Below are 144,179 nucleotides of genomic sequence, written 5' to 3' on the forward strand. Positions count from 1 at the left end.
ACAGTTGCGTAGGTCCACTGCTATAACGCATTGCATTTACAAACGTGACCTACATCAGCTGTGGCTCTTCAACAGTACAGCCTAAAGTGCACAAAGTGTGTTCTCAGAAAATGTCCAATTCTTCACAATGCTCAAATATATTCATTCAACAACAAACCCAATACAATTCCAACCTGTGTTTAATGAGTGTTAGCATTAACAAGTCTCAAACGAGCAATCAAAAAACTATGAGTAGGATGTAAAAAAGTGAAGCACAGGTCTTAGTAAGTGCTTGGCATATTTAACTTTATAGTTGTCATTGCTTAAAATCAGCTACGGGGCAGGGAAGGAAAAATGGCTTTCCTCAGTGTTTAAACTGGAGATTGTCTGTTCGAGTAAGTTGATGACTGTGATCTAGTTTGATTTTTAATCGGACTGTAGCAGCATTGGATTAGTACGTGATCTTTGACTGGACAGATGCAGGTACAAGAGAAAAAAGTCAATTTATACAAATTATTCAGTTAAGAGTATACATGTTATATATATACACGTTATATATATATATATATATATATATATATATATATATATATATATATATATATATATATATATGTGTGTACACAGTATGAACAAACATGTACAATTCCTAGTGTATAGCTTTGTTCTAAACATTACATAGGCAACTTTTTTTTTTTTTTTTTTTTAGCATTTTAGACACCATCTGCTTATCCTCAAAGTAGAAAAACAAACTAAAAAGGCACATCTGAGGATGATGCATGGATTATTTCAGTCTTTCCAAATGGACACAGAGTTTGAACAGAAACGAGAATGAAAGAACAAAACAAAAAAGTTTTGTTATTTAGAGTAGCCACTGGCAAGAGCTGTTCCCACCGAAGCCGAGGGACTGCCAGGTATTTATGATGATGAGGTGTTGGTCATCAGTCTAAAGGCACCTTGACACTTTTGATCCCAGCACTGGCACTCAATTTGAAATGTTTAAAACTTCTGGCACAAATTAATTCCGTAAGCTAGTCGTGAACATTGCGCAACCTATTCAAAAACACTGTGTCATTGCGGCATCTGAACGATTATGACGAAATGTTACATCTATAATAAACATAATTTTATAGTTACCACCACACGACATGCAAAACAACCTGCAGCTGTAGATAATTTCTCTGCGATTCTGGGAGGGATGAGAGAATGGTTTCAACAGCCACGTTCTGAGAGCAAATGCATCATCGGCTATATAGCGTGGCATCAAAGCGGGACGCAGTGGCACCATGAAGTGCGTAGCAGTGTGGGGATCAAGTTTGTGCAAATGTCAAGATGCCTTAAGAGCACACCATCACTGCAGGGTTTAGATAAGACACTGGATTGTGACCATTTGGAGAAAAACTGAATGAATGGCTTGGACTTTTCTCCAGTTATGTCAGATATTTTTTCTTGTTATGTCGTCTTTTCCCTCCTGGATTGATGCTACTGGACGTCCCTCTGTCACAGACAGCAGAGGAACATTTTATTTGTCTCATCAAACCTGCTGACTCCGAAGCTCAATGTGCAAATGAAAAGTTCTTTTGTCGGTCACCATCAGGCTGAGAGGACTGGGAGCTGGGGGTCAGAGGTCACTGCTGTTAGACTTTAAAGGCAACGTTTTAGGTGGAGCGTGTGGCTGTTGAGAGGCCTGCCTTCAGACAAAAACAGTTTGGCTGCTTCGATACAGTCACAGTGTAAAGATAAGGGATGGGCTGGAGATTCAGTGTCACCATCTGTGTTTTTGAAGTCACGTTTGTTTAAAAAGAAACAAAACATAAAAACAGGCAAAACCATTTATCTACCTGCATAAGACTTTGGCAATTTAGTTTGATTTTTTTTTTTTTAAAGTACAGAAAAACAAGTCAATGCTTGCTTTTCACCGCCACCATGACAGAGCTGCTTGATCTTTGAGAGAACGGGACTTAAAACAGGTCGAGACTATGAGCTTCAGCAGGACTCTGGGGTGAATGATGACGTAGGCGGCCAAAGACATGAAACATGATGTTTGAGGCTACAAAGTCCAACACCCCAAAAGTCACCCTCCACAGAGTTGGAGTGGGGACGTGGTAACACTATGTCCAGTATCTAAGTGGTTTCTCAAGATGTGCAGGGGCCTCATTTATAAAACTTCATAAGAAAACCTCACACACAGTATATAAAAGTTAAAAGCAGCAGAAAAACACAGATTTAGTCACCTCTCACTTCAGACATTTGATAAATTATTTGTAAAGCTGGTGGTGGTTACTGTAAAAAGCCTATTAAGGGGATAGTCTATTAATGGCGCCATCTGCAGGCTGGGCACTGTATTGTGTCAGAATAAAAGCCCTGAGATGCTTTAGAACATCAGCCAACATCACGCATGGTCACACAGACTTCCTTATGCTTGCTGGAATAACTGTTTCACACTGTAAAAATTGCGCAAATTAATGTCATCACCTCATTTAGCCTCGAGCAGGTAAGCTTTTGAAAATTAACTGGTGCAATAAAACAACAAATTTGAAGTTTGAAACAAATATGTTGGCCTGTAATCACTGCTAAAAGCCAAAGTTTCGAATTCAATATGGAGGACAGCAACTGGCTCACCCAGCCAGGGCCATAAGTATTTGGATAGTGACACCATTTCTAGAGTTTTGCTTTTGTAAACAATGTAGTTAAACTGAAACAATCATCACTCATCAGTTTTATGATTGATGTAAATTAAGTATCTGTGCCCTGAGCTGTCTCAAGAAAATGGGCAGAAAAGTGATTATTTGTATTAACAATTATTTTTTTATTTAGTTTTTCAAATGACTTATGGGACTCTGCATAAAAAGGCTGTAATTCCAAAATGGTTAATGCAATATTTTTCTTAAACTCCTTGAATTAGAGGTGAAAGTCTGCAATGAAGCACATATTGATTGTTAAAGTGGTGTCACCAGAAAAAAAAAGCGAATAACCCCAGTTACCATCCAAATACTTATGGACCCGACTGTGTTCTGTTGTCAAATTTGTGTTTAGAACATTTAAATTTTAGTACAAAGAATGACGTTCATGTCTGTCAGGACATTTAGTTAAGCGGCAGTTACAAATGAGGCCCCCACATCTCTCTCTCTCTCTCACACACACACACACACACACACACACACACACACACACACACACACACACACACACACACACACACACACACACACACACACACACACACACACTAAGTCTCTTGGTGCTCCTCATAACTTGTCTTATAGCTGGCACACCGGTGTGGGTTTCTCATTGGCACAGAGGGTTTATGATGAAGGTGGAGCTACAGATCCCCTGAGAGAGGCACAGTGGGGGTGTGGTTGGTTGTTGCAGAGGGCGAATGGGTGGAGCTGTGACAGAAGTGTTGTTTCTGATCAGTAGCATTGATCATGACTATCCACTGTATTTGCTCAGCGAGCTCATAGTTTGCGGAACACAGGCTGCAGTTTGCATTTGTGTACAAAAACAAACAAAAAAAAGAAGGTGAGGACGAGGCTGACTCAGTGACTACTGTCTGTGTTTTCCACCAATGAGAGGCCTTGTAACGGGGGCTGCGACAGGTCCCTTTTATATGTCTTTGGTGGGAGTTTAGGGAGCTGTGGGCTGGAGTTATGGCGGGGTGGGACAGGTGGCGCTGTGATGGGTATAGGCAATGGGTACAGACTGTTTTGGCTGGCACTGAGTGGGCAGCTACGCCTGGGAATTCGGGGCGATGGCGTACTGGGCGGGGTGTTAGGCGAGCTCGGAGAGCTGCCAAAGTCCCAGTGGTAGCGGCCCACAGGAGATGGCTGCAGGTTGAGCGGGTAGTTGATGAAGATCTCGGGGGGGCGCTGCGGCACAGGCGGTGGTGTGTCAGGCAGAGGGTCACGGGGAGGTGGAGGCGGTGGGCTCGGCAGGGGGCCATCGCTCGGGCCGTTGTAGACTGGCGGTCGAGGCTGGTTCCTTGGCAGAGGAGGGGGCAGCCTTGGAGGGATGGCTGGGGGGCTGTCAGACCTGGAACTCAGCTGACACACAGAAAAAAAACACAGCTCAGTGACATACCTGAAAGTCCACTTAAATATGAAATCTTTTCATGAGAAACCTACTGGATTTGTTCAGCAGATTTCACTGTAAAGCCATTTACAAAAGAAGAAAATTATCAGACAGACACGTGTGTGTGGGTGTGTGTGTTACCTTTGCCAAGGAGGTTAAATTTTCAGTGCCGTTTGTTTTTTCACAGGATTACACAAAAACTATTGAACCAGTTTTATGACCTTGATGAAAGTGTGGGATACGGGCTAAGAAAGAAACCATTGCGTTTTGAAGTGGATACGATCAAGGGATAGGATAGTTTTCAGTTTTGTGAATTTGTTGAGGTAATACAGAGATCTTTGTGGAGGGAAAGAAAAGAAATTAGGCATATGTGGAGTGCTAATATCTAACATTATATAACGCCTAAATAGATCCTTGTCATTAGATTGGTGGTTTGTATGTCATGTGATATTGATCATTTGTCCCATTTGCCATGGTGTTCCATTTAGCATTCTATTGTGGTTCCATACGTTTTGTACCACTGCACGCCGCTGCGCGCTCACACTAGCAGCGACGGCGCTTAGCTTATAAACAAACAGCGCCCAGACATCCAGGCTGGATGCACCAATGCACCTCCAGAGATGGGGCTCCTGAGAAAGCTGTGTTTGCCAGAAACAAATGATTCAGTTTCTAAAAATGATGTTTGATGGGCTGATTCACAAGCGCACAGCCTGCATATTGTTGTTAGAGCAAAATATTCCCCACATGAGGGTGAAGACTGGTGTGGACCAAAGGTGAGATCCATGAAGGAACAGCACAATGCACAACTAGAAATTAATGACTTTATTCAGGCATCTTTAATGATTCTGAATCTGCACGAGTAAATACGGGTTAAAAAGAAGCACTGATCTTACTTTGGCTTCAGACGTTGTGTCCTTTCTCCGTGGTGGCAGAGGTGGCGGCTTCAGTGGCTCCTCTCCAAGCTGGTGGAGGCTGCCACATGAGGCAGACTGGTGCTCTGTGGGGATGTACAGAAGTAAACGGGAAAAACAGAAGAAGCTTTTATGCAGAAAGGATCATGAACAAATGTGAACACAGTGACCTCAACATACTTTGAGAGTGCTCATGTGATCAGACAGTTACACAAGTGCAGTCTAGCTGAATGTGGTTACACTTACAACATGGTTAAAAAGAAACGTTCACACTCACTTGAATGCGGCAGGACAACAGGAGCAAATATGGAGTTATTGCCTGTAAAATTCAAACAGCGCAGATAAACGTCTCATTCTGTGACAACATACTTAAACGCAGGAGAGAAACTCACTAACACTCTGTGCGCGCGCGCGCGCACACACACACACACACACAAGCTGGACGCACCGCTGTAGGAGCTGCTGAGGTCGTGTTCCGCGAAAACTGAGCTGAGGTCGGAAGACGCCGACTGTGGAGGGGTGGGCGTGTTTGGAGACGTGGGCACCGAGGCAGATGCTGGCGTCTCCGGCTCAGTCTCAGCGATACTCCGGAAAGTTATTTTATGGGGGGGCTCCCGCTCTAGGGGGACAGGATGGCCCTTCATGGTACCCGAGGTAGACATGCGCACAGGCCGGATCCCCGGGGATTTGAGAGTGTAAATGGTCTTCCTGGCCTGGAAGAACAGAAGATGACGACAGCTTTTTAACTCTGGCAACTTAATCAGCAGCACAGCCCTGTGACTCTACCTCACTGCCTTTTCTGAGGGAATGAGGTAGAGTCTGATAAGTCTTTTCATAAAAGGCAAATTCCTCATAAAACCCAGCTCATTTGGGCTAACTGCCAAATGAATGGCTTCACTTTTGATGGATTACAAGAGACAATGATTTGCCATTCATAACGACCACTTCTACTGGCTAAACATTCCTGTTGTGGTGTTTATTGTGAGGACTGTATGGTACACTGGATTAAATCACTTGTGGCTGCTGGGGGGAATCGGTTAGAATGCTCCTTTTACTCACTTGCTGGTTAAGAATGGCTTATGTGTGGAAGGTATGTGAAACGTCGGTATGTGTGTGGTTCTGTAACAGAGAATATTATATATACACACACACACACACACACACACTAGTGTTCAGAATAATAGTAGTGCTATGTGACTAAAAAGATTAACCCAGGATTTGAGTATATTTCTTATTGTTACATGGGAAACAAGGTACCAGTCTATTCAGTAGATTCTCACAAATCCAACAAGACCAAGCATTTATGATATGCACACTCTTAAGGCTATGGAAACTGGGCTATTAGAAAAAAAAAAGTAGAAAAGGGGGTGTTCACAATAACAGTAGCATCTGTTGTTCATGCTACAAACTCAAAACTATTATGTTCAAACTGTTTTTTTTAGCAATCCTGTGAATCACTAAACTAGCATTTAGTTGTATAACCACAGTTTTTCATGATTTCTTCACATCTGCAAGGCATTAATTTTGTTGGTTTGGAACCAAGATTTTGCTTGTTTACTAGTGTGCTTGGGGTAATTGTCTTGTTGAAACACCCATTTCAAGGGCATGTCCTCTTCAGCATAAGGCAACATGACCTCTTCAAGTATTTTGACATATCCAAACTGATCCATGATACCTGGTATGCGATATATAGGCCCAACACCATAGTAGGAAAAACATGCCCATATCATGATTCTTGCACCACCATGCTTCACTGTGGCTTAAATTCAGAGTTTGGGGGTCGTCTCACCAACTGTATGCGGCCCTTGGACCCAAAAAGAACAAATTTACTCTCATCAGGCCACAAAATATTCCTCCATTTCTCTTTAGACCAGTTGATGTGTTCTTTGGCAAATTGTAACCTCTTCTGCACGTCTTTTATTTAACAGAGGGACTTTGCGTGGGATTCTTGCAAATAAATTAGCTTCACACAGGCATCTTCTAACTGTCACAGCACTTACAGGTAACTCCAGACTGTCTTTGATCATCCTGGAGCTGATCAATGGGTGAGCCTTTGCCATTCTGGTTATTCTTCAATCCATTTTGATGGTTGTTTTCCGTTTTCTTCCACGCGTCTGTGTTTTTTTTGTCCATTTTAAAGCATTGGAGATCATTGTAGATAAACAGCCTATAATGTTTTGCACCTACGTATAAGTTTTCCCCTCTCCAATCAACTTTTTAATCAAACTACGCTGTTCTTCTGAACAATGTCTTGAACGTCCCATTTTCCTCAGGCTATCAAAGAGAAAAGCATGTTCAACAGGTGCTGGCTTCATCCTTAAATAGGGGACACCTGATTCACACCTGTTTTTTCCACAAAACTGACAAACTCACTGACTGAATGCCACACTACTATTATTGTGAACGCCCCCTTTTCTACTTTTTTTTTTACCAATAGCCCAATTTCATAGCCTTAAGAGTGTGCATATCATGAATGCTTGGTCTTGTTAGATTTGTGAGAATCTACTGAATCTACTGGTACCTTGTTTCCCATGTAACAATAAGAAATATACTCAAAACCTGGATTGATCTTTTTAGTTACATGGCACTACTATTATTCTGAACACTACTGTAAATGTACACATTAAAAAAAAAAAAAACAGATACCAGAACAGCACGTACATGATTAACTATACCAGTCGTCGCAAACAACCAATGAAATTAAAGAATTAAGCATAATACACAAGAATATGAGCACATACATGTGAGAGGCTTCTTTCTACAAGCTAACTGATTAGCCAGAATATAAATCATAAGCAATAACATAAAGCAATAAACATCCACAAACATCACACTCACTTGTCTCTGAATGCACACTATCAAGGTCCCAACAGAAACGGCAACAATACTAATGAAACAAAGACTCTCTCTGGCATGTATCCACCTCCATGACGCCATGTGCAATTACCAGTCCATATCAGTTTTGCCTAAACTATCAAAAGTGATTGAGAAGGTGGTAGAAAGATGAAAAATAAACATCTTATGTGAATCCACTTTACCTTTAAAATTGAATTATTTCAGGTGAACAAGATTTAAAAGCTTTATAAGAACATTACCTTGATCACTGACTGAATCATTCACTGATTATTACAAACCATTTACTGACTTTGGAATTCATTGTGATGCTCTGAGAATCTTTGATGAACTATAACCAAATCAAATTCGAAGTTCAGGGAAGATTCACACACCTGCATAAGCCAAATAAGTCACATTTGCACAGCAATTGAAATCATTTCCACAGTACTATACACATTAAGATGTCTATAACAAAACATCTGAGGAAAAACAGGTCAGAGAAGCAAAATTAAATAGATCACAAGAAGACTTTCCCTGCAGAGGAAACATGCAGAGAATCCACTTACAAATCGGGGAGGCTGCTTGCAGTTCCTTGGCTCGATATCCTGAGACTTGTTGAACAGGTAGTCAGAAAACTGCTTCTCAGTCATGTTGCCCATCGGGTTCAGGTTCTCAAAGAACCTCTGAGCAACAAAGTAAACAACATAACGTTTTGAAGTGAGGAACTATGAATTAATGGTCAAACATGTTAACCAGAGTAAACGGGGATGCTCTTACCCTGATGTCATGCTCCACCTTTAGACAATAAGGCTGGTTCTGATACTGCTGGATCTCTCCTGTGATTTCAGCCACTTTCCTCCTCTTGCTAAAGTTAATCAGCTCCTTGCCGTCACGACTGAGGAAATCTGGGTTGCCTTCCTCAGTCTTCAGGATGTTCGTTAAGTATATACCTGAGAACGAAGAACAATATGAGCGTAATCAAGAGGTTTGGCTTGTGTGACTTTGAAGACATAAATTATCCATGCCCCCCCCCCATACATTGTGCCCTTGACTTGGAGCATTTATCAGTGGTAACGGAGCAAAAAACATTATGAACAAAAACATGCCGTGACTAAAGAGATAACACAGAGAAAACGGCAACAAACAGCTGTTATTTTGTTTGCTTTCATGTTTTATCTGCAGCATGACCACATTAGCCATAGTGGGCGATTTTAACATCCACACAGATGCTGAGAATGACGGCCTCAACACTGCATTTAATCTATTATTAGACTCTATCGGGTTTGCTCAAAAAGTAAATGAGTCCACCCACCACTTTAATCATATTTTAGATCTTGTTCTGACTTATGGTATGGAAATAGAAGACTTAACAGTATTCCCTGAAAACTCCCTTCTGTCTGATCATTTTTTAATAACATTTACATTTACCCTGATGGACTACCCTGCAGTGGGGAATAGGTTTCATTACACTGGAGGTCTTTCAGAAAGCGCTGTGGCTGGGTTTGGGGATGTGATTCCTTCTTTATGTTCTCTAATGTCATATACCAACACAGAGCAGAGTAGCTACCTAAACTCTGTAAGGGAGTTAGAGTATCTCGTCAATAGTTTTACATCCTCATTGAAGACAACTTTGGATGCTGTGGCTCCTCTGAAAAGGAGAGCTTTAGGTCGGAAGTGTCTGGCTCCGTGGTATAACTCACGAGCTCGTAGCTTAGAGCAGATGGCCCGTGGGTTGGAGAGGAGGTGGCGTCTCACTAATTTGGAAGATCTTCACTTAGCCTGGAAAAAGAGTTCGTTGCTCTATGGGAAGGCCCTCCGTAAAGCTGGGACATCTTTCTGCTCATCACTGGTTGAAGAGAATGAGAACAACCCCGGGTTTCTTTTCAGCACTGTAGCCAGGCTGACAGAGAGTCAGAGCTCTATTGAGCTGAGTATTCCATTAACTTTAACTGGTAATGGCTTCATGACTTTCTTTGCTAGCAGAGTTTTGACTATTAGAGAGGAAATTACTCATAACCATCCCAGAGATGTGTCGTTATCTTTGGCTGCTTTCAGTGATGCCGGTATTTGGTTAGACTCTTTCTCTCCGATTGTTCTGTCTGAGTTATTTTCATTGGTTACTCCATCCAAGCCATCAACATGTTTATTGGACCCCATTCCTGCCAGGCTGCTCAGGGAAGTCCTACCATTGTTTGGTGCTTCGGTCTTAAATATGATCAATCTATCGTTGTTAGTTGGTTATGTACCACGGGCCTTTAGGGTGGCAGTAATTAAACCATTACTTAAAAAGCCATCACTTGACCCAGCTATCTTAGCTAATTATAGGCCAATCTCCAACCTTCCTTTTCTCTCAAAGATTCTTGAGAGGGTAGTTGTAAAACAGCTAACTGATCACCTGCAGAGGAATGGTCTATTTGAAGAGTTTCAGTCAGGTTTTAGAATTCATCATAGTACAGAAACAGCATTAGTGAAGGTTACAAATGATCTTCTTATGGCTTCGGACAGTGGACTTATCTCTGTGCTTGTTCTGTTGGACCTCAGTGCTGCTTTTGATACTGTTGACCATAAAATTTTATTACAGAGATTAGAGCATGTCATAGGTATTAAAGGCACTGCGCTGCGGTGGTTTGAATCATATTTGTCTAATAGATTACAGTTTGTTCATGTAAATGGGGAATCTTCTTCACAGACTAAAGTTAATTATGGAGTTCCACAAGGTTCTGTGCTAGGACCAATTTTATTCACTTTATACATGCTTCCCTTAGGCAGTATATTAGACGGTATTGCTTAAATTTTCATTGTTACGCAGATGATACCCAGCTTTATCTATCCATGAAGCCAGAGGATACACACCAATTAGCTAAACTGCAGGATTGTCTTACAGACATAAAGACATGGATGACCTCTAATTTCCTGCTTTTAAACTCAGATAAAACTGAAGTTATTGTACTTGGCCCCACAAATCTTAGAAGCATGGTGTCTAACCAGATCGTTACTCTGGATGGCATTTCCCTGATCTCTAGTAATACTGTGAGAAATCTTGGAGTCATTTTTGATCAGGATATGTCATTCAAAGCGCATATTAAACAAATATGTAGGACTTGCCTTTTTGCATTTACACAATATCTCTAAAATCAGAAAGGTCTTGTCTCAGAGTGATGCTGAAAAACTAATTCATGCATTTATTTCCTCTAGGCTGGACTATTGTAATTCATTATTATCAGGTTGTCCTAAAAGTTCCCTAAAAAGCCTTCAGTTGGTTCAGAATGCTGCAGCTAGAGTACTGACGGGGACTAGCAGGAGAGAGCATATCTCACCCGTGTTGGCCTCTCTTCATTGGCTTCCTGTTAATTCTAGAATAGAATTTAAAATTCTTCTTCTTACTTATAAGGTTTTGAATAATCAGGTCCCATCTTATCTTAGGGACCTCGTAGTACCATATTACCCCATTAGAGCGCTTCGCTCTCAGACTGCGGGCTTACTTGTAGTTCCTAGGGTTTGTAAGAGTAGAATGGGAGGCAGAGCCTTCAGCTTGCAGGCTCCTCTCCTGTGGAACCAGCTCCCAATTCAGATCAGGGAGACAGATACCCTCTCTACTTTTAAGATTAGGCTTAAAACTTTCCTTTTCGCTAAGGCTTATAGTTAGGGCTGGATCGGGTGACCCTGGACCATCCCTTGGTTATGTTGCTTTAGACGTAGACTGTGGGGGGGGTTCCCATGATGCACTGTTTCTTTCTCTTTTTGCTCCGTATGCATCACTCTGCATTTAATCATTAGTGATCGATCTCTGCCCCCCTTCTCGGCATGTCTTTTTCCTGGTTCTTTCCCTCAGCCCCAACCAGTCTCAGCAGAAGACTGCCCCTCCCTGAGCCTGGTTCTGCTGGAGGTTTCTTCCTTTTAAAAGGGAGTTTTTCCTTCCCACTGTGGCCAAGTGCTTGCTCATAGGGGGTCATTTTGACCGTTGGGGTTTTTCATAATTATTGTATGGCCTTGCCTTACAGTATGGAGTGCCTTGGGGCAACTGTTTGTTGTGATTTGGCGCTATATAAGAAAAAAGTTGATTGATTGATTGATTGATTAAGATGATAAAGCACTTACCAAAAAAAGGCACACAGGGTGGGTTTATTGACTTGAGTTTAGCCAAGTATTTCTTAAAATGGTCCTGGCTCAGTTCTACAGCTTCTTCCAAGATTTTCTTTTTTCTCTCTGGTACTGCCTGTGGGTGCAGAAGAACAATGTACCTATGAATTAGGTTAAGATCAACAAAACATATTTGGACAGAATGCTTGACATGATCAAAGTACATGTTAAAGCAGCAAGATTACTACTCAAACTGCTGACAGGTGCAGGTACAGCAGGAAGAAAAAGAAACCATACCAGTGTCCTATATGGTTTCTATTCACTGCCAAAAAAAAAAAAATCTGAATTACATAATTACTAGGGACGTCAAATCACTAATTTGGGCATTGGTATCAAGGCTGATACTGGGCTATCTACTGGTCTGAATGTTAGTGATTTTGTGTGCCTCAATATTGGATATCATAGCTGGAGTGAAAATCACAGACTAGTGTAGACTTTTAATGCCTTCTTTAGCTTAATCGCTCCCTTACGTCATATCTCTATTGTAGCTTAAAGCTGCATTCCAAACATTAGTTCAGTGCTGGAGCTCAATATTTAAATAGAGACAGTTAAGACAGCTCTGTGCAATTATGTGCAGAGACACACACAGCACATTGCGAAAGTCAAAGTAGTCTGATTACTTTGGAATAATGCAACAACAGTCGTAGTGAAAGTTCAGTTTGTCACTAAATAAAAGCTACACCACATAAAGCAACAGCTTTTCTACAAGGGAAGGGTGATAGAGATACATGTTACTGATGAAAGAAACCAAAAATTTTATAAAATTCCTATACTGAAACATAATGTATTTTCTGGACTATAATTCACTTTTTTTTTAAACTTGTCTGGCTGGTCCTGCAACCTATATTTGAAAGTAACATACCAGTATGATAAGAAAAAAGAAAAAAGTAATAAAGCCGAGGCACACCTTTACTATAAACACGTGCCTATGCAATGACATTTTCTGGTGAAGATATGGAACAACCCAACCATTTTTCTTTATTGTTGTGATAGCTGCACTTACCTCAAAGGTGTGGTCAAGCCTGTAGACTGGGACAGAGTTGATGGCACTAACCACCTCTAGCACACCATTGAAGTTGTTGAGTTCCTGGAAAACCTGCAGAATCTCAATGATCCGTGTGAACACTGCCACCCGCTCCTCCAGGTTCTCTGCTTCTACGATACACCTGAGCATGATGCAAATATACAGTTGCAAAAGGTGACATACACATACACGCACACAGCACTCTTTCACAACAACACAGGATTACCTCAAGAATAAAATATATTCCTGAAACTCACTTTTCAAACCACAGTGTGAGGTTGGTGGTGTGGCGGATCATGCGAAGCAAGTTGGGCGAGTTCTTCTCTTTGTCTTCTTTGGTCCAAACACTGCCAACTAGCTCAGATGGTCGGACAGCTCTGTGGACAACACAGTTTAGAGGCTGGTTTATGCCCTTGTTTGTTTTTAGACATGATATTAAACAAGTTAAAAGGGGGGGAATCTGATCATAAATTAGATAGTATTTTCAACATAACAAATACCATGTAAACATTTGTCAATGCAAAGATTAACTGCCACCACGACTTATTTATTCCACTTCAATAACAGTAAATGACAAAGGTCATTTTTCACTACAGCACCGTTGCATGTTGGTGTTATCTTGAAGGGTGGGTACCTGAAGTTGTGTTTGCATGCCTCCCTAGTTCAATGTCACCGACTGATGTAAGCGCTACACATAGTACATCATATAAAGAACAATAATCAATAGATATCATCCAATAATGTAATATTCTGTAATCGGCCATTCTACATAATGAGTACTTTAAATGTATTTTGATACTTATATTTTGTCATTTCCCTAGGACCCGATTCCAGATAAGTGGTTGAAGATGAGTGAGTGAGTGAATGAGTATTTTGTCATTTTACCTTAACACTTTGAATGAGTTTATCCCTGTTACTTTGTCTGAGGCAGGCTACACACTCCAACCCAGTTGGTGGCGGTAATGCAGTAACAGGTCTGATAATTACCATTAAAGTTACAAGAAGACAGCATCATGCTAACTTAGCAATGAGAGCATCTGCAATAATGGTATTCGTTTGTTGCTGTGCATTAATAATGATTAAAAATGTTTGGACTAATGAATAACTAATGAATACAATCTTTGTCAACATTGCTTCTCACAATGCCTTGATGTTGAATGCAGTAACTACAAGATTAGCTTAGCATTGCTGAGATGACACGGCTAAGTTTTTAAATGTCCAAAAGTTCACGATGGAACACAAACACCCTCATACTGGGTCGGGGAGACTTTTACTCAAAAGACGTACTGAACAGTATATTCTCAACCAGATTTCCTATTAAATTTGGTGAATTTCATGTCGGATTGTCCGATGCACTGTAAAATGAAAACCTAAAAAAATAGCTGCATACACATTTCCAGGAAATTTATATTGTCTGGGCAAAAAAACAAACAAAAACCAACCAACCAAACAAACAAAAAACAAACAAACAAACAAAAACAGATATCCAGGAGTATTCAGAAAACTTTAATCTCTGATATCAATAATCATTTTAAATTAACAGGTATGTTAAACCCAGGACCACTGAATTGCTCATACAGTAGTGTTCAGAATAATAGTAGTGCTATGTGACTAAAAAGATGAATCCAGGTTTTGAGTATATTTCTTATTGTTACATGGGAAACAAGGTACCAGTCGATTCAATAGATTCTCACAAATCCAACAAGACCAAGCATTCATGATATGCACACTCTTAAGGCTATGAAATTGGGCTATTAGTAAAAAAAAAAAAAAAAAGTAGAAAAGGGGGTGTTAACAATAACAGCAGCATCTGCTGTTGAGTAGTAGCGTGGCATTCAGTCAGTCAGTTCGCGAATTTTGTGGAACAAACAGGTGTGAATCAGGTGTCCCCTATTTAAGGATGAAGCCAGCACCTGTTGAACATGCTTTTCTCTTTGAAAGCCTGAGGAAAATGGGACGTTCAAGACATTGTTCAGAAGAACAGCGTAGTTTGATTAAAAAGTTGATCGGAGAGGGGGAAACGTATACGCAGGTGCAAACAATTATAGGCTGTTCATCTACAATGATTTCCAATGCTTTAAAATGGAGAAAAAAAAAAAGAAAAAAAAACAGACACGTGGAAGAAAAGCTCATTTATTTGCAAGAATCCCCCGCAAGCACACCAGTAAACAAGCAATGACCGCAAGCACACCAGTAAACAAGCAATGACCGCAAGCACACCAGTAAACAAGCAAAATCCTGGTTCCAAACCAACAAAATTAATGCCTCACAGATGTGAAGAAATCATGAAAAACTGTGGTTATACAACTAAATACTAGTTTAGTGATTCACAGGATTGCTAAAAAAGCAGTTTGAACATAGTAGTTTTGAATTTTGTAGCGTCAACAGCAGATGCTACTATTATTGTGAACAATCCCTTTTCTACTTTTTTTTACCAATAGCCCAATTTCATAGCCTTAAGAGTGTGCATATCATGAATGCTTGGTCTTGTTGGATTTGTGAGAATCTACTGGTACCATGTTTCCCATGTAACAATAAGAAATATACTCAAAACCTGGATTAATCTTTTTAGTCACATAGCACTACTATTATTCTGAACACTATTGTAAGTGGTGTAATCCGAGGCCATCACTGAGTAGATCTAAACTTAGTATAAACCCCTGTAATGCATTTTCTGATGGCATGTGACTTTAGCTGAAAACATTCAGGGGCATTCTCACTATTAATTTGTGTACACATCAATTATTGCAGGGAAACACTTCAAAATAAAACCAGCATCAAAGTCAAAAGGTGAGAATTCCCCACTGTATTTAATGAATACCCATGGAAGCAATTCTTCATTTGTAATGTGTTCAAAAAAGAAGCTGTTAATGATTTTAATTTGAAGTTCTTTATTTGTTCAGTGTACCATAAGCAAACATAGCAACTCTGGTGTCGATGGTGCAACCTAACTTCCACCCATTTAGTGACGGGCTGTTTGTTTATGACTCACAGTATGCTCTAATATCAAGGGATATGATTGGCTGTTATGACAGAGGAGAGAGCGCTCTTAAGCTTTGTTCACTTACACATTCCTGATGTGCTTTTCCTGGTGTAGTATTTTTAAATAAATTCAGTGAAACCTTTTTATTGACAATGATTAAGTGTCTAATCACGATATATGTCATTATCATTTTATCACCCAGGTCGCCCTGACTGCAGCAGTAACTTCATCCAATCAGCTTCTTTTTGAGGGCAGCAGCAACCATACAATGTTGAGAGGGCTGCACAACATCCTATCATGAAACCTCTGTGGGATTTAATTACCCATAACCCTTTTCTGCATCAGCTAAAAGCAATGACTGTGTAGCAGTACTGTAGTGAAAACTGGATTAAAACGCTCATTCACAGTTCTACATCTATGACTCACCTGTAGAGTTCTGATTCAAGCAAAGTCAGCTGTCGGGCAATTTCTATGGGGTGAAGGGTCATAAGGTCAAAGGTGTCCACTTGGCCCGCCTTGCTGATGTGCCATTCAATGAGAGGAGGTGGGCTCTCAAAGGTAATGTTGTGACTGACGCCATTAGACTGTGTCTGCAGCTTCCTCTTAATGATCTTATTGATGGACTCCACCCACTTTTTCATGGACTTCCCTAAAGTTGGAACATAAAACAAATACACAGTCAAGGCTTTACTATGTCAGGTCTGTACACGAACACAAACATGCAAGGAATTCAATGTTTGGTGTTTTTGATGGGCCAAACTTTATACAGACACATTCTAGAAAACAGCTGCAACAGCAACGGAAATGATATAACAATGTAAATAAATGAAAAATAAAATCACTAATTTCCAGCTAGATGTTTTCTGTCTTCGCTCTTTGCAGAAAGGTTCACAAATATCTGTTATTAAATAAAAAGTGGAAAGTGTCTCACCACAAAAGAAAATGCCCATTTGGTCTGAGAGTTGGTGGGGGGTGGGCTTACTAGCCCACCCATATGTTTTTATGACCGTATGCTTTATCTGAGGGTTTAACTCAGCCACATGGGCAGCCGGTACATTCTGAGTGCCGGTCCCCAAGCCCGGATAAATGAGGAGGGTTGCGTCAGGAAGGGCATCCGGCGTAAAACAAGGCAACCCAACTATGCAGACTCAGAATCGAATTCCCATACCGGATCGGTCGCGGCCCGGGTTAACAACGTCCGCCACCGGTGATATTGCCCAACAGGGTGCCGGTGGAAATTAGGCTACTGCTGGGCAAAGACGACGAAGAAGAGGAGGAAAACGTTGCCACGAACAGCGGGAGAAGAAGAAAACTAGAAGGGTGGAAATGAGAGTGGGGACTTTGAATGTTGGTAGTATGACTGGTAAAGGGAGAGAGCTGGCTGATATGATGGAGAGGAGAAAGGTAGACATATTGTGCGTGCAAGAGACCAAGTGGAAGGGAAGTAAGAGCAGGAGCATCGGCGGTGGGTACAAGTTGTTGTACCATGGTGAGGACAGGAAGAGAAATGGTGTTGGGACCATTTTAAAGGAAGAGTATGTTAAAAGTGTGTTGGAGGTTAAGCGAGTGTGTGACAGGGTGATGAGTGTGAAGTTGGAAATTGAAGGGGTGATGATGAATATCATCAGTGCATATGCCCCACAGGTAGGTTGCGAGATGAAGGAGAAAGAAGATTTCTGGAGTGTGTTAGATGAGGTGGTGGAGAGTGTGCCCAAGCATGAAAGAGTGGTGATAGGAGCAGACTTCAATGGGCATGTTGGTGAAGGGAACAGAGGTGATGAGGACGTAATGGGTAGATATGGTATCAAGGATAGGAATGGGGAAGGACAGATGGTAGTTGATTTTGCAAAAAGGATGGAAATGGCTGTGGTGAATACCTACTTTAAGAAAAGGGAGGAGCACAGGGTAACATATAAGCGTGGAGGAAGGTGCACACAGGTGGACTACATTCTTTATAGGAGATGCAAGCTAAAAGAAATCACAGACTGTAAGGTGGTAACAGGAGAGAGTGTCACTAGACAGCATAGGATGGTTGTTTGTAGGATGACTTTAGAGGTAAAGAAGAAGAAGAGAGTGAGAGCTCAACAAAGGATCAGATGGTGGAAGCTGAAGGAGGAAGACTGTGTGGTGAAATTTAGCGAGCAGGTGAGAGAAGCACTAGTTGGAGGGAAGCAATTTTGGACAACTGGGAAAAGTACTGCGATGTGGTGAGGGAGACAGCTAGGGCAGTACTGGGTATGACATCTGGACAGTGTGGAAGGAAGACCAGGAGACTTGGTGGTGGACTGAAGAGGTCCAGGAAAGCATAGTCGGAGAGATGAAGAAAGTAGACAGGAGTACAAGGAGATGCGGCGTAAGGCGAGAAGAGAAGTGGCAAAAGCAAAGGAAAAGGCATATTGTGAGCTGTACAAGAAGTTGAATAGTAAGGAAGGAGAAAAGGACTTGTACCGATTGGCCAGACAAAGGGGACAGAGCTGGAAAGGATGTGCAGCAGGTTAGGGTGGTAAAAGATGCACATGGTAATGTGCTGACAAGTGAGGAGTGTGTGCTGAGAAGGTGGAGGGAATATTTTGAAGAGTTGAATAAAGAAAATGAGCAAGAGAAAAGGCTGGATGATGTGGTGAGAGTAAATCAGGAAGTAAAAGAGATTAGCAAGGAAAAAGTGAGGGCTGCTATGAAGAGGATGAAGAGTGGAAAGGCAGATGACATTCCAATGGAAGGCCATGGAATGTCTAGGAGAGATGGCAGTAGAGTTTCTAACCAGACTGTTTAATAAAATCTTGGAAAGTGAGATGATGCCTGAGGAGTGGAGACAAAGTGTGCTGGTTCCTATTTTCAAGAACAAGGGTGATGTGCAGAGCTGCAGTAACTATAGAGGCATAAAGCTGATCAGCCACAGCATGAAGTTATGGGAAAGAGTAGTAGAAGCTAGGCTTAGAAAACAGGTGAAGATCTGTGAGCAGCAATATGGTTTCATGCCGAGAAAAGCACTACAGATGCAATGTTTGCTCTGAGAAATCTGTTGGAAAAGTACAGAGAAGGACAGAAAGAGTTACATTGTGTGTTTGTGGACTTAGAAAAAGCTTATGATAGGGTGCCAAGAGAGTTGTGGCATTGTATGAGGAAGTCTGGAGTGGCAGAGAAGTATGTTAGGGTAGTGCAGGACATGTACAAGAAAAGTGTGACAGCGGTGAGATGCGCAGTCGGAATGACAGACTCATTCAAGGTCCTTTCTTGTTTGCAGTGGTGATGGACAGGTTGACAGATGAGATCAGACAGGAGTCCCCATGGACTATGATGTTTGCAGATGACATTGTGATCTGTAGTGAGAGTAGAGAGCAAGTTGAGTCTAGTCTGGAGAAGTGGAGATATGCTTTGGAGAGAAGGGGAATGAAAGTCAGTAGAAGCAAGACTGAGTACATGTGTGTGATTGAGAGGGAGCCCAGTGGAATAGTGCAGTTACAAGGAGTCGCAGTGGTGAAAGTAGATGAGTTTAAATATTTGGGGTCAACTGTTCAAAGTAATGGAGAGTGTGGTAGAGAGGTGAAGAAGAGAGTGCAGGCAGGGTGAAGTGGGTGGAGAAAGGTGGCAGGAGTGATTTGTGACCGAAGAATATCAGCAAGAGTGAAGGGGAAAGTTTACAAAACAGTAGTGAGACCAGCTATGTTGTATGGTTTAGAGACAGTGGCACTAACAAAAAGACAGGAGGAAGAGCTGGAGGTGGCAGAGCTGAAGATGTTGAGATTCTCTTTGGGAGTGACAAGAATGGACAAGATTAGGAATGAACATATCAGAGGGACAGCTCAGGTGGGACGGTTTGGAGACAAAGTCAGAGAGGCGAGATTGAGATGGTTTGGACATGTGCAGAGGAGGGACCCAGGGTATATAGGGAGAAGGATGCTGAGGATTGAGCCACCAGGCAGGAGGAGAAGAGGGAGACCAAAGAGGAGGTTCATGGATGTGCTGAGAGAGGACATGCAGGTGGTTGGTGTGACAGAGGAAGATACAGAGGACAGGGTGAGATGGAAACGATTGATCTGCTGTGGCAACCCCTAACGGGAACAGCCGAAAGACAAAGAAGAAGAAGAAGAAGCAGCTTTATCTGAGGGTTTACCGGCAGTATGAAGATATCTGCCTCCTGAACAGAGCGGTGGTGCGCTCTGAATGAGCCTCTTGAAGTATCAGGCAAAGAGAGAGAGACAGAGACCTGCATTACATTTCCGGGATCTAGCTTTGGCTGTGAGGCAAAGATTGCCTAGTACAGGGATTGAAACTAGAAGTGACACTATGTATATTCACGAAGTGGTTGACTGAAGTCTCTGTGACATTCCCTCACTAATTCATTAATAGAAATAGAAGTTGGACATGTCGGCTTGTACATCAAACTCAGAGGGGTAAGAAATGTAAATCCATGTCGTCACCCACGCCTGATATAAATACATAAAAACTAAAACTTTAGCCATGGTAGTGTAAAAATGTTTCTGTTTTAAATAATGAATAACTCTTTATAGAACCACTAGCATGCAACACCAACCTCGGAGTTGAATTTTGCTGGTAATGTACTCCTCTAATCGACTTCTTAACTCTGGATCATTCTCAAAATCGTAGAAATGATGTTCCACCCATTGACGGAAAACATTGAGAACCCTGTCAAGCAAAAGGTGCACCTGCATTAATTATATATGCTGGTAATAGCCTGTATATTTCACATACAAGGATTAAGATGGAAATTCCAAATAATTTGTACAACCAAAATATTTCTATATTTGTAAACAGTCAAAAGAAACCAAACCCTCTCAGACATTTTAAATTGTAAACGTGGCCTCATTTCTGAAAAAAGAAAAAAACAAAAAAAAAAACAGCCACTCTTAAAGAATGTGTTCTGCATTTTTATTTTACTTTTTGTAAGCATGTTACTGACAATACACTCTCTATGAACATCAGAAGTCCTTCCTGATGCAACACCAGATGTATAAGGTGAATCAGGCACAGGTAGATGTGTTTCAGGGATCTTCTTGATGGCAGGAAAGCGTGCTAAACTGCTGTTGCTACCACTGCTACTGCTGCCAATTCCTGCTAGATCACTTTCTCGGATGGACCTCCTGTGCTGTTGATTCAAAGAGCAAAGCGCTCTTTTATTCAATAAAGGGTATTAGTTTCTCTTTTAGTCTAACTACCTGCGCATTAATCTTATCTTCTAGAAGTGGTTACGTTTTCTTTTAGTGCTTAGTCCGTGCTAACTTCCTGTACTCTGGTTCGATGTTTACTTCGAGCACAATTGCTAGCGCACCAGTTAGCATTAGCTTAGCTGCAGTGTTTACCACAGGTTGGTAAGATCAGATTAAGGTCTGTCAAGTGCCCTGGAGCAACTCATGTTGTGATTTGGCACTATAAACAAACTTGAAATGAACTGAATTGAAGACCTAGCGTTAATTAAATAAAATAATGTTAATTAATTGTACTGCCTTGATATCCAGGTCAGAATAGCATTTTAACACGTATTCTGCGAGTGTTTTTCTGAGTGTGTTCAGTCCCGAATCTCCACTGTAAATGCATTAACATGCACGAACTTCGTTAATATTTTGACCAGTTAGGAGGCGTCATGTTGCTGTCCATGCAGGGATGTTCACGTTTAGTGGGCAGCATTGGGAGTGTAGACTCTAGTACTCATATATAACGTCTTTGTTGGTGTCTCTGGCAGGGAATCTCAGAACATGGCTCATCTTCCCCCCAACCAGTGACGTCACCCGCCTGACCTGCATAACTGGCGGCAGCCGGTCGATGTCAAAGCCTCTCACACGATGACTAAAACAAGGTTTTCTGTAGATGTTTTATGATCTTTAGTGTTTCTTGAACTATCAAAAGAACACATTTTTTTGTGTTTATTCACACTATAAATAATCCGTGGGCGTTTAATAGTGTGTACAAAACTATTCCTGTGCTTTTGCTCCTTATAAGGGAACACACACACACACACACACACACACACACACACATATATAGTATTTCTACCTCATTTTCTTATTTTATTGTATTGTTACAAGTATTATTATTGCTTATCCTTGCACACGCTGTTTGATGCACATTTTCATCTTCTCGCACCCATCTTGTGTGTTTTTCTTACGAGTGACGTAACGTGAATTTCTCCCTGTGAGATCAATAAAGTCTTATCTAGTTAAAAAAACTTCAGTGTCTCAGTGGAACATTAGAGCCTTAAAAAGAATATAAAAGGGCTAAAAAATAAAAATAAAAAAAAGAGAAATCATTCAGCCCTCATTACACAGAACTCACAGTAGATGCTTCAATTCATTGGCAACAGATACAAATTTCAAGTCTATGACACAATGTTGGGGAAAACTTCTTATTTGAACCACTGAAACATACAATAATGGCCTAATTTCAGCAGCATATTTGTTCAATTTGAGTTAAATTTTAAATCACCACCAGCCACTTTACAATGCTGTTTTAATAGGGGTCTCATGATGCATGTATTCGTATTGAACCATACGTTACACACGTGACCGTTCAGTGTGCGCAGAATGCACGGTACAACTCTGCACAGTACGATTGTAACACATGTGCAGGAGGCAGGGTCAGCCTGCTCTCTGTGAGTGAGGCGATCAGAGAGAAGAGAGGACCAGCCAGGTGAAGCAAGTGACTGCATTATTAGAGGAAGAAACTTTGAAAACGGAAATGGATTTGGTTAATTTACTTTTTTCTTTCAAAGTAGGAACCTAAAAGTGAAAGTCCATCGATCAGTATTTGTACTGAATCACTGTCCCTGTGTGAAATCAGTCTGCAACACCACCAACTTAGGACAAAAGTTGACAGTTTATATGAATTAGTGCAAAAAGCCACTGATGACTGCTGAGTAGGAACACAATGATTTCAATCTGTACAGATTGAGGTTTTATGAGATGCTGTCATTTGCACAAAAATCAAACAAACTTAAAATGGCTAAAATATCGAAGGCGGTCTGGCTTGACGTGTCGCATTTGAAGAATTTTCATAAATTAAACTCTTACCCAACTGTGATGTCTAAACTGAGGTACGAACCAAACCGGGACATCTGCGTACTGTGACCCTATATTTCAATGATATATCATACTTGTACCTTTCTACAAAAATTTTAAATTAAGATAAACTACCAAATAAAACAGCTGTTAGTTATGAGGCAGCAGCATTTAATTTTTTTAACTATTTGTACAGTAGCTTCAGTTTCTTTGGATGTTCTCAAGGGAGCCATAAAAGTAAAAAGTTTGAAAAGTCTTCACACCTGAGTTGAACTGGCTGCACATATTCCTTCCGGAATCTCTGGAGTTCTGCTGCCATCAGTTGATCCCCATTCCAGAGGGCCTGTTGGTCTTCGTCTGTTGGCTCTGGCTCTGGTATCTCAATCCTAACCCAAAAGCACGGTTGACATTCAGACACTTAACCCTTCCAGATGTCTGAGCACCAGTACTGCTTCACTTATCCATATTTTTCTTAAAGTAAATTAAAGTTCACTGCTAAAGACACTTAAAGAACTACACAGTGGTGAATGAATCGCTGTTCTGATTCGCTGTACCTGTCTATCAGAAGGCTTAGGAGCTCCTGTGGTTTGCAGAAGGATCGGTATGTGGTAAGAAATGTCCGTACAAAGTTGGGATCTAGAAGACAATGAAAAAGATCAAGTAACACAGAGTGAAGGAGAACGTAATGCATACAACGATCATCTAAATTTTCTGTAACTCTGAAAACTGATTATGCAAAACATAAAGTATCTTTGCCAACCACTCACCAGCATACATATGGTAGGTGAGCCTCTCTATGAGTTTGACTACGGTGCCGGCCTTAAGGATGGGGATTCCCGTTTTACTCTGCACTTTATCCTCAAACACTATATTTTCTTCAGAGTCCTGCTCAGCAAAGCGGTAAATATCTGGGGAAGGCAGTCTTAGAGGATGGGTCCGTTCCTCATTGTGCAGTACTGTATCTAACATGCGATCCAATGTAGAGCGATACTGCAGAGTGACCAGCGCTGCCATCCACGCTGCTTTCTCTTCTGCAGAACGTGCACAAAACACTGCGCAGTTTTCATCCTTGCCAATCAGATCAAAGGCATGCCTGAACTCCAGAGAGTCATCACGGTCCACAATGCGAATCTTTCTCAGCACAAACTTTTCCTTCAGACGGTACTCTGCCCCACTCCCCGACCCCGTGAGGCGTGAACTTTGATTGGCTTTGCAGCTGATCATCAGGCCATCAAAGAGGAAGTTGTGTCGTTCATGCTTGGCGCCCGCTCGTAATAGTGGCCCTTCCAGAATGAACTCGCTGCAGCACTGACCGATATCTTTTCCCTCCCAGCCATCGATGCTTTTCTGGATCTCGCTCATGCGTTTGATGGCTAGTTGCTTGCTACGGACTTGCCTGCTGTACAGGCGGTACATGGGCTCGCTGTGTGAGAGGAAAACCATACGGATCAGAAATACAAGACATTCATCCAAAGAAGCATCACAACTGCACAAATACGAGTACAGTGCAGTACAATGAGCCTGGCCTTTTGCAACCTGCTGGCTCTATTAGGAACGACAGACCAGAAAATAAAAAGTCTGAACAAAGGAGGCATACCCGGGCTTACGACGAGGCTGGTGCTTGGCATAGATGCGTTCCACGCTACACTGAAGGTTAAGCAGTGCTGTGATTGCCTGCTTCAGACATTCTCTGTCATCTTGGTCCTCACTGCGCTCCTGCAGTTGCTGCAAATGTTCCAAAAATCAAACAAAGAAAAGTGACATACTTTTCTGCAGATCACAAAGTAAACTGTATCACTGGATAGGTAAAAACCACAGAGCTGTATGTATGAGAACTAAAAAAATAATTTCCTTCAGGATCAATAAAGGTCTTTCTTATTCTTAACTAGAGTCTGCAGTCGCACTGAGACGTGTCCTGGCAAAGAGGCGTGGTAGCCATTCTGAAACAGGGCAACTCAGTGGGCAGTGCGCACAGATGCTCAAAGAATCTCGTCAAGAAACAGGTGAAAAATGCCGGAAAGCTGCGCATTTTGGCAATGCCACAAACGGAGGAAGAAGGGAGACAACATTTCCTTGTATAAATAAGCTGTTGTGGTTATTCTTAGTACTTATCCCGTGACTTTTGGGTGGTTTTTAATTTAATTTAACCTTTATTTAACCAGGTTAGTCCCATTGAGATTGAGATCTTTTTTGCAAGGGAGCCCTTTATAATTACACTCAACAAAAATATAAACGCAACACTTGTGGTTTTGCTCCCATTTTGTATGAGATGAACTCAAAGATCTAAAACTTTTTCCACATACACAATATCACCATTTCCCTCAAATATTGTTCACAAACCAGTCTAAATCTGTGATAGTGAGCACTTCTCCTTTGCTGAGATAATCCATCCCACCTCACAGGTGTGCCATATCAAGATGCTGATTAGACACCATGATTAGTGCACAGGTGTGCCTTAGACTGCCCACAATAAAAGGCCACTCTGAAAGGTGCAGTTTTATCACACAGCACAATGCCACAGATGTCGCAGATTTGGGGGAAGCGTGCAATGGCAGGCTGACAGCAGGAATGTCAACCAGAGCTGTGCTCGGTATTGAATGTTCTTTCTCTACCATAAGCCGTCTCCAAAGGCGTTTCAGAGAATTTGGCTACATCCAACCAGCTTCACAACCGCAGACCACGTGTAACCACAAACCAGCCCAGGACCTCCACATCCAGCGTGTTCACCTCCAAGATCATCTGAGACCAGCCCATCGGACAGCTGCTGAAACAACTGGTTTGCATAACCAAAGAATTTCTGCACAAACTGTCAGAAACCGTCGCAGGGAAGCTCATCTGCATGCTCATCGTCCTCATCGGGTCTCGACCTGACCCAGTTCGTCGTCGTAACCGAATTGAGTGGGCAATGCTCACATTCACTGGCGTTTGGCACGTTGGAGAGGTGTTCTCTTCACGAATGATCCCGGTTCAAACCTGTCCAGGCAGATGGCAGACAGCGGTGTGGGGTCGTGTGGGTGAGCGGTTTTCTGATGTCAGAATGGTGGATCGAGTGTCCCATGGTGTCGGTGGGGTTATGGGTATGGGCAGGCGTCTGTTATGGATAAAAGACACAGGTGCATTTTATTGATGGCATTTTGAATGCACAGAGATACCGGACGAGATCCTGAGGCCCATTGTTGTGCCATACATCCAAGAACATCACCTCATGTTGCAGCAGGATAATGCACGGCCCCATGTTGCAAGGATCTGTACACAATTCTTGGAAGCTGAAAATGTCCCAGTTCTTGCATGGCTGGAATACTCACCGGACATGTCACCCATTGAGCATGTTTGGGATGCTCTGGACCGGCGTATACGACAGCGTGTACCAGTTCCTGCAATATCCAGCAACTTCGCACAGCCATTGAAGAGGAGTGGACCAACATTCTACAGGTTACAATTGACAACCTGATCAACTCTATGCGAAGGAGATGTGTTGCACTGCATGAGGCAAATGGTGGTCACACCAGATACTGACTGGTATCCCCCCCAAATAAACAAACTGCACCTTTCAGAGGTGGCCTTTTATTGTGGGTAATCTAAGGCACACCTGTGCACTAATCATGGTGTCTAATCAGCATCTGATATGGCACACCGGTGAGGTGGGATGGATTATCTCAGCAAGGAGAAGTGCGCACTATCACAGATTTTAAGACTGGTTTGTGAACAATATTTGAGGGGAAAATGGTGATATTGTGTATGTGAAAAAGTTTAGATCTTTGAGTTCAAGTCTCATACAAATGGAGCAAAACCAAAAGTGTTGCGTTTATATTTTGTTGAGTGTATAATGTTTCCAATTCACCTAACCTGCATGTTTTAAACGTGGGAGGAAACCGGAGGCACCTGAAGGACGCAAACACAGGGTGAACATGTAAATTCCACACAAAAAGACCCGAGGGGGAATTGATCACAGACCTTCTTGCTGCGAGGCACCGTGCTACAGTGGATGTGATAAACTGGTGTAAAGCATCATGCTGTGGATTTGAAGGAATCTGAGGATTTAGAAACCACCTGGAATTTTATTCAAGCTGAATTTATTCAGTACTATACAAAATTGATTTAAATTAATGCGGTTCATGCAGAATTAATTAATGCGGCCTGTGTGCCCAGTCTGGTTTGTGTGGATATTGTGCCTTTATATCTGCAGAATTCTGGAAGATGGAACATATTGGAATCCATTTAAACTTTCGACACTAAAATAAATAAAATGGTAATTTGTAGGCGATGATGCATTTATATTCAGAATTTGGCTAATGAAACCATCACTCATAGAATCAGAAACTTGTTTACAGCTGCAGAGACTGCCTCATCTGCGTCGAGTGGTGCAGAAGCATTTGGAATCCTGTTAAAAGGTAATTATTTTATAACTAGTGCAGTGCCTGTAGGAAGGTTTTTTTTTACTTGGGGGGGGGGGGGGGCAAAATATCACTTGCACTGCAAAATAAAGAACAGTATTCAGTGTTGGCATATCAAATTAAAATGATGTTGAACAAAGAAAGAAATTAGTTAATACAATTGGTTGCTGTCATTTGATGATCAACTTCACACTGTTCAAGGTTATTATCATTAACTATCTAACTTGGTAGGAGTTGGTGCTAGAGTAATGTAACATTCCTTAGTGTGTTTTGTGAAGACAACCACAAACTAATTCCATGCTTTCTTAATTTCAATGAAACCACATATTAGTTTTTGAATTAAGTGTTGAATGCATGAAGAAGAATATTGCAAAGATAGACATTATTAATGCGTGTGTGTTGTGGGGTGGTTCCGAAAAACTTCTTCAAAATAATAGGTTTGAAAATACATCCCAATAAACTTCATAATAAAGGATCGAGTTGATAATCACTTTTTATATCATTCGGGTCTGTTTTGATTGATATGTTATATTATTTGAATATAGCATTTCATATTGTTTTAAAAATCAGTTTTATTATCAATTATATGAAAATAAAAGGATTCCTATTAAACAGGTTATTGGAAGAGACTCACAAAATTAAACAGAACATTACAATATTTGAAACACAGTATTCCACCCCCCTCAGAGCTGCCAGGTCTCATGCATTTGGTGTGAGACAACATGTCATGCTCTTTTGCTAATGCATAACATTCTCTTGCATTTCACTACTATGACCTGCAAGACAATATTTGGGGGAAAAATAACTCCTGGAGCATATCTCAAATTGAGAGCTCTGCCTCCTGAACACAGTTTATTTAAACGTGAACTATCAGCAAATACTACAAGGTTTTATTCAGCTTATGTACTTACTGAAACGTTGTACAAATTGTGGGAAAATATAAGATTTCATACAGCTAGTGTACTTACTGATACTTTTCTGTTTGCTGCAAGTCAAATCTACCTATGGGTACAAATAAAGTCACCTGAACCTTTGTACAAATAATGGGAAATTTGTTGGTGTTAGCAAAAAACGGATTTTACCTAACGTCGCCTCAGTGTTGTAAAGTTAAACTCAGTCGCAAGGAACACTTACAGCATGCCTTTCATAGTAAAAGTATTTGCTGGGATGCTGGCATTAAATGTTTTATTGTGAAACGGTGCAAGGAACATGAACTATTTGATTTTAACTTTGCTACCAGTAACATCGGCGAGCCATGTAATCTTGGAAGTACGAATGTTAATCAAAATAACAACCTTACCCTTAGTCAAAATAAAGGTTTCAAAAATGAATTCCCAAAATTTTCACAATAAAGCATGCACATCATCGTGCCATGCGCAAGCCATATCTGAAAGCTGAAGCCGATCTGAGAAATAGCTAGATATGCAAGCCACATACTCACACTCACACAGACGCGCCTTGCTTTACAGATAGACTGTCATTATGTATTGTGTGTAGAATATTGAGGAAATTTGGAATCCTCTAAAAGACAATTATTTATAATATGTATACAGTAATGGATTGATGAGCCGCGCTGCACTGAACGCAGCAGCTGAACGTCTCAGCTCAGCTCATAGATGGCTCTCTGGCTGAGTGGCTGATTGTAGCTGGAACAGATCGGATCCGTGTAACTTCCAATACTAAGATTTTGGAATGTGTAGTTGTCAGAGTAAGTTTAATACTTTCCTTACATTATTTATTGTAAATTAATTTTACTGGCTCAAACAGGTCAGAATGGTTATCTTGGGAGCTAAGCTTTTTTCCCCGTTTTTCCCCGTTCACTCACGTGTCTGCATTGGAAATATATGGCTCACAATACACTAAACTGTTATGAAAGTGTAACACAAAGGTAAATTTTTAAAGTTACATGTTTTTATTGCAAACTAGTTTGAAATTGTAGTACACATATTTCTTTCATAAACCACAAAGCTCAAGATAACTCATTAACTATTAACTTTAAAAATTTCACTTTTCCATAATGGAAAAGTGACATTAATAAGAGTATGGACCCTTGCGGATGTTATTTTTGACGGACAATTCTCAGATTGTTTTCAACTTGTTATAATTTCTTAATATGTGTATCATTTATACAAATTGACGATGTATATCGGAGAATACATATTTCAAAGTAGAATGTCCATCTAAGTGTAAATGTTAGCTATAGTTTTATGTGACTTTTAACCATCTTTATCTCCCACTTGGTTTGACAGACGGCGTAACATCTGCAAGGGTCATTTTTAATTTAATTTTTTTGTACTTAAAATTGACTCAAGGGCCTTTTATTTACTTTTAATTTTTCATTTCATGTGTTTTCTATTGACTAACGCACAATGCAATTGCCTTGAGGTTGGTTTGAAAAAAATATGACCTGGTTGAAAAAGTGAGGTCCAATCGTGTTATAATATGTGATTAAAAAAAGTGGATTTTCCAAACTTCTTTTCAATTTTTCTTTATTTTATGAGCAACGAAATAAACTCAAATTATGCATACTATATACAACCCCTGGCAAAAATTATGGAATCACCGGCCTCGGAGGATGTTCATTCAGTTGTTTAATTTTGTAGAAACAAAGCAGATCACAGACATGACACAAAACTAAAGTCATTTCAAATGGCAACTTTATGGCTTTAAGAAACACTATAAGAAATTAGGGAAAAAAAATTGTGGCAGTCAGTAACGGTTACTTTCACTCAATTCTGAGGAAAAAATTATGGAATCATGAAAAACAAAAGAACACTCCAACACATCACTAGTATTTTGTTGCACCACCTCTGGCTTTTATAACAGCTTGCATTCTCTGAGGCATGGACTTAATGAGTGACAAACAGTACTCTGCATCAATCTGGCTCCAACTTTCTCTGATTGCTGTTGCCAGATCAGCTTTGCAGGTTGGAGCCTTGTCATGGACCATTTTCTTCAACTTCCACCAAAGATTTTCAATTGGATTGAGATCCGGACTATTTGCAGGCCATGACATTGACCCTATGTGTCTTTTTGCAAGGAATGTTTTCACAGTTTTTGCTCTATGGCAAGATGCATTATCATCTTGAAAAATGATTTCATCATCATCAAACATCCTTTCAATTGATGGGATAAGAAAAGTGTCCAAAATATCAATGTAAACTTGTGCATTTATTGATGATGTCATGACAGCCATCTCCCCAGTGCCTTTACCTGACATGCAGCCCCATATCATCAATGACTGTGGAAATTTACATGTTCTCTTCAGGCAGTCATCTTTATAAATCTCACTGGAACGGCACCAAACAAAAGTTCCAGCATCATCACCTTGCCCAATGCAGATTCGAGATTCATCACTGAATATGACTTTCATCCAGTCATCCACAGTCCACAATTGCTTTTCCTTAGCCCATTGTAACCTTGTTTTTTTCTGTTTAGGTGTTAATAATGGATTTCATCTAGCTTTTCTGTATGTAAATCCCATTTCCTTTAGGCAGTTTCTTACAGTTCGGTCACAGACGTTGACTCCAGTTTCCTCCCATTCGTTCCTCATTTGTTTTGTTGTGCATTTTCGATTTTTGAGACATATTGCTTTAAGTTTTCTGTCTTGACGCTTTGATGTCTTCCTTGGTCTACCAGTATGTTTGCCTTTAACAACCTTCCCATGAAAACAGAAAAGCTCCCCTATGCTGATTAAATCACAGCATAGGGGGTCCATATCACAGCATAGGGGCCCCTATGCTCAACTGCGTGGGTGAGAACCCTGTTCCCCAGTTAAAGGACAGAACAAACATTTCAAAAACGTGATGAAACATATTAATTGTAAAGTGTATGTGAATACCACATACCAGGTTTGTTTTAAATGCCATTCCTTCTTTGTTGTTCTTGATTACATTTCAAATGGTAAGAAGAGGGATTAAGTACACTAAGATTATTGTTATTATTATTATTATTATTGAATGCACAAATTAGGAACAAATGTCTGTATATGCATGTGCACAAATATTCCATCAAGAACCACTAAGATAAAAACCAAATATTTCAATCCAGGTTGTCTCTGATCAATCAGGACTGTGATGAGAAAAAACACAAAGACACCTAACCATAACCTATCTAGACTTGCCCAACCTTGAAGTTGTGCAAGCTTGTTGCAAGGTACAGAAGCAAATTTCATCATGAAGTATAAAGTCTGTGGTGTTACAGCATACACTATGTTTCAAAGACATAGTCTCCTGGTGGCATCAGCTAGAACTGAAACACTCCTAAAGTGGGGAGGTGATAGTCTAGTGGTGGGGGAGGTGATAGTCTAGTGGTTAAGGTGTTGGGCTTGAGTCCAGAAGATCATGGGTTCAAATCCCCGCCTGACTGGAAAATCACTAAGGGCCCTTGGGCAAGGCCTTTAATCCCCTATTGCTCCCGATGTGTAGTGAGTGCCTTGTATGGCAGCACCCTGACATTGGGTGAATGTGAGGCATTATTGTAAAGCGCTTTGAGCGTCTGATACAGATGGAAAAGCGCTATATAAATGCAGTCCATTTAACATTTAAGTCCAAGTGTACAAGGTCTTAGTCAGTGTGTTGACCTTGTGTACCAAGTTTCAGCGTGATACATGAAGTCTTTATCAAGATATCACGTATACAGGGCTTCAGAAATTTGGCCCTAATGGCCACAATTAGAACTAAACACACCCATGAAGCACTTGTCTGGAGCTCTTATTTAAGTAACCTTGTGTACCAGGTTTCAACATGATACTCACAGTTGTCATCAAAATATTACATGCACATGGTTTTAGAGGCTTTGCCCCCTAGTGGGCACAATTACAGTCAAAATGTGCCTTCGAGTGATTCTACCAAAGTTGCCTGAGGAGTACCAAGATATCACAGATACATCGAAAGGGATGTACAGAGGTACTCAGGCAATCCCTCAACTTTTCTCTGCTATTAGCAACACAGGTATTTCATCCAACCATTTCTTGAATCTGCTTATTCCACTTAGAGGTCACAGGGGGCTGGAGTCTATCCCAGCAGTCTTTGGGTGAGAGGTGGGGTACACAGCGGACAGGCCACCAGCCTATTACCAGGCCGACACACATTCACACTCTGACTCACACCTATAGTCAATCGGGAGTCACCAATTCACCAAACCCGTGTGTCTTTGGAAGCGATAGAAGAAAGGGTGCACCAGGAGGGAACCAGGGCAAACTCCACACAAGAAAAACACAGGTCAGAAGCCAAACTCAGGACCTTCAAGATCACTCAAATCGCTAATATCATTATAGGAAAATTTTTTCTCTCATGTGCAATAATACTACACATTCTTGTACAATAATCCCTTGAACACTCGTGCAATATAACGAAGCATTCTTTTTTCTTGCTTATAAATAGTGTATTCTATGGGATATATTGTTTTCCGCACAGAACTTGACTTCCGTGTGGTTTTGGTATTTTTTTTTTACCTTATGTTTGCATACTTTGCCCAGTTGTTCTGTGACTATCCCTTTACTGCTTGTAAACATCATAAAGTTACCTGTCATGGCACTAATAAAGGATTATCTTATTTTCTCACTGTAAGGCAGTAGGGCTAACCACTAAGCCACTATGCTGTTCAACACAGGTAAGAAAAGAAATATTAGCAACAGAATGTCAGTAGGTTTTCTGGAAACAGTGAACCACAATGAAAATGTTATCAAATAGGAGTGTGTACATACCTGTAGCAGCTCAAAGTAGTGCATACAGTGGTAGACTGGGACCATCATCAGCTGGGGAAGGACATACTGGACTGCTTCTTTGAAGCCTTCTGCAACTGACTGCCAAGACAAAGGCACAGAAACTTAAATGGTAAATTAAACAGTAAATTACAGAACTCTGACAAAACACTACATTACATAAGCCTCCTTACCACAAATCCACCCATATAAATGTTAAAAATTAAATTTATGCTTTTCATGAAGTTTCTCTATCATCGTTTCATAATTTTTCAAGTACTGCCACTGTGACCCGGACCTGGGTAAGTGGCAGAAAATGAATGAATGTAAATATAAAATACACATTTTCTATCAACGCGCTTCATGTTTTTCCATGTCACTGATTTAAATAATGCAGCTAAGCTGCATTTTCTGGGCTACAAGTTGCGCCATTTATTTATTTTTGCTTGTTTGACTGGTCTGGCGACTTAGATTTCAAAGTGACTTATACATCCATCACAAAATACTGTATAACCATCTACGGTCACAAGATCATCAAAACCATCTACAAATAACTACAACCCCAATTCCAATGAAGTTGAAACATTGTGTAAAATGTAAATAAAAACAAAATACAATGATTTGCAAATCTCTCTTCAACCTATATTCAATTGAATACTGTTATGTGTCGGACGCAGCTCGGAGAACCGACCAGCGTTTGAAGGACCCAGTATGAAATAAGCAGAGCACGGTACAAAGGCTAACTGAATTTAATACATAACAGTGATACAAAAAATACAAAAGAAAGTGCGGTCTGCGTGGTGCGCTCCCAGCAGCGCTAACGGTCCGGAGCCAGAAGCTGTTCGGACCCAAGGACCCCGCCGACATCCCCCAGGTGGCCGCAACAAACCGAGTCTGTGAAAGAAGGAAACATTTATGTGAGTCCACACTCTACACACAGAGAGAACACTTAAAGGTGTACAAACAGCAAACACTTCTTGGCTTGATTACTAATCAGCTTCCCAACCTGCAGGCATGGAACATCCAGTTCACAAAACTCCACTGCAGTGGAAGCCGATACATGACTAACATACAGCTCAATATAATAAAGGTGTGAGGGACACCACATTTACTGACTGTATAAATGTTAGTCACAAAATCTAACGTACCTCAGGAAGTGTGCTGACGAGCGTGAGACCTCACCCCCTCCTCTTTCACAGACCGTGCATCAAACCCCTGGACGTTCTCTGCATCCACTGATGATGAGATGGCTCCCGAGACGACGATCTCACCCGTCTGGTCACAAGGTCGAGTCTCTGGCCAATAAACACTGTATACTCCAGTCTTAAATGCCACCATGTTCCAATCCATATAGATGCACCTCAGCTGTGAGTCCTGACGAGCCGCAGGTGATCAGGGTGAGGTCCTGATAACCTCAGCAACACAGCCACTCAGTCCCAAATGCAAGCCACCTGGAAGGAAAAACAAAAGACAGAAACAAAAGGCAGCCAGGCCCCCCAGCCATACAACAGTACCATGCAAGCCACCTGGAAGGAAAAACAAAAGACAGAAACAAAAAGGCAGCCAGGCCCCCCAGCCATACAACAAATACACCACAAAGACAAGATATTTAATGTTCAAACTGATAAACTTTATTGTTTTTGTGCAAATATGTGCTCATTTTGAAATGGATGCCTGCAACACATTTCAAAAAAGCTGGGACAGGGGCAACAAATGACTGGGAAAGTTGATAAATGCTCAAAGAACACCTGTTTGGAACATTCCACAGCTGACCATGTTAACTGGAAACAGGTGAGTGTCATGATTGGGCATAAAAGAAGCATCCCCAAAAGGCTCAGCCGTTCACAAGCAAAGATGGGATGAGGATCACCACTTCGTGAGCAACTGTGTGAAAACATAGTCCAACAGTGTAAGAACAATGTTTCTCAATGTTCAACTGCAAGGAATTTAGGGATTCCATCATCTACAGTCCATAACATAATCAGAAGATTCCGAGAATCTGGAGAACTTTCTACACGGAGGCGGCAAGGCCGAAAACCAACAATGAATGCCCGTGACCTTCAATCCCTCAGGCGGCACTGCATTGAAAACTGATATCATTGTGTAGAGCAGGGGTAGGCAACCTGTTCCAGAAAGAGCCATGAGGGTGCAGGTTTTCTTTGCAGCCACTGACTCCACCAGGTGATTTCACTGATTAACTGATTCCATCTGCTCAAAGTGATATTAATCAGTAAAATCACCTGGTGGAGTCAGTGGCTGCAAAGAAAACCTGCACCCTCATGGCTCTTTCTGGAACAGGTTGCCTACCCCTGGTGTAGAGGATCGTATCACATGGGCTCAGGAACACTTCAGAAAACCATTGTCAGTTAACACAGTTCGTCGTTACATCGACAAGTGTAAGTTAAAACTCTACCATGCAAAGCAAAAGCCATACAACAACATCCAGAAACTCTTCTGCCTTCTCTGGGCCCGAGCTCATTTGAAATGGACAGACGCAAAGTGGAAAAGTGTGTTGTGGTCTGATGAGTCCACATTTCAAATTGTTTTTGGAAATCATGGACATCGTGTCCTGCGGACAAAAGAGGAAAAAGACCATCCAGACTGTTGCCAGTGCAAAGTTCAAAAGCCAGCATCTGTGATGGTATTAAAATTTTAAGTTAAAACTGTATACCTGTTGATGACTTGCGTTTTGTTATTGACCAAATACTTACCACCATAATTTACAAATAAATTCTTTAAAAAAATCCTACAATGTGATTTTCTGGATTTTTTTCTCATTTTGTCTCTCATAGTTGAAGTGTACCTATGATGAAAATTACAGACCTCTCTCATCTTTGCAAGTAGGAGAACTTGCACAATCAGGGACTGACTAAATACTTTTTTACCCAACTGTAATATGGGTCTTTCACAAATTATAAAAATACTTATTGGCATAGGCTACATTTTATCATACAATCCAGGTCTGTCAAATTTGGGGCCCATGGGCCACGTTTGACGTGCCCTCCCCTTGACTTGACTTGTCACATTGCCCAGCATGATGTCTCCAGCAAAAGCGGCAGTCTGCCCTAATGGCAGTCTTTTAACACTTGCTGTAGTTCCGTATGTAACCGCAATATTAAATGCAGAAGTCAGCCTTTTGAGTGAACACTGCCATCAAGTGAGTTAAAAAAAAAAACACCATACTTTTTAATGAGGTTTTGGCATCAGTATGCCATTGAAGAATGTTATAAACTTGGTATCAACAAGTACTGAATTGTTACTCTGCATTGTCATTTTCAATTTTTCAATTAAGTGAAACTTTCGATTTTTACAGAAGTGGACAATACAGCTGCTTTCAACTTAATTTTGCATACAGGTTCTGTCAGGAAGGTGTCTTACCTTTGAAATATATTACGCTAAAAATAAACATGATTTTTTATTATCGCTTCCATCTTCACATTAATAAAAGACTGCAGGAAGATTACAAAGAATTCTTAATAGACTGGAATTCTGTTTTAGAGTTCAAGTATTCATTTGGTACCAAATACAATGTCATTACTTTGATATAACATTAAAATTAATTTTTGGTCCAGATTTATTTTTGTCCCTTTGTAAGAAAGAATGTGGGCACCCCTGTTATAATCTGTAACTAATGCCGCAGTTAACAAGCTAGGCTATGCGGGCCACATACATTAGCCAAACTGGAGCTACCTAACCATTTCCAATATCATCACTATAATGTGATGTAACTATCAGACTACCTAGGTGGGTCAATTTTTAAAATTAGTAGTAAATGTTGGGTATTGTGATATCATAATATGCATCATATTGCAACATAATCATATCACCACCCACGTTTCAAGTTATGTAACATTATTGTGAAATCCTTGCCAATATCCACCCCTAAATGAAGCCTGGTTGCGTAACGGATAAGCAGACTAACATTATGCTTAGTGAATGGCTTACACAACGTCCTGACTTCAACCCTACAAAAAAAATGTGCGCTTAAAAGTTGGGCCATTGCCAGCAAACCAATAATTTTGATTTAAGGCCACCAATTTTGCCTTGTAAACTTGTCAAATATCCAAGCAAAATTCTGCCAGAAGCTTTATGATGGCTACCACATGCCTCTGGTAAAGGCAGAACCTGCTCAGGCACATTCAGCTAAACATTAGGTGTGGTGTACTGCATGTATATTTTTGACCATGTACAAATTAAAATGTGCACCAAATTCTTTTCCCCCTTATTGAAGATGATATTCAATAATGTTGTCCAATCGTTCTGTCCAGAAAATGAACAGCTCAAAGAAATAATTGAAAGCACAATTCTGCCATGACATTCATGTCCAAGATGAGTTTATGTAAATGTCTGACCACAACTATATGAAATTCATCTGAATAAGATCAGACACCAGGCTTGATGGTGATTACAGAGGGAGAGGCAGAAGTGGTTGACCAAGTAGGGCTGCAGGGTAATGGGAGAGGGAGGGCTGTTATAGTATCCATCTCCTGTTCCCCTGACAGAAGACTCAGAATCAATATCCTAGTACTTGGATTCCACATCAGTGGCCACACTATCTGTGTAGAGAAAAGAAATGGGGTATGTGATATATGGGAAAGAAAGCCACCTACCTTATGCATAGTTTGATGTCACACTTATTCAGATTTACAAACTGCGCATATATATGTGTGTGTGTGTGTGTGTGTGTGTGTTTGCTATGGTGCAGGAAATCAAGCTTTTACTGGTAAATGTTAAATTATAAGCATGGTTAAATTTGTTATGGTATGCTACATTTTACAATACAGTTTTTTTTAAAGAGAAACATCAATAATGTGTAAATAATGCAAGTTTAGACCTATGATGTTACTTCACGTGAACGGTGAGGTTCACTGGTCTCTAGCCTGAGAAAACACCAGCAAAGCATTTCATCTTCAAAGGCCACTAAACTGCACCCTACTGAGCATAATTCAATGCTATTCTTGTGAGGAATGTCCAAATAAAACAATACAGCAGCAGTGAATAAACTGTACACACGCTTGATATGTCATAACATGCCCTCAAACGATATTGGGAGAAATTCCACAAGGCACCAAGGTTTTCCCCTCAGAGGAAACAGGAACAAATAATGAAACCCTATTTGCTTGGTGTAAACACACAAATTACCTATTTGTACCTTCACAATAAAATATGTTTTCTTTACTATTGTCTTTTTTTTTTATTATTATTTTATCATAATAACAGAAACATAATAAAGTTGTTTATTATTATATAAGTTGAAGGGTCACAGAGGGACAGCTGGCGCCTTTCCCAGCAGTCATAGGGTGAGAGGCGGGGTACACCCTGGACAGGACGCCAATCTGTCGTAGGGCCTGTTTATTACAGAATTGATCATTAATTTGTTTATTAAATTTATTATTTGTGTGTGTGTGTGGGAGGGGTGCTGTTAACTCAATCTCTGCAAGGTCAAACGTCTTACCTGGAAGTAAAGGCCAACAGTTGGTCGAGACATCAAGTTGTTGAAGTGCTCATGGAACTCCCTGCTGAGGATATCCTGAGAAAGGGTTTCATACGGGTCAAACGCCTGCTCCTGAACATACAGAGAAAGAGTGAAGAGTTGACATTGTTGACTGAGGACATGCTACTGTAATGTGTTTTCTATATCTGCATCAGACATAAAAGCACAATATAAATGTGAACCATTTTACACCAGTATTCAGTAAATGACTTAAATACAAATAATGTTTGAGTTGTGAGCTAATGCCATGCAAAAGGTTGGTAGACTGTCAAACACCTAATACGTCCATTACAATAAAACTACAGGTAGACTGTATAAATAGTACACCAGTGTGAATCTTCTCCACAGTATGGCTTTTGATTACCCTATGTTAATGACAGACTTTGTTTGCTGTCATCAGTTGTTGCCAGTGAATCATCTGGAAAATACAGGATTAACACATGATGCTTTCTTACAAGGGCTCTATTTAATGGCGCCCCTCTATAAAATTGAGGGGGCGGGGGTGGTGCAACAAATATCGAAAGAATGTGGATTTTACATACATACGTATAGCATTCTGGGGATATACAATTACTCCCTACATATGTGTGGGCTATCAAGTACTGTTAAATAGAGGTATGCGAGATGAACGGCATGTAAAGTCCACTGCTACAGGTTCAGTTTTTGAGCAGGCTTTGCCGTTACTGTGGGTGCACCATGTGGCGCTTGGAATTTTGGCTTAATTTTTAACCCCTGCCTGTTTCTAAACAGAGAATATCAGTAAGTGCATGTCAAAACCCCACAGAAAACAGAATGTTACAGTCTTATGGGCTGGGGTATGTCTTGGTTTATACAACCCCTGGCAAAAATTATGGAATCACCGGCCTCAGAGGATGTTCATTCAGTTGTTTAATTTTGTAGTAAAAAAGCAGATCACAGACATGACACAAAACTAAAGTCATTTCAAATGGCAACTTTCTGGCTTTAAGAAACACTATAAGAAATCAAGAAAAAAAGATTGTGGCAGTCAGTAACGGTTACTTTTTTAGACCAAGCAGAGGAAAAAAATATGGAATCACTCAATTCTGAGGAAAAAATTATGGAATCACCCTGTAAATTTTCATCCCCCAAATTAACACCTGCATCAAATCAGATCTGCTCATTGACATTGACCCTATGTGTCTTTTTGCAAGGAATGTTTTGGCAGTTTTTGCTCTATGGCAAGACATGCAGCCCCATATCATCAATGACTGTGGAAATTTACATGTTCTCTTCAGGCAGTCATCTTTATAAATCTCATTGGAAAGGCACCAAACAAAAGTTCCAGCATCATCACCTTGCCCAATGCAGATTCGAGATTCATCACTGAATATGACTTTCATCCAGTCATCCACAGTCCACAATTAATGCCTTTCGTTTAGCTTTTCTGTATGTAAATCCCATTTCCTTTAGGCGGTTTCTTACAGTTTGGTCACAGACGTTGACTCCAGTTTCCTCCCATTCGTTCCTCATTTGTTTTGTTGCGCATTTTCGATTTTTGAGACATATTGCTTTAAGTTTTCTGTCTTGACTCTTTGATGTCTTCCTTGGTCTACCATTACGTTTGCCTTTAACAACCTTCCCATGTTGTTTGTATTTGGTCCAGAGTTTAGACACAGCTGACTGTGAACAACCAACATCTTTTGCAACATTGCGTGATGATTTACTCTCTTTTAAGAGTTTGATAATCCTCTCCTTTGTTTCAATTGACATCTCTCGTGTTGGAGCCATGATTCATGTCAGTCCTCTTGGTGCAACAGCTCTCCAAGGTGTGTTCACTCCTTTTTAGATGCAGACTAACGAGCAGATCTGATATGATGCAGGTGTTAGTTTTGGGGATGAAAATTTACAGGGTGATTCCATAATTTTTTCCTCAGAATTGAGTGATTCCATATTTTTTTCCTCTGCTTGGTCTAAAAAAGTAACTGCCACAATCTTTTTTTCTTGATTTCTTATAGTGTTTCTTAAAGCCAGAAAGTTGCCATTTGAAATTACTTTAATTTTGTGTCATGTCTGTGATCTGCTTTTTTTCTACAAAATTAAACAACTGAATGAACATCCTCTGAGGCCGGTGATTCCATAATTTTTGCCAGGGGTTGTAGCTAGATGGCCAAATAATAAGCTGTTCACCATCTATCTTTTTCTAGAAAACCTTTTGCGATCGCGTCCTGGGATTTAAGGTAAAACAAGTTGGAGACAGCTAAGAAAACAAACTGTTCTCATGCTGAACAAGATTATATTTCACTCACTCACCATTGCTGCTCTTTTCTAATGCAGCATCATATGAGAAAGGCTTTTTGCAAGGTTTTATTTGCTGCTGTTTTCACAAACCTACACACAGTAGCTTTACTCTAAACAGAAGAGCTGCATCAGACACTTCAACACAGACAGTGTAAATGCAAACTCTTCTTTTCATTAAAAGTTTGTCATTCACGTTGGATGCATTTACTCTGCAGCATGTTAATTTATTTATTCATTGACTAGTCGGGTGACGTGTAATTTAAGTGCCATTGTCTTCTTAAACGCACAATCATTAAATACACACACAGTTCAGTATGTGTTGGCTTTTAGGTTCCTAGTTTCTGAAGGCTGGTGTCCACTCCGTGTGGATCTATGTTCAAACACACAGCAGGTTGACACCACGCACCCCCTCCTCCAAAGAGTGCAGACAGGACATGGAGGAACAGACACAGGGACTTGCTGATGGTAGCGAGGAAAAAACAAAACAAATTAGAGATCTCAAAATCTAATTTTGAACATGGCGTGCATGTGTCCCGCGGATGCGGTAAATTTTATATCTTGCATCCAGCCCTGATTTTGCGTCATTTGATATTAAAAGATTTCCTTCATCTTCCCATTTTTTAAAAACATATTCTGTAGAGTGACACTTCTTTGCCAAAAATCCTTTGTAAAATTTAGCAATGGCACCTTTAACTAAAGTATTTTTATAGCGGTTTTAGTGATAATGTTCTGTTGAAAATAGTTCTGCAACTGGAGATATAAAAAAAACAAAACAAAAAAAAAAAACAGAATTATTATGATAACCTAACTCAAACTGTCAAAAAGCTTTCATCTTTCCATTATGTGTGAGTAAAGAAAAATCTTTGAAATCCAATGTTTAAATGGTCAAATGTGCACCACTGAATTGTATGGATTTTATTGTCTTATATTCTTTTACTTTCTTCCATATTTTTATTTTGTTTTGATCCATGTTTTTTTTTTTAAATCTTCTTGATACTTTTATCTAATTTTTTGTGAGCTGAAATTGAGTTGATTGGAGGGTCCTTCATTATTGTGGATTAAATATCTTTTCATCTAGCGTGAAATTTTGATGAGCACGTATTTATTAGCAGCTGGATCTGAGCTGCGTAAAAATATCCTTTAAAGTATGGTGAGGCCATGCACCCCTCTTCTTTTGAAAGCTGAAGTGTTTTATATTTGACCCTGGGTCTTCTACTCTGCCAAATCCATTTTTTTTAACTGCATTGAGTCCCAGGGACTTCAAATTTCTAAACCTTAAATTGAACCCTGCTTACACTTGCCTCTAGTCTGAGAGAACACAGGGGTAAATTTCACTGCCTGCTCTAAATCCACTCCTCTCCTCTTTACATGAACAATGACAACTCATAAGAATGAGCTCACTGTATGACCAAGCAAGAACGAGAAGCAGTGGTCAAGAGAGACAGAGCAACCATTAGCTACAGCTAGAGTCCCTTTATTCAGAGTAGCGACAATTGAGAACATAGTGCCATTTTGGGGCCAATTGTGCTGAACTACTGAATGAACCTTTTACGTTTTCAGCATTTTTGTTTTTGTTATCAGTTAACCACATACAGCAACACATCCAGGTACAAGTACTATTAAAATAATATAAGAAGAGTTAAGATATCACATTTACATACATTTACATTTTATGATGATTTATGCTCGACGTGCGTGACAGTTTTAAAGTTCTCCATTGCTGGATTATGCTTTATTCTGGATTGATTTGACCCTCAACAAGCGTTTTTTTTTAATCAACTTCCAATTCAAGGGTAAGCTGTACAATTTCCCCTTTTTCTGACTCCAGTGTTATGTGTCGACGCGGGTTGAGGAGCGGACCTGCGTCCGACGGAACCCAGCGCTAAAATAACCAGAAAGCGGTTCCAATAACAAAAACAATTTATTTTTTCACCCTCTGGTGCATAATAAAGTGTAGAAACTAAAACAGCGTCATTCTGGTGGAGTGAAGGCTGGCACGCTCTCCAGCGCCCAAAAGGATCGAAGCCCGGGCTTCTGGACTCACTGTTACCGCCAAACACCCCCCAGGTGGACACGACAAACCGACTCTCTGCGAAGGATAGAAGAGGTGAGGTAAGTCAGCAGTTACAACCAATATCCTTCAAAAGACACACACCATCAGCAACACATTCAGGTCTGTATTTTAAGCTTTATGCAAATGAGCAGCTTCTCACAACAGGTGGAGGATCACCAGTCCGCACGCCACGGCAGTGAGAAGCAAGCTGCACAATTCTCATCACAATTCAAATATACTGCGTAACAAAATACCAAGTTACTATCAACAATTAGTCAAATAATTAATCACCTCTGATGTGTGCTGACAGCATGTGTCCCTCACCCTTCTTCCTTCAGAGGCACGATGTGTCAAACCCAGGCGCGGTCCTCAGCGTCTCACAAACGAACATCACAAGGTCGAGTTCCCGGCAATTCTGCTTGAATCACACATGGCTTAAATGCAGAACGCCATCTAATTATCTGCTTCAGCTGAAAGTCTTTAAGGTTGCATGTGAGCACCATTCACAGGTGCTGCACATACTGTTGATGAGGGTGAAGGACCCTTCTGCCAGCACCTTCTCCACAGACAAATCAGTTTTCATACCACCTGGAGAGCAAAGAAAAGAAAAGAACACCAAAATGTCCAGCCACACCCCCCAACACACAACAGTACCCCCCCTTTAACGGGAAGCCTCCCGGCGACCGAACAGACCAGGCCCGAGAACAGCACCTCCCTCCGGGGTCCTCGTCAGGAAGCAGACAGCACAACGCTCCCAAGGTCAACCACTGACAGCAGGACAGGGCACCGCAGCTGGAAGGCCGGCTGGCATCAACAAAACCCCCAAAACAGTCCCCAGTACAATCCAACACACAAGAAAAAACATAAAACCCACCCAAACCTCCCCAGGGGACCGTCCCATCCAACCCCGGGAAGAAAAGAAAAACTCCCAAACGCAAAAAACCCAACACAGCCCCACAAACACAATACAAACATAAATGCATAAAAGAAAAATAACAAACAACCCCCCCAGAACGACCTGCAGAGCCCAACCCCCCCCCCAGAAGGCCTTTACCGCCGGTTCCAGGAGGAATAGCCAGAACCGGAATCCCACAAAGGTCCCCAGGTATACATGGAGCAAACGGCGCCCCCCAGAGGACCGTACCATCAAACCCCAGGAGGCACCCTCCCCACAACCCGGAACCCCAGACCCGGCCACACCTGGCTAGTCGGCCCCACAAGCCAATTCCCCCCCAGAGGACCGTCCCATCAACCCTGGAGGTGGAACCCGGAAGGAAACAAAACAAAATCAAAGTCCAACCCCCGGAGGACTACCGTAAACAACCCCGGGGGCAAATAAAACAACCGTTAAACCCTGTTACCTTCCCCGGCACCCCGAAAGACCCCAGGTCCCTCCCAGAGCCCCTCGGCGGCTCAATTTTGGCGAACAGTTCAAAACCTTAAGCCGGGGAAGGGAACAGGAAAAACTAACCCAGCCCCAACCCCAAGGCGCAGCGGAAAACCGGAAATACGTCCGGTGCCCCAACTCGACCATACCCCAGCCTCTCGGGAGGGGTGGAACTACCGAAATGGCGAACGGCAACAGATCGGCCCACCCCTCCGACTGAGGTATGTTCCCGCTGCACCACACCCCGGCAACACCAATGACGAACGGTACAAAGGCTCATCGAGGCTGGAGTGGAACCGGGCCCTAACCAAACCAAGAAAAACGCCCCTAACAACCCCCCCCTAGGTGCAGAGGTCTTCTGAGAACGCTCAGCGTGACCAACCTGCAACACCCCACAACCCACAACACGAACGGTCTTGGGGCAAGTGAGGTTGGGGTTAGGGATGTAGGGAAATAAAAAACAACAAAACAAAACGACCCCAAAACCCAAACAGAAAATACCTAAATACACATAAAAAAATAACGATTAAGTGAGCCCAGACGGGCTTCTAACCGCCTAAAGTGCACTCCACCAGACACGCCTCTGACTCCCCAAACAAATTATAATCCCTATTCAAAAAAAAAAACAAAAAAACATTAACCCCTACAAGTTTTTTTTTTTTTGTGTGTGTGTTATTTCGCCTGTCCCAGAACACCTGGAGATACGTCACCATTATTTTTCTTGACGCTTATATGTTGGGGCAATACAGTGGTCTCTGCTCGTCCGAGCTGCATGGGCTCGTCTGCAAGAGGAGCCAGAGGTCCCGTCGGAGGAGCCTCAGTGGGGCGAAGAAGAGGCGGCCCAGATCTGTGTCGGGGAAAGCCCCGAGACGAAAAAACCCGCTCTGATGGCCACCCTCTCTCGCGTCCACGCTCCTTCATCCGATCATCTAGACGAATCACCAACGATATTAGCTCATCTAAATCGTTTGGCTCGTCACGGACTGCCAGCTCGTCTTTTAATGACTCACTTAACCCATCTACAAACACTCCTCGTAAAGCTGCGGCGTTCCAACCTGACTGAGCAGAAAAAATCCGTAAGTCCACGGAATACTCCGCCGCACTCCGCCTCCCCTGCCTGAGATTCAGCAACCGTTGGGCAACGGTATTCGTTTTCACCGGATGGTCAAAAACCAGTCGGAACTCCCGGGAGAGATCCTTAAAGGATCCTAACAATGGCGAGTTGTTACTCCACAATGCTGTGACCCAAGCTAAGGCGTCACCTCGGAGCAAATTTGTCACATATGAAACACGGCTCCCATCAGAAGAGAAGGAAGCCGGTCGCTGAGCAAAAACCAGAGAACATTGCATCAAAAACGAAGCACAGGCTTCAACGTCTCCCGCATAAGGCTCCGGATGACAAATAATCGGTTCGGACGCCGAATCTCTGGGTGACGGAGTTATCTGCACCGGTATCGATTGTGCCGCAGCTGGAGCAGCAGGAAGCGGAACGGCTTGCGCTGCAAGCTCCGTAACACGGGCGTCTGTTTGTTTAATTTGGTTTGCGAGATGCTGTAATTGCTCCCATATTTTCTCCAAGTGTTCTTGAACTTTTTCGGCGAAAGGAACCGCCTCTGCTGCTGGGTCCATTATGGAATGGCCGGGAACTACTGTTATGTGTCGACACGGGTTGAGGAGCGGACCTGCGTCCGACGGAACCCAGCGCTAAAATAACCAGAAAGCGGTTCCAATAACAAAAACAATTTATTTTTTCACCCTCTGGTGCACATACTGTTGATGAGGGTGAAGGACTCTTCTGCCAGCACCTTCTCCACAGACAAATCAGTTTTCATACCACCTGGAGAGCAAAGAAAAGAAAAGAAAACACCAAAATGTCCAGCCACACACCCCCAACACACAACATCCAGGTTGTAAATTTGTGGACATTTCTGCCAAAAGGATTTGATCAATTTGTAATCAACGTGCGCACTGCACAAAGTATTAAAAAATGAGAAGAAGGAGTGAAACCAGAAAATCACAGCCTTTTGTGGTGTCTGATTTAACAGGTGCATGTCAGGTTGCGGGTCCGTGTGTGAGCAGGGTTTGAAAAAAAACAAACTGTCTGGGTTTTAACCATGGAACTGACTTCGGTCCCACTTTCCTCACATCAGTGAGTGTCAGTGCTGAACTTAATTTTGTACCTCTGTTATTGTGCACGTCCAGACTGCTCAGGGGTTTTCATGGGAATGCACTGCGACTGGACACGACATTTTATCCGATGTGAGCGAAATTTTGTTATACAAAATCCGTTATATATGGCATGTATTACATGGAAAAACATCCAGTTTATACAATGATGGTTTAGTTCAGTTTTACTGTACATGGGACTGAACACTAAATTTGACGATGAAGTCGCTTCCATCCCACACGGCTGACTTTATTTCCCCAAATTTTTCTTCTGTTTGGATCTAAAGGGAATCTGTACATCTTGAAGCTCGTGTGTCTATTTGTGCATCCAAATGCACAGCAACCTGGCATTTTCAGCTGGATAAGAATAAGCTGATAAATAAGCTGGATTTACATGCAGACACTTCAACAGTGAACGTTATTTTGGCCCCAAGATGGGACCACGAGTCATGTGACCATTTTTTACCCGCTCGTCTGGTCGCTACTCTGTATAAAGGCACTCTCGCAACAGCAAAGCAGAAAATCAGAGAAATAAAAAAACTGTGATCATTTCTCAGCTGTTACTTTCCCAAAACACAAAACAGCTACATCTCCACACAAGCATCTTCCTTTTGCTTTTCTGTGGCAGCACAAGTGTAACTCAGTTAGACACACCACGGATGCATTTGAGAGAGAACAGATCCATAACATCTGACACCCTTCAAAAAGACATGATTTCAGCTATTTTGTGGTAATATAGCAATAAAATGTATTCATATAACACCTTCCAATCATACAGACAGATGACAGCACTAAAAAAAGTACAACCATAAAAGAAAAAACAAAACAAAACACAAACTTACTGCTCTATTGTGAATGTTAGTTGAGCAAGACTTTATGTTTAAATTATATACACACACATTTTCTGATGAGCAGTTTGAAGCTCAAAAGGAGCAGCTCTGGATGTCGCCATTTTGCCAGTGGTGGACTCCGCCAACTCTGAGCTAATCCAAATTTTTGTTTGTGGGTGATGAAATAAAGGTGACTGTAATATGATTTGTGTGAATGTACTGATGTGCACTGAATTTTGTATATGATTCTGTAACAAAGGGCTTGTTTTCGCCATACTACAGTCGCTTTCTTTGTTGTGATTAGCTGACATAATTGATGATATAGACGTCGCAAATGCTTTAACATCAATAACTTTAGTTGATGCATCATTTGTTGGTTTTGTTTTAAAGAATTTACCTGTTGGATTTTCAATATACTTCAATTCAAGTAAGTGTTATTCTTCAATGCCACAATGTTGCTGCCACTGTTTGAGTGCATACCTGCGTGATGACTGGAGCGATTTTTTGACTGTCGTCATTGGTAAGCTAAACTCCAGTTATTAAAAAAAACAATCGTGACAGCAGCAGTGCAGTTGGACTCCATGGGTAATGAGGGTGTTAAAAGGTCTCAGAACATTGCGATCAAAAGAGGTTAAACCCAAAGAGGAAACATGCAGGCGCAAATCTGGATGACAGGCTACCAGAAAAAGCAAAACCACTGTAAGTACTATCAATTCATATTCATTATTCAATGGTTTTATTAGTTAGCGTAAGCTTTTGCCATTATCAAGCTACTTCACTAAATGTAACTCACTTTTTTCAGTCTTGCTGCAGCACCTTACAAAATGTATATAGAGAGTGGAAACTAGCAGACATTAAAATGATTTTTAGGGCAAAGTGGGGCTTAAAAAGGATTTAATTATCAACAACAGCAAATTATCCATTAGATACCTCTGCAAGATCTTCAAAGCAGCTGCCAACCAGTGGATGAGGACTGCCGTCAGCGGTCATCTCCACAGCATCCTCGATCAGTCCAAGCAGCTTCACAGTCAGCTCATGGATGTCCAGGATGTTGCTGAAGATCACCTCCACATCCTGCACAACAAACCACACAAATGGCCATCTCTTTAATGATCAGCTAATAAATTCTGCTCCAAGTAAAGGGAATAATGATCTAATTAAGCTTTTAATACCTCTCCGAAAACCCATTTAATCTGCTCACCAAATGAACATCAAATATTTACTGTACTCACAATGTGAAAGAATAATTAAGATACAAGTAAGAAACCATGGGGGGGGGGGGGGGAATAAAATCCAAGAAGGTCTTATGGCCCAGTCACACGGCACTTAACGAAGGGTGACGAAGCCCTGACGAAACAAGAAATCTGGACTTTCGTTGGCATCGTTTAACCTTCACACACCTTCGTTCTTGCAGCTGGAGCTTCGTCGGGATTTTTAAACTGTTGAAAAATTTGAACGAAGGGCAACGAAAACCTCAATTCGTCTGTGTTTCGTTTTGCTGTCGTTCTTGACGTTTTTTAATCGTTTAGTTTTTTGCAACGTCATTGTTTAATTTGACTTCGTTGGAGCAGCTGAATGTTTTCACACAGTGCAGAAGCCGGTTTGTGAGCGCTGAGGCTGCTGCTGCTTCATGTACCGTTGGAAATTACAGGGCAAACTAAGCCTGCTTGCTTGGATTTTTTAATCTGTGTGTGGGGCAGCTTCAATGGGCTCAGGCACCTTACATAGGCCAGAATTAATCTTTTGTATGGATATAATTAATTATTTTGCCACAAGCAACTGCTGAATTTGAAACAACAAAAACGTTGTGTAATTTCCGACGGTACTTGAATGCAGCATCAGCGGCAACAGCAGCTGCTGCGTGCGCTTATTATTTTGTATTAAATATAACAATATGAGTGTAGGAATGACAATCCAGTCATCCTGTACATGTGGCAACAGGTAGATGAATCAAAATCATTATATAAAGAGCTGTTCTAGAAGGCAGAATTCACGTTGTGGATCAGTGATCAGCTGGTGGAAATAACCACACAAGTCAATGCGCATTCACAGGCACTGATTAATTTACTGTTCTGATATATTCAATCCTCTTTACACTTATATTTATATTTATTCTCCCTTTTGACAGTTTCCTGTTATAAATCAATATATATGGCTTAGAACATAATACAGTGATACAGCAGTGACCACGGGGCACTTTTTTTTTTTTTTTTTTTTTTTTTAAATTGGAGCAAGACGGAGCGCGCAGCATGTCCTCAGACAGTGAGAGTTCTGATGATGATGGAGATGATCCCTCTTTTGTTCTGGATGAGGAACCAGAGCAGGTGGTCCACTGATGTGCGCAGAGATCTCCACAGCTTCTGTTTGCAGTTTCTCCAGGACTCAGGCACTATGAGCTCTGTCCCAGCGCCGAGTCCTGGAGCGCAGAGATGCAGACACACACTACTCCAGCTGTGACTCCAGGCGTGTTTCGTTAAAGCGTCGAGATCGTGAGCTTCGGTTTTGTTAAGTTCCTCTTTCGTCCCTTTTGCGCTCTTGCTTCGCAGACTGTTCGGTGATAAAGCTCTTTCATCCACCTTTTCTCAACGAACTGTGACTTTTTTTTACTTTTTCCCTTCGTTCAGGAATCGTCCTGTGCCGTGTGACTGGGTCATTACAGAGCTGGGAAATATTTGATTCCTTTACACATAGATGCACATCAATCCATATCACTAACATGTATGAACAGAGGTGCATTTCAAGTTTATTAACTATATAGTTAGAGAAGTTTCTTAAACAGTCAGAGGACAGACTATGTAATGAGAGAAGGTTTTTTTTTTAAGTCTTATTTTTGATGGTGATTGAGTTCAGCACAGTTCTTGGAAGAGTTAAACAGAGAAAGAGCAAAAACACATCCCTGAGGATTTCAAGAATTCACTGGTACACACAGCACTCATAATACCTGTGAACAAACCAAGACTGATGTCAGTCAACTTATTGGGGAGCCAGAGAATTGTCAGGATGTCCCACAGAGCAGCCCGATCAAATACAATGTGAATAATCATTATAGGCTGCAAGCACTGCCAATATTCACACTTGCATTCAAAGTGTACTTGCAGGGTTAGGATGCTGTTGATGGTTGTTTTCTTAAGCATGAAACCATACTGCTCTGGTCATTGAGCAGGAAGCAGCAGGTACTTGCAAGCTGGTTGCAAATAGTTGTAGCAACAGGTGTACGAGGCGTTCGAGTCAGGGAGGATTTTACACATGATTCCTACTTCATGTGCACGGAGACCAAACTTCGCACTATGTGTGAAGAGGCTCTAAATGTTGTGCAGCAAACTTTAAACAAGCTTGAACATGCTTTTTCTTCAGCAACATAGTCTTGCGTGGTGAGCGTGTATGGCATCAGATCAGTGACAAAACCCCACTTGCGTAAAAAATGCGTTCACGGGCAGATATTAACTGCACACGCGCACAAAGGTGCTGCGTGCCAGGACCCGCGCTTCCCCCACCCGCTTGAACTTGATTTCTGCTCGCACGCAGAGAATTCCTGCTCACTCGCTTGAAACCTATGGCACTACGGGGGGTGGAATTATGGCACTATAGGGGAGGGAACCAGGTTGGCACTGGCTCTGCTGTGATTGGCCATCTCTGGAGAGCGAAGTTTGATTGACAGCCCTCCTCTCCGACATGGAAGTCAGTTGGAGACAATAGTGTTAAGCGATTATCACCTCATTTCTGCTTATGAATGGGCTATTTTTTGTTTGGAAATAATGTCCAGCGGTGTATACAGTTATGCTCAAGTCTGCCATTCTCTGTCCATCTCTTCACTTTGTTTCTCTAGTGATGAAGCTAAGCTCCGCGCGATCAAAACAGAACCTATGTTTTTCGTGCCGTGTCCCCAGAATGCTATGTGAATCTGCGTCATTTTTATCTTTGTTGGTATTTCTGTACAGAGGGATGGCGTTAAATTGGAACCTGGTGTCTCATATTGCTAGAAAGCTGTGTGTCTGTGTGAGGAACAGCTCTCCGTGCAGATAAAGAGAGGGTAGCAGGACTGAGCCAGAGAAAGAGCTGCCTGGTTTCTTTGGACTCGAAAAGGAAAACAGCAAACTGCTTTAATGAAGAAAAAAGAAACGTCATAATGAAACATCATAGCTGAATCAGTATTATGGTATTGCTCCATTTACATATCTCCTTTTGAAATATAGTTGGTACAACTGATAATATCTACAGTAATGTTCAGAATAATAGTAGTGCTATGTGACTAAAAAGATTAATCCAGGTTTTGAGTATATTTCTTATTGTTACATGGGAAACAAGGTACCAGTAGATTCAGTAGATTCTCACAAATCCAACAAGACCAAGCATTCATGATATGCACACTCTTAAGGCTATGAAATTGGGCTATTAGTAAAAAAAAAAAAAAGTAGAAAAGGGGGTGTTCACAGTAATAGTAGTGTGGCATTCAGTCAGTGAGTTCGTCAATTTTGTGGAACAAACAGGTGTGAATCAGGTGTCCCCTATGTAAGGATGAAGCCAGCACCTGTTGAACATGCTTTTCTCTTTGAAAGCCTGAGGAAAATGGGACATTCAAGACATTGTTCAGAAGAACAGCGTAGTTTAATTAAAAAGTTGATTGGAGAGGGGAAAACTTATACGCAGGTGCAAAAAATTATAGGCTGTTCATCTACAATGTTCTCCAATGCTTTAAAATGGACGAAAAAAAAGAGATGCGTGGAAGAAAACAGAAAACAACCATCAAAATGGATAGAATAATAACCAGAATGGCAAAGGCTCACCCATTGATCAGCTCCAGGATGATCAAAGACAGTCTGGAGTTACCTGTAAGTGCTGTGACAGAAGACGCCTGTGTGAAGCTAATTTATTTGCAAGAATCCCCCGAAAGTCCCTCTGTTAAATAAAAGACGTGCAGAAGAGGTTCCAATTTGCCAAAGAACACATCAACTGGCCTAAAGAGAAATGGAGGAATATTTTGTGGCCTGATGAGAGTAAAATTGTTCTTTTTGGGTCCAAGGGCCGCAGACAGTTTGTGAGATGACCCCCAAACTCTGAATTCAAGCCACAGTTCACAGTGAAGACAGTGAAGCATGGTGGTGCAAGCATCATGATATGGGCATGTTTCTCCTACTATGGTGTTGGGCCTATATATCGCATACAAGGTATCATGGATCAGTTTGGATATGTCAAAATACTTGAAGAGATCATGCTGCCTTATGCTGAAGAGGACATGCCCTTGAAATGGGTGTTTCAACAAGACAATGACCCCAAGCACACTAGTAAACGAGCAAAATCTTGGTTCCAAACCAACAAAATTAATGCCTCGCAGATGTGAAGAAATCATGGAAAAACTGTGGTTATACAACTAAATACTAGTTTAGTGATTCACAGGATTGCTAAAAAGCAGTTTGAACATAATAGTTTTGAGTTTGTAGCGTCAACAGCAGATGCTACTATTATTGTGAACACCCCCTTTTCTACTTTTTTCCCTAATAGCACAATTTCATAGCCTTAAGAGTGTGCATATCATGAATGCTTGGTCCATTTTAAAGCATTGGAGATCATTGTAGATGAACAGCCTATAATTTTTTGCACCTGCGTATAAGTTTTCCCCTCTCCAATCAACTTTTTAATCAAACTACGCTGTTCTTAACAATGTCTTGAACGTCCCATTTTCCTCAGGCTTTCAAAGAGAAAAGCATGTTCAACAGGTGCTGGCTTCATCCTTAAATAGGGGACACCTGATTCACATCTGTTTTTTCCACAAAACTGACAAACTCACTGACTGAATGCCACACTACTATTATTGTGAACGCCCCCTTTTCTACTTTTTTTTTTTTTTACTAATAGCCCAATTTCATAGCCTTGAGAGTGTGCATATCATGAATGCTTGGTCTTGTGAGAATCCACTGAATCTACTGGTACCTTGTTTCCCATGTAACAATAAGAAATACGAGGTCTGTCCAAAAAGTAAGGGACCTTTTTATTTTTTCAAAAAGTATACGGATTTGAATCACGTGTGATTGCATCAGCCAAGCTTGAACCTTCGTGCGCATGCTTGAGTTTTTTCACGCCTGTCGGTTGCGTCATTTGCCTGTGGGCAGGCTTTGAGTGAGCACTGGTCCAGCCCCCTCGTCAGATTTTCATTGTCAGGGAAATGGCAGAGCGACTGCCGCTTTGCTCCATGAAATTTTTTTCAGAAACTGTTAGAGACAGCCAGTTGGAAACCATTCGAAAGATTCAGATGGCTTTCGGTGAAGATTCTGTCGGCATCACATGGATTAAGGAGTGTTAAAACCTTTTTAAAGATGGCCCACAGCGGCGGAGGGTGCGCGGCGCACCGAGCGGCCATCGACAGGCTGGAACGACCAGATCATTTCCAAACTGGACGCTGTGTTAATCCGGGACATCGTGTGACTACCACAGAAATGGCAAGAGAGCTGGACATAGCACTTTTGCGTTACATTCCACTGTTACAGGAGATTTTGTAATGAAAGACGTGCGGAGGATTTCGTGCGTCGGCATGGAGCCGCTCATGGCGCACAAAAAACAAACAAACAAAAAAAACCTCCATGTTGGAAACCATTCGGAAGATTCAGACGGCTTTTGATGGCTTTTCAGTCGAGTGAGTATCCGAGAAATTGTGTAACAGCGTGTTGGAAATCTCACAGGACATGTTGTGGCATGTCCAGCTGTTACACAATTTCTCGGATACTCATTCGACTGAAAAGCCATCGAAAGCCGTCTGAATCTTCCGAATGGTTTCCAACACGGAGGTGTTTTTTTTGTTGTGCGCCATCAGGGTTGTCTGAAACAGCTTTATAATAAAGCTTGCAGAATTCAGTTAGAAAACTGTTTATAAGCTGGCATCAGATGAAAATGACCACAGCTCCAGTTTTAAATAAACCACTCAATATTCATTAAAAACATATATATTCCAATTGTTGTGGTTACTATGACTATGCTAGAATTATATATATATTCTAAATTACACAATATACACTGCATAAAAAGGTCTCCAGACATTTTTCCACACATTGAAAATCAATAAATTTAGCCATTATTCTTTTACAATTCTTTGAATTTAAACATTCCTCAACAGTAATTTAAACTGGTGCATAGGCCTCTTTCTTTGTCTGAACTGTAACTGAAGACGAAACAAAACCCTCATGTTTCGAAAGAATTTTAATTGATTTGGAGGTCTTCTCACCTGAGGTATGAAGATTTTGGAGTTGGAGAGGAAGTGATGGCGGAACACTTTGATAATGAGGTCTAGCTCTCGAAGGTACTGGCGCTCTTCTGCAATTTCAAGCCTCACCAGATCATCGTACGTGAGCTCCCCAGAGGATGATGGCTCCTCTGTACATTGTGACATGAGGCCAATGTCCTCCTCCTGGTCAAACATGTCCATCAAAACCTGCAAACATGACGACGTGACAACCAGTGATGTCAGAATTTATTTGTGGCCCTTCTTTTGATTCCACAGACCCACACCCTTAGGAAAAGCCATGTGCACGGGTGAGAAAAGTTAAAGCTGACATGCATGCATAACACTCACTTTGTCAGCGCACATTGACACCTTGATGTCCTGCTGGCTGATTTCATAGTGCCGAATGTTGCCAACATAGTTGCCTGCCAGTTTCAGTATGTCTGCTGATATGTATTCAAGCACTGCTACAATATACAGGGAAACATGGTAGTCCACTTTATAACCCAAAACCTCCTGAAAAGAGAGAGAAAAAGGTCACATTAGGTCATCATAAAATCATGTTATAAGGAGGACAAATAAGCAGTTTTACATTCTTGTCATTTTTCTGAACGCACATGAATGCACCGCAATTCAATTAGTCTTAACAGTGGTAAAACCAATATATCCAATTAAATAAATATTTCCCAGCAGCTGATTTAATTTTCTGGCACAAATGATACAGATGACTCAGTCAAAGAATGCAAATCCTGTACAGTCCTGAAACTGTAATCTGAAACATGCAGCAAAGACAAGAATGGGACAAGTGAGACATGCAGCAGACTTTACCTTAAGCAAAGGGTGTATCTTGTCTACAGGGAGAAGTAAGGGATTCCTCCTCTTGCGTTTCTCAATAGCTGACTGGGCATCAGCAATGGCCCACTTATCTATTGGGTGTGGAAAAGTTTTCTGTACACGTTCCTGGTCACAGACAAAAGGGCAAGTATTACATATAAACATAATTTATTAAACAAACATTCTCTCAGATCCTGCAGAGTTCAGTATGCTAAAGGTGCCCTGACACTTGCATGACTTTGATCTGCGTACTTGCACGCACATCGTCATGATGATCCCACCCGCTGTGTTCCCAACTGGACTCTGTGCTTTGTTCCACTGGATGCCATGCATTGTGCGCTGGACGATGCGTATATAAAATAATTATTTCGTAGTGGATTAATCATTTTCTGTCAGGGTTGTCTGTTGAAAACAACTGTAATCACTTCCAGAATCACAGCAGACCGCTCCAGCTGCAGCGTTTCTCTCTCTCTCGCTCGCGCACACGCACTTAATGTGGTGGAGAAAGCATTTGGAACAGTCTAAAAAGGTAATTATTTGTGATGCTTATTATAATAGCTTGGTAAAACAGTTGCATGTTCATTCCTTCTTGTGTGCAGCTGTAAAAGCATGTTTATGATAGATCTTATAATCATTCAGATGAGCTGCGCTCTAATGTGGTGCGCTGATGCAATCACTCGCATACACACAACGTGTTTTTGACTTGTTTGCGCAATGGTCACTTGAAGTTCACATCATTAATGTGATGGAGATTTTGAACATTTCAAAGTTTTCTTGGCGCATGTGCACAAAGCCACGTACACTTTACAACAGTTAATGAGTTTGAGACGAGTTTACTCTCGTGTACAACAGAGTGCGTGCAAGTGCGCGGATCAAAGTTGTGCAAGTGTCAGGGGGCCTTAACACATTTCCTCAAACAGACCAATTAGAGAGTAGAAGAGGGGGTTAGTGGGGCTTTTAGGGATTGTACAGTGCAACCTGAAAGTATTCAGAGCGATTCACTTTTTCCACATTTTATGTTACAGCCTTATTTCAAAATGGATGAAATTCATTTTGTCCCTCAAACTTTTACGCACAAAACCCCATAATGACAATGTGGATTTTTTTTTTTTTTTGCAAATTCATTAAAGCTAAAATAAAAAACTAAGAAATCACATGTACTTATGTACACATTATCTGAATAAAATTGAGTTCAGGTGCATCTTGTTTCCAATGATCATCCTTGAGAGGTTTCTACAGCTCAACTGGAGTCCACCTGGGGTAAATTCAGTTGATTGTACAAGATTTGGAAAGGCACACACACCTGTCTACATACACTGAACAAAAATATGAATGTAACTTTTGTTTTTGCTCCCATTTGCCCGCCAACCCTAGATTTGTAGTGAGTGAAGGATACACACTGGAAAAGGTTTCCAGTAACAGGGAAAAAAAAAAACAACATACAACTACTCACTCACACACCTACGGTCAGTTTAAGGCTGTGACACACTTTGACGATGTGGACCACAATGACTGCAAATGGCAAGTCAAGGGTTTTAAAAAGTGAAAGTCATGGTGCTACTGTGATAATTATTGCTCATAGTGTTACTTCCAGATGTTGGTTCAAGTTGGGCTGGACTGATTTGTAAGCTTACCAAGAGGTGTCATGAATGTGCATGATGGGAACAACTCTCAACAAGTCTACTCCAAGTAGGCAAAATTATCAACAACGCAGCCAACAGTGCACCACAAAGTTGTCCAAGTTGTCACAAATTTATATATACAGAAGGTGGACAGAGCTGTGGCCTAAACTCTGTCTACAGGTCTAATGTCTGCAAATTTTTTAACCACAGAACACATGCTGTCAATACCGTTCATGTGTGTGCCACAGAAGAGAGAGTGCATGAACAGCAGAAACTGCAGCTAATTAAACAAACAAAAAAAAAAAACCAAACATTGGTAATCAATCAATTATTGGTAATCAAGGATTTAGGCAACCACATGGGTCTGACACAATGAGCCACATCAATTATGTGAATGTGTGATGTTGAGTTGAGTTACCAAGACAGATGAGGTCTTACCTCAACATCCTGCACAGAACGAGGCTGGGCCACACACAGTATATTGAGCAGCTGCAGGATCAGCTCCTCAATGTGCTGGAGCGCATCCTCCTTCGCCAAGAGGTTCGGGTGGACCTGCTTTTGTACCTGAATGTTGGATATAAATAAAAAAGATCTGAATGACAAGTTGAACAGTAGGTTTACATGACCTCGATAGGAAAAGAGCATTTTTCTCCTGCACTCATATGTCATATGTGATCTGAACCTGTAATAAGTGAATCTCATTGTAAAGACCTGTTATAACACAACCCAGCTGGAATCACATACAGGTCTGAGTTTTTGATGTCCAGGGATGCATTGTGGAGGGATTTTTTGATTACTATTTTCTCACCTGATCACCCCAATTCAGTTGTACTACTTAATGTGTTGCATTTGCATTTTCTAACTTTAACCAAAATTGATTATCACAACATACATTTGTTTGATAAGCTTATTAACCACAAGAGCTGTAATCATTTTCGTATTTTTGGCTTTCCTCATCCTAACCAGTGGTGGGCACAGCTAACCAAAAAACTAGCGTTGATAACCGCTAATTGAAAAGTTAACTTTTATAACGATAAACCGAAAAAAACTGATTAAAAAAAACTGCAGAAGCTACAGCTAACCAATAACCGCTAATTTTTAGTACTGACTCCAGTACACTGTCAGCTACTGACAAGCCAATTTTGAGTTTAAGCACCGCTGATGGTTCGGAGTAGAATCATAGGCAATCACAAACCCAACACAAACAATGAGTCAGCGCTTCTGTCATTGTGTGCCCTGGCCACTGCTGTAAGGAAGAGTCATTAGTGTTTCTTAAAGCGAGGATCTGGACAAATATGAACAATAGTGTTTCTTAAAGCGAGGATCTGGACAAATATGACCAATAAGGTATGAGGACACAAACACATCACAACACCATGACACAGATCAGAGGAACCTATTCATCTACTACCTATTCATCTACATCTGGAGACAAGAAGGATATAACTCAAAGGATTGCTGATCATGGAAAAGTAGAACTGAGAACATTTAAATACACAGACCACAATGTACTGGACTTGGAGCACGATATAGACCCGGACAATAATTTCTTCTCAAATATCAATGACAGTTGTTGCTATTATACAGATGAACAGTTTAATCGGATCATTAAAACGGATAACAAATTATCAATAATCCATTTCAACAGCAGAAGTCTATATGCAAACTTTAACAACATTAAAGAATATTTAAGTCAGTTTAAAAAAATATTAACATAATTGCTATATCAGAAACATGGATCAATGAAGATAAAGGAATGGATTTTGAACTGGATGGATATGAATTTAATTGTGTAAACAGAAAAAATAAGAGTGGAGGAGGAGTGGCTGTGTATGTGGATAAGAACATGGATTATAAAATAGTAGACAATATGACAACTGTGATTGATAACTTATTAGAATGTATAACTATTGAAATATGTGAAGAAAAAAGCAAAAATGTATTAGTCAGCTGTATATATAGAGCACCAGGATCTAGTATTGAAACATTCACTGACTGTATGGGAAAAATGTTCTCAAAAACTAATCAAAAAACTGTGTTCATTTGTGGTGACTTAAATATTGATCTGCTCAATCCAAATAAGCATAAAATAACAGATGAATTTATCAGTATAATGTACAGTATGAGTTTATATCCAAAAATCACCAGGCCAAGCAGAATTACATCCCGTAGTGCTACCTTAATTGATAATATATTCAGCAATGATATTGAGAATAACACTGTGAGTGGATTATTAATCAATGACATTAGTGATCATCTACCAGTTTTCATCGTTTATAATAGAAACCATCGGCGGAATCAGCCAGAGGAGAAAATAAAATACAGGCGAGTGCGGACAGAGGAAAACATGAACACACTAAAGAAGGATTTACAGGAGCAAAACTGGGAAAAGGTATACAGTGAAAGTGATGTTGATAGTGCATATGAAACTTTTTTACAAATATTTACATCATTATATGATAAAAATTGTCCAATTAAACAAGACTACAGAAAACAAAAAATCCAAGCTCGACCATGGATGACGAAAGGGTTACGAAATGCATGTAATAAGAAAAATACACTGTATAGAGAATTCATAAAACTAAAGACTAAAGAGGCAGAAAATAGATATAAGAAATACAAAAATAGATTAACTAATATTATACGGGTATGTAGGAAGGAATATTATAGTAACATATTATATAATAACAAAAACAACACTAAAGGAATATGGGATATATTAAATAGCATTATCAAAAATGGTAATAAAAAACAGAGTTACCCTCAGTATTTCATTGATAATAATGTCAAGAAGGAAAATAGGATGAGGTAGTCAACGGTTTTAATAATTTTTTTGTAAATATTGGACCAAGCTTGGCAGAAAAAATTCCCGATTCCCAACCTGAGGATTGGGATAATAATCTCATAGAAAGAAATCCCTGTTCAATGTTCCTCACAGCAGTGGATGGAAATGAAATTATAGACATTGTGAATAATTGTAAATATAAAACATCTACCGATTTAAATGAAATTGATATGGTGGTGGTAAAACAGGTCATTGAATGGATTGTAGAACCATTAACATACATCTGTAACTTATCATTTCAAACCGGTAAATTTCCCAATCAAATGAAAATAGCTAAGGTTGTGCCGCTGTATAAGACTGGGGATATACACCACTTCACAAATTATAGACCTGTTTCTTTGCTTCCACAATTTTCCAAATTATTAGAAAAGTTATTCAATAATAGATTAGACAAATTCATAAATAAACATAAATTACTTACTGATAGTCAATATGGATTCAGAGCACATAGTTCAACATCACTTGCATTAATAGAATCAGTTGAGGAGATTACAAACACCATAGACCACAAATTACATTCAGTTGGAATATTTATAGACCTTAAAAAGGCTTTTGATACAATTAATCATGACATATTAATCAATAAACTTGAACAGTATGGGATTAGGGGGTTGGTGTTGCACTGGGTGAGAAGCTACTTAAGTAACAGAAAACAGTTTGTGAAGTTGGGGGAATATACATCATCATGCTTGGACAATGCTTGTGGCGTCCCACAGGGGTCAGTATTGGGTCCAAAACTGTTTCTAATTTATATAAATGATATTGGCAATGTTTCCAAAATATTAAAATTAGTATTATTTGCAGATGACACAAGCATTTTTTGTTCAGGGGGGATTTGCAGGAGTTACTGAGGAGGATCAGTATAGAAATGGGAAAATTGAAAATATGGTTTGACAGAAACAAATTATCATTAAACTTAAGTAAAACAAAATACATGTTATTTGGCTATTGTAATACAGACATACAGGTTCAGTTACAAGTCGAGGGGGTAGATATTGAAAGGGTACATGAAAATAAGTTTCTGGGGGTGATAATAGATGATAAGATAAACTGGAAGACTCATATAAAACATATACAAAGTAAACTGTCAAGAAGCATTTCAGTTCTAAACAAAGCGAAACATATTCTGGACCACAACTCACTCTGCATTCTTTACTGCTCACTGGTTTTACCATATTTACAGTACTGTGCAGAGGTATGGGGTAATACTTATAAAGGTACAACACAATCACTATCAGTAATGCAGAAAAGAGCTATAAGAATTATTCATAATACTGGCTATAGAGATCATACAAATCCACTATTTTTACAATCCAAATTCATATAATTCACAGACTTGGTTCATTTTCAAACAGTACAAATTGTGTATAAAGCAATAAACAATTTACTTCCAGCAAATATTAAAAATATGTTTTTTAACAGATCAGGGGATTACAGTCTGAGGGGGAAATTTAATTTAAAGCATCAGTGGGCACGAACAACATTAAAAGGTTTCTGTATTTCTGTCTGTGGGGTGAGGATGTGGAACAGATTGGGAGTGGGGCTCAAGCAATGTCCAAGCATGAACCAGTTCAAACAGCGGTACAAAAATATGGTTTTTTCTGGGTATAGGGAGGAGGAAGGGTAATGAGGGTTAGGGTGTTTTTGTTTTTTGCTTCGGCTTGTAAATATATAGTATTTTGTATGTAAGTAGGTATGTGTAGGTGTATGTTGATGTGTGTGTATATATGTATGTGTATATATGTATATGTGTATATATGTGTATGTATATGTGTATGTATGTTGATGTGTGTATGTATATATGTATGTGTATATATGTATATGTGTATATATGTGTATGTATATGTGTATGTATGTTGATGTGTGTATGTATATATGTATGTGTATATATGTATATGTGTATATATGTGTATGTATATGTGTATGTATGTTGATGTGTGTATGTATATGTATGTGTATATATATATGTATATATATATATTGATATCGGTTTAGGTGTGTAGGAATCTATGTGTATATGTGGCAAAGGGTATTACTGGTTGTGGGGAAGAAGGGGTAGGGATAAATAAGCTGATGCTTCACCCTACCCCTTTTCGGACATGTTGGGTACACAGTAGGAACTTTTTTGTTGTTGTCTTTACTAATCTATCTTGTAATTGTTGTTGTATCAAATGTTCGAAATAAACAGTTTTCATTCATTCATTCATTCATTCATTCATTCATTCATTCATTCACATTCACAGCATATAGTCTGCCAGATGTGGGCAAAAGGCAAACAGAAAAGCAGGTTTGACTTATGGTTTGATTCAAAAATCAAACTAATTCCAGATGGTTTATTGATATTAGCGTTAACTCTGTCATTTTTACAAAGTGAAAATATCACAAATATCTTTTAGTTTTAAAGTAATGCACTAATTCTGAAAGTCTGAGCTTTAAAACTCACAGATGCCAAAAGACATTATGGGAAATTGAGCCTCCTGGTTGATTGGTTGTAAAAAAACAAAAACAAACAAACAAAAAAACACAAGTTACTGTAACATGTGTGTTGGTTTTTACAAATAAATCTGTATTTGTAAATATGTAAAAAAAAAAATCATTTGGCAAAAAAAGGCATTTGCAAAACTGAAAATTCTCTAAGTGTGATACAGGGCAGCAAATGGTGACCATATGACAGTTGGATGCTATTTACACTCCTTTCCAGTACATGGCAGTGTTCTTTGCATTTGGGTCAAAATCCAGAGTTACTCAACTAATGATTTCAGCCCTAGTCGACAGTCAAGATCAAGGCTCAGTGGTCAAGATTAAAAGTGAGCAACAAAGAGTAAAGCTCAGTGATGCATGTGTGTGTGTGTGTTTCACAGCCCGACTCTCCAGGTACGTAATCATTCAGCACCTTGTTAACCTACCAGACACTGCAAAACATAATGTGTTTGAAAGTTTTCTTGTGGTTTTCAAAATCACTTAGCGGTGGGACACCTGGAGAGTGGAATCAGTCTGAAAGAAGATGTGTTTGTCTGGTGCAGAGAGAAGAGAAAGCATGACTTCCTCATGTCTATAAGTGGAAAGAGAAGAATCCCTCCAACTACCCAAAAGTTGTCATCATGTGGGCCGTGCCCACTTGTAGGAATGCTGTCAGTTGAGATCCTGTTACAGCACCCAAAGCAGACATGGAAAAAGTTAACATAGAATTAAGAAAGGCAGATAGAAAAAGACACACATGCAGACTCACACAGGTCCGAGTTGACATGCCAGTGATGGAATCACCCTAGCATACAGTAAAGTGGGATGTTATGATGACAAAACATTGCCCCCGGATGATGGAATGTGAGTCAAGAGCTAAAAGGTCAACTGAGAACGGGCTCGATGCATTTTTGTGTTATGACTTAACAGCAATACATCAATATACAGGATGTCTCTCCTGTCTCAAAGTCAGGGTCCCTTAACTCAGTTTGAGGTCATTATAAAAGCGAGAACTAAAAAGTCACAGTCTTGTAAAACATCCCATTTCCATATTCTGTTTAGATTCAAATTCTGGCAGTGTTCACATGCTTTTAATAGACACAGCTGAGCTTGAACATATAAAGTCACAGTTTGGCATTATGGTTTTTTTTTTCCTCATAAGTCATTTTTGTTTTCATGCACACTCACAAGACCCAACAGTTATAAATAAGACAGAAGTACACTTGGGGAAAACATTTATCAAAGCAGAAGTAAGGTATGAGATATGTCCTCTCAGCCACAAATAAGCACTTGACCAAATTCCAAAGGACACTGGGAGCTGAGTCACCACACAGAAAATACGGGGGTTTCCTTCACTTCATTCATGAAATAGTTGGCTTGCTACTGAGAGAACTACATGCAATAAGTGCCATCCATTTGCAACTGTATCAGGATGGGAACAGAGCAGTCTGGGTTGAACATTTAAAAAAAAAAAAAAAAAAAAGAGAGAGAAAGTTGTCTAAAATACAGCTGTAATAATGATACAAATGACTACAGCAGCACTTTTAGCCATTTATTATATTAGACAAAGCGAGGACTGTGTTTACAATAGGTTTTTATTTTTTTATGTCTGAACTGTCCCTTTTTAGAAAATGTAACTATTAATAATCTGGCAAGCCGTAGCTCCAGTTTAAGTTACACTTTATGATGCTGCGGTTAGTGAATCTGTCAGTTTCAGAGGAGAATGTCTAAATTGAGGAGTGACTGCAGAGTGAGGCCATGTGCAGGTATGATCGTGTGGCTCAGTGTATTTACAGGACCAGTGCAATTTGATCCTAATGGTAGATGGATGAAACATGGTCTAATATACTTGGCAGCCGGCACTAACCTAAGCGTAACAGCAAAGCGATTGAGTAGGAAGCAGCAAGGGGACTCTTGATGTCGAAAAGCACTCAAGTGAAAACAACAGAAATTGGAATGCTTCAGTGAGAAGAAACTTTTTCCACAATAGCACAGTGACAAGTAAAGTCATAGTTCATTATTATCCATCATCACAATGAATTTATACCCATTTATGAGCACAACTTCAGTACAGAATCATGAGGGAAATGTACCATACACCCATCTTAAAATTAAATACATCCTAGAGTTGGGAAGCTTCAAACATAATTTAAAACAACTGATTAGAATATTTTCTGGAGTACAAGTCATGGTTTTTATTACTACAACCCCTGGCAAAAATTATGGAATCACCGGCCTCGGAGGATGTTCATTCAGTTGTTTAATTTTGTAGAAAAAAAAAGCAGATCACAGACATGACACAAAACTAAAGTCATTTCAAATGGCAACTTTCTGGCTTTAAGAAACACTATAAGAAATCAGGAAAAAAAATTGTGGCAGTCAGTAACGGTTACTTTTTTAACCCAAGCAGAGGAAAAAAATATGGACTCACTCAATTCTGAGGAAAAAATTATGGAATCACCCTGTAAATTTTCATCTCCAAAACTAACACCTGCATCAAATCAGATCTGCTCGTTAGTCTGCATCTAAAAAGGAGTGATCACACCTTGGAGAGCTGTTGCACCAAGTGGACTGACATGAATCATGGCTCCAACACGAGAGATGTCAATTGAAACAAAGGAGAGGATTATCAAACTCTTAAGAGGGTAAATCATCACGCAATGTTGCAAAAGATGTTGGTTGTTCACAGTCAGCTGTGTCTAAACTCTGGAACAACTACAAACAACATGGTAGACCAAGGAACACATCAAAGCATCAAGACAGAAAACTTCAAAAATCAAAAATGCACAACCAAACAAATGAGGAACAAATGGGAGGAAACTGGAGTCAACGTCTGTGACCGAACTGTAAGAAACCGCCTAAAGGAAATGGGATTTACATACAGAAAAGCTAAACGAAAGCCATCATTAACACCTAAACAGAAAAAAAACAAGGTTACAATGGGCTAAGGAAAAGCAATCGTGGACTGTGGATGACTGGATGAAAGTCATATTCAGTGATGAATCTCGAATCTGCATTGGGCAAGGTGATGATGCTGGAACTTTTGTTTGGTGCCGTTCCAATGAGATTTATAAAGATGACTGCCTGACGAGAACATGTAAATTTCCACAGTCATTGATGATATGGGGCTGCATGTCAGGTAAAAGCACTGGGGAGACGGCTGTCATTACATCATCAATAAATGCACAAGTTTACGTTGATATTTTGGACACTTTTCTTATCCCATCAACTGAAAGCATGTTTGGGGATGATGGTGGAAGTTGAAGAAAATGGTCCATGACAAGGCTCCAACCTGCAAAGCTGATCTGGCAACAGCAATCAGGGAAAGTTGGAGCCAGATTGATGAAGAGTACTGTTTGTCACTCATTAAGTCCATGCCTCAGAGACTGCAAGCTGTTATAAAAGCCAGAGGTGGTGCAACAAAATACTAGTGATGTGTTGGAGCGTTCTTTTATTTTTCATGATTCCATAATTTTTTCCTCAGAATTGAGTGATTCCATATTTTTTCCTCTCTGCTTGGTCTAAAAAAGTAACCGTTACTGACTGCCACAATTATTTTTCCTGATTTCTTATAGTGTTTCTTAAAGCCAGAAAGTTGCTATTTGAAATGACTTTAGTTTTGTGTCATGTCTGTGATCTGCTTTTTTTCTACAAAATTAAACAATTGAATGAACATCCTCCGAGGCCGGCGATTCCATAATTTTTGCCAGGGGTTGTAGTTTCAAGGTTCTTGCCAACACAGTGGAGCATAGGGGACCGCTACGCTGTGATTCAACCAGAGTAGGGACTTTTGATTTTTTTTTTCCTTCTTTTCTTTTTTAAAAGGACATGTCGTATGTTATTTAACGTCCCAGTTAGCAACACAAAGCATTCGTGATCGTAAGTCTATCTGCACGCACATGGTAATAATTAATGGTCACTGATTTATTGCATTGCTAATTATCCCTCTTGCTCAGCGATTCAGCAGGTGCATTTCCACTGGAGGTTGAACAAGTCCCACAGTCACCGTGTTTGTGAAGCGTTGTGTGTTCCCGAAAAAAGCAAAAATTTAAAAGTGACACACTCAGTCTGCGAGTCATAACCACAAGATTAATTAGCAAAAAGCAGAGGAATGAGTGACAGTCATCACTCTGCTGGGAGGAGCTTTCTTCAGTAACTGTTCGGAGTGAAACTGGACGTAGCTGAAGCAGTCTGCCACAGAGCCACACCAATCAGTCAGAGAGAGAGAGACAGCAGCCGGTGTGATTGAGCAGACACACTCAGTTTGAAATTCTTCACTTTTGTGTATAGATAGATAGATAGATAGATAGATAGATAGATAGAGAGAGAGAGAGAGAGAGATAGCGATAGAGAGTGTCTAGATCTCTAGATTCTAGTGATGTTACTTGTTTAGTTTTGCATCACTGCAGATCAAACAGCTCTGTACTGGTACTCAGACACTACAAGCAAATTTATATCACTTTACGCTTCATGAAATAGTGCCCATTTCTTTCATTTCTGATATAGCTTTGACCAAGAGTGAAGAAATAAGAGATAATCCAATCTTCTTCCTCTATTCATTTCCTGGTGTAATTCGTAATGTGTGGCACAATGTGCCTCAGTATTGAGCAGTTTCAGGGTCTTAAGCCTGATTTAACCTTCTAAACTATGTAGCCACGCAATCACGTCGATGTAGGCGTGACCCTTTCAAAGTTCTCCGTCGCGTTGGTGGGTTTCTCAGTGCAATTTACCTCTGGAATAGTAGGGGCCGCGAGGTGAAGAACAAGACAGGGACTTTCTTTCTACCTGCATTGCCACTGGTCTTTTTTTTTTCTGGACTAATTTGTCCCTCAATGACCTCCACTTCTTTATACAGTCATTGACCTCCAAACCAACATTACATGCAATTTCCCTCTATGAATTGCCGGTCACTTGGGCATCTTTGTAGGTATTCGACTCCGTGGTGTAAAGTTGGTCATATTTCTGGACTTCTGCCAAATGTTGCTCTATTTGAGTCATGATCGAAATGTAATTGCCATGCACACTGCAAAAACTTTCAAATCTGATGAGAAAAGGAGTGAAACCAGAAAAGTGACCAACCACAGTCAGAAGTGTCCGTCATTTTGTGTAGTTTAAATTTTTGGGAGGTGTACGTTGGGCAACAAAGAGGAGCTTGAAGAGTGTCTGCAGCGACGCAGAGTAACATAAATCAGGCTTTACTCAGGGACACATTTCTACTCAGTGGCAAACTGGGACCGACCAAACACACACACACACACACACACACAAGTGGTTACAAAAACCTGCTGTACTGCCCCCCAACTCACCCCCCCAAAAATCCATAATTACAACCATAGCAATTTGCCATTACATCTAGGGAATGTCATTAAGCCAAAGGAAAAAACAAAACAAAAAAACAAATAAAAAAAAAAATCATATGTAAGCTTTCGTACACATCCTCACGTGCCATGTTAAGGTGTTCAGTTTCATGGGTCGGCTCCATTAAGTCAGCCCCAGTGCTCGTTCAGTCTCACTTTTTTCTCCCCATCTCTCCCCCTTCCTTGTTCTCTACCCACACACAGCGGAGGACCCCAGGGAGAGGAGATCATAGCAGCAGACTGAGAGGTATTGATGTGCATGTACAAGGAGGCAGCAGGCTACATATACAGACTGCAGCAGATGAGGGGAAAAGCAGGATTCACTGAAAGACAGTGCAACAAGAGTCAGCACAAGTATGCATGTGCTTTAAAAGAACACATTGAAATCATCACTTTTACTGCCATGTTATCCTTTTGTTTGTGTCTGACAAATTGGGAAACAATTTGAAATCACCAAATATCTCTTGGATCACAAATCAGACAGTAACAGTGACTACAGCTGGACACTAGGCGTGTGGAGATTAATCAATACGAATGCGCAATGCGAGCACATTGATTCATTCAGTGTGCATCTATTCAATTGACGTGTTGAATCGTGTTGCATCGCTTGCTGTCTGCTTGCATCGATTTTTTCCAAGGGACATTGAATGCACCCCGGACAGTTTTGGACACTGGAGCAGCCATTGTTTATCGAGAAAATTATTATTTCTCTACATTGATTGCAGACTGCAGCGAGTCTGCTTGAAGCAACAAAGCAGTGTTTCGACTCGCTGTTTGCTGGTTCTCTGCATCGCTGGTTTTCAGAAGCGGCAGGTCCACTGGCATGAGCACCAGCTGGTGTGTAAACTGAAGTTGTCCATCAGGTAAAGGAAATAATAATAATAATAATAATAATAATAATAATAATATCCCCTGTTTGTGGGACGAAGTGTGCAGCTCCAAAGAGCCGCGCAGATTTCGGTCAGAATTAATAACTTCAGAGCGAATCACCATTTTAAAATCAAATGACACCTCTTTCCAAATGTTATAATACAAACAAACTACATCTGACCAAAACCGGGTTTTTTTTCCCAAAAATGAGAAGTTCTGCGTTTTTTATGAATTACATTCTAACGTGCAGCGCAGCTGGCTGGAATTGCTCAGCTCAGAGGCTACGGGGTCATATTTGTGCCATTAATATCTGAAAGGAAATGCTTTTGACAAAAACTACAGATTTTATTTTTATTTATGTCCAGAGATCAAGGATCCATCATGTACATCAAGGATCCAGTGACCATGTACAAATTTTATTGATTTTTATTTATGTCCAGAGATCAAGGATCCAGTGACCAATTTTATATTTATTTAAGACTCAATAAAATGTTGTTGCATAGAAAACCTGTAAAGACTACTTTTAATACACAGAAAATTCACAAGAGGTACTGATAAGGTATCGGCTCGATAATGGCATCGATATCATCTTACCAATACCCATCCCTGATCGTATCGCAGCAAATCGCATCATATTGCATTGTGAGCAATTGAATTGCCATCAAATACATATCAAATCACATCGAATCAGGAACAGGGTGAATCGTAATGCATCATATCGTCAGTATCATCGTGTATCGCTATATGTATCGTATTGCTGGTACGATACATATATCGCTATATGTCATACTGTTGCTTGCCAAACGGCAGACTCTGCTCTGTGTAAAAACTAAATAAAATCCTGTTTTTCATCCAGCCACGAAGGACGTGTCCCAAACACTCAGGCTATCTTCTTCTTCTCCTCCTACTAAAAGTGTAGCAGCGAAGAGGAGGAGAAAGAAAGCGAAGAAGAAATAGAAAATGAAGATTACAATGAAGAAAACAATGCTCATTGTTCGTCAGCACACATTCAGGACACTGGAATACCAAACTTTTGATTAAAGACAAACTTTTTTTTTATATTTGGGAAAAAAACCTTATTTGGACTTATTTGAAACTACAAATACAGCTCTTTTAACAACAGTGAGTTTATCATCTTTTACACATGTACTACAAAAGACTTTTCAAGTGTTTCACATTCTCCTCACATATGATCTGTTCAGTGGCTGAAAGAAGCAGTTTACTCGTTTTGTGCCTCATACAGTGACAATAATTAGCTGGTTAGCTGTGCTCCTTAACACTTTGTGTGCCTTATAAATAAATAATGCAAATATTAAATTCATTTTGTTTCTTCTTGCATGAAGTTGTAAATGTAACTTATACTCTGGTATACTCTGGCAGGGCTGGTGGCCAAGTGGTTAAGTTCACCCGTTTCCAGAGTAGATGGCTCCCAGTTAAAACCCCACCACCCCTGCCCATTCTCCATGTAATACAGAGTTGCACCAGGAAGGGCATCTGGCATAAAACTTGTACCAAATCAACATGAGGATCCACCTTGGATATGCTGTGGTGAAAACAAGGAAGAAGCCAAAGGGACTTAAGTCCCTTTCACATCGGGGCTGCTTTGAGTTGCTTCGTATGGCGTCATGGTGATGCAGGAATATCTGCATCAGGTGCGTGTAGCAGGGGGGCACAGAGGAGGTGAGAACTAGAAAACAGAGTGCACAGTCTGTCTGCAGCCAAACTGTGCACTCTGATTTCTAGTTTATATTTGTTCGTGACCAGGGCTGCGCTCTGAGTTCTGTTATAGTTTATCTTTCCTCCTTTGACCGCGAGATACGTACGCGCGTGCACGTGAACGAACCGTCCGTGAGTAAATGTAGAGATGTCTGGAGTTATACTTGATGTGGACATGTCCTGTATCTGGCAATCAGTCTGTGAGCAGGACTTATATCCTTTTTTGTTCTTTATTTAATAGAATGATGAGAGAGTTTGAGGGAAGAGCGAGCAGCAGCCAGTTTTTGTCTCTTTTAATTGTTCACAGGTGCGCACGCGAACGAATCGTCCGTGAGTGGACTGGAGATGTCCGTACTTTTTACTGGATGTGGACATGTCCTGTCTCTGGCAATCAGTCTGTGAGTAGGACTTATATGGACTTTATTTAAACACATTTGTGAAAGAAGAATGAGTACCTGCAGCTGCAATCAGCAGCATATATTTTTTTCTGTGCTCTTTGAGCGTGTAGTTTTGCTGCATTGTGTACACGGTATAAAAACAATCCTGTGTGATTTATACTTCGGGAACAATGGAACACAGCAGGAATCATAAACTGGCGCCGGGTAACGTATTGTGAGGGTGTGGCTTCCAGTCACGTTGAGTACCGTCGGGTTGCTCCAACTTGCTCTGAAACCACTTAATTTCTGCATCAAGCACAGGATGCAAAAAAATAAATAAAATAAAATAAAAAATTAAACATTTTAATTTTTGTCGTTTGATTCGCTTCATCCTTTGTGTCCCTCGCGCTGTTGTGGCACTGAGCTACATCGTCTCGGCACTGGGTTGCTTCCACGTGTGGCACCGGGCCCTGAAAGAGGCTTTCCATTTTTACTCCAGTAAATATGGTAATTTTCTTTGTTTTTTTAATTAAATCAGTCCCCTCCCCAAGCAACGCTGCACTCTGATGAAGTGAAAGGTACAAAGCTCTTAAGTGTTGTCTAAGAAGACATTAACATCCAAATGCAATACATGAATGTGTTCAGGTGTTATATGCTGATTGCAAAATAACAGAATGGTTGGCTGTAATAAAAGGCTGAGGAATGACAATACAGGAATAACTTTTCTAATTCAATTGATTATGCTCTAGGCTGTGTATATACAGGCCTGCAAAAGGCTCATATTGCAGGTAATGCGGCTCTGTGCGTGTGTGTTGATGGTGGGGGTGTGGAGCTTGTTATTATACCCGAGCATGTGTCACTGTTTGTGATTCATGCCATGACATCATCTGCCATTACAATCGGACTGTCTGGGGAACCACAGGGCAGAGACCAACTCAGCAACAACAAGGGCACACACACCCTGACATAAGATGCATGGTACAGAAAAAGAAGACACACTCAAGGCAAACTAAAACTAAGAATTAGATTACTTAAGACATCAAATCTGAAAGCACACCATAGCACCAACTACATCACGGCAAACATATACAGAATCACGCTGTATTCTCCTGACATTCTTCATATCAAGAACCCCAAGACAATGCGTTGGAAAATGCATTGCTGATGGCATGTGGCCTCGCTGTGACCTGACCCACTGACCTGCGCCCACAGCCACCCATCCTCTGTATGAACTCTATCTGAGGACAAACGGCATGGTGATGTTGAAGGGCTTGATTCAATAGTCTGTGTAGGGTGAGGACGATATGTGTAATCAATCTGTCCTCTACATTTGCTCCTCTCTGTGGACAGCCTGGGGCTGGCACACAGGAAAAGCAACCAGTTACACAGAACATTCAGCTAATCGCAGCAATAAAGCCTGGCTCTGACAACGTGCTGTTGGTGTTAACCTTATTACTTAATTCCCTCTCACACCTACTGTGAGAAACTAAAATACAAAGCACCTTACTCCAAACTATCCTGAGCAGGAATGATGTGGTTATTACAGCAGGTTTCCAGGTCACATACAGGTGCATCGCAAAAGAATTACAATATGGCAACAAAAACAAAAAAAGCTATTGTCATTTCGACTACTTCTGTTTTGGGCCGAGGTCGCCACAGCGGATACAGCCACATCTGCATTGATATGTGGCACAAGTTTTATGCTGGATGCCCTTCCTGACGCAACTCAAGTTTTACCTGGAGAAACACATACAGCCACTGGTGTTCCAAAGAGGTCTCCCATCCAAGTACTAACCAGGCCCCACACTGTTTAGCTTCTGAGATCTGACAGGATCAGGATTACACAGAGCAGGCTAACTGCCGAATATGGCAACAAAAAAGAAAAAAATATATTTGAGACATTTCAGAAAGTGAAAGTTTTATATCTTCTACGCTCATTAAATGTAAACAAAAGTTTCAGCAATATTTTATTTTGAGTAATTATAGCCTTTGGCACCAAAACAACAGAAAAGTGCCACAAAATATTAGAATATTTCAGAAGATCAATCCAACAAAGGATTTATATATAATACAACAATGTCTAATTTCTGAAAGGCATGTACATTTACACATTCAAAACTTGGTTGGGGCTCCTTTTACACTGCATCACCATTAAATCAGATTTATTTTGTTGTTCTACATCTGTGCATGTGTAAAAGCAGTAAAAACATTTCCAGACATAAAGTGGGACGGGCCTTGTATCATCCATCAGATCACAAAGTTCAGTGTTCAAAATAAATCAGATTTAGGGCTGAAACAATTAGTTGAGTAACTTGAATAATTCGATTACAAAAGTGTTCAAGGCAAATTCTGTGCCTCAAAGCTCCATTTAACCTCTGAGGTCCGAGGGCATTTTTTGGACAGTTCACTCGCCTGGCATTAATGTTTTATTATTGCTGTTAACAGCTCTCCCTGCATCCCACAATCAAGTTTTATGTCTCTTTTTTTCAGGACAACCTGTGCTTTCAGAATATATATGTTTTTGTTGTGTAATAAAGGTTTACAATCAAAAACAGGCAAGGAAAAAATAAAGTGAAAAATAATTTTCCACACACATTTATTCAAAACACACAGCAAACTATAATAAACAACTGTTTTGACACTTTATAAAAGGTAATTTGAGGTCTTGTGCGAAATACTGTACAACAAAAAGGTTCAAACAATAAACACAAATGCATATTTTGAACAATATATACAAAATGGTCTATGCATTTTGTTGTCCAGTGATATGGTAAACACTGCTTTACGCAGAGAAAGCAACAGAGTTATCCAGTAACATTCACATGCAAACTAGTGGAGCAATCCTGATAGTTACACACTCTTTGTTTGAGCATGTGAGATTGTCATCAGAGGCTCTCCGTCTGCTCCTGTTTTCACTGATCGCTGTGCGTAATGACATAGGGCGCACTGGATGTACTCATTGGAGCACCCAGGGGGCTATTCAAACAGGCCAACTAGTAACATATCACTCCTGAAAACTATCTTTGGCTTTTCACGAGGTAAATCTGCCCTACGATTGGATTTTGGAAAATCATGTGACGGTGAACCAATTCCGATTGGACACTCACATTGCGCACGTCATCACACAGCTTCTATGAGTACAAAGATGGCCGATGGCTGGCTCGAATGTCCGCGGAGTTAACTTTTCAGCAAAAAATAAAAAATAAAAAGCAAGTTTCTATCTCATATCATTAAAAAGTTATTTATAATTTAGTAAAGCTTGGTCTTAGCCGTCGTATACAACGGCGTTGGCCCCAGAGGGTTAATGTTGTAGTGTATATGTCAGGCCTGTGTATAGAGCTGTAATGTCCCCAGGAAAAAAACAAAAACAAAAACAGAAGACTAGAGCATGTGCATAAGCCACACTGTGCCATTGCTTAGGGAGAGCCCTGCACTATTGATGTTTAAAAACACAACTGTACTTTTTATCCGATTACTCGACTAATCGCCAGAATAATATTGGATTACTAAAATAATTGATAGCTGCAGCCCTAATCAGATTAATGGTTTGCATGTACCAAAGAAATCTAAATATTTGGGAGAAATCCAGATGTGCTAATCAGATTTCTCATAAACAGGTAACAGTCGTTATCATATAAAGCATATCGGATTTTCCCATTTACATGACCACTTAATAAATCAGATAACAAACAATAATCAACAAGCAATCAAATTTTTATGTGCATGTAAACAGGGACAATACAGCATGGCATGGAAGTGATCAGCCTGTGGCACTGCTGAGATGTTATGGCAGCCCAGGTTATTGTGATAGAGTCCATCAAGCCATCTGTGTTGTTAGTTTTGGTGTCTCTCATCTTCCTCTTGATAATACCCATGGAGAATATTCAGGATAGGTAAGTTGGCTGGCCAATGAAGTACAATACTACTATGGTCATCAAACCAGTTACTGGCAATTGTGGCAATGTAGAGCAGGTGTCACGTTCTGCTGGAAAAAGAACTCGGCATCTCCATGAAGCTCATCAGCAGATAGAAGCATGAAGTGCTCTAAGATCTCCAGCTTAACAGCTGTGTTGACTTTGGACTTGATAAAATACAGTGGACCAACACCAACAAATGACCCGCCACCCCAAAACAATCACAGACTGTGGAAACTTCACAGTAGACTTAAAGTAACTTGGATTCTGTGCCTCTCCACTCACCCTCCAGACTTTGGGACCTTGGTTTTCAAAATTTTGTTTCATCTGAAAAGATAACTTTGGACCACTAAGCAACAGTCCAGTTCTTTATCTCCTTAGCTCACATAAGATGCTGCTGACATGGTCTCTGGTTCAGGAAGGGCTTGGCACTAAGAATGCCACACTTGTAGCCCATTTTTGAGACACATCTGTGTGTGGTAGCTCTTGACGCACTAACTCCAGCTTCAGTTCACTCTTTGTGAAGCTCCCCCAAGGACTTGGATCGCCTTTGCTTGACAACCTTGTCATGGCTGCGGTCCTGTTGCTTGTGCATCTTTTCCGACTACACTTTTTCTTTCCAGTAAACTTCCATGAGTATGCTTTGATACAGAACTCTGAACTGCCAGCCCTTTCAGCAATGACCCTCTGTGGCTTAACATCCTTGTAGAGGCTGTCAATGAGTGTCCTCTGAACAACAGTCAACTCAGCAGTCTTCCCCATGATTGTGACTGTGTGTACTGAACCAGACAGGGGGTCATGCTACTTATACTGCATTAACCGTGAGTTACACTTGAAATGAAATACTGTAATATTTTAAGAATTTTTTTCCCTATATTTATTTATTTGAAGCTATAGTCTATCAAGATTAAATTTTAAAAAATGCTTGAAACATTTTAGTTTATATGTTTTAGTCTGGAATACATAAAATTTTCACTTTCTGAAATAAGTGAGAAAATTTCACCATTTTGATGATATTTATTTCTAAAGATGCACCTGTACCTGCGACCTGACCCACTTGTCTGATGCACGTTCCCAGGGCGTGTACGCCAACATCTGTAGGATGTCTTGTAAATTACTTCATAGGTGTTATCTGGTTACAACAGCAGCATTTTTAGATTTAGAAGCATTTGTCTCACAAATTTCTGCAAAACAAATGACAAACATATCAGATTTACACAGAAATGAGCTGTTTTGGAGCGTTTCCACCATCTTGGCATATTTTGTTTGAGCAAGCAGCCAGTTGACGTCACGCTGCCTTTCTTTACTCCGACTGGCAGTCGCTGTGTCCTTCCCAGCATCCTCACGCAACATGGGTCGAAATTTTATATAGTTTCCAGAGTGTGAATTTTGATCATATTGGTAATATAATATTATGAATCCCTTATTTAAATGCTAAGAAATAAAATTATAGTGGTGCCAGAGAATAGTCTGTTTATGACTTAAATCTTAAAAATACAAAAGTCATACACAGCTTTAAGCAACAGCTTATTAATTCCACCTCACCTATGAGCCAATTTTTCCCCTGGTCAGCTAGCAGTTGGGGCTGCCACTCAGGCCGCCAGGCTGCTGCATTGTGAAATCACATGTCCACTTCAAGTACAGATATTGTTATGAACACATTTCTTTATTCCTGTTAGTAATGACACCGAAAAAACAAAACAAAGGTGAAGTCATCCAACGTGGCTCCTCCTGTCTGACAAGGAACTTCCTTCTGTGACCAGCTGCTAAAAATGAGTCACAATCTGTCAAAACCATAACAAACCTCTCTTACGTCAATCTCATGACAGGCTTTCCCTCCGGCAATTGTGCAACACGTTGAGACAACGAAACTGCACATGGTAACCTACCACCTGCTCTCAGTTTCACTTGATTCATCACACCATCTTTACTGAGCTGCTGATGACTGGCAGAAAACACTTTTGTTGCTGAGAAGGTGGATGCTTCTATGTGATTAATTAACTGTGTGTACTTGGTCTTACTAAACTGAATTATTTAATAAAATTGCTCCTTCGCAGCAATTTTGCCCAAATTCAATAATTCACAATCTAAACAGATATATTAAAGAGGAAGAAGTCACATGAAGAAGACAAGCACCAGAACCAATGGGCCTCAGGACCAATACAGAATTAAATCTAAACCGATACATATTTTAACCTATGCTGTTTAACATTTTAACAAAGATTTCTGGTCATATTTTGATGGAGATTATTTTATTCAAATCTCAACATTTCATTTAATATTATATTTATAATGAGTTGCTAAAACTGAATTCGATTTTAAAGAATGAAAAAAAAAAAAACTGCCAGAGTAAAAGTTTTTAGTTTTCTTTTTAAGACTGCTCCTTTTGTAAATCTTAATTTTATTGTATATGAACTAGATATTTGTGTTTTTATTGTTTTATGGCGTATGACTATGTTTGTATTTAAGGTGTAATTGTTGTTATGCTGCTTTCTTGGCCACGTCTCTCTTGCAAAAGAGATTTTAATCTCAATCGAGATTTACCTGGTAAAATAAATTATGCACGTTATAAAACAGCAACTTTATAAGGCTGGATTTTATTCAGCACTGTAAATTCCCTCATTTGACTTATTTCAGAGGACAATTCAAAAATATCACCAGGTTCAAATTCATGGTTTAAGGACAAGGATGAGCAACATTATAAAGGTGGAATTCATTTTAAAAGTCATCTTGTGTTTCTATCTTTTAGAAAATAAAATATTACTAATTTTGAAAGTTATTATTAACTGAAACCTCATTACCTATCAGAGTAAAAAGTGCAACAGTCGAACAGTCTCCTCTATTTGTTCTGCAGATGTGTGCAGCGAGCCGGTGCACACAGAAGACACAGATGAGCACGGGCCACTCAATGTCAGGCACCAGGGATAAACAAAATCAACATTTTGGGTAGCAAAGTGGAGCCACGTGGTTAATGCGCTTGGTTTCAGTGCAGAAGGTTCCGGGTTCAAATCCCACCCCTGCCACATTTCTCCATGTAATGTGGAGTTGCGTTAGGAAGGGCATCTGGCGTAAAACCTGTGCCAATTCAACATGCAGATCCACCTTGGATTTGCTGTGGCAACCCCAAGTGCAAACAAAGGAGCAGTCAAAGGGACTTACTAATTTATTACTGATGCTAAACCACTTTTTCTTTTTTTTTTTGACCATTCCTGCTCTGTTCACACAGTCCACCCAGTGTGATGGAGCTGTGAGCTCAGCAGGCAGTGCTCGAAACAGAATCTATACAGGTGGATTCTACAGGCCATGCATTCCGTGCAAGTATGTAAAATCTGATTCCTTTTTATACTGTCATAGTTTTATAAAAAGACACCATCTAAATCAAACTGAGTTGACTAATCACTCCCAGACTTTTCCCCCATACTACACTGGCAGACTCACTCATAAAACTAATAAAAAATTTTAAAAAGTCTGCTAATTTGCAGATCACTCATGTGCCAGTGGCTATTAAAATGTACTCACTATCTCAAAGAGTGGTCGCAAAATGCAAGCATTTGCTTGTAGTCTGAAGCCCTATCACTAAGTGAAAAGAAGTTTTAAAATGAATGATTGCTCAGTTAAAAGTTGACCCTGTTCAGTTGGCAATGACACTCCTAACCCAGTCATGGCAAGTTGATGGCTGATGAGGGGCTCATTCTTGCTTACAACAGCAGTCTCCCTCATTGGCCATTGATTTGTTATGACTTCGTGAGGAGCAGCGCCACTTAGGAGGAAGGAAGCTGAGGTAAGCACAGAACAACAATCATCAATTTAAGAAGTTTCATTAGATCTCGTGTGGTAAATATGCACAGGGATTTGTACCATGCCACCATATGACATGACATTTGTGCCTGTTCAATGGCAACAAAAAGTGGTTTATTGTGAGCGTTTTAGCTTGCCCCATACAATTACATTCATCTACCCGTTTACCTCATGTTGGTGTTTGATTCTCAATCAGCAGATTTATCTATTAAAATCAATTTTTTAATAGTAGATGAACCAGAAAACTTCTAAAAATAGAGCTTAACTTGAAAAAAAAAATGCCAGAGTTCCCCTTTAAATATTTGGCAACATTAGTGGATCTGTTTAAAATAGGAAGCATCTAATAAACAGTGTAAAACAACAAACTCACCAATTCCACTGCTGAAGTTGTTTACTTTATTAAGCTGAAAGAGGATACTGTAATAGTCATGTATATCTGTCTGTGGCAATATATTCAAATTGCAAAGAGCAAATAAATTAAATGTTGTGGATAAACCCTGCCAATTGCTCTCTTGTAACAGGTTACATCAAGTTCACAGAGCAAATGTCAAGGTTATAGTCTACTGTCTGCAGTGCTATCTTCAAAACACAAAGGGAAGCTAAGGTTTAGCTCGATTTCAGAGGTCATCTTACAAAATACACTCATGGCCATATCTCGATGAGATGCTGAAATCTGCTCTCCTTAGGCTAACAAATGCATCAGACCTCTCACATCAATGACATTACATGATAATATCACATGGAGTTGGGGAGGGGGAGGTCTGTCAGCAGCAATACACTGCAATTGTCTGGATGTGTTGTTTTCATTCACATTTATTCCATCTTTCTACATCTTTCCCAAGTCTGTGATTACAACATTCCCCAAAGGTTGAGCAGGTTTTTGGGATTCAGTGTTTTCTTACTCAAGGACACTTTATGGGAGGGGTGCACAAATTTTGTTGAACCAAGATCTACTTTTTAAGTTGACAGTGTATCCAGATCTACCAAGCCATATCGAATGCCATAGCGTAACCACAATTTATTGTGCACATTTTATTCATTACTGTAACACAACTTTCTGGCACCGTGCAAGGAATAAGCACAAGAAGGCCTAGGACTGGCCCGTAACAACACAACAACAAACAACCCAAATAATATAATGTCTAATTCAAGTTGGAAAAGTTGTTCCGTGCCTTAGTGGGACTTCTGGCACTGAGAGAGGAAGCTAGTCTCTCATAGTCCAGGTAGTAGGAGCCAGCTTGGTGATGGTGGATCTGTATCTGATGATTTTCATATGTGAAAAGGCAGACTCACACGAATATGCTGTAAAAATTATAATGTGTTTCTGAATGGGTCTTTTAGCATTGATCAAAATAAAAAAAAGGCAAATAAATAAATAAATAAAATAAAATCAGATATAATGTAATTTTGAAAACATTTCTTAGGCAGATCTCAAAACTACTGGTACATCTAAGATCCAAGCCTAGATTTGACTAAATAAATTTATGGTCAGCGACTTAAGTTTCATCTCTTCAACACTAGACGGCACACCCCCTCTGAATACATGAAGCGCTTTCAGGATGGTCACTTCCTCATTTACAAAACAACACAAAACCACCAAAGTATTTTATAAAAAAAAAAAAAAAAAAAACTTAATTTACTCATATTTGAAGGCAGACTGGGTAAATTGACATTACCTGGCTGATTTTGTCTTTCTGCACTGTGGCGCTTTCTCAAATGTTTGATTCAGGTCGCGACAGTACAATACAATACTCTCTGCACAATGATCAACAACTGTATATATTCTTGCTCTGGAATTTGCACATATCCATTACTGCTGAATGTTGTCCTGCCACTTTGCACTACAAGTATTTGTTTGTTTACATTTACCTTTTGTATAATTTTGTTACAATTACATTACAACTTTTTTTTTATTTTTTTTTACAGCTGTTAGATCTCTACACTTGATATTTATACTTTGTTATTATATTTCTTAAATACCTTCTTTTGTGAGGTCAGGGAGTCCAGAGATCAGGTATTTCAGTTCTCAATATGTCTGTGATGTATTGTAGAAATGACAATAAAGCTGACTTGACTTGACAGAGCCTCCACCTTCACCTTATTTCTGCACGTTGGCTGAAATAAATAAACAATGGCTTTGCAAATACCAGCGACAGAACAGGCATCTCACAAAGTTACACGAGCAGTATTGAGTCATCACCTCAGGTCAAACACCCCTCTCCGCTGCAGAAAACTTGTTCACACATACACACCCACTTCACAGAGGAGTTTTCCTGGATCAAAAAAACTTCGCGGCCATTATCGCGATTAGTCAGTGGAATCCAAATCTCTACCATTGGCCAAAATTATACAGTGTACCAGATAAACTGCCTAAACCACGCAGGCCTTATATCTATCTATCAGGATTCTAGCCACGGCGGGTGCCACTTGGCGGCCTTGCCCGGTACTGCAAATTTCCACCCAGCATTCAGGGTCAAATTGGCTGTGTCACCCATCACAGAATTTCAGAAAAATGAACTGAAATGTTGCTGAAAATGTACCAATTTGATCATATTTCAAGCTTATAGAGTTTAGGGATGCAGCTATGAAATATTTTTGGAATTGAGTATTCTATCGATTAATCGACTAATCGGATAAAAAAAAGTACTTTTGTATTTTTAAACAATATCAGTAGTGGCAGGGCTCTCCCTAAGCAATGGCACAATGTCGCTGTGCCATCATGCAGATTTTTAAGTTTAGGATGTTCCCTTTCTCTGTTTTCCCAGGTAATTATTTATTTTTTTCAAATTATTAAGTTTTGGAGCTTTGCCAAACCATAAGCCCAGGCGCTCTGTGAAATCTTCAGTCTGCAGACAGGACATTTTTTTTTCTTATTGCACATTTCATTTGCACCTTTAATTACTGTGATTTATTCAATATTAAGTGTATATTTCTACATGCCATACAGAGCAGCTCAAACCGAAGTCAAATTCCTTGTTTTCTGTGGATACTTGGCGAATAACAAAGCCTTTGAAAAAACGTTTGTGGAGTGCAACATTTCCACAACAGCTGCACTGATAAATTAACTCTACAGCCTGTTGATAAAAACTCTTATCAAATCTGAAAAAAGCATTTTTTTTGAATAGTTAAGCATGATTAATTTAAAGTGCGCTTCCTTTCGCTTCATCTGCGGAGGTGGAGAGGAGCAAACCAGGTTTAAATAAAATAAATAAATAAATAATATATATATATATATATATATATAGATAGATAGATATATATAAAAACACACTGCTTCACTTTAAATGCATAATAATTCCATTTCAGATGATCAGCACAGACCCTTTCTCTTAAAAGGCTTTATTTTACTCACCATGTGGCTTTGTAAACTTGGAGCATCACCTGCTACATTGATTAGCGCTTACATTAGTTATGGGCATGCTCTACGGTCTTCTTCTCTGTTTTTTGGGGGAGTTTTACAGTGCCACCTACAGGCCTGGCATATGTACTACAGCTTTAAATGAAGCTTCGAGGCAAACAATTTGCCTCGAACACTTTTTGTAATCGAATTACTCAATTAATCGTTTCAGCCCTAATAGAGTTCAGGTTTTGCAATTTAAAACCAATAATTAAGTAATAAGAAATATATTTCTCATTTTCTTCATATCAAATCACAAACAGCAGAGATCAGAGTCAGTGCATTCTGTGGCTACAGTGCTGTGAGGGACAGCAACTGAAAACAGCATCTCTGCTGTGCTCTGAACTGAAGAAAAAAATAAACCCACCATGAAATTCTACATTAAGCAATCCAGAGGTCCTTCTGTATCTGATGATACATTCAGAAATGTACAGTTTATTTTACAGTTGAAAGGCTTCATGTTTCCAAAAATCCCAGAGTTTCAAGAACAGCAGACGTGTGAGCGATCAGAGTGGGAGGGGGAGGGACAGAAATGGAGAGAGAGAAAGCGGAAGAGGAGGGGTGGAGAGGAGGGGGGGCACAGTGTCAGTAGCTACATTTACATGGACACTTTATTTCTGATCTGATTGAATTCTATCCGATTGGTGGATCCGATTGTCCTGTTTACATGAACGTGCCCTAAAGTGATCCGCTTGCTGTGCATGTTTACATGCACCGTGGTTACAATCCGATTCAGTCAGTAGAGCAATCCCATAATGCTTTGCGTTGTGACATCTGCCGTTTGTGACATACGCAAATGAGTTGTACCCGGAAGCCCGCCCGTATAAACAGTGGATTTGTTAGCCGGCGTAATCAAAATTACTGTTATTTTTTGCGCATTTCTTTTGAAACTGCAGCATCAGAGGAACATGCTTCTTCTTCAGGACTTGTTCAGAAAGAAACGAGCGTGGCGGAATGTGTTTTTACGTGATGTAGCACAGAAAGCCGTAATGAAAACACCGATGGATTAAACAGCTGATTTACGAGCCAAATGAAAAAGAAGCCTTGGAGATCAGACGGAGCTTTGAGGAAACGCATCATATTCCTCACAGACACATGCAGGTAGGTTATTTCTGAACGTCAATAACGTCACAGCTACCACTTTTATGACTTCTGCTAACTTTTTTTTTTTCTGTGGCTTTTAGGTAGAGTCCACTATGAAATCTCACAAAACTTATTTTAAACAATGAACTTTGGCAAAATAGGACAATAAATCAGTTTCATGAATAAATGAAACAAACCTTTTGTGAGGCCTTTTTACATTTCCTACTTACTTTACTCAACTAAAACAAGTTATTTGCTTTGAGATTTTGCAACATCAGTTGCAAAATGCCTGGAAAAGCCCAAGATTCCAATGTTTTGTGCCATTCAGACCTTTGAGAGCTCAACAACTGCCAAATACCTTTCAAACTTAAGAGGAAAAAAGTCATATCCACTACACCCTGTGCTTTATTCGCCTGATTTATTCTTAAGAATATAATGACTCATTAAGCATCAGAATTTTAAAATACATAACCATTTTCTGTTTTAGGGTGTGAAAAACACTGAGGGCGAAGACGTACGGCTACAAATCATTGGTGACCCTGCAGATCCACTCCTCGACTGGTTGCTGAAAGGCTGCATAAATGCTACACATCTGAACCCAGAGCAGAAATTTGTTCATGTGAATCTCAGCTCACTCTGTGTAACAGTAGAAAACACTTTAGGGATTTTGAAGTCGAGGTGGAGGGTGCTACTGAAGACAAGAGATTTTCACTTCACCTTTACACCAGCTGTGATAGCAACCTGCTGTGCACTTCCTAGTTTCTGTCAAAATGAGAGGAACAACGCAAGCAACAACTGGTTGGAGAACGCTGGTCACTTTGATGGCATCTTTCCTCAGCCTGGACTACAAGTCTCGATGCAGAGCCATTCCAGTGGGAGCAGGACAACGATGGCATTGAAGGAGTACATGGTCAATCACTTCCCTCTCCGAAATGGTCATCTCCATTAACAAAATAATAATAATAAAAAAAAAACAAAAAAAAAAACAAAACTGACAAACACATTTTCTCTTTTTTATTAAAGTGAATACAACAGGGTCTTACCCGCGTGGGCTCAGGAACACTCAGAAAACCATTGTCGGTTAACACAATTCATCGCTACATCTTCAAGTGTTAAGTTAAAACTCTACCGTGCAAAGCAAAAGCCATATAATCAACAACATCCAGAAACGCTGCCGCATTCTGTGGGCCTGAGCTCATTTGAAATGGACAGACGCAAAGTGGAAAAGTGTGCTGTGGTCTGATGAGTCCACATTTCAAACTGTTTTTGGAAATCATGGACGTCGTGTCCTCTGGACAAAAGACCATTCAGATTGTTGCCAGTGCAAAGTTCAGAAGCCAGCATCTGTGATGGCATAGGGGTGTGTTCGTGCCCATGGCATGGGCAACTTACACATCTGTGAGAAAACCAGGAACCATCCCTATAGTGAAGCATGGTGGTGGCAGCATCATGCTTTGGGGATGTTTTTCAGTGGCAGGAACTGGGTAACTAGTCAGGATTGAGGGAAAGATTAATGCAGCAATGTACATAGACACCCTGGATGAAAACCTGCTCCAGAGTGCTCTTGACCTCAGACTGGGGCGACGGTTCATCTTTCAACAGGACAATGATCCTAAGCACACAGCCAAGATATCAAAGGAGTGGCTTCAGGGCGGCTCTGTGAATGTCATTGAGTGGCCCAGCCAGAGCACGCTCCCCATCCAACCTGATGGAGCTTGAAAGGTGCTGCAAAGAGGAATGGGCAAAACTGCCCAAAGATTGGTGCGTCACATTCGAGAAAACTTGAGGCTGTAATTTCTGCCAAAGGTGCATCAACAAAGTATTGAGCAAAGGGTGTGAATACTTACGTACATGTGATTTCTTTCTTTCTTTCTTTTTTTTTTTACATTTTAATAAATATGCATATTTTCATATTATGGAGTGTTGTGAGTAGAATTCTGTGAAGAAAAAAAATGAATTTACTCCATTTTGGAATAAGGCTGTCACATAACAAAATGTGGAAAACATGAAGCACCATGAACACTTTCCAGATGTAGTGTACGTTACTTACAGGTAACAAGAGCAGGTTTCTCAGTGGATAGGAGTTGAGCTACCAATATGCAGACTTAGGTTTGATTCTCTGTCATGCTACTTGTCCTTGCCCTAGGACAACACAGTTTGTCCACCCAGCTGTATATGTGTACCAGACTTGGTTGGGGGAGTAACCTGTGATGGACTCACATCCATCCAACAGGAATGGGTGAGTTTGACTCTTTCCTGCTTAAAACTACAGACGTCATGGATAACCACTGGCACCAATAGGCCTCAGAGCCCAAATAAGCCCTTGGCCCTTAAGTCTAGCTCTTGCAATATGTAAATTCAGTTTCCACAAACACACTTTTTGATGCCAAGCATTGCATATGCTATATCATGGCTTTTATTCATGTATGTTCACTGCAGGCTCTGATTTCAAAACTGTGAACTGGCTTAGAGAAGAGTAACACAAATTAATTTTCCAAGGGGGTCAGGATGCCCAATGTCCACATCCTGATCTCTAGCATGTGCACTCTACTACAATGGCATACATCACTAACATGTAAAGTAATTGTACAGGCTAGAGCTGCATGGATTCATCAATTATTAACTATTAAATTCATGCACAATTATTTTGATAGCCGGCCAATCATTTTGACACGATCTAAATAACCAAACGCTTTGATTTCAGCTTCTTAAATGTGAATAGTTTCTGGTTTATTTGACTAGTTTCTTTACTTTTACCTGGCAGTAAACTGAATATATCTGGGTTGTGGGCAAAACAAGTCATTTGATGGCACAATCTTGGACTCTGAAAAATAGACATTTTTAAGCATTTTCTGACAATTTATGGACCAAACAACTGATCAATGAATCAGTCAAATATTTTTCTCGATTAATCCACTGTTTGTTGAGGCCATAACACAGACATGCTAAAAATGTGTCTTCAAAACAGTGTGAGAAGATAATTCTATAGGGAAGTTGGGTGAGATATAGAAATTACACAGTAAACAGAACATAACAGCAGTTTCAGTCTGTGTTATTGTCATGAGAAAAACATTAAGCCATTTAGATTTTGATTAACGCTGGTGGCAGCTACACGTAAGATGTGCGTTTCTTTCTTCTTCTTCCACGTCATTTATATAATAAATGTGGGTCTTTTTTGGATGGTACTAATCACGATTAAATGGCAATCTAGTACAAAAGCTGTTTTAACAAATCCGTGTGCAGATAAAATCAGTACCTCGAAGAAAACTTATGTTAAGTCCACCATAGGGTTAGCTAAAATAGAAATTACGGTGTTACCTTTCGTAAAGCTTGCACGAAGAGGCCTCTCCATTTGTGACTGTTTTCGTCACTTGAAAAGTCGTATATTTGCTGGGGCTGCATTGCTGTAGCGGCTCCTGTTGCCGTGATCCAGGCTGATCTGTCAGCATCGGCCCCGGATAGAGAGTCCTTGTGGGTGGGTCAGTCCAGAGCAGGCACCGTGGAAAAGTCAAAGTGGCTCGCTTGCAAATATGAAAAGTATCACGAAACCTGACTTGCAATCTGGGGTCGTGTCAGATTAAACAGCGAATAAGCTACATAGAAGGGACGAAAAAAGCACATGTAAAGTTAACTCGCTAGCTTGACAGAGACTAGCCCGCTACTGTAAACACGGGACAGCGGCTACGCAAAAGCTAACTGGCTAACAACAATGTTACTAAGTGTTAGACGTGCTACTTGGCGTCGAGTAAAAAAAAGCTAATATCAGGCACATTTACTTCACTGAAGAGTCACAGCATGGGAGCCCAACCTGTTTCCAGCTAACTACAGCTACATTTGGTTGTCCGCTCTCTGAACACCTGTAACGTTAGCCGACTAGCTAAGTGGCGCTATAGGCTGCTGCTGCTGCTGCTGCTGGCCTCCTCAGACTTTTATGTTGTGGCACACACACCCGTTCGGCTCCAAACAAGGCACACTTTCTCTGGCGCTGTTTGCTTCACATTTCGTCATCTTCTCCACGCCGATAAGCGGTAAAAATCCAAGGCAAATCCCAATCACAGAACAGCCCGAAGCTCATCGAACAGCCGAGGTGTGTGTGTTTTGTTTTTTTGTTTTTTTTGGTCAAGTCCAAGATGTTTAACTCCGTTGCTGTCAGGAACGCACGCTGCGCATCTGCTGCGCAACTCAACTTCACAATAAAATACATAAATAAACGAAAGACTTTTCGAAACTACGACGGATTCCAGTGCGACCGGCACATCAAAAAAAAAAAATTAATGAAAATATTTTCAGACCTTTGATGTATATCCCTATTACTTAGCAAAAAGTGGTGTTTGAAAAAAATAATCACTGGAATAAAGCTATGCATTGTGCTATAATCCACAATGATACTACATTGATGAAAAATTAATTAATTTTAAATAAATGTGATGGTGGGGAGGGGGGCTTACGACAGTGAGAACGCCGCCTTGTGGACAATCTAAAATTGTACACAAATAGAAACTCGCAAAGAAAAATAATTTTAGCTGTCAGATTTAAATTTAACGTTTTAAGTAATTTATTTGTGCGAAGGAAGTATACAGTCTGTATATAAATGCACGCATCATGACAATAGATCAAAGTGATTAAATAAAATCTTCTTCCCTGTTCTTCCGGCTGCTCCCATTAGGGGTCGCCACAGCAGATAACCCTGTCCTAAGTATCCTTCTCTGTCACACCAATCCCCTGCTAAATGATGTTCAATACCACCGATTTCCTTTCCGATCCGATACTGAGTAAAATTCAGGCTGGTATTGATCTGATACCGATAGTCCCTTCGGCTGCTCCCTTGTTTTGCACTCGGGGTCGCCACACCAAATCCAAGATGGATCTGCACGTTGAACTTGCACAATTTTTTCGCCGGATGCCCTTCCTCATGCAACTCCACATTACATGGAGAAATGTGTCAGGGTAGGATTCGAACCTGGAACTTTCCACACTGAAACCAATTGCATTAACCACTTGCCCACCACCCCCTACTGATCTGATACTGATACTTTGTGCAAATACAGCTAATGTGTATGGTAAATCTAAAAAAAAAAAAAAGGCGAAGCTTTCGATCTCCTGGTAAATCTTCGTTCCTACTCTCATCTATGGTCATGAGGGTTGGGTCATGACCGAAACAACTACAACCCCTGGCAAAAATTATGGAATCACCGGCCTCGGAGGATGTTCATTCAGTTGTTTAATTTTGTAGAAAAAAGCAGATCACAGACATAACACAAAACTAAAGTCATTTCAAATGGCAACAATCTGGCTTTAAGAAACACTATAAGAAATTAGGAAAAAAAATTGTGGCAGTCAGTAACGGTTACTTTTTTAGACCAAGCAGAGGGAAAAAAAAATATGGAATCACTCAATTCTGAGGAAAAAATTATGGAATCATGAAAAACAAAAGAACGCTCCAACACATCACTAGTATTTTGTTGCACCACCTCTGGCTTTTATAACAGCTTGCAGTCTCTGAGGCATGGACCTAATGAGTGACAAACAGTACTCTTCATCAATCTGGCTCCAACTTTCTCTGATTGCTGTTGCCAGATCAGCTTTGCAGGTTGGAGCCTTGTCATGGACCATTTTCTTCAACTTCCACCAAAGATTTTCAATTGGATTAAGATCCGGACTATTTGCAGGCCATGACATTGACCCTATGTGTCTTTTTGCAAGGAATGTTTTCACAGTTTTTGCTCTATGGCAAGATGCATTATCATCTTGAAAAATTATTTCATCATCCCCAAACATCCTTTCAATTGATGGGATAAGAAAAGTGTCCAAAATATCAATGTAAACTTGTGCATTTATTCATGATGTAATGACAGCCATCTCCCCAGTGCCTTTACCTGACATGCAGCCCCATATCATCAATGACTGTGGAAATTTACATGTTCTCTTCAGGCAGTCATCTTTATAAATCTAATTGGAACGGCACCAAACAAAAGTTCCAGCATCATCACCTTGCCCAATGCAGATTCGAGATTCATCACTGAATATGACTTTCATCCAGTCATCCACAGTCCACGATTGCTTTTCCTTAGCCCATTGTAACCTTGTTTTTTTTCTGGTTAGGTGTTAATGATGGCTTTCGTTTAGCTTTTCTGTGTGTAAATCCCATTTCCTTTAGGCGGTTTCTTACAGTTCGGTCACAGACGTTGACTCCAGTTTCCTCCCATTTGTTCCTCATTTGTTTGGTTGTGCATTTTCGATTTTTGAAGTTTTCTGTCTTGATGCTTTGATGTGTTCCTTGGTCTACCATGTTGTTTGTATTTGGTCCAGAGTTTAGACACAGCTGACTGTGAACAACCAGCATCTTTTGCAACATTGCGTGATGATTTACTCTCTTTTAAGAGTTTGATAATCCTCTCCTTTGTTTCAATTGACATCTCTCGTGTTGGAGCCATGATTCATGTCAGTCCACTTGGTGCAACAGCTCTCCAAGGTGTGATCATTCCTTTTTAGATGGAGACTAACGAGCGGACCTGTTTTGATGCAGGTGTTAGTTTTGGGGATGAAAATTTACAGGGTGATTCCATAATTGTTTCCTCAGAATTGAGTGATTCCATATTTTTTTCCTCTGCTTGGTCTAAAAAAGTAACCGTTACTGACTGCCACAATCTTTTTTTCTTGATTTCTTATATAGTGTTTCTTAAAGCCAGAAAGTTGCCATTTGAAATGACTTTAGTTTTGTGTCATGTCTGTGATCTGCTTTTTTTCTACAAAATTAAACAACTGAATGAACATCCTCCGAGGCCGGTGATTCCATAATTATTGCCAGGGGTTGTAGATCGTGGGTGCAAGTGGCCGAAAAGGGCTTCCTCAGGAGGGTGGCTGGTGTCTCCCTTAGCGATAGGGTGAGAAGTTCGGTCATCCGTGGGGAGCTTGGAGTAGAGTCGCTGCTCCTTTGCGTTGAAAGGAGCCAGCTGAGGTGGTTTGGGCATCTAGTAAGGATGCCTCCTGGGCGCCTCCCTAGGGAGGTGTTCCAGGCATGTCCATCTGGGAGGAGACCCTGGGGAAGACCCAGGACTAGGTGGAGAGATTATATCTCCACACTGGCCTGGGAACGCCTCAGGATCCTCTAGTCAGAGGTGGTCAATGTTGCACAGGAAAGGAAATCTGGGGTCCCTTGCTGGAGCTGTTGCCCCCGTGACCCGAACCCGGAAAAGCGGTTGAAGATGAGTGAGTGAGTGAGTGTATTTCAAATCGTAGCTTCATAAAGAATTACTTTGTCTTTGCATTCCTAAAACATTTTTACAAGATGAGTCTGTCTGTTTTTTTCTTCCTGGCAGTTTATATTTTGGGTCAAGAGCTCTCACAAATCCCTGGAAACTTTGGTCTTTTACTGTGGACAGAGACTGGAGATCCTTTGCAATCATCTCTCCCAGGCATCTTGTGAGTTTTGCTGCTCTTGGGGAATCATGTTCAAATGATAGAAGATCACATGGAAAAACAAATGAGTGCTTAATCTTATTTAGATTCAACTATGTATATAATGTCTCCAAATAGCCTACAATAAGGCGATAACAAACACTTGCTGTTTTATAATACTGGGTGACTCAAATCAAAATTGCCAGGAAAATATGTAATTAAATAAATAAATGCCACAATAATTGACACCAACCACGTGTCATTTAGACAAAACCTCAAAAGTTTAGTTCCTTTCCACTGTGCTCCTGTTAATGATATATACATTATCTCAAAAGACTGAAGTATCAAAAGTATTGATATTTTAATTTGAGAATCGATTTTCGAGCATAAAGATCTGGTATCTGAGGCATCAATATTTCAGTATCGATCTGCACATCACTACCACCTGCATGTCCTCCCTCAGCACATCCATAAACCTCTTTGGCCTCCCTCTTCTCCTCCTGCCTGGTGGCTCCATCCTCAGCATCCTTCTCACTATATACCTTGGGTCCCTCCTCTGCACATGTCCAAACCATCTCAGTCTCGCCTCTCTGAATTTCTCTCCAAACCATCCCACCCTCTGATATGTTCATTCCTAATCCTGTCCATTCTCGTCACTTCCAAAGAGAATCGCATGATCTTCAGCTCTGCCACCTCCAGCTCTGCCTCCTGTCTTTTTGTTAGTGCCACCATCTCTAAGCCGTACAACATACCTCTGGTCTCACTACTGTCTTGTAAACTTTTCCCTTTACTCTTGCTGATATTCTTCAGTGACAGATCACTCTTGCCACCTTTCCCCACCCACTCCACCCTGCCTGCACTCGCTTCTTCACCTCTATGCCACACTCTCCATTACTGTACTTTGGAAAGTTGACCCCAAGTATTTAAACTCATCTACTTTGACCACTTCTACTCCTTGTAACTGCACTATTCCACTGGACCCCCTCTCATTCACACACATGTACTCAGTCTTGCTCCTACTGAATTTAATTCCTTTTCCCCAGAGTACATCTCCACCTATCTAGGCTAGACTCAACTTGTTCTCGACTCTCACTGCAGATCACAATGCCATCTGCAAACATCATAGTCCATGGAGACTCCTGTCTGATCTCATCCATCAACCTGTCCATCACCACTGCAAATAACAATGAACTCAAAGCTAATCCTTGTTGTAATCCCACCTCCACCTTGAATGAGTCTGTCATTCCCACTGCACATCTCACCATTGTCACACTATTCTTGTACATGTCCTGCACTACCCTAACATACTTCTCTACCACTCAAGATGTCTTCATGCAATACCACAACACTTCTCTTGGCACCCTGTCATAATCTTTCTCTAAATCCACAAACACACAATGTAACTCCTTCTGGCCTACTCTATACTTCTTTATCAGTATTCTCAGAACAAATGTTGCATCTGTAGTGCTCTTTCTTGGCATGAAACCATATTGCTGCTCACAGATCTTCACCTGTTTTCTAAGCCTTGCTTATACTACTCTTCCTCATAACTTCATGCTGTGGCTGATCAGCTTAATGCCTCTGTAGTTACTGCAGCTCTGCATATCACCCTTGTTCTTAAAAACAGACACCAGCACACTTCATCTCCACTCCTCGGGCATCCTCTCACTTTCTATGATTTTATTGAACAGTCTGGTTAGAAACTCCACCGCCATCTCTCCAAGACATTTCCATGCCTCCACCGGAATGTCATCTGGACCAACTGCCTTTCCACTCTTCATCCTTTTCATAGCTGCCCTCACTTCATCCCCTCCCTTGTACTTCCCAATATATTCTCTCCATCTAGCCTTTTCTCTCATTTTCTACATTCGTCAGCTCATCAAAATATTACCTCTCAACACACTCTCCTTGCTTGTCAGCACATTACCATCTGCATCTTTTAGCACCCTAACCTGCTGCAGATCGTTTCCAGCTCTGTCCCTTTGTCTGGCCAATAGGTAGAAGTCCTTTTCTCCTTCCTTACTATTCAACTTTTTGTACAGCTCACTAAATGCCTTTTCCTTAGCTTTTGTCATTTCTCTTTTCACCTTACGCCACATCTCCTTATACTCTTGTCTATTTTCTTCATCTCTCCAACTATCTCCAATTCTGTTTTGCCAACCTCTTTCTCCTTATGCTTTCCTGGACATCTTCGTTCCACCACCAAGTCTCCTTGTCTTCCTTCCGCTGTCCAGATGTCACACCCAGTACCTTCCTAGCCTTCTCCCTCAGTACATCTGCAGTACTTTTCCAGTTGTCCAAAAATGCGTCTCCTCCATCCAGTGCCTCTCTCACTGAATTTCACACAACAGTCTTCTTCCTTATGCTTCCACCATCTGATCTTTTGTTGAGCTCTCACTCTCTTCTTCACTTCTAAAGTCATCCTACAAACCACCATCCTATGCTGCCTAGTCGCACTCTCTCCTGCTACCACCTTACAGTGTCCAATTTCTTTTATCTTACATCTCCTACACAGAATGTAGTCCACCTCTATGTCATTCTGTGCTCCTCCTTTTTTTAAAGTAGGTGTTCACCACAGCCATTTCCATCCTTTTTGCAAAATGAATTATCATCTGTCCTTTCAGATTCCTGTCCTTGATACTATATCTACCCATTACTTCCTCATCACCTCTGTCCCCTTCGCCAACATGCCTACTGAAGTCCACTCCTATCACCACTCTTTTATGCTGAGGTACACTCTCCACCACCTCATCAAACTCACTCCAGAAATCTTCTTTCTCCTTCATATTGCAACCTGATGATGTGCTTTTATGGCTAATTGGTTTGGTTAGAGATATGAAGGGGGGAGCTATGTGTGCCACAGGATAATAAATTACAAAAATCAATACTCTTTTCAGTAATGTGGGGAGGTGATTTTCAAGTGGTTAAAATGGTGACTAGATGATCCTCAGTTCAAATCTCCATCAGAACAATCCTGAATCCCCAAGTCGCTCCTGGTGTGTAGTGAGTGCCTTTGACATTGGTGTGTGTGTGTATGGGTAAATGTGAGGCATCACTGCAAAGCACTTTGACCATGAAAACGCTATATAAATGCAGTGCATTTACCATAATGTGGAGGTTCTTTGAGGGTCTCTGTGAAACCACAGATCATGTTTAAATTCAAACTCACCTGAGATACACTCATTTGCAATATCCACTTCAAATATGTTGAAAATCCAATAAATTTATTTTGAAGTTACTGGGCAAAAGAAGTAAAAGTACTGTGCTCAGTCAACTGGACGGGTCTTAGCAGCTCTTGGTGAAACCTGACCGTGCTCAAAATTGAACATGTTCAAGATGCACTCATTTGGGATGTCCAGTTCTAACAGGCCCTGAGATCAGACCCATGCTTATCCCGGTACTGCAGCATGAAATAGAAGAGACCCTACAAATCCCCATGAATGGGAGACCAGTCCATCACAGAGGACTGGCTGGGTTAATGCAGATGGAGTATTTTGTCCTAGGTCAAAGACAAGTAGCCTGGAGCAACTCCTGGAATCCAACCACAGTATATAGGCTGGTAGCCCAACTGCTACCCTGACTGAACCCCACGAAATAAAAACCAGAATGTGCTTGACTGCAAACTTTGACTATAAGAGTTCATTCAGTTACACTGATCCAAACAAAGAAGTTCAAACTTGAGTTTCATTATCAATCTAGCTTGAGCATGCAATAATCTTTCAGCAGGTGGCGGACACGTGTACGGGATCTCCATAGAGTCATATTTTAATGGGGCTCTCACACAGGCAAAGTGAAAGGCATCAGAGGGCTGATGCATACTGTGCACACTCTACACACCACCATTGTTTACCTTAACCAAACTACTCCAAAATCTAATCACTTCCAAAGTAATATTCCCAAGTTTGAAGGAAATCCATTCAGCTGTTTCAGTTATCTTTTCCACACACACAAAAAAAACCACCATGCTATTGCCACTTTGCTGCCATGCACAGTAATAGCGTTGCTTTTTAGAGTGCTCTGATATGTCAAAATTCACAAGATGTGAAAGGGTTTGACCTCATAACATTCTGTTAGACCTGTGAATGTGCAAAATGAAGGGAAAGTGCAAAAAGAATACTGGGAATGGGCATCTGCTGAGGTACAAGATGATAATTTGTTATTGTGTTAAACTGGAGTGGACACACTCATTCTCATCACTCACTGCACTTTAGAGGGTACATGTTCAGGCAGTCGTGTCAGTAAAGAAGATGAAACAACAGTCATGGCAGTCGAAGTTACAAGAAAATTTATTAGCAAAACCTTTAGCAATAATTACAGCTTCTGAAAACAGGCTCGTGCAAATTGCAGCATTATGAGTGCATCCTCCACCTATACTAGGGGAACTACGACCAATACCTTTGCACCCCACCCCCCCAGAACTAAACCATCCAACTTTTTTAGGTTCCTTAGATGACCCCAAAACACAATCAGGATGTTCCCAAAAATAAAAACTGGCCTCAAGCCAGTTATCCAAGATGGCTGACTTAAATATCACAGAGGTTCCGTGGGGAGACCATTGCAGGTCACAGCAAAGTCATTTGTACCTAAACTAAATTCATTCATTAGGATTCAAAATGGCATCCAAACTGGCCATCAATAGACCCTTATCATTAAAATACATAGTAGGAACAAACACTAGACTTATCCATCTTGGATAACTGGCTTGAAGCCAGTTTTTATTTTGGGGAACATCCTGATTGTGTTTTGGGGTCATCTAAGGAACCTAAAAAAGTTGGTTTGGTGTAGTCCTGGGGGGGGGGGGTTGCAAAGGTAGTGGTCGTAGCTCCCCTAGAACTACATTAAATTAGAAAGGCACTCAATAGGTGCCACCCTAGGCAGGGACAGTAATCCATAACATCCATAACTACCAACCTCCTTCAATCAGCTGGTGCAGGTCATGCTATACAATTTGCATATGAAAAGGAAAAAAAAGAAGAGAAAATCCAAGCCTTTAAATTTACATTAAGGCAAATGGCATCAAGGACACAATACTTAAATTTTGTACTGGTTTAAACTGCAGTAAGTGCAACCAGTATTTGTAAACTGCGTTGAATGCAGCTTTTGGGAAGTTTCAATAACCATACCAAAAAAAAAAAAAAAAAATTCTCCCAACAACTTACTGACAGTAAGCACAAAATTAGAAATGATCCTTTTATATCTAATTACGAAATACAAAATATAGTTACCCCAATTCATGTTTGGCATATTTACTGAGAATATATATTTTCTAAATATATTTTTATTGAACATTTTCATTATTTATACAAACTAACAAAACAAACACATCAAAACAATAAATGAAAACACTAACACAGCACAATTACAAATTATAGCACAAGAGCAAGCATGGGTAATTTATGGCAAATATGAATGAAACAAAGAAATTATCTTTAAGAATTGTGCATCCTCCAAGTTGACAATATTGTCCTTTTAATTTTAAGACAGTCCAATAATTTTTCCCATTTCTTAAAAGCTTGAAATTTTCCAACAAGGCAATACCTTATTTTTTCTAGGTTTATAACTTCTGAAATTAAATTTTTCCATGTCTGCACAGAAGGGGCATCAGCCCCAACCCATTTTACCATGATGGACTTTCTAGCCAGCATCAACAAGAATTGTATTATTCCCTTATGAGGGTTGAGGTCCTCAGATATGAGCCCTAGAAGACAAAGCAAAGGACTGGGAAGGAGCGTCTTTCCTATTACTAAACTAATGTACCTGCATACAGCCTTCCAAAATACCCCAATAATTTTACACTACCCAAGCAATGAAATCGTGTCCCTGTAGCTAACTTGCATTTAGAACAAACTGGTGATATTCCCAGTCTGTATTTGTAGTATATGCTAGGAGGTATATATACATTATGCAAAATATTGTATTGCATTTCTTTAAAATCGGTTGCATATAGATATCTTAGACGGCAGCTGCAAGATTTTCTTCCTAGTCGATCCTTCTTTAAAATTTGCAGCACAGAATAAAATCTTGACACAAATCGCCCACGTCTATTGCAATCCAAAATATTTATTTCAAGTATAAAACAATCCCCTAGAAACTCCAATAATTCCATTTTTGTCTTGACGTCTCGCTGCAGCTACTCGCACACACAGACACGGACTGATCTCTCTCTCTCTCTGTGCTTGGCTTGACTCTACCTCACGTTGCTCTCTTCAGTACTCCTTAAGTTTTCTTCAGCTCACCTCTGTTTCAGTTTGTATGGTATTTATAGTTACTTGGTGAACTTGTTTCATATTGTACGTGGTGCATTTGACAAGACAGAGCTGAAAATGGCTCATGTCACATCGCTCACTTCCTCCACTCCAGTCGGCTTATTTTTGTTTTACCGTATGTTTGCTCTTAGCTTGGCTAGTGATATAAAGTCACTTGGAAAATGTTGCTCGTACTGAACATGGTGCTTTTAAGAAGAATACAGTGAACAAGGCCGACATATTATTTCTGTTTGCCAATACTGGATGTTTGCATGAATCACCAAGTTCACACAGGTCTTAAAAAATAAACAGTCTTACAGACCACTTACATACAGCTGAACACACAAAGTAGCCTATATTCACATTTTTATTGAATATGGCTGCATGCAGTATCTGACACTTTCTCACTGTAGTTCATAAAAATAAATTGATCAGTCGAACAACCTCTTACTCTCCCTCTCACACAGTCACTCAGTAATACATGCACACACAGTCATACACATGCACGCACACACACCTTAATCAATATTGTTCAATTTTGTGTGGAAAAAAAAAAGCCAAGAACGTTAGGTAGTAAAAATGTGGCACACACGTCATGCATATTACCAGTTTTTTGTATAACCAACTACACGCTGTTGAACATAATGTAATCTTTAGTATGCTTGCCACAATACTAAAATAGTTCAACTTGTAGAAAATTGTTCAGATTGTTCACATGCACAGAAATATTTGCAGATACACACGTTGTTGAAACATATTTTCCCCAAACAGGACAATGCAACTGTTAGGTTCTTTTATCACAGTGAGACCTCCAAAAAGAATTGGACAGGAAACGGACTTCAAGGTTTAGATGTTGTATTGAAAAGAGTTGTTGCACCGGTACAGAGTTATCTCGGCGCTGGGATCTTGACCTGGCCGCATACAAACACCAGGAACAAAGAACCCAGACTTTCTTTGTTCTCTAACTTTTATAACCAGCCTAAGCCACCCCCATATGGGTGGTCCTGAACCTGGCTTGAATCAGTGTCTATATGTGAGCTGGCTGCAGGGTGGTGAAAGTGGGCGGTGTCTTCCTGATGTGTTCATGGTTGTTATGTAAAAATCTGATAGTGTGTGTTTATGTATGTAGTGTAGTTTCACGCAATAAAAACAGAGTGTTCCATCATGCTGATTCTTTTTCCAAATAGACATAAATACTTTGGTTTTATCAATTAAACATATATAAAAAGATCAGATGGTTTTATCAATTAGACAGCCGTAAAAGGATCTGATAGTTTTGCAAAATACAAGGACATTTTGGATGTGTGTCAGCCATTATGCATCATGGAACACTCTTACACAACATACGCACAGCAGATATATTTCCATTGAGGCTTTTCAGGTTTCAAATCCCGCAAAACTTCGGAGAGGTCGCTGCGCTGCGAGATCTCTGTTATGTGCAGACGCAAGTTGAGGAGCGGACCAACGTCTGACTGAACCCAGCGCTAAATAACCAGAAAGCAGTTCCACAAACAAGACGATTTTATTTCCCCTCCAGTGCAATAATTAGTGTACAACATAAATATTTGGTTTGTCTGGCGGAGTGAAGGACGGCGCGCTCTCCAGCGCCCAAAAGGATCGAAACCTCGGCGCTTCTGGACTCAGATTCACCGCCAAACACCCCCCAGGTGGACACGACAAACTGACTCTGTGAAGGTTGGAAAAGGTGAGGTAAGTCAACAGAGCTACAGCAAATATCTTAAGAGGCACACACTATCAGCAACACATTCAGGTCTGAATTTAAGCTTTGTGTAAATGAGCAGCTTCTCACAACAGGTGGAGGATCATCAGTCCGTACGCCGCGGCAGTGAGAAGCAAACTGCACAATTCTCATCAATGTTCAAATATACTGCGTAACAAAATGCCAAATTACTATTAACGATCATTCAGACAATAATCACCTCTGATGTGTGCTGACAGCATGTGTCCCTCACCCGTCCTCCTTCACAGGCACGATGTGTCAAACCCTGGCGCGGTCCTCAGCGTCTCACAAACGAACGTCACAAGGTCGAGTTCCCGGCAATTCTGCTTGAACCACTCATGGCTTAAATGCAGAACGCCATCTCATTATCGCTTCAGCTGAAAGTCTTAAGTTTGCACGTGAGCATCATCCACAGGTGCTGCGAGTCGTAGCCTGCACGTGAACATCCTCCACAGGTGCAGCTAATAATGCTGATGAGGGTGAAGGACTCTTCTGCCAGCACCTTCTCCACAGACAAAAACCAGTTTGCATACCACCTGGAGAGCAAAGAAAAGAAAACAACACAAAAACATCCAGCCAAACCCCCACACACAACAATCTCAGTAACATTGAGAACTGCATTGATACGCTCTGAGCACGCTTCACTTTAACCGCTGCACCACGGACAACACAATAACATCGCAACATAACACTATTTTTATATGTGCCTAAAACTCTTGTGAATATATTCTCTGGGTTTATAGACATTGTTACTGCGTTTGTTTTATGTAAACATGCGAGAATGACAGGCTGTCTCTCCGTTATTTTGAATGGGAGCTGCTGTGAGCTACGCTCGCTTCCTGATCATGTTGTTCTGGGAGAAAGTGAAGTTTGCTCTTTAACATCTTGATTATTGTCCTTTACAACACTGTTTGTCCTCTTTGTTCCAGAGTAATATGTATAATATGTCTGAAATTCGGTTTGCGCTTTTTAAATTCCACGTAGATTAAACGTAGCAGACACTGATTTTTTTGTTATTATTGTTTTAGCAAGTTTTCAGGGTATCATGCAGCAGTCTCTTATTAACGTGACGAAAAGCATAAAAAATTACGTTTTTGTAGTATAATATTCATTTATAATTGTCATCATGTGGATTCTCTATGTTGTTTTGACTGCAGCGACTCTCTGGCATGCAAGGGATTATGGGATACGTGAAAACCCCGAATTGGAAAGAACAAAAATATGCTCACAAAAAAATAAAAACAGTAATCTGAAAAAGAACATTGCAGAAAAAAATCTAGGCAACAAAAATAATTAGGCAGTATCTTGTCGCACAGCCGGGTCTGGCCACAACGCCTCGTCCACATCACAGGCAATATCTTCCCTTGCCAGACATCAAGGGAAGAAGCGCGTTGAGTGCCTTATCCATCCCTGAAAGGCACCCACATCAATTTCATCACGTGTCTCTTCCATAGCCTGCACTAAAGGAATGAGCACATAGGGCTGCTGGTCATATACCTTCCACCGCCATGCCGAAAAGAACTCATCTATTCACCTTATTCAGCCCGCCCACTTTTACAGCAGAGGCATTTCCGTTTTGGATGAGGACTTCCGGTGAGCGGTGTTTTCAATACAGAACAACAGAAGATATGACATGGCTAGAAACAAAAACCTTTTTGAAAAGCTCAAAGGGATCGACTCTGGCTCACCCACGGGTCATAACAGAGTGGGAAGATGACATGAAAAAGTGGCCGTCGATTATTTTTAACTACTTTGTGTTGTCACTCAACGTGGACAGTTTTGCTATGAGGAACTACAAGCTCCGTGCGGCACAACGTCGTTGCAGCTCGTATAAAAGCACAATCAAGCTAAAATACTACCCGACAAGTAGTACCACCGTAATGCCAAGATTACGTAATGTTAATATACGTATGGTGTTATTTCATGCAGTGCTTGGTTGTATCAAATGCCAGAAAATGAGTAAATAAGATAGGAGCTAATGCTACAAACACAGCTTACCCGTTTGTCTCACTAGCATCCGCCGTGGCTTCTTCAACAGAGCGTTTTAGTCCAATAATTTCTCTGGGTAAAGATCCAGTGGTGTGGGTTTTTTCTCCATAAAATGAAAAGAACAGACAGGGACGTCTGGGTGGATTTTTCAAATTCAGCGCCAAACAACAAAAAAAAAAGGTGCTGTGGTCACTGCTGTATCACTGTATTATGTTCTAAGCCATATACACTCAACAAAAATATAAACGCAACACTTTTGGTTTTGCTCCCATTTTGTATGAGATGAACTCAAAGATCTAAAACTTTTTCCACATACACAATATCACCATTTCCCTCAAATATTGTTCACAAACCAGTCTAAATCTGTGATAGTGAGCACTTCTCCTTTGCTGAGATAATCCATCCCACCTCACAGGTGTGCCATATCAAGATGCTGATTAGACACCATGATTAGTGCACAGGTGTGCCTTAGACTGCCCACAATAAAGGCCACTCTGAAAGGTGCAGTTTTGTTTTATTGGGGGGGATACCAGTCAGTATCTGGTGTGACCACCATTTGCCTCATGCAGTGCAACACATCTCCTTCGCATAGAGTTGATCAGGTTGTCAGTTGTGGCCTGTGGAATGTTGGTCCACTCCTCTTCAATGGCTGTGCAAAGTTGCTGGATATTGGCAGGAACTGGTACACGCTGTCGTATACGCCGGTCCAGAGCATCCCAAACATGCTCAATGGGTGACATGTCCGGTGAGTATGCCGGCCATGCAAGAACTGGGACATTTTCAGCTTCCAAGAATTGTGTACAGATCCTTGCAACATGGGGCCGTGCATTATCCTGCTGCAACATCAGGTGATGTTCTTGGATGTATGGCACAGCAATGGGCCTCTGGATCTCGTCACGGTATCTCTGTGCATTCAATAAAATGCACCTGTGTTCTTCATCCATAACAGACGCCTGCCCATACCATAACCCCACCGCCACCATGGGCCACTCGATCCACAACATTGACATCAGAAAACCGCTCACCCACACGACGCCACACACGCTGTCTGCCATCTGCCCTGGACAGTGTGAACCGGGATTCATCCGTGAAGAGAACACCTCTCCAACGTGCCAAACGCCAGCGAATGTGAGCGTTTGCCCACTCAAGTCGGTTATGACGATGAACTGGAGTCAGGTCGAGACCCCAATGAGGATGACGAGCATGCAGATGAGCTTCCCTGAGACGGTTTCTGACAGTTTGTGCAGAAATTCTTTGGTTATGCAAAGTGATTGTTTCAGCAGCTGTCCGAGTGGCTGGTCTCAGACGATCTTGGAGAAGAACATGCTGGATGTGGAGGTCCTGGGCTGGTGTGGTTACACGTGGTCTGCGGTTGTGAGGCTGGTTGGATGTACTGCCAAATTCTCTGAAACGCCTTTGGAGACGGCTTATGGTAGAGAAATGAACATTCAATACACGAGCAACAGCTCTGGTTGACATTCCTGCTGTCAGCATGCCAATTGCACGCTCCCTCAAATCTTGCGACATCTGTGGCATTGTGCTGTGTGATAAAACTGCACCTTTCAGAGTGGCCTTTTATTGTGGACAGTCTAAGGCACACCTGTGCACTAATCATGGTGTCTAATCAGCATCTTGATATGGCACACCTGTGAGGTGGGATGGATTATCTCAGCAAAGGAGAAGTGCTCACTATCACAGATTTAGACTGGTTTGGGAACAATATTTCAGGGAAATGGTGATATTGTGTATGTGGAAAAAGTTTTAGATCTTTGAGTTCATCTCATACAAAATGGGAGCAAAACCAAAAGTGTTGCGTTTATATTTTTGTTGAGTGTATATTGATTTATAACAGAAAACTGTCAAAAGTGGGAATAAATATAAATATAAGTGTAAAGAGGATTGAATATATCAGAGCAGCAAACTAATCAGCGCGTGTGAACGCGCATTGACTCACATGTGCGGTTATAGAGGGTTTTCAATTACGTGACCAATTTGCTGCAGGACAGGTGCCGTCTCCATTCTGGATTACAAGGAGCCTGGCGCGTGATAGAAAAATGGAGAGAATGTATGGTTATTACGATGCTTTAAATGCTCGAGATAAAGCTATTTATCGTGATAGATGTGTAGCAGTTGGTTCAGTGGATCCGTATCTTATACCAGATAGTGAATTTAGTGGTGATGTAACAAACTGGCCGACAGTGTCACACTGCGATATTGTGAACTAGGAAGCTGCCAACCAGGTCAGCCTCGCCGGCCTCCTGCAGAGCATCACAGTGGAGCTCTGAAAGCGGAGGTCATCTTGAAGTCCTGAGCGATTTCTCTCACCAGGCACTGGAAGGGCAGCTTGCGGATCAGCAGCTCGGTGTTCGAGGACCACAATGTAAATAAGCATTCTTGTGTTATCCTCAGCGGTATTTTTATGTATTCTTATATAATTTTATTGCCGAATAAAATAAGATAAAATTCTGGGAGCAGTGGATTTCTGGTAGCGGTGGATCTCTCTCAGCGCCACGGTGCCGTGAGGCTTCTTCACACCAGCGTTGAAGCTTCTGCAGTTGTTCGCCAAATGCACGTAGCGTATCACAGCGGCCACCACGTCGTAATCCAGAATGGCCGTGGGACACAAAATGACGTGACCGATACGTCACATGAAAACCCTCACTGATCCACAACGTGAATTCTGCCTTCTAGAACAGCTCTTTATATAATGATTTTGATTCATCTACCTGTTGCCACATGTACAGAAGGACTGGATTGTCATTCCTACACTCATATTGTTATATTTAATACAAAATAATAAGCGCACGCAGCAGCTCCTGCTGCCGCTGATGCTGCATTCAGGTACCGACGGAAATTACACAAATTTTTTGTTGTTTCAAATTCAACAGTTGCTTGTGGCAAAATAATTAGTTATATCCACACAAAAGATTAATTCTGGCCTATGTAAGGTGCCTGAGCCCATTGAAGCTGACCCCCCACACAGATAAAAAAAAAATCCAAGCAAGCAGGCTGAGTTTGCCCTGTAATTTCCGACGGTACATGAACGCAGCAGCAGCCTCAGCGCTCACAAACCGGCTTCTGCACTGTATGAAAACATTCAGCTGCTCCAACGAAGTCAAATTAAACAATAACGTTACAAAAACTACACACACGATTAAAAAAACGTCAAGAACGACAGCAAAACGAAACAGACGAAGTGAGGTTTTGTCGTTCAAATTTTTCAACAGTTTAAAAATCCTGACGAAGCGCCAGCTGCAGGAACGAAGCTGCGCGAAGGTTAAACGATGCCAACGACAGTCAACGAAAGTCTAGATTTCTTGTTTCGTCAGGGCTTTGTCACCCTTCGTTAAGTGCCGTGTGACTGGGCCTTAATACAACGTTTGTAAGAGGTGTCATTTTATTTAAAGCAGCAATTCGTTTTGAAGTTACTAATTCCGACCGGACTCTGTCTCAGCAGAAAGCCGCACAGTGGAGCTGTGCCAACGGAACAGGGGACGATTCTCGTTTCTTGACTGCAACAAGACAAGAGTCCCAGTTAGTGACTTTAATCCACACAAAAGTGACTTACGGTATTTTAATGGCTTTGACGGGGTTAAGAAGCGGACTTGCCATTTCTGAAGAGCAGCAAATCAAAGAACCAATGAACTAGTGGATCGAAGCATTGCTTCAATGGCTCACACTTCAAAGTGGAGTCACGCTGCAGAAACGGTTGATTACAAACCCGCTGCAGACCAAACCCTGAATATCCGTAAGACTTTAATTGTACGTCCATATGACTCTGAAACTCAGAAAAATCTGTAGAATTTACGGACAATCCGTATAGGTTGACATGTATGTGATGTGGCTATGAATTTCTCGTAATCAGATTTTATTATTTTTCAAAACCAAGTTTACAACGGCAGTTGTAAACTTGGTGCCATTTTAAATTGCAAGATGTGTCTAAAGCAGTAAATGTGTTTAGAGATTTGGAGACTTGAGAAAAGTTTTTTCTTCTTTTAGCCAGTTTAAGTTTAAATAATTGTGCTATACGAGGTCTGTTAGAAAAGTATCCAACCTTTTTATTTTTTTCAAAAACCTGATGGATTTGAATCACGTGTGCTTGCATGAGCTAACCTTGAACCCAGACCCGGCAGCACGAGGGGATGTTTGAGGGCGACGCCCCCTCACGTCATCAACCCTGCCCCTCGGATGTAAGAGTTATCAAAAAATGAAAAAGAAAGAAAAAGAAATACTGGAAAATATAGCAAAATATTAGTTATTCAATAATATCACGTATTTAACAAATAAACCAAATTAATTAACTAAAGTAATTAATTTTAAAACAAATGGATATGGCGTGTGTCTGTGTTCAAGCGATTTGATAGGTCCGTGTCATTACACTTTCACAACAGGATTTCTCGGCAAAACGTCATGGATCCCGAGGGGATGCAACCATCGTTTGAACAATCAATGGAAACGCAAGGTGCACAGGCGCCAGCAGGAGGCGTGTTAGGTGAGCTGCAGCAGATCTTAACCGCCTTCACTGCTCGGTTGGATTTAGCAACCGAGCAGAACGTTATACTCAATCGGAGGATGGAGGCTCTCACCGCGCAGGTGGAAGTGCGCGCGCAGGGCACAGCTGCAGCACCTCCTCCTGCTAACCTGGTGCCGAATACAGACATTCCAGTGGTCGTTCAACGAACCCCCCCCATCCCCTGAAGCATACATAAGCCCTCCGGAACCGTACGGAGGTTGTGTCGAGACGTGCGCAGACGTCTTGATGCAGTGTTCGCTCGTCTTTGCACAGCGTCCCGTCATGTATGCGTCGGATTCCAGCCGGGTGGCTTATGTTATAAATTTGCTTTGAGGTGAGGCACGCGCCTGGGCTACGGCACTCTGGGAACAGAACTCACGGCTTCTATCAGCGTACAATGAGTTTGTGAGGGAGTTCAGACAGGTGTTCGATCACCCTAATCGAGGCGAGACCGCTTCAAGTGTGCTGCTGTCGATAAGACAGGGGTGTCGGAGTGCAGCGGAGTATGCAGTCGACTTCCGCATCACGGCAGCGAGAGCCGGCTGGAATACTGTTGCGCTCCGCGCCGCCTTCGTAAACGGACTGTCTCTGGTCCTTAAGGAGCACCTGGTGGCAAAGGACGAGCTGCGGGACGCCGACGGGAGCGAGACGAAGGGCGTGGTCAGGCACGAGCCGTCCCTCTTCCTTCCGGGTCCGAAAGGGAGACGTCTTCCCCACGCTCCAAAGCCAGGGCACTCCACGTGACGACAGCTCCCCCTGCTGACGTTGCTAGGGAAACGAGCAGGGTCAAAAGAAAATCAGATCAGAGACAAAGGAGGCTGGCCCATGGGGAGTGTTTTCACTGCAGCTCAACCGAGCACATGCAGAAAAACTGCCCCAAACGGTCAAAACAACAACACTCGCCCTTAGAGACTGGGCTAAGGGTGGATCACAACATGCATGAGGGGAATGCACACAAATCTGCACGAATCCCAGTCACGATCCTGAGTGGGGATTTAACTCTTCACGCCCCAGCACTTGTGGACACGGGGTCGGAAGGGAATCTGCTGGACAGCAGATGGGCAAAGGAAGTAGGGCTCCCTCTAGTGGCCCTCCCTTCACCATTGAAGGTACGGGCACTAGATGGCACCCTTCTTCCATTAATAACACACCAGACACAGCCTGTAACATTGGTTGTGTCTGGAAATCACAGGGAGGAGATTGTGTTTTTTGTAACACCTTCTACCTCCCGAGTAATTTTGGGTTATCCATGGATGATAAAACACAATCCCCGGATTGATTGGCCGTCTGAGGTTGTGGCTCAATGGAGCGAAACCTGCCACCGGGAGTGTTTAGGATCCCCGGTTCCACCCGGTGTGACTGCTAAAGAGGAGGTTCAAGTCCCCCCCAATCTTGCGGCAGTGCCCGCTGAGTGCCACGATCTTGCTGAGGTCTTCAGCAAAGATCTGGCACTCACGCTGCCCCCACACCGTCTGTATGATTGTGCCATTGATTTGATCCCGGGCGTTGAGTACCCGTCCAGCAGGCTGTACAACCTCTCACGTCCTGAGTGCGAATCAGTGGAGACCTACATCCGGGACTCTTTAGCTGCCGGGTTGATCCGGAACTCCACCTCCTCGATGGGTGCTGGTTTCTTTTTTGTGGGCAAGAAAGACAGCGGACTCCGTCCATGCATTCACTACAGAGGGCTGAACGAAATCACGGTTCGCAATCGTTACCTCTGTTAGATTCAGTGTTCACGCCCTTGCATGGAGCCCCAAATTTTCACAAAGTTGGATCTTAGAAATGCGTATCACCTGGTTCGGATCCGGAAGGGAGACGAGTGGAAGACGGCATTCAACACCCCATTAGGTCACTTTGAGTACCTGGTCATGCCGTTCGGCCTCACAAATGCACCCGCGACGTTCCAAGCCTTGGTTAATGACGTCTTGCGGGACTTCCTGCATCGGTTCGTCTTTGTATACCTAGACGATATTCTCATCTTCTCCCCGGATCCTGAGACCCATGTCATGCATGTACGTCAGGTCCTGCAGCGGTTATTGGAGAACCAGTTGTTTGTGAAGGGCGAGAAGTGTGAGTTCCACCGCACTTCCTTGTCCTTCCTGGGGTTCATAATCTCCTCCAACTCCGTCGCTCCTGATCCTGCCAAGGTTGCGGCGGTGAGAGATTGGCCCCAACCAACAAGCCCTAGGAAATTGCAGCAGTTTCTCGGCTTTGCAAATTTCTATCGGAGGTTCATAAAGGGCTATAGCCAGGTAGTTAGCCCCCTGATGACCCTAACCTCCACTAAAGTCCCCTTCACCTGGTTGGATCGGTGCGAAGCCGCATTTAGGGAGTTGAAACGCCGGTTCTCAACTGCACCAGTTCTGGTGCAGCCCGATCCCAACCGCCAGTTTATAGTTGAAGTGGATGCCTCTGACTCAGGGATAGGAGCCGTGCTGTCCCAGAGTGGGGAGTCCGACAAGGTCCTCCACCCGTGTGCCTATTTTTCCCGCAGGTTGACCCCGGCTGAAAGGAACTATGACGGCGGCATTCGGGAACTTCTGGCGGTGAAAGAGGCCCTTGAGGAGTGGAGACACCTGTTGGAGGGAGCTGCGGTACCATTTACGGTTTTCACGGACCATCGGAACCTGGAATACATCCAGACCGCCAAGCGTCTGAACCCCAGGCAAGCCCGCTGGTCGCTGTTCTTCGGTCGTTTTGACTTCCAGATCACGTACCGCTCCGGGACCAAGAACCAACGATCCGATGCACTGTCCCGGGTGCACGAGGAGGAAGTCGGAACAGAGCTGTCCGATCCACCGGACACCATCATACCCGAGTCCGTTATTGTGGCCACCCTCACCTGAGACGTGGAGAAGACCGTCCAGGAGGCCCTGGCACGGAACCCGGACCCGGGGACTGGACCCCAGAACAGACTGTACGTCCCACCAGAAGCCAGGGCTGCAGTCCTAGACTTCTGTCACAGTTCTAAGCTCTCCTGCCACCCAGGGGTGCGAAGAACCATGGCAGTGGTCCGGCAGCGCTTCTGGTGGGCGTCTATGGAAGCCGACGTCTGGGAGTATGTCCAGGCCTGTACCATCTGCGCCAGGGGCAAGGCTGATCACAAAAAAGGACAAGGACTCCTCCAGCCGCTGCCTGTGCCTCATCGCCTCTGGTCCCACATTGGCCTGGACTTCGTCACCGGCCTCCCGCCGTCCCAGGGCATGACGACCATCTTCACGATAGTGGACCGGTTCTCCAAGGCGGCCCACTTCGTGGCCCTCCCGAAGCTCCCGACGGCCCAGGAGACAGCAGACCTCCTGGTCCACCATGTTGTGCGTCTGCATGGGATTCCTACTGACATCATCTCCGACCGTGGTCCCCAGTTCTCTTCGCAAGTCTGGAGGAGTTTCTGTAGTGAACTGGGGGCCACCGTGAGCCTCTCGTCCGGGTATCATCCCCAGACCAACGGACAGGCAGAGCGGGTGAACCAGGAGTTGGAGCAGGCTCTCCGCTGCGTGACCTCCGCGCACCCGACGGCCTGGAGCAACCATCTGGCCTGGATCGAGTACGCTCACAATAGCCAAGTATCATCGGCTACCGGCCTCTCCCCATTTGAGGTGTGTTTGGGGTACCAGCCCCCATTGTTCCCGCTTGTGGAGGGAGAGGTCGGGGTTCCCTCGGTCCAGGCCCACCTGAGGAGGTGCCGTCGGGTGTGGCGCACTGCCCGCTCTGCACTGCTGAAGGCCCGGACGAGGGCCAAGGCCCATGCAGACCACCGGCGTTCCCCGGCCCCTGCATACCAGCCTGGGCAGGAGGTGTGGCTATCAACAAAGGACATACCCCTTCAAGTGGAAAGTTAAAAGACTGGTTCATCGGACCCTTCACTATCCAGAAGGTCCTCAGTCCAGCCGCAGTGAAGCTGAAGCTGCCAGCTTCACTGCGGATCCACCCAGTTTTTCACGTGTCAAGGATCAAACCTCACCATACCTCATCCCTCTGCACCCCCGGACCGGTGTCGCCTCCTGTCCAGATCATCGACGGGGAGCCTGCATGGACGGTTCGAAGGCTCCTGGACATCCGTCAAAAGGGCTGGGGGTTCCAGTATCTGGTGGACTGGGAGGGTTATGGACCCGAAGAGCGCTCCTGGGTGAAGAGGAGCTTCATCCTGGACCCGGCCCTCCTGGCCGACTTCTACAGCCGCCACCCCGACAAGCCTGGTCGGGCGCCGCTGAAGAGGAGCCGCTGAAGAGGAGGTACTGCTGGCCCAACACCAGTGGGCGCCCTGCCTGAAAGCGGGCTTCTAGCACCAGAGGGCGCAGCCTCCTCCCTGGAACACTGACTGTGACAGCTGTTACTCATCATCCTCATCATCCACCCATAAAAGCCGGACAGCAACTCCACTTCCCTGCCGAGAAATCAGCTTACCCGACAGGTAAACCTCTCAGCCATTTTTGTGCTGTACGTACACATTTTTGCATCTGAGCTTTTGCAGCTGTAACGTTCTTACATCTGAGCTTTTGCAGCAGTTTTTTGCAGACGTAACCTTTTTGTACACTTGCAGCTTGTAGCCGAGTTTGTGGAAGTTGGAAGGAGTTGGCATACCCACTCCTCACTGCTGACTTGTTTAAGTGTTACATAAGGATCTGCACATACTCTGTGTTCCTGTGTTTGGAGGTGGAGGTTTTTCACTCAGGAAGGAACTGTATTTTTGCTGACTGTTTGCTGGGTGTTCGCACACCCACCATAACCTGTTTGTTCTTCCTGCCAGCAGTACCAGATCTGACAGCTGGAGGCAGTGGCAACCTGGGGACTCAGGACTTGGTGGCTCCGGTGTGTTGCAGGTCTCCGTTGGCAGTGGAAACCGTGTGGGGCCCAGCTCTTCTCTGGACAGGCGTCTCCTATCCTTGAGCCTGCCCACACGTCACCTGTGATTTAATTGACTGTTACCTAAAAAGCAGCATCTGTATTCCGTTGTGCACATTTCACAACATTAAATTGTTATATTTGGCATTTTCATTGTCCGTTCATTTACACCCCCTGTTGTGGGTCCGTGTCATTACACGTTCACAACAGAGAATAATGTAAAAATAAAACGTGACGTTTAATGAACTGCTGTGAAGGTTTAATGATCGGCTAAGATTAGCTTAGCCTTTTAGCTCAGTTGATCTGAGTGAACGCTTTAATTTCTAAATGGTTCAGTCTTTTTTATTTTTACCAAATAAAGCTATAGCTTTTTTCAGACACCACAGAAGCTCAACTTTAAATAACTTATTTTTTGGGGCGTTTTTTTCCATCGTTTTTTTTTCCCGTTTTTTTTCTTTTTTATATATAAACTGTTTAGTGTTTCTTTATATTAAATAAATATTTTTATTTGTCCCAGTCAGGAACATTTGCTGTGCAGACAACCAAACTTCCATTGATGAGCTGAACACCACAAAGTCCAGTCGAAAGAAAACATCTCTGGTCTTCAAAATAGGACAAAAGTGTCTTCAGCAACACCACCACTGTTAAAAGCTGCAGAAGAGACCTTCATCTGGTCCCGAGAATCCAGCAGAACATCACCTGCTTCTAATTAAAAGACTCTTTCAACAGCAACTATTTTATTATTTTTAAAAAGCTGTTTCATTTTATATTTTAACAACAAATGAACAGATCATTAAAAATGTCTACGAAATCAAAGTCAAAAGACATTTGCACAGGTAGAAGCTCTCCACTTATTGTGCTCAAATTCATATTTTAGAAATGACTGTCCTGATAACAACATTAAAGGCAATTACATATTTTGGCAAAATTACAAGTTGAAATGACTATATATATATATATAAAAAAAAAAATCATCATGAGGTTTATGTCACAGAAATCCTACTTTACAATCACACTGCAGTCATTGTTAAATTATTTCCTGTTGCATTTATAATAAACATTTGTATTTATTTACAGTGTCTGTTTTTATGGTTGAAATGAAATATAAATAATCTACCAGACTTAAAAAAAATGTACAAATTTCCATGTTATTTTGTCTAAAAATAAAAATAATAAATTTTGTGGGAGGGCATGACTCCCCCCACCCCCCCCCACACACACAAAATTTTGATATAAAGGTTGCAAATGGTGCATTCTGGTGATATCTGGGGCAGAATTGGGGTGAAATTATGGGAGGGAATTTTTGTGTTTTTGGAGTAATATTTTCTGAAATTTAGAAATTTTCTAACCTTGTCAGAAGCTGAGATGACCCCAATGCCAATATGCACAGGCAGATTGGCATTGGGGTCATCTAAGCTGCCGATGTTTTAGTAAACATCCAGCCCATTAACAATCATGGCTGCCATGAGTGTTGATTACACTTGTGATTACAGAAAATCTATTAGCAGTCATCATGCCATTCTCTGCAGCACTTCAAGGTGTTCTTCCTCAGAATCAGAATTAAACTCAGAATCTAAGGCAGAATCTGAGTCAGAGTCTGAGTCTACATTAGAGGCTCCAGCTGTATACACTGTGTGCACAATTATTAGGCAGGTGATTATTTTGACGATATCATCATTTTATCCAGGATTTCCAACTCCAAGCTGTATAAACCTGAATGGTTATTGAATTTAATGCATATCAGGTGATGTGTATTTGTGTAACAAGGGAGGGTGTGGCCTCAGGAGATCAACACCCTATATCAAGGTGTGCATAATTATTAGGCAGTTTCTTCTCCTCAGGAGAAATGGACCAAAAAAGAGATTTAATTGATGATGAAAAAGCAAAAATTGTAAAAAGTCTTTCCGAGGGACGCAGCACTCTTGATATTTATTGGGGCATGATCACAGAACGATCAAACATTTCGTTGCAAATAGTCAACAGGGTCACAAGAAATGTGTTGAGAAGAAAAGACGCAAATTAACCACCAGACACTTGAGAAGAATCAAACGTGAAGCTACCAGGAGCCCATTATCCTCCAGTGCTGCCATTTTCCACAACTGCGACCTACCTGGAGTGTCAAGAAGTACAAGATGTTCAGTTCTCAGAGACATGGCCAAGGTAAGAAAGGCTGAAACCCGACCACCTCTGAACAAGATTCATAAGATGAAACGTCAAGAATGGGCCAAGAGATATCTGAAGACCGATTTTTCAAACGTTTTGTGGACTGATGAGATGAGAGTGACTCTTGACGGACCTGACGGATGGGCCCGTGGTTGGATCACTAACGGACACAGAACTCCACTTCGACTCAGACGCCAGGAAGGTGGAGGTGGGGTACTGGTATGGGCAGGTATCATTAAAAATGAGCTAGTTGGACCCTTTTGGGTTGAAAATGGGCCCAAAATCAACTCTCAGACCTACTGCCACTTTTTAGAAGACACTTTCTTCAAGCAGTGGTACAGAAGAAAGTCTGCATCTTTCAAGAAGACGTTCATTTTCATGTAAGACAACACTCCATCACATGCATCATAGTACGCCACTGCGTGGCTGGCCAGTAAAGGCCTTAAAGATGAAAAAATTATGACATGGCCCCCTTCTTCACCCGACTTAAACCCGATTGAGAACTTTTGGCTCCTTCTAAAGAAGGAAATTTACAGTAAAGGTAAACAGTACACCTCTCTGAACAGTGTATGGGAGGCTGTGGTTGCGGCTGCACAAAAAGTTGTTTCGGACCAGATCAAGAAACTGACAGACTCCATGAATGTAAGGCTTGCGACTATTATTGAAAAGAAGGGTGGCTATATTGGTCTATATTGTTTTTTTTTTGTTGTTTTTTTTTGAAATTTCAGAAATGTTTGTTTGTAAATTTTGAGTTTGTTTATTATTCTCACTTGAACAGGTGAAAATAAACAAGTGAGATGGAAAAATCTTTGTCATTTAGTTGCATAATAATGCTGCACACCCATAGTTGCCTAATAATGGTGCACATAGAGATATTCTCTTATAAAAGCCAAAACTTCACTTTTACTACTTAAATGTTCAGGCTTAAGGTTTTGTTAACATTTTGGACTGACCAAGAGCACTGCAGTTGTACAATAATAAAATTAATCCTCAAAAATACAACTTGCCTAATAATTGTGCACGCAGTATAGGCAGCAGCAGGATCACCAGCAGCCTCTTCATCAGCATCCACTGCCACTGTCACAGAACCAGAACTGGTGGTAGTGGAAGCAACCTGCACATGGGTGTCCTTGAAGGCTGGCCGCCTTGATCTCTCCCCTGACGACAGGAAGCGGTTGATGGCAGGAAGTGGATCGAAGTCACAGATGTCAAGGGCGTTCAACTTGACAGTCATCACATCTGTCATTGTTTCTGCAGGAGAGGTTGATCATGAGTTATTAAGCATATGACAAAATTTGGGAGATGGCAGACAGTATATACAATTCCTGTACAAAACTTCACCAAAGAATAATTATAAGCAGATTCATAATTATGGAGTTGTGAATTTATAGTGCAAATAAAATTACCAATATGAACATTTACCTGATTTCAGTTTGTTCCTGGTGTCCGTCTTCACCAATTTCATCACACTGAAGCCCCGTTCACACTCGGCAGAACTCCTGGGCAGTGTAAGAACCAAGTCCATCAGGGCCAGAATATTTGGGCACTTGTCCTTGTAGGAATTGTTTACCATTTTCCAGATCAGTAATTTTATGGCTGAAATATATGCAGGATAAAGTATAACTTTTTAGAAATTTTCACTCCCGCCAGGACACTGACCCCCTCCCAGATATATAACGGCCAGTCCCTTAAAGTTGTAGCAGACAGTATAGCTATAAACAGATATATATACTAAATATACTTGTACGCAGTACTGAATGAAAAGCCATAAACATACTTGTTATATAAGAATGTTTTCAGTTCTGTCCACTCATGTTCCACCTGGGTGACATCCACTCCATTCTGCTCCAGCTGATCTCTGAAGTTGTCCACCAGTACCTCTATTTCATTGTCATCAAATTCTACAATTATACATTTTAAATTTTATTTAATGCACAGGACTCAAAACATTCAAAACACCTGAAATGAATGGTCAGTAAGTATTTCTAACAATGTTAACCAAAAAGGTAAAGTCAGTTAATTGTCGCAATCAGCAAATTTGCATCAGCATCAGCATACCCTCATCAAAAGTAGGGGGCCATGTGGAGAAATCTGCTATTCTGCAGGCAGCTAACACTCCACATCTGCAAACCTTTTCTCTATGCACCCAAGAAGACTGTCAACAACAGTCCCCACAGTCTTCTGAAACTGCTCCTCCTTCAGCTCTCCCTCCAGCTTGTGTCCTTTGAATTCGGACTGGTCAATTATAGTGCATAGCTGGGGGCCTGGCCTATAAACATTGTGCAGTGTTGACAAAGCAGTGAAGCATTCAAGCATGACTAAAGTTAGTACCATTTGAAACCATATTTATAAACAAACAAATCCATAGCCCAAGTACCAGTGCCAAGTACATTTATAGAGATAGAGTTAAAAGTAAGCCTTCTACACAGCCCAACGCCCCAATTAAAAAAAAAAAAAAAATTAAAAAACTGTCCACAACCAACAAGCAATTAAAATTATATTAAGAACTTTTATTACCTGCTTTTGTATTTCTTGATGGTGTTAGTTGTTGCCTGGATCTGCTCGTAGCATGTGTGTACACTAGCATCACGTCGCTGAAGAACCTTAGACAGTCGGCTTAAGCCCAGGTTACACATAGACGGTTTTGTCGGCGGGTAGTACGTAGACCGAAGTTCGTGGTAGTTCCAGCTGTTTTCACGGTGGAAAGGGGCGGAGCATTTCGCCGGCGTTTTGAGCGCCGTACTAGCCGCAAATACGCGGATAAAACACCGCTAAATCTGCCGAATAAAGCGGCGTTTTGACGCCGTAGCATCCGACGCACGTCAGGCAACGGGGGTTAATACCCAGTTCTATCCTTTACAATCGCAGGTTAAGACGCGCGTGAGAATGGCGGTGTTCTGCTGCCGCTGATAATGCCCTGTGTACCACTGGATTTATCCAGGCAAATCCTGCGTTACTCCAGGAACTTTTGCATATAGGCACCACCCCCAGAGTATAATAAGCCGGGTTCACACGGCAAGATAATTAGGCCAATATCGGTCCCGATCTTCCCCTTCCGACAATCTTAAGGACGCCCCGACAATTGTGATGACGCTAAAGATAATCTTATCAGATATTCTTGCCGTGTGTGGTGTGTTCAGAGCGCTCTGATCTGCTCAGAAGGGCGTCAGGAGCGCTCCGATCGCAAATCGGGGATATTCAACATGTTGGATTTTTTTGGCCCGATATCGCAGCGTGTGTTGTGTCCTCCGACCAAAACGAGCACGCAGCCTGCTGAATGTGACGTTCAGCCAATCAGAAAGCGAGGTGACAGACTCACGGAGCAGAAAATAAAATCAAAACAGCTGTTCTGACTTACCAGAAAGTCCGGTGGTCGCGCTGCCTCCACTCCTTTAAAGAACACCTTTTCCCTTTCTTTTTGTATCATTTTTTCCCTCTGTTGTAAATAGTCCACAAAGTACCTCCGTTTGTTTACTCTGAGGTCACATTTAATCTCGAGAGATTTTGCGAGATTTCTTGTCTGAACTGTAAATGTTCATGTGTGAAATCTGTTCGTGTGTGGTGGTGTTGTCCTTACCGGGTTCAAGCTTGTCTGACGTGAAAACATATGAATCAAATCCATATAGTTTAAAAAAAAAATAAAAAGGTACGATACTTTATGGACAGACCTCGTATTTGATTGCAAAACAAAGTCTGCATGAAGGACTTCAAATGTGTTTGTCTTTTAACTAAGTATTTCCACTTAGTTTGGGGAGTGCACCTCTTATAGTTTTGCTGGAGAAACTTTAGCCCATTAAATATTACATTTGTAAGACATCAGAATTACAAAAACAAATGTTGGGCAGTTGTTTTGATTAAAATGATTGGCATTTGGCCTATGTTTAAAACAGGTTAACCTGGGCAGCGCCGGGTACCCCGGCTAATATCTATATATGTCTAGATAGACAGACACACACACACACACACACACACACACACACACACACACACACTATAAATTTGTACAACCCCAATTCCAGTGAAGTTGGGACGACGTGTGAAATGCAAATAAAAACAGAATACAATGATTTGTAAATCCTCTTCAACCTACATTCAATTGAATACACCACAAGACATTTAATGTTCAAACTGATAAACTTTATTGTTTTTGTGCAAATATTTGCTCAATTTGAAGTGGATGCCTGTAACACATTTCAAAAAAGCTGGGCCAGTGGTATGTTTTTTAATGGGCCTCAAATACCAGCTCACTAATATCCCAAGCAGGTTAAAACAATATGAACACATCAAGGCAAAGGTTGACTGAAGGTGTACAAAACTACCAAGAACAACACAGCCACATCAAACAGATCAGAAAAGGACTAGCAAAGGGGCACAACCTCCAAGCACCTCCCTCTCTCAACACCGAAATGAACAGATGGAAAATGCAGAGTCAGATAGCCACAAACTTGAGAAAGGGATGGAGTTGCAGGGAGTGGAAATGAAGGAGATTCAGGAAACATCAGAGAACCCGCAGAAACTACTGATTGAGTCAGAACAGGAAGAAACAGTTCAGCAGGTCTTTGAGCAAGACAGCCCTACCACAGAAAAACACTTTTACCATAATGGCATATTCAGTGATATCATGGAAGCACTGCCTGAGAAAAGCCAGGTGTTATTACAGGTGAAGGACCAGATCATCCAACTACAAGATAATGATAAACTGAAAGCCCAGCATCAGACCCTGATGGAGAGCCATGATAAACTCTCCAACCAGCTGAAACAGGAGCAAATTGTCATGACTTGAAGATGCAGCTCCAGGATTTAACCAGGGTGCTGGAAGAGGAGCCATCACTAGACGACATTGATGAACTGCCAGAGTTGCAGTTGATGAAGGAGAATTATGGAAAGTTGCTCAAAGATTATAAAGAGAGTAAAGAGCAACGGCAGATTCAGGAGCAGCAGCTAAAGTCACAAATCTCCCAGCTGGAGTCCCAACTCAAGGATGAATGTGGCAACAAAAAAGAGGTACTCACCAGATTTCAGACTGAAAAAGACACAATCGAGATGCTTACAGAAAAAAGTAAGCAGTTACATCAGCAGGAGGAGCAGCTAAAGTCACAAATCTCCCAGCTACAGACCCAGATCAAGGCTAAACTTGGAAACAAAGAAGTACTCACCAGACTTGAGGGTGAAAAGGACACAATGAAGATCCTTACTGAAGAAAGTAAGCAGCTTGACGTCAAGTTACATCAGCAAGATCAGCAGGAGCTTCAGCATTGGCGTAATTTACTCTAACATCAACATGAGCAATGTGAGGATTGTAAATCATCAAGTGCAACCATACAGGGTCAAGTTAACAAAATTTGGTGCTGCCTTTCCAACATCACTTGCAAAAGTTGCCATGATGTGTCAGCCTGGAGGCAGAAGGGCTCCAGAAGTAATACTTGGCCTGCCATTGACACCAGCCATTGATATGTGGAGTTTAGGATTGCTGGCATCAGACTTATTCCTGGGGTATGATCTGTACCCTGTCCAATGTGACTATGACATGATGCGACTCCTCATGGACACTCAAGGTCAACCATCGGACATTTTTTTTTTTTTGCCTCCTTGCTCTCTGGGAGACGGTCGCATTTTTCTCTTCTCCCTCCCTCTGTTGTGTGGGCCGCTGAAGAGGAGGTACTGCTGGCCCATCACCACCAGAGGGCGCCCTGTCTGGAGTGCGGGCTCCAGGCACCAGAGGGCGCTGCCGCCTCACAGGAGCAGCCGGGGTGACAGCTGTCACTTATCGCCTATGACAGCTGTCACCAATCATCTGATCAGCAGTGGTATATCAGCAGGACGACATCTCCACCTCTTTGCCGAGATATCGCTCTACCTTGAAGGTACTGTTCTCAGCCGACTGTGTTGTCTTTGTCAACATTAACACTTTGTTACTTTTGTGCGTGAAGTAGCAGACATTCTTCCGACGAGAGGAGGAGGTGGTTTTCCCGCCATACGGGTTGCTGGGTGCACACGCACCCACCTTTAACTGTTTTTGTTCCTCGCCAGCAGTACCAGATCCGACACGCGGAGGCAGCGGCCACCTGGGAGTTCGGGACTTGGCGGCTCCAGTATTCCCGGGGTTCGGTGGCGGAGGAAATCGTGTGGTTCCGGTTCTGCTTTGGACAGACGTCTCTTATCTTCGAGCCTGCCCACGTGACACATTGTGTGAATTGACTTCTTGTCTATTGTTGTAATCTGTTGTGTTTGTTGTGCTTTTTGTCACAACAGTAAAGCGTTGTTATTTGGCTACCTCCATTGTCCGTTCATTTGCGCCCCCTGTTGTGGGTCCGTGTTCCTACACTTTCACAACACCCTCCTTATCTTTCCTGCTTCTGTGGCGTGTTGTCTGTGAGGCTGCCAGCTTTGCTCTTCTGGAAATAGCAAAAATGGATCTGTTAAAGTGGTCTCTGAACGCAATTGACACTATTTTTTCTACAAGACACTCGGGAGCGGAGGACCCGACCTGTCCTGCCGGGACATATGTGATGGGTTACGTGATGGACAGTTGGAGGAAATGGCAGGTCATGTGCCTTTACACGCTGTCTGTGGAGGACGTCGAAGATGTGTATATATTTGGCATGGTGGTGACCAGGTTCCTGCTGTGTGGAGCGGGCATAGCGCTGGTTTACCGGAAAATTAAGAAAGTAGAAGCGGCAATAATTGGCCCGTCCAGGCTGCCCCACATGATTGATTCGATTGGAAGGGCAGTGTCAGCTCAGTCGGCGGGTGTTGACCACTCGTTGGATACCATCTCCGGAAGAATGGCTGCGCTGGAAAACCGCATTGATCGTCAGTAATGACCACATCTCCTCTCCTAATTCAGATGTATTGAAAGCCACTCTGTCTCAGACTGTGGAATCTTTCAGGTGTCTGCTAATCTGGATTTTCATTCGGCTTCCCAAAACACAGCTGCACTTCAAGGCCGCTGTGATAAAAACCTCCTGGAGAAGAACAACGCTCATGCCTCACTCCCCTGGTCTCCTCCGCCCTCAGCTTCTCCAGCTATGACGTTGACTGTGGACAGTGGACTGTTCAGGGCTGGGCCCCTCCTCCCTCCAGAAAGAACAAGCAAGGTCGTTGATGGCGCCTAAAGGCGGCCTCCGGGTGTTCTGTCTGATAACTGGACTCTTACAAATCTCAGTCGTCGTCTCTCGTCCTGTTGTTGTGTGTGATCATTGTTCATTGTGCTGATGGGTTTTTTCCTGCATTGCTGCTGCATTTAATCATGCAGCAGCAATGAAGGTTTTTCTTTCCCAAGTTTTACCTTGTGTGTGCTTTTTATATGTGCTCATGTACCGGGCCGGCTTATGTGTGTTGTGTGTTTGTCTGTCGTCATGAGGCCGGTCATGGTTTGCTCAGCCCTGCTGTTGACCTAAGGCAGGATATACATCTGGAGCTGGTCCCCGGGCGCCTAAAGGCGACTTCTGCTCCTAACTGGCAATTAGGATGGGTTAAATGCAGTAAATACATTTCATTGTGCAGGGAACATGTTCCTTTGTGCATATGACAATAAAATTCTTTTGAATCCTTGAATCCTTTGAATTGAAAAACGCGAATGGATGGAAATTCAAAACTTCTCAAGAAAATATAACACTCTCGGGCAAAGAGTGTGATGTTGGGGCAAGGTGCAGTTTCAAAAATCTCAATGACATGAAAAGTTCTTATGTAACAAGTTGGTCAGATCTTCAAACCCTGGAAGACTTCATAGACCTACTGGTGAAAATGCTTAGGATGGATCCCAGACAGAGTATTACGCCCACCGAGTCTCTGAAGCATGACTTCATTACCATGCAAAATCTGGAGAAATACTCTCCTTACTTTCAAACGTGTTCCAAGATTCTGCATGTCTACACAGGTGACGGATTGAATCGACAACAGAAAAGACGTTGTTGAGGAAAAAACACCTACAAAAATAACCTTTACTCAAAACATTGAAAATCTCAGGTTTCCCCTCGTGAGTCCGTGGGCAGTGCAAGAATACACAGCAACAATAATTTAACCCCTTAACGCCTGAATTTATATAGCTGTATATAAAAAAAATGTTTTGTGTGTGTTTTTGCCTTTAAGTAGATGGTAAATAATGTTGAGATTATTAATTTCACTTCTGCACAAAAACTAAATAGTAATTTTGGTATTTTGGTAATGACTTTATGTTATAATGTTATAATAATAATGGTATGTTGCAAATTTGCGACAACAGGCATACTGGTCAATTTGGTATGTTGCATATTTGAGTCAAATATTGTAACATATATGCGACGATAGGCGTTAAGGGGTTAAATTCAAGTTAATCCTACCAGATTTATTAAAACAGCAGAGCAGATCAGTCATCAAAAATCATTCATCTTTGCGCAAAAATGGGTTCAGAATGCATACACATCTTTATTAAGTCAGTCCCTTCGGCTGCTCCCTTGTTTGCACTCGGGGTCGCCACAGCAAATCCAAGGTGGATCTGCATGTTGATTTGGCACAGGTTTTACGACGGATGCCCTTCCTGACGCAACTCCACATTACATGGAGAAATGTGGCAGGGGTGGGATTTGAACCCAGAACCTTCTGAACTGAAACCAAGCACATTAACCACTTGGCCACCACCCCTGCATACACATCTTTATTGATGCCACAAAACCGATACCCACAGCATGTGCAGCAAAAAGAACACTCTTCTTTTCCAAAACAGAGTTTTTTAAGCTTGCAGTTCAGAAATCTGTCTGGGCGGGGCGCCCAGTCCCACACGTCCTCAGTCTAAGCACAAAACATGTAACTCCATGGAATAAAGCAGACGTTGTTAATCCTTAATCGTCCAACGTTGTGATGGGAACTGATTTGATAATTGCCCTGGGTGCTGAGGTTTACCAGTACATACACCCCCACTTTCTGCCTTTTGCAGCAAAGTGTAACTAATTAATGTAGAATAGTGTTAAAGAATCACTGTTTTCTTGTTTTTAGCTCTGTATGAGAACAGGTCCATGTGTTCAGTTTAGTGGCATTATTGTGTCTCTACAGACACTTTCAAGGTTGCCTCCCCGATAACAAATAATCCAGTCATTGTTCTTCCCTGTGGAAGCAAAGTTCTTTCACAGTCAAAGTATGAAATCGCTCACATCTTACAGGATGCAGAAGCAGCAATTAATTTTGAACAATACAGTCATTCAACTGTTCATTATTGATCAGCATAGTTCAAACATAAATGTACATGTTGTGTGGGCCGCTGAAGAGGAGGTACTGCTGGCCCACTATCACCAGATGGCGCCCTGCTTGGAGTGCGGGCTCCAAGCACGAGAGGGCGTCGGAGCCGCTGGGAGTGACAGCTGTCACTTATCAGCACCAGCTGTCACTCGTTCAACTCATCACCATATAAGCCGGACTGCAACTCCACCTCCTTGCCGAGAAATCAGCTACCGTTCCAGGTAACCTTCTCTGCTGTGACTTACTGAGACTGAATATTGTTCTGTGTGCAGCCGTTTTCCTGTGGTGAGAGTCTGAAGCTGGATTGGCGGATAGTGTGAGCGCGACATCTTCGCCTCTCACTCCTTCCAGGGAAGTGACTGACAGGAGCTGCACGGGTGATTCTGTATCTGGAGGTGGAGGTTTTCCCTCCTGGAGGAACTAAGCTTTACACGATTGCTGGGTGTGTATTCACACACCCAGCACTAACTGTTTCTGTTTTCTGCCAGCAGTACCGGGTCTGACTGCTGAAGACAGTGGCCACCTGGGGCGCAGGGCTTGGCGGCTCCGGTGTTCTTCAGATCCGTTGGTGGTGGAAGCTGTGTGGGATCCGGCTCTTCTCTCGCCAGACGTCTTCTATCTTCGAGCCTGTCCACACGTAACCTTGTGTATAATTGACAATCCACATTATTGTTATTGTCTGTATTTCGTTGTGCGATTCACAACATTAAATTGTTACTTTTGGCTTATCCATTGTCCGTTCATTAACACCCCCTGTTGTGGGTCCGTGTCACGACACCTTCCCAACAGTACAAACCATATGATTATAAACAGAGGCAACAACAATATTATTTGCAGTACACATCTTGACCTCATGACCTTTGAACATATCATGAAACATCATGTCAGGCATTAGTTATGACTTTATTAAAAATGGTCAATGTCTGACATGTTTTAAAACCAACATTTACACCCTACTTAAGCATATGTTATTTATGAAAACCTTAAACCAAAACACTTTACTGATTTGAGAGTCAACACACCTGTCAGCAGTTCAACATGTTCAATACAATTCATCATAAGGACATATTTCAATCATTAATCAAACCGTATAATATTGTATCATTTCAAAACCATCATAAATCAGCTGAACACCTATCAAAGCATAGGCATACACATTTTCATTAATTTGACATCATGATAAAACCCTTAAACACATTATGGCACAAGTATACACTCTAACTTCATTCATTCAATACAATATCTAGTTCATTTAAACCTGCATGGTGTACATACTTCTAAACATTTGTTACTTTTTATAAATAATGAACAAAAAACCTTTTTGGTAACTTTTAGCATTGTTAGCATGCAAAGGTAATTATAAGTAAAATAGCATATATTTTCATTTATTCTTTACAATTCCCCCTTTTGTCCACAGTTAAACTGTGGACAACACCTTACAGACATTCATCAACGTCTAATAGTTTGTCTGCTTCCCCAGGATTAATTCCCAACACAAGTAGCTGACTAGCAATAGTACTATCAATGAACTTGGTAATCAGAGTTCTAAGGCATGGAACAACACAACATGCAATCAATGTCATTACTAAGAACACTAACAAAAATATCATAGCCATCTTGATCATCCATCGTCTCCAACCTCCTGAAAATAACCAGTTAAAAAATCCCCCTTCATTTTGCACATCATCCCGAATTTGAGTTAGATTAGCTTTGGCTCGAGCAATGACACCACTGTCACCTGAATTGTCTGGAATGAATGTACAACAGTCAGGTCCCACAATTACCTTCAGCCAGATCCAATCTCCTGGATCTACTTTATTCCCCACAGGTCCCTGTGGAGGATTGCCTTCTCGTTGCTGCACCTGGAACGAGAGCAAGGCTACCAATGCAGTTAGTAGCAAATAATAGGTAGTCTGTCGTATTTGGTTGACATCTAGGAGCGTCCCCCTTATGCCAGTGGCAGCTGGATTGGGAAAAGTCCTTCCTATGTAAAGTTCATGCGGGTAGAATCCTGCTGATGAGTTAACAGAAGCCCTGATAGCCATCAAGGCAATTGGCAATGCCTGTACGCAGGTCAGTTTTGAGTCAGCACAAATTTTAGCCAGCTTCTACTTTAGTGTCTGATTTGCTCTCTCCACCAGTCCTTGGGACTGTGGGTGATAAATGGAGCCAAATCTGTGTTTAATGCCCATACTTTTCTCGACTCTAGCCAAATCTTCATTTTTGAAATGTGAAGCATTGTCTGATCTGAACTGTATGAACTGATTGATCAGATATTTGCACACTGATGCAGCATCTTCCTTTTTGGTGGGGATGGCCTCTACCCACTTTGTATAGCAATCAACAATGACCAGCAAGTACCTGTAGCCTTGAGTTCGGTTTTCTGGGCCCATGTCTGTGTAATCAATTACTATGTCCTGAAAAGGAGCAGTTGGCACCGGATATGACCCCATTGTGGGGGTCAAGCCTGGACGCACATTGTACTCCAGACATACCTTGCAGTTTTCCAATTGATGTTTAATCAGTTCAGTTAGTCTGGGATGCCACCAGTGTTCTGACACAATTTTTTCTGTCTGCCTTCTTGACAAATGAGCCATACCACGTGCTCCATCAATTATGATATGTGCCAATGCTGATGGTAAGCAGATTCTCCCATCAATAAATCTCCAAAGTCTGTCCTTTTCTATTACTCCATATTGTTTCCACACTGATTTTTCATATGCTCCTTGCATCATCTTGCATCTCACACACATGCCACTTTGTTAATGTATGTCCTTGCAACTCTGCTTCTTCCTCTTCTGAGTACATAATCAACTCTCCTTGGTAGACTGCAGCTGCCTTTGCTGCCATGTCTGCCTGATTGTTTCCATCATAGACATTTGTAGACTTGGTCTTTTTTTCAGTGTCCTCTGCATTTTACTACAGCCAGTTTGTTAGGTCCCATCATGGCTTCTGCCAGGTGAGTCACTATGTCATAATGTTTTACAGGTTGTCCTGCTGCTGTCAGAATGTCAGTCCTGTACCATCTTGCCAACTCATAGTGAATTACACCATAAGCATAGGCAGAGTCAGTGTAGACTGTCACATTTTCACCTTTTGAATGTTTTAGCACTTCAGCTAACGCATGTAATTCAAAAAATCTTTGGAGTTGAACCAACAAAGGAAAACTAAAAAATGCATTTGCCAGATCAATTACTGTGAAGAACTTATGTTTTGGCATTAGCAATGACAAGGCTGTGTACGGATTAGGAACAGAGAGGTACTTTGTCTGAATGATGTCATTAATGCGTCTCAAATCGTGCACCATGCGGTATTTGTCTGTGTTTGGTTTTGGAACAGGTAAAATAGGAGTGTTGTAGTCAGATTCGGTCTCGATCAAAACACCGGAGTCAATTAGCCCTTCAATGGTGGTCTTTATGCCTTGTGCAGCCGTGTCTGAAATGGGACACTGTGGAATCCAAACAGGTGGACCAGGTTTGACCTCAAACATAACAGGTAGCAGATCAATACGTCCAACATCTTTTGGAGAGGTGGCCCACAATTTCTGGGGCATGCTGTCCAACAGAGATATGGTATTCTCATGGTCAGTTTGTTCGGCACCATGATGTCGTTCCAAAAACTCTCTCCAAAAATACACTATCACGTAAGGACCAAGGAATGTAGTAGGCTTTCTGGGACGGTGAGTACTTGACTTGGGGCAACTGAGAGTTCTGCCAGTCTGTAGTTTCTTTTAGCCTCTTAGTCATGGGACCCAATTCTTTTGCTTGGTGTCCAGAATGCAATGCAGGCGAACATGAGGGTAAGAAACATCAGAGAGTGCAAACCACTCATTTTGTTCTGCATCTAGTTCCACCACTGCAACAACACCTTCAGGACCGACAAACAACCCATCAGAGACAATGAACCAACGTGTCTGGTCAAGATGCTCTTGAAATGCTTCATCATACACAAGGTCAGTTTGCCTGGTGTAATTTAGGGTGACATGAAAAGGGTCTGGTGGAGGAACATAAGGTTGGAGAGACTTGATCCAGGGCTCCCACTTACGATAGAAAGTCAATATGCCTGTGGCCGTGGCAGATTCTGAACAAAGCAGTCCCCAATAGATTTCAGCATGTTCATTGGGTATAGTGGGTGCAGTGTCAGGTTGCAGAAACATCATCCCTCCATTGAGCTGGGAGTGGCAGGGCAACACTTTGCCATCTCTCAGAGTCACTATAGTCCCAGCCTTTGAACAGAACACTTCCACACCACACTTTACCATGATGTCTCTTCCCAAAATATTCACAGGACAGTCTGTTGATGCCAGAAACTGATGCATGAATCTCTGGCTCCCCATAGTCACTTGAACTGGCACAGTTTTTGGTATAGCTGCAGATTTCCCAGAGAACCCCTTGACCCTCACAGCAGTAGAGGATAGTGGAATATTGGAGTCAGCCTTGGTCAGCGTGGAGTAGGTCGCACCAGTGTCCACCATGAAATCCATTTCCCTGTTGTTCACAGACACGGTCAGCATGGGAGGGGCTAAGGCTCCCTGCTTAGGGTTCTCTAGGCCTCCCTATTGAGGAAACTGGACCCTTGTGGTGACCAGAAGGGATTGCCAGCTGATGGCACCATGTCCTGTTCGGGTTGCTGTACATAATCCTGGGCAGCTTGTGAGCAGTTCTTAGCCCAATGTCCTGGTTGACCACAGTTGTAACACACGCCTGGCTGTGGTCCACCCTGACCTGTCCCTCTTCCCCTCATAGAACCTCCTCGACCCCCACGTCCTGTTCGTGGGCGGAAACAGCCTCTACCTTTTCCACCCCAATTTTGATTCATGCCTGATGGCCACTGCTGTTGGCCGGGCCATGGAGGTGGTGGTACACAAGGTGGATATGGCCAGTTCTGTCCAAAGGCCCCAGCCACAGGTTGTGGCACTTGAGCCATCTGGAGCTGATCTGAGCCATTTTTATCCTTTTTGCTGATTTTGGTGTCAGCTTATTTGAGTTGCATTTTGAGCAACTTCAGTTCCATTTTTGTTTTCTCACTCTGGTCTTCTGCTTGCCTTACATTGAAATTTTTCAGTAAGTGTATCACATGTAACTTCCATCTATCCATCGGCATGACAGAAATCTCAGGTGTGTCGTCCAATTTAGCCTTTACAGTAGCAGGGAGACCAGAAAACACAGCCTGTTTAAACAGGATCTGTGCACCAGCAGCACCTGTACCCAGATATCAGCCAGTTAAGTCAATCCAGTGATTTACGGCTCTTTGTATGAATCCTTCAGGGGACTCATCTTCTTTTGGTGAGTAAGAGGCTGTGCCAGATGTTACATTGTAAGGGTATTTATCTCTGAGTGCAGCATAATACTCATGCCTTACATTATCAAATGGCATATCATCAGGAAATGTGGTAATTTTAGCTGCTTCTTCCAGTACCACACTTTCATTTCTGGATGCACAGGCTGCCACCAGAGTGCGCACATCACCCAATGCTAAATACATACCTCCTGTGAGGTCTTCCAATTGCCTGATCCAGGGGCCTGCACCCCCAGACAGGGGCGGTAGCCTATCTTTGATTGCAAACATGTCACATGTTTTCCAGGCTTGATAGACCTGGCGTCCTACTCCTTCAAACAATGATGCATTCAGAGGAGTTTGTAAATCAAATTCACTTAATGCAGTGTTTTTAGTCTTTTGTCTAGTCACCATGGGATGCCTTACAGCTGTCAGGTTGTGATGAAAATTTTTGCTGGACTCTAATGTCTCTTGGGTGTGTTTATCACTATTTACCACTAGGGAGCAGCAGCCGGCCATTTGAGATCTAGCATCAACGTTTTGAGACTCATTTTGATCAGCTTCCTTCCCCTCACTGTCCTCATCTGTTAAATGTATGAGATTTAACTTTTCCTCTTGTCTCATTTTTGTGCTTCTAGTTTTTTTTTTCAGAACTACTCTGTACTGGGAGTACTGAGAGCATTTTTCACTTCAGGCCATTTTAACTCTTCTCCTCCCTGCATGTCGCTGAGAATTATCTCAAAAATGTTTTCTTCTGGTTTACAATTTTTTTTTTTTTACAGATTTCAAATAGAATGTCTTGAAAGTGGACCAAAGGTCCATAAATGATCTGGGTTCAGACACTGTCAATTTTAGTGTTATATCACTGATATGGAAACACACGAACTACTCTGGGAAACACACGAAAAATTTAACACTTGCCGGTAATGTCCCCCTTGTGCTCACGTGGCCTCAGATCAAGATCAATGATCAAGCTTCTACTACAATCGTGCAATGGGGAGAACCCCTGATTGCAGCAGATCAATTCTGGGTGTTACTTCACAATCTTGATCTGGTTTTAACAAAGGGAACAGTCCGACGATTCAACCACCCACACTAAATACCCACAGAAACTCCTCAGTGCGCCGTCGTGGAGGAATGCTGAATTCTTCTTTGGTACCTCTCAACACGACACTTTTCGGTACCTAGGGGACTTATCACTGAGGAGCGAACCAGCCCAGCACAAAGTACCACCAGAAAATAAAAAACCCAAACAAAATAGCAATTATAATGTAACACAGGACCAACGGATCAACAGATACTTGTTCTCTTTTAGTTTTTCTGAACCTAATTATAATTAAATATATAAATTAATGAAATATATATATAAAACTAATTAGATATAATAATTAAATCTATTATAATGAATTATTGTGCACCTTATTACTCTATTCCGGAAATGTTTTTGAGACATACAAACATTTAAGACAGACGCGTCAGAGATCACACACACAGCTTTGTGATGAAACCTGATCAGTCATCAAAAATCATTCATCTTTGCGCAAAAATGGGTTCAGAATGCATACACATCTTTAATGATGCCACAAAACCGATACCCACAGCATGTGCAGCAAAAAGAACACTTCTTTTCCAAAAGAGTTTTTTTAAGCTTGCAGTTCAGAAATCTGTCTGGGCGGGGCGCCCAGTCCCACACGTCCTCAGTCTAAGCACAAAACATGTAACTCCATGGAATAAAGCAGACGTTGTTAATCCTTAATCGTCCAGTGTTGTGATGGGAACTGATTTGATAATTGCCCTGGGTGCTGAGGTTTACCAGTACATACACCCCCACTTTCTGCCTTTTGCGGCAAAGTGTAACTAATTAATGTAGAATAGTGTTAAAGAATCACTGTTTTCTTGTTTTCAGCTCTGTATGAGAACAGGTCCATGTGTTCAGGTTAGTGGTGTTATTGTGTCTCTACAGACACTTTCAAGGTTGCCTCCCCGATAACAAATAATCCAGTCATTGTTCTTCCCTGTGGAAGCAAAGTTCTTTCACAGTCAAAGTATGAAATCACTCACATCTTACAGGATGCAGAAGCAGCAATTAATTTTGAACAATACAGTCATTCAACTGTTCATTATTGATCAGCATAGTTCAAACATAAATGTACAAACCATCTGATTATAAACAGAGGCAACAACAATATTATTTGCAGTACACATCTTGACCTCATGACCTTTGAACATATCATGAAACATCATGTCAGGCATTAGTTATGACTTTATTAAAAATAGTCAATGTCTGACATGTTTTAAAACCATGTTACACCCTACTTAAGCATATGTTGATTTATGAAAACCTTAAACCAAAACACTTTACTGATTGAGAGTCAACACACCTGTCAGCAGTTCATGTTCAATACAATTCATCATAAGGACATATTTCAATCATTAATCAAACCGTATAATATTGTATCATTTCAAAACAACTATAAATCAGTTGAACACCTATCAAAGCATAGGCATACACATTTTCATTCGACATCATGATAAAACCCTTAAACACATTATGGCACAAGTATACACTCTATTCAACTTAATTCAATACAATATCTAGTTCATTTAAACCTGCATGGTGTACATACTTCTAAACATTTGTTACTTTTTATAAATAATGAACACAAAACCTTTTATACAATTTGGTAACTTTTAACATTGTTAGCATACAAAGCTAATTATAAGTAAAATAGCATATATTTTCATTTATTCTTTACAATGTCCAGTAGCCATTGTTCGGCCCTGTCCTAGGGGTCAACCAGAGCCAGTCTAAGCGATGCGGAAAGATTATTCTTTTTACCAAATCTCTTTTAAATCTTCCAAGAGTAATGTTTCAAGATGTGTACTATTTAACATAGAGACACTCTCCTACAGCCATTTCCAAACTGGACAAAGGATACAGTGTAGCATGTGCACATGCACACGCAAGGACTGTTTCGGACATAATTCAACAAGTCAGACAATGTTCAGAAAGGAATGCAGCCCCTTATAATAACACAGGTTTCTTGCCTTACACTGGTATATGTAATGAATAATAATGTTTTTATGGCTTTGACCCCTTTATGACCCCCTTTTGACAACTTGTGTCCTTTTCTCTCTTATTCTTTATTTACATTTTACACAACATCCCATTTTCATTGGAATTGGGGTTGTAGTAAGATTAAAGTACAGATGTTTTTTCTACAATTCTAAGATAAAGGTGTTATGTGCAGACACGGGTTGAGGAGCGGACCAGCGTCTGACTGAACCCAGCGCTAAAATAACCAGAAAGCAGTTCCAAAAACAAAACATTTATTTCCCTTCTGTGCAATAATTGTGTACAACATAAATGTGCGGTTTGTCTGGCGAGGTGAAGGACGGCGCGCTCTCCAGCGCCCAAATGGATCAAAGCCCGATGCTTCTGGACCCAGACTCACCGCTGAACACCACCCAGGTGGATACGACAAACTGACTCTGTGAAGGATGGAAAAGGTGAGGTAAGTCAACAGCTACAACAAATATCCTTCAAAGGCACACACTATCAGCAACACATTCAGGTCTGAATTTAAGCTTTATGTAAATGAGCAGCTTCTCACAACAGGTGGAGGATCATCATTCCGTACGCCACGGCAGTGAGAAGCGAGCTGCACAATTCTCATCAATGTTCAAATATACTGCGTAACAAAATACCAAATTACTGTTAACACTTATTCAGACAATCATCACCTCTGATGTGTGCTGACAGCATGTGTCCCTCACCCGTCCTCCTTCACAGGCACGATGTGTCAAACCCAGGCGCGGTCCTCAGCGTCTCACAAACGAACGTCACAAGGTCGAGTTCCCGGCAATTCTGCTTGAACCACTCATGGCTTAAATGCAGAACGCCATCTCATTATCTGCTTCAGCTGAAAGTCTAAGTTTGCACGTGAGCATCATCCACAGGTGCTGCAAGTCATTAGGCCTGCACATCCTCCACAAGTGCAGCCAATAATGCTGATGAGGGTGAAGGACTCTTCTGCCAGCACCTTCTCCACAGACAAAAACCAGTTTGCATACCACCTGGAGAGCAAAGAAAAGAAAACAACACCAAAATGTCCAGCCAAACCCCCCAACACACAACAAAAGGTACTTATTTAAAAGGGAAAACTGAATTGAAATGAAAAGATAAAAGTATTCAATTAAAGTATTCAAAAGTATTCAAGTAAAAGTATTCAATTCTACATTAAAGACAGAAACGATTCAAAGTACAGAAGTAAAACATATATTCAAACACGATCAGAAGACAGACTTCGGGTGATCCCCAAGACTTTGTTGTTACATTGCTGTGAAAAATTAAACGAGACAGTGCCTACAAAACAGAAGGTTGTTCGAGCTGAGACTGATATGGAAAAAATGGGTCATCAGTGCAGACAACAAAAGGTATTGCAATATCCTGGAGCCATCTTTATGGATATTAATAGTCCTCATTTACGGCCAGTGGAAAAAACAGCTCAAGTTAACAGGGTCCAAATGCTTGAGAGACGGAAGAAAAGTGTAACTGGGAAACAAGAAGATTTGAAGAACCAGGTTGCAAATAAGGCTCTCAGAGAGGAGAAAAGCTTATTGAAAGCTGTCACAGAGAAAGAAGCCAGGTTTCAAAGTGACATGAAAATCAAAAATGAGAAGAAGGCAGCACCCTGTCAGTCTAAATCTGATCATCTGAAGACTTTGAAAAAACAAGAAGACAGAAACAAGGTAGAAAAGAAGGGAAGCCTGGCTGACCAAAAACAGAAAGAAGCTGTCAGGTTCTTGCAGAAAGAAGAACATCTGAAAGCTGAGATGGTCATAAAAAAGACAAAAATACCGGGAACAACACAGCCACATCAAACAGATCAGAAAAGGACTAGCAAAGGGGCACAACCCCCAAGCACCTCCCTCTCTCAACACCGAAATGAACAGATGGAAAATGCAGAGTCAGATAGCCACAAACCTGAGAAAGGGATGGAGTTGCAGGGAGTGGAAATGAAGGAGATTCAGGAAACATCAGAGAACCTGCAGAAACTACTGACTGAAATGAAGTCAGAACAGGAAGAAACAGTTCGGCAGGTTCCGGAACTAAAGTCACAAATTTCCCAGCTGGAGTCCCAGCTCAAGACTGAACTTGGCAACAAACAAGAGGTACTCACCAGACTTGAGGCTGAGATGGACATAAATAAGAAATGTATACAAGAAAAGGAGCAGCTTGAGCTTCAGCTGAAGTCACAAATTTCCCAGCTGGAGGTCGAGCTCATGGCCGAATGTAGAAACAAAGAAGAAGTACTCACCAGATGTGAGGCTGAAAGGGAGACAATCAAGAAGTTTAGAGAAGAAAATAAGCAGTTTCTCCAGCAGGATCAGCAACTACAATCACGAATCTCCCAGCTGGAGTTCCAGCTCATGGCTGAATGTAGAAACAAAGAAGAAGTACTCACCAGATGTGAGGCTGAAAGGGAGACAATCAAGAAGCTTAGAGAAGAAAATAAGCAGTTTCTCCAGCAGGTTCAGCAACTAAATCACGAATCTCCCAGCTGGAGTTTGAGCTCATGGCTGAACATAGAAACAAAGAAGAAGTACTCACCAGATGTGAGGCTGAAAGGGAGACAATCAAGAAGCTTAGAGAAGAAAATAAGCAGTTTCTCCAGCAGGTTCAGCAACTAAAATCACAAATCTCCCAGCTGGAGTTTGAGCTCATGGCTGAACATAGAAACAAAGAAGAAGTACTCACCAGATGTGAGGCTGAAAGGGAGACAATCAAGAAGCTTAGAGAAGAAAATAAGCAGTTACACGAGCAGGATAAGAAGCACAAGTCACAAATCTCACAACTGGAGTCAGAGCTCATGGTTGAACTTACAAATAAACAAGAAGTACTCACCACAGTCGAGGCTGAAAGGGAGACAAACAAGAAGCTGGCAGAACAAATTAAGCAGCTTCAGGTTCAGTTACACCAGCAGAAACAGCAGCTGTTTGTACTGAATCAAAGTTTGAGACTCGACCACAGTGAGAAAGATTTGACCAAAGTCAAAGAGCCCCAGACTTCACAACCAGAGACCTTGATGACTAAACAGTCTGAAGTTGTCCCCAAAGAAGATTCCATTGAGGAAACCTCAGACAAAAGTCCACAAGAACATGTTAAAACTTCCAGGGAGAAATCCAAATACGAGAGGTCTGTCTCATTTTTCGGCGAAAACAAATGTGAGATGGACACATTCTTAGAGTCTTCAAAGCCCAAAGAGACAAGGGAAAAACTTACCATGAGCATTCAGCTTTCCGCACAGTACAGCTGTACTCCCCCTTTCTCCAAAGCAACAGAAGATGAAAAGAAACATAAACACAAATCAATGCCCTCCAGTAGCAATGACAGGACTGATCAAAACAGACTGAAGATCAGCGGGACATCACGTGTGACATATTGTGGAATGGCAGTCTAAATGAAACTGAAGACGTTAAGGTGCACATATGTTTATTGCCTACTATGTCTATTACCAAGAGTTACCATAAGGTGGAACCAGTTCCAGGTCCTTCTAAACACATTTGTTCAACGAAGACCAAAGATGCTGATGAAACATCATGCACTGTGAACAAGACCAAGCACGAAGAAAAATCAGCAGACTTCAAGAAATCTGAACACAAGAAGGAAACATCCCCAGAGTCCTCAAAGACCAAACTCAGCAAACTTTCCTCACTGTTCAGTTGGAAGCCTCTGTAGTTCCAGAGCAGCAGCTGAACAATCATTGCTAGAATAAATTTGAAGGTTGAAAAGAGAAAATAAGTACTTTCAACTTGTCTGTGATTTAATCTTGTTTATGGATAAAACCCTATTTTTAATCTCTTGGTTGGATCACCAATATTTTTTAAATGGAAAATATATATAACATGTATGTATATAACATTACATATGTATATATAACATGTATTATATAACATGTAGCCAATCAGAGCTACATGTGCATCTTCTGTTGCTTTGGAGAAAGGGGGAGTACAACTGTACTGTGCGGCAAGCTGAATGCTCATGGTAAGTCTTGTCTTGTCTCTTTGGGCTTTGAAGACTCTAAGAATGTGTCCATCTCACATTTGTTTTCGCCGAAAAATGAGACAGACCTCTCGTATTTGGATTTCTCCCTGGAAGTTTTAACATGTTCTTGTGGACTTTTGTCTGAGGTTTCCTCAATGGAATCTTCTTTGGGGACAACTTCAGACTGTTTAGTCATCAAGGTCTCTGGTTGTGAAGTCTGGGGCTCAGTGACTTTGGTCAAATCTTTCTCACTGTGGTCGAGTCTCAAACTTTGATTCAGTACAAACAGCTGCTGTTTCTGCTGGTGTAACTGAACCTGAAGCTGCTTAATTTGTTCTGCCAGCTTCTTGTTTGTCTCCCTTTCAGCCTCGACTGTGGTGAGTACTTCTTGTTTATTTGTAAGTTCAACCATGAGCTCTGACTCCAGTTGTGAGATTTGTGACTTGTGCTTCTTATCCTGCTCGTGTAACTGCTTATTTTCTTCTCTAAGCTTCTTGATTGTCTCCCTTTCAGCCTCACATCTGGTGAGTACTTCTTCTTTGTTTCTATGTTCAGCCATGAGCTCAAACTCCAGCTGGGAGATTCGTGATTTTAGTTGCTGAACCTGCTGGAGAAACTGCTTATTTTCTTCTCTAAGCTTCTTGATTGTCTCCCTTTCAGCCTCACATCTGGTGAGTACTTCTTCTTTGTTTCTACATTCAGCCATGAGCTGGAACTCCAGCTGGGAGATTCGTGATTTTAGTTGCTGATCCTGCTGGAGAAACTGCTTATTTTCTTCTCTAAGCTTCTTGATTGTCTCCCTTTCAGCCTCACATCTGGTGAGTACTTCTTCTTTGTTTCTACATTCGGCCATGAGCTCGACCTCCAGCTGGGAAATTTGTGACTTCAGCTGAAGCTCAAGCTGCTCCTTTTCTTGTATACATTTCTTATTTATGTCCATCTCAGCCTCAAGTCTGGTGAGTACCTCTTGTTTGTTGCCAAGTTCAGTCTTGAGCTGGGACTCCAGCTGGGAAATTTGTGACTTTAGTTCCGGAACCTGCTGAACTGTTTCTTCCTGTTCTGACTTCATTTCAGTCAGTAGTTTCTGCAGGTTCTCTGATGTTTCCTGAATCTCCTTCATTTCCACTCCCTGCAACTCCATCCCTTTCTCGGGTTTGTGGCTATCTGACTCTGCATTTTCCATCTGTTCATTTCGGTGTTGAGAGAGGGAGGTGCTTGGGGGTTGTGCCCCTTTGCTAGTACTTTTCTGATCTGTTTGCTGTGGCTGTGTTGTTCCCGGTATTTTTGTCTTTTTTATGACCATCTCAGCTTTCAGATGTTCTTCTTTCTGTAAGAACCTGACAGCTTCTTTCTGTTTTTGGTCAGCCAGGCTACCCTTCTTTTCTACCTTGTTTCTGTCTTCTTCTTGTTTTTTCAAAGTCTTCAGATGATCAGAGTTAGACAGGCAGCACCCTGTCAGCAACAACAGAAGCAACAGAAGATGCACATGTAGCTCTGATTGGCTACATGTTATATATACTTATATATACATATGTATATAACATATATGTAATATGTTATATACATACATGTTATATATATTTTCCATTTAAAAAAATATTGGTGATCCAACCAAGAGATTAAAAATAGGGTTTTATCCATAAACAAGATTAAAATCACAGACAAGTTGAAAGTACTTATTTTCTCTTTTCAACCTTCAATTTATTCTAGCAATGATTGTTCAGCTGCTGCTCTGGAACTACAGAGGCTTCCAACTGAACAGTGAGGAAAGTTTGCTGAGTTTGGTCTTTGAGGACTCTGGGGATGTTTCCTTCTTGTGTTCAGATTTCTTGAAGTCTGCTGATTTTTCTTCGTGCTTGGTCTTGTTCAAAGTGCATGATGTTTCATCACATCTTTGGTCTTCATTGAACAAATGTGTTAGAAGGACCTGGAACTGGTTCCAACCTTATGGTAACGCTGGTAATAGACATAGTAGGCAATAACATATGTGCACCTTAACGTCTTCAGTTTCATTTAGACTGCCATTCCACAATATGTCACACGTGATGTCCCGCTGATCTTCAGTCTGTTTTTGGATCAGTCCTGTCATTGCTACTGAGGGCATTGATTTGTGTTTATGTTCTTTTCATCTTCTGTTGCTTTGGAGAAAGGGGGAGTACAGCTGTACTGTGCGGCAAGCTGAATGCTCATGGTAAGTTTTTCCCTTGTCTCTTTGGGCTTTGAAGACTCTAAGAATGTGTCCATCTCACATTTGTTTTCGCCGAAAAGTGAGACAGACCTCTCGTATTTGGATTTCTCCCTGGAAGTTTTAACATGTTCTTGTGGACTTTTGTCTGAGGTTTCCTCAATGGAATCTTCTTTGGGGACAACTTCAGACTGTTTAGTCATCAAGGTCTCTGGTTGTGAAGTCTGGGGCTCAGTGACTTTGGTCAAATCTTTCTCACTGTGGTCGAGTCTCAAACTTTGATTCAGTACAAACAGCTGCTGTTTCTGCTGGTGTAACTGAACCTGAAGCTGCTTAATTTGTTCTGCCAGCTTCTTGTTTGTTTCCCTTTCAGCCTTGACTGTGGTGAGTACTTCTTGTTTATTGTAAGTTCAACCATGAGCTCTGACTCCAGTTGTGAGATTTGTGACTTGTGCTTCTTATCCTGCTCGTGGACTGCTTATTTCTGCTCTAGAGCGTCTGATTGTCTCCTTTCAGCCTCACATCGGTGAGTACTTCTCTTTGTTTCTATGTTCAGCCATGAGCTCAACTCCAGCTGGGAGATTCATGATTTAGGTTGCTGAACCTGCTGGAGAAACTGCCTTATTTTCTTCTCTAAGCTTCTTGATTGTCTCCCTTTCAGCCTCACATCTGGTGAGTACTTCTTCTTTGTGTTCTATGTTCAGCCATGAGCTCAAACTCCATCTGGGAGATTTCGTGATTTTAGTTGCTGAACCTGCTGGAGAAACTGCTTATTTTCTTCTCTAAGCTTCTTGAGTGTCCTCCCTTTCAGCCTCCATCTGGTGAGTACTTCTTCTTTGTTTCTATTGCAGCCATGAGCTCAAACTCCAGCTGGAGATTCGTGATTTTAGTTGCTGAACCTGCTGGGAGAAACTGCTTATTTTCTTCTCTAAGCTTCTTGATTGTCTCCCTTTCAGCCTCACCTCTGGTGAGTACTTCTAGTGCACAGGTGTGCCTTAGCTGCCCCCAATAAAAGGCCACTCTGAAAGGTGCAGTTTTATCACACGCACAATGCCACAGAGGTCGCAAGATTTGAGGGACATGCAATTGGCATGCTGACAGCAGGAATGTCAACCAGAGCTGGTTGCTCGTGTATTGAATGTTCATTTCTCTACCATAAGCCGTCTCCAAAGGCGTTTCAGAGAATTTGGCAGTACATCCAACAGCCTCACCAAACTGCAGACCACATGTAACCACACCAGCCCAGGACCTCCACATCCAGCATGTTCACCTCCAAGATCGTCTGAGACCAGCCACTTGGACAGCTGCTGAAACAATCGGTTTGCATAACCAAAGAAATTTCTGCACAAACGTCAGAAACTGTCCTCAGGGAAGCTCATCATGCATGCTCGTCGTCCCATCCGGGGTCTCCGACCTGACTCCAGTTCGTCGTCGTAACCGACTTGATTGGGCAAATGCTCACATTCGCTGGCGTTTGCACGTGGAGAGGTGTTCTCTTCACAGATGATGCGAAGGAGATGTGTTGCACTGCATGAGGCAAATGGTGGTCACACCAGATACTGACTGGTATCCCCCCCAATAAAACAAAACTGCACCTTTCAGAGTGGCCTTTTATGGTGGGCAGTCTAAGGCACACCTGTGCACTAATCATGGTGTCTAATCAGCATCTTGATATGGCACACCTGTGAGGTGGGATGGATTATCTCAGCAAAGGAGAAGTGCTCACTATCACAGATTTAGACTGGTTTGTGAACAATATTTGAGGGAAATGGTGATATTGTGTATGTGGAAAAGGTTTTAGATCTTTGAGTTCATCTCATACAAAATGGGAGCAAAACCAAAAGTGTTGCGTTTATATTTTTGTTGAGTATACATTCGGCCATGACCTTGAACTCCAGCGTGGAAATTTGTGACTTCAGCTGAAGCTCAAGCTGCTCCTTTTCTTGTATACATTTCTTATTTATGTCCATCTCAGCCTCAAGTCTGATGAGTACCTCTTGTTTGTTGCCAAGTTCAGTCTTGAGCTGGGACTCCAGCTGGGAAATTTGTGACTTTAGTTCCGGAACCTGCCGAACTGTTTCTTCCTGTTCTGACTTCATTTCAGTCAGTAGTTTCTGCAGGTTCTCTGATTGGCTACATGTTATATACATGTAGCCAATCAGAGCACATGTAGCTCTGATTGGCTAAGTCATTTTTGCACATTTTTCCAAACTGAGTACTGTAGTATTCAAATTCAAATTTATTAATTTATATCGTGCCAATTCGTGATGAGATCGCCTCAAGGTGCTTCACATAGCATAAAAACAGAGAAAACAATTAAAAATTTAAAAACAATAAAAAGACAAAACCATAAAATAACACAAGAATAAAAACACCATAACACAATAAAACTAATGATAATGATGTCATATGTGTGCCAGGAGATCATTCCACAGAGCTGCTGCATGGTAGGAAAAAGCTCTGTGACCGTCAGACTTTTTATTCACCCTGGGAATACAAAAAAGTCCTGTACCCTGCAAACGCAAGGCCCGAGCTTGTACATAGGGGGTTACCAGGTCAGCTGACCTGGTAACCTCTGGTACTGGTTATACTCTTCAGTATAACCAGCAGGACCCCACTGATGTGTGCAGAAAGTTTTGTGTCACCACATTGTATAACACTGAAAATAAAAAAAAAAGATATTTTTCCAAACTGAGTGCTGTTGTATAACCAGCAAGAGACCACTGATGGGTGCAGTGAATTTGGTGACACCACACCTGAATTTATTGAGTATTTTTCTGGTGTCTTGTTTTCACACTTTGCAAAGTGCAAAAACAAATACCACTGTCAAATACCACCAGTTTTTTTTTTAAACATGTTGCAGTCATCCATTTCCAAATGAGCAAATATTTGCACAAAAACAATAAAGTTTATCAGTTTGAACATTAAATAGCTTGTTTTTGAGGTGTATTCAATTGAATATAAGTTGAAAAGGATTTGCAAAGAAAATCTTGTTCCTTTTCTTTACATTTTACACAACGTCCCAACTTCATTGGAATTGGGGTTGCAAAATAAATACAGAAACATTTCCTGAATTCAGCAATGAAGTTTGCAAATGTAAACAAGTGAATGTGTTCCAGATTCACTCAGTCAAATAGAGGTTGATGAAATAAAGTGTGCTGATGTCTCCCTCAGTATTGTTCTGCCTTGCTGTGTTGCTCTCCATCCCTTTCTGTTTCCTGCAGGCACCACCCCATGGAGCTGATTGTCTACACCTGTGCACAATCATGGATTAAAGTCACTAACTGGAACTCTTGTCTTGTTGCAGTCAAGAAACGAGACTCGTCCTCCGTTCCTTTGAACCAGCTCCAAATGCTGCGCGGCTCTGCCGAGACAGAGTCCAGTCGGAATTAATAACTTCAAAACGAAATGCCGCTGTGAATAAAATGACATCTCTTTCCAAATGCTGTAATACAGACAATAAACTACAATCGACTAAAATGTTTTTTTCCTCCCAAAATGAGACTTCCTGCATTCTTTATGAATTACATCCTGACGTGCAGCACAGCCAGCTGTAAGAGCTCAGCTCAGATGTATGGAAAAACATTCATGCCAATAATGTCTGAAAGGAAATGCTTTTGACAAAAACTACAGATTTTGATTAGTTCTATTTATGTCCAGAAATCAAGGATCCAGTGACCAATTTCATATTGATTTACTTTAAGACTCAATAAAATGTTGTTGACATAGAAAACCTGTAAAGGCTACTTTTAGTACACAGAAAATTCACAAGAGGTATAGATAAGAGAATCGATAAGGAATTGGATCGATAATGGTATCGATAAAGTCTTATCAATACCCATCCCTAGTAAACTGTGATCAAATGTATGTCCAATAGACGGCAGACTAAACTCAGAAGAAACAGGAAGGCAAGAAGTGTTAACTGGAGATCAAAACACTGCAGATAAACGCAAGAAAACTGCTACACAGGAGACAACCTGGTGTCTCGTGTTGGGGTGAATCAACTGTGATAGTCAAATAGTGTTTAATCCAATTAATTCAGGAAATAAATAGATTGTATGGAAGTAATCATGAGGAGAATAACATGGAGGAGGTACCACTCTGCGATTGCATTAGAACCCATATGGAAAACAAATAGAAAAAAAAACAAAACAAAAAACAAGAAGTTACATCAATTCCAGTAATAAACTTTATATTTGACATGTGTTGTGCTTATAAGTCTCAGTTTGATATTACACATATCTACTAAAGATTCTGTATGTGGAATTACTGTCATATATTGTTCTTGTAAGTTCACAATTTATATAAGTCACATACTGTACAAATTTACTAAGGATCTTATATCTGGTTTGACTGTCACATGTATTACAAGTTTCAGATAGAACAGATACAAACTTTATAAAATGTATGTATATCTTTTCCATATGGGAAGTCCAAACTATGAGATAAACACAATAAATATAGCACTCGGGCAAATACGTATACCAGAAGGAATAGAAAACCACATATTAGTAAATTCACATGAGATGATGAATCGCATCACACATGCCATGTTTGGTGGAAAATTGACAAAAGCTCGTAGGTGGTGTCAGGGAACCAACAGACAGACAATCCAGATGTATGATATCTACTGATATCTGTATTATATAAAGCGTTTCTTTTCCCCCTGTCTGCATATATTCCATTTATCTACTTGGTCTTCGGAGTGAGATTGCATCAGAATTTTGGCTCTCTGTTGGGACTGTTTACACAGAGACTGCTACCTGCTGCTTTGGACTTGAATTAACAGTCTTTTTCAAGACTTTTTTACTTTTTTTACCTTTTTACTTTTTTTTTTATTTTTTTTTTTTACTTTTTTACTGTGCTCCAACGCCTAAGGAAGACCTCTAACGGTCGAAACATCGCGACGTAGCACTTATATCAGCTAACTTTCATCAGCGTTGGCAAGCTAACTAGCTTGCTAACGCTTTCGTTTTTATTTTTTTTATTTTATTTATTTGTTTTAGCACTGTTGTCGTGCGTTATCTGTGCTGCTCCACAGCATGTTTAGTCGATTTTTATTTTATTTTAGCACCGTTGTCGTGCGTTCGCTGTTGTCGTGCGTTGCCTGTGCTGCTTCATGGCCTGTTTGGTGCCTTGATTGGGGCACTCCTTCTGCTGAATCACCTCTAAATTATTTACACATTATTCACTTTGTGTGTTTTTAGGAATCCGCTAGGTTGCGTAGCTACTAGCTCTTAGCCGATTTAGCATGGCGGCTTCTCCTGTCTCTCCCGTACTTTTCTGCTCTGGGTGTGAAATGTTTAGTTATTCCTCTGCCTCCTTTAGCAGTAACGGTACTTGTAATAAGTGCAGCTTATTCGTAGCTTTGGAGGCCAGGCTGGGCGAATTGGAGACTCGGCTCCGCACCGTGGAAAATTCTACAGCTAGCCAGGCCCCTGTAGTCGGTGCGGACCAAGGTAGCTTAGCCGCCGTTAGTTCCCCCCTGGCAGATCCCGGGCAGTCGGGAAAGCAGGCTGACTGGGTGACTGTGAGGAGGAAGCGTAGCCCTAAACAGAATCCCCGTGTACACCGTCAACCCGTTCACATCTCTAACCGTTTTTCCCCACTCGACGATACACTCGCCGAGGATCAAACTCTGGTTATTGGCGACTCTGTTTTGAGAAATGTGAAGTTAGCGACACCAGCAACCATTGTCAATTGTCTTCCGGGGGCCAGAGCAGGTGACATCGAAGGACATTTGAAATTGCTGGCTAAGGCTAAGCGTAAATTTGGTAAGATTGTAATTCACATCGGCAGTAATGACACTCGGTTACGCCAATCGGAGGTCACTAAAATTAACATTAAATCGGTGTGTAACTTTGCAAAAACAATGTTGGACTCTGTTGTTTTCTCTGGGCCCCTCCCCAATCAGACCGGGAGTGACATGTTTAGCCGCATGTTCTCCTTGAATTGCTGGCTGTCTGAGTGGTGTCCAAAAAATGAGGTGGGCTTCATAGATAATTGGCAAAGCTTCTGGGGAAAACCTGCTCTTGTTAGGAGAGACGGCATCCATCCCACTTAGATGGAGCAGCTCTCATTTCTAGAAATCTGGCCAATTTTCTTGGATCCTCCAAACTGTGACTGTCCAGCGTTGGGACCAGGAGGCAGAGCTGTGGTCTTATACACCTCTCTGCAGCTTCTCTCCCCCTGCCATCCCCTCATTACCCCATCCCCGTAGAGACGGTGCCTGCTCCCAGACCACCAATAACCAGCAAAAATCTATTTAAGCATAAAAATTCAAAAAGAAAAAATAATATAGCACCTTCAATTGCACCACAGACTAAAACAGTTAAATGTGGTCTATTAAACATTAGGTCTCTCTCTTCTAAGTCCCTGTTGGTAAATTATATAATAATTGATCAACGTATTGATTTATTCTGCCTAACAGAAACCTGGTTACAGCAGGATGAATATGTTAGTTTAAATGAGTCAACACCCCCGAGTCACACTAACTGTCAGAATGCTCGTAGCACGGGCCGTGGCGGAGGATTAGCAGCAATCTTCCATTCCAGCTTATTAATTAATCAAAAACCTAGACAGAGCTTTAATTCATTTGAAAGCTTGTCTCTTAGTCTTGTCCATCCAAATTGGAAGTCCCAAAAACCAGTTTTATTTGTTATTATCTATCGTCCACCTGGTCGTTACTGTGAGTTTCTCTGTGAATTTTCAGACCTTTTGTCTGACTTAGTGCTTAGCTCAGATAAGATAATTATAGTGGGCGATTTTAACATCCACACAGATGCTGAGAATGACAGCCTCAACACTGCATTTAATCTATTATTAGACTCTATCGGCTTTGCTCAAAAAGTAAATGAGTCCACCCACCACTTTAATCATATCTTAGATCTTGTTCTGACTTATGGTATGGAAATAGAAGACTTAACAGTATTCCCTGAAAACTCCCTTCTGTCTGATCATTTTTTAATAACATTTACATTTACCCTGATGGACTACCCTGCAGTGGGGAATAAGTTTCATTACACTAGAAGTCTTTCAGAAAGCGCTGTAACTAGGTTTAAGGATATGATTCCTTCTTTATGTTCTCTAATGTCATATACCAACACAGAGCAGAGTAGCTACCTAAACTCTGTAAGGGAGTTAGAGTATCTCGTCAATAGTTTTACATCCTCTTTGAAGACAACTTTGGATGCTGTAGCTCCTCTGAAAAAGAGAGCTTTAAATCAGAAGTGTCTGACTCCGTGGTATAACTCACAAACTCGTAGCTTAAAGCAGATAACCCGTAAGTTGGAGAGGAAATGGCGTCTCACTAATTTAGAAGATCTTCACTTAGCCTGGAAAAATAGTTTGTTGCTCTATAAAAAAGCCCTCCGTAAAGCTAGGACATCTTTCTACTCATCACTAATTTAAGAAAATAAGAATAACCTCAGGTTTCTTTTCAGCACTGTAGCCAGGCTGACAAAGAGTCAGAGCTCTATTGAGCTGAGTATTCCATTAACTTTAACTAGTAATGACTTCATGACTTTCTTTGCTAACAAAATTTTGACTATTAGAGAAAAAATTACTCATAACCATCCCAAAGATGTATCGTTATCTTTGGCTGCTTTCAGTGATGCCGGTATTTGGTTAGACTCTTTCTCTCCGATTGTTCTGTCTGAGTTATTTTCATTAGTTACTTCATCCAAACCATCAACATGTTTATTAGACCCCATTCCTGCCAGGCTGCTCAAGGAAGTCCTACCATTATTTAATGTTTCAATCTTAAATATGATCAATCTATCTTTGTTAGTTGGTTATGTACCACAGGCTTTTAAGGTGGCAGTAATTAAACCATTACTTAAAAAGCCATCACTTGACCCAGCTATCTTAGCTAATTATAGGCCAATCTCCAACCTTCCTTTTCTCTCAAAGATTCTTGAGAGGGTAGTTGTAAAACAGCTAACTGATCACCTGCAGAGGAATGGTCTATTTGAAGAGTTTCAGTCAGGTTTTGGAATTCATCATAGTACAGAAACAGCATTAGTGAAGGTTACAAATGATCTTCTTATGGCTTCGGACAGTGGACTTATCTCTGTGCTTGTTCTGTTGGACCTCAGTGCTGCTTTTGATACTGTTGACCATAAAATTTTATTACAGAGATTAGAGCATGTCATAGGTATTAAAGGCACTGCGCTGCGGTGGTTTGAATCATATTTGTCCTAATAGATTACAGTTTGTTCATGTAAATGGGGAATCTTCTTCACAGACTAAAGTTAATTATGGAGTTCCACAAGGTTCTGTGCTAGGACCAATTTTATTCACTTTATACATGCTCCCTTAGGCAGTATTATTAGACGGTATTGCTTAAATTTTCATTGTTACGCAGATGATACCCAGCTTTATCTATCCATGAGCAGAGGATACACACCAATTAGCTAAACTGCAGGATTGTCTTACAGACATAAAGACATGGATGACCTCTAATTTCCTGCTTTTAAACTCAGATAAACTGAAGTTATTGTACTGCCCACAAATCTTAGAAGCATGGTGTCTAACCAGATCGTTACTCTGGATGGCATTTCCCTGATCTCTAGTAATACTGTGAGAAATCTTGGAGTAATTTTTGATCAGGATATGTCATTCAAAGCGCATATTAAACAAATATGTAGGACTGCCTTTTTGCATTTACGCAATATCTCTAAAATCAGAAAGGGTCTTGTCTCAGAGTGATGCTTGAAAAACTAATTCATGCATTATTTCCTCTAGGCGGACTATTGTAATTCATTATTATCGTTGTCCTAAAAGTTCCCTAAAAAGCCTTCAGTTGGTTCAGAATGCTGCAGCTAGAGTACTG

At 41.4% G+C, this 144,179-nt stretch overlaps 1 protein-coding gene across 2 annotated transcripts; it reads right to left on the reverse strand.

Moving 5' to 3' along the window:
• Positions 1–3,367: 3,367 nt before the first annotated feature.
• sos2 (son of sevenless homolog 2 (Drosophila)) lies at positions 3,368–86,870 on the reverse strand. 2 transcript variants are annotated; one of them, XM_034194972.1, is made up of 23 exons: positions 86,045–86,870; positions 57,348–57,473; positions 55,282–55,413; positions 54,805–54,969; positions 54,457–54,663; positions 48,174–48,317; positions 38,510–38,620; positions 33,058–33,156; positions 24,554–24,681; positions 23,724–24,379; positions 23,511–23,592; positions 23,220–23,342; positions 20,478–20,590; positions 16,370–16,592; positions 13,218–13,337; positions 12,940–13,102; positions 11,895–12,012; positions 8,574–8,746; positions 8,363–8,479; positions 5,410–5,674; positions 5,239–5,280; positions 4,944–5,047; positions 3,368–4,022 (listed from the first exon to the last, which is right to left on the reverse strand). In XM_034194972.1, the coding sequence occupies exons 1-23, from the start codon at positions 86,126–86,128 to the stop codon at positions 3,519–3,521; spliced, it is 3,999 nt and encodes a 1,332-aa protein (XP_034050863.1). In that variant the 5' UTR covers positions 86,129–86,870; the 3' UTR covers positions 3,368–3,518. The 2 variants fall into 2 exon arrangements, with proteins under 2 accessions (XP_034050863.1, XP_034050862.1); XM_034194971.1 differs by lacking the exon at positions 86,045–86,870 and having other exon boundaries at positions 57,348–57,581.
• Between the last annotated feature and the right edge of the window lie 57,309 nt (positions 86,871–144,179).

The sequence above is a fragment of the Thalassophryne amazonica genome, chromosome 19 (assembly GCF_902500255.1).
Source record: "Thalassophryne amazonica chromosome 19, fThaAma1.1, whole genome shotgun sequence".
NCBI lineage: Eukaryota > Metazoa > Chordata > Actinopteri > Batrachoidiformes > Batrachoididae > Thalassophryne > Thalassophryne amazonica.

Excerpts from the sequence above, each read along its gene's own strand:
- sos2 (XM_034194971.1), bottom strand. The coding sequence starts at position 57,578 with ATGACATATGAGTGCAGGAGAAAAATGCTCTTTTCCTATCGAGGTCAT. Across the intron at positions 23,593-23,723 it reads CACCTACCATATGTATGCTG|ATCCCAACTTTGTACGGACA; the intron begins GTGAGTGGTTGG and ends ATTGTCTTCTAG. Across the intron at positions 23,343-23,510 it reads CTAAGCCTTCTGATAGACAG|GATTGAGATACCAGAGCCAG; the intron begins GTACAGCGAATC and ends CTTTTGGGTTAG.